We start from the raw sequence: 112,155 nt of genomic DNA on the forward strand, positions 1-112,155 counted from the left end.
TCACTCAACACCTCGACACTCGCGGTCCGGCGTTTTCTGTTCGCGCACGCTGTCGCGGTTCTGTCTCACTCCGTCACCGATTTTAAACCGAGGTCTGTTCAAGGGGTTTGGTGAGAGACGGTTATTTTGTGTAATAATTCTGTGTGTGTTTTGTAGCGTGTTGGAAAGGCCGTCGACAGGAAGGAGCGGTGAGAAGGTAAGTTTACCTGGAACTAAAGCTGATGATGAGAATTACAGACTTTTAAATGACAGCAGATCTTTTACATTCGGTTAATCTGAATTGAAATAAGCGGACGGAAGCGGAGATTTAATTCTGCATTCGATCTTGATGAAGCGCCAATGAATCTATGAAACTGTTAGTAATAAATTATTAGCAAGAAATTATTAGATTATTACACAGACTAGGCATAACATTATGACCACTGACAGGTGAAGTGAATAACACTGATTATCTCTTCATCATGGCACCTGTTAGTGGGGGGGATATATTAGGCAGCGAGTGAACATTTTATCCTCAAAGTTGATGTTAGAAGCAGGAAAAATGGGCGAGCGCGAGGATCTGAGCAAATTTGACGAGGACCGAATCTGGACAACAACGCTTGCAAAAAGAAGACCTGGCCGACGATCAGTGTTCCAGTTCACTGGGATTGAGGTCAGCGCTGTTGAGGTCAGGGCTCACCAAACTCTTTAAACCATGTCGTTATGGAGCATGCTTTGTGCACAGGGGCTCAGCAAAGTTGAAACAGGGATGGGGGCCTTCCACAAACTGTTACCACAAGTTTGAAGTGTATAGTTTGTTCTACAGTATATCATTGATTTGGTATACTCGTTAGCGGTGGGTGTTGCTGAAACACCTGAATCAGTAATTAGGAGGAACAATAATATACATTTGAGCATATAATCATTTTTAGTGCTGAAAGGTTCAACAATTCTTCTTAGAAGTTCTCATTTTCATTTTTATTTAAAAAAAAACAAGGATATATGGACAAGAATAGATATTAAATACAGCTTGTTGAGAGTTTCTAAGGGAAATTGTTTAAACAGCAAAGTGAGAATCAATTCAAACAGCAAAACATGGACAAATGATTCTCTCTATGAGGTTCTTTATCAGCTTTGTGCTTTACGTGCCAGTAGCTACTAATTTTGAAACTCTAGTGCAGACACACGTCTATCAACAAAAGCTTGTAATAAAGTTCAAAGCTCTGAGCTTTTCTTTACCGTAACACAGCTTCACCTGCCACTTTATTAGGAACTGTGTTATTTATGTTCTTAATTCATGATCTGGTCGAGTAACTGCAGCACCAGCGTACGTTATCATACAGATATGGATCAGGAGCTTCAGGTGATGTTTACATCAAACATCAGGGTGAGAGGAAACGTGATCTGATACCAGTGACCGAGTCATGGTCAAGGTCACTCAGAGCAAACGCCTTCACCCGTCTGATTCCTGATGTGTCGTAGGAATAAACTGTTGTGCATGTTTTTATGTTAGCTTTTATATACTGGAACTAAACGCTGGATTAATGAGCACATAGAAATATTACAGAAATAAAGACAGATGTAATGAATAATACAGGTCAGTCTGGTGGCACAAATCTGAGTAGAACTGAATATATCTGGACACTTGAGTTCAACCACAACAGGGCCATGTTTTACTTCCTTTTTATCATGTTTCCTGCATCTTAATAAAATAAGGGTAGTTTTCCTCCTACACAGAGAAGATTTGACAGAAAACAGGGTGTATTACAAAGATATTTTGGGGATGGGGTTTAATGCCCCATCTTAAGTAAAATACAGGTTATCCGAGAGAATATAGTCCTGTAAAAGACGTTGAACTGCTACTGTACGAAACATGCTACATAAATACAGATTATTACTATTATGATCACTCACTCACTTTCTTAACTGCTTGTCCAGTCAGGGTTGTGTGTGTGTGTGTTTGGGGGGGGGGGGGCGGGGGGTTGCTGGAGCCTATCCTGGACGGGGCGCCAGTCCATTGCAGGGGAGACACACATACACACACACACATACACACACACACACACACAATTAATCTGACGGCATGTTTTTGGACTGTGGGAGGAAAACCGGAGCACCCGGAGTAAACCCATGCATACACAGGGAGAACATGCAAACTCCACGCAGAAAGGACCCAGACCGCCCCGTCTGGGAGTCAAACACAGGACATTCTTGCTGTGAGGCGACAGTGCTACCCACCGAGCCACCGTGCCACTCCATTGTTATTATTATTGCTATTATTATTATTGTTGTTGTTGTTGTTGTTGTTTTTACTATTAAATATTATTTAAGTTTTATTAATAATATTATTGTTATTATTATTTTATTTTTTATTAGTATTCATTAGGATAAATTATTGTTATAACTGTTATTATTTATTACAATTATTACTATTATTTTACTACTTTTTCACTGTTATTTGTATTTTTATTTTATTTATATTACATTTTCGTTATGATTATTAATTATTATTACTATAATTTTTTTTTTTTTTATAAACTTGTATTTTTTATTTTATTTATTAGTATTATTATTACATTATTATTATTAATATAGTTATTATTATTATCTCTGTTTATTAATATTTAAAGTTATTTGTAATAATTTTTTATAACAATTCTTATTCTTATTATTTCATTTTAAAATAATGTTTATTATTACTATAAATTATTGTTATAACTATTGTTATAACTACTATTATTATAGTCCAAAGGAGAAAAGGAAATTCACTATACAATATTTATAATTTGCTATAAATGTATGTTCTCAGTACTTTTACCAGCTCAATCCTCGACTAGAACAAGAGCTGCACGTCTTATCTTTCAGACCTTCTGTGCTTCGACTTTTTTCAATCCTTTCCAGTGGGCTCTCTCACTTATTCGCTTTTTCTCTCGCTCACTCTCTCTCTCTCTTGCTTTCTCTTTGTAGTTTTGGTTCTTATCTTTGTTAAACTCTGTCTACAACCCAAGTCTCATTACCCAAGTCCAAGTGCAATGCTCTGATAATGCCAGCCATGGCCTCTCTCTCTCTCTCTCTGTCTCTCACACACACACACACACACACACACACACACACACACACACTCATGAGAAAGGTAACCCAGAAAAGTGGCCCCTCAGTTTTATAGAGCTGTGGGTTGTTGTTTTTTTTTTTTTGGGGGGGGGGGGGGGGGGGGGGGGGGTACAGGGTGTATTTTCTATGCTTTGTGTTCGAGTGTTTGTGTGTTTTGTGTAGGTGATACCACTTGCTGACACAGACTAAAGTCGTTTAACTTGTTGTTACTTTAAACACGATCATCAATCATCTGAGGGTCCTGAACACAAACTGAGCGTACAGAGTGTCTCCCTCGTACACTGTACAACAACAACAGGAAAAATATTCAACCATTGTTTATATCAATATACAGTTCCTTTCTGTTCATATATACACTTCACACTGCATACTAAACACATCACGTCCTGGGATCTTGTCGGTATAAATAAAGACAAAACACTCTGTATTAACAAGCAATCAAAAACATTTCTCTTCTTCTTTAGTAGTAGTTCTACAATTACTGACTGTAGTCCATCTGTTTCTTTGCATGCTTTTTAACCTGCCTTCACCCAATGGTCAGGACCCCCACAGGACCACCACAGAGCAGGTATTATTTAGGTGGTGGATGATTCTCAGCACTGCAGTGACACTGACATGGTGGTGGTATGTTAGTGTGTGTTGTGCTGGTATGAGTGGATCAGACACAGCAGCGCTGCTGGAGCGCCCCGTGGGCAGCGTCCTGTGACCACTGATGAAGGTCTAGAAGATGACCGACACAAACTGGAGCAATAGATGAGCGATCGTCTCTGACTACTCATAATCCAGTCTCTGAGCTATTTCATTACGTTTTTGCCACTCTGATCTGACATCACTCTGTGGGACCCTTTTCATTTTTGGCATGTCAAACATGGACTTGAGAACAAGTTTCACTGTCTTATAGACATGTGACCTGGACATACTGGTACTTTTCACAGTGGACCGTGTCTGACCGCTTCATTCTGATTGGATGTTGTTTGGAAGATTTCCAAATATAGTTTTGTCTGTCAACAGTCTTTCTCAAGTATTTCTCAGTTAATGGACCATGCAGCAGCTATTGCAGTTTCCTGCACCGCACTGACAGTCGTACCTCTTCCCCCTGTGTAAGGTAACCGTTGGGCTCTAAAGCAGAAATACAGAAATGATTTCACAAGTGGTTCTGGAGGTTCAGGTTACTACTCAATATTCAAATACTACAAAATGTCCTTGCAAAACCTGTCAATGTGTTGGAAAATTCTCACAATGGATGCTGCTACAGTGGAAGATCTGGACTGCTGCACTTTTACATCTTTTATCATTAGATAGTAATTTATAACAGTCAGTGATAGTACAGATTCATCATCTTCATCTTACTCCTCCAGTCACTTTTACTTTTCTGCCGTGCAAAACTCTACATTAATATTTAAATTTTTTTAATACAACAATCATTTCAATTAGCTTTCCTGTTGAAGTGGAACATGAAATTCCAAAGGAGGTTTTCAGCTGTGATAATAAAAATAATAATAATAATAATAATAATAATAATAACAACAACAACAACAATTTTAATATTAATAATAAAATATTAATAATAATATAACAATAATAATAATAATAATAATAATAACAATAATAATAACAATAATAATAACAACAATAATAATAATAATAACAAACAACAACAATAATAATAGTAATAATAACAATAATTAAAATAATAAAATAATAATAATAACAACAACAATAATAATAATATAACAATAATAATAATTATAATAATAATAACAATAATAATAATAATAACAAAACAACAACAATAATAATAGTAATAACAATAATTAAAATAATAAAATAATAATAATAATAACAATAACAATAATAATAATAATAATAATAATAATAATAATATTAATAATAATAATAATAATAACAACAATAGTAATAATAATAATAATAATAACATTAATAATAATGGCTTGGTGGGTAGCACTGTCACCTGACAGCAAAAATGTCCTGGGTTTGATTCCCAGGTGGGGTGGTCCCAGTCTTTTCTGTGTGGAGTTTGCATGTTCTCCCTGTGTCTGTGTGGGTTTTCTTGCAGGAGCTCCGGTTTTCTTCCCACAGTCCAACGACGTGCAGTGAGGTTCATTGGAGCTACTACAATTGCCCCAGGTGTGTGTGTGAGTGTGTTGTTGAAGTATATAAAACAGGACAAGATGAACGCATGAACCAGCATGAATTTAAGCATCGTTAAGTAGTATGTAAAAAAACATTTTATACATACATAAAATACATTTAACACTTAAATCTAAATGTACTTATTACATGTGGAAGATGTATGTTGCACATGTGGTAATACTTACTTTAATTTACACTATTTAGAAACACATTCCACACTTAGCAGGTGAACAGGTAACAGGTGAGGAGGACCTACCAAACACTCAGTCTTTACAGGCAAAATGGGTACAGAATTTGTGCCAACCCTCCAAAAAGAATGTTTCTCAACTCAGGATTGTAAAGATCTTTCACCGCCTACTGTACATAATATTGTGAAAAGATTCAGGGAGTCTGGGAAATCCAAGTCCATGTAGGGCAAAGCTGGAAACCTGTGTTGAATGTGGACGACCTTTAGACTGCATTTCTAGAAAAACGTCATGATATTGTGATAAATATGGGCACGTGGGTTTGGGAGTGTTTCAGAAAACTGTTGTCACTCAACACGGTCAACCGCTGCGTTAACAAAAGCGACCTGAAACCTGAAGGAGATAATCGTACGTCAATTCTATGCAGAAAAGCCACCAAGTTGTATTTCATATTTTATATATTTAATACTTCTGTGTGTAGTGTGTTTATGTGCTAAAGGTTGTCGGATTTGAGTGAGGAATGCATGTACAGATTTTAAAAGATGAGAGGATTTGCAGTTTAGTCCACACAGTGTCGCTGGGCTTTGTGTGTAGAGTTTTGCCAGTAAGCTCAGTATTAACAAATGAATGGATTTAATTGTAAAACGCTGTATTAAAAAATCTTAATAATAAAGAGAAATGAACCCTCCTCGCATGTTTCCTCTCATGTGTTCTCTTACTGCTGTGTCTGCGGTGCTAAATCATCAGCATATCTTTCTCACACATTCTCCAACATCTCGTCCTTCCTTCCTTCTCTCTCTCTCTCTCTCTCTCTCTCTCTCTCTCTCTCTCTCTCTCTCTCTCTCTCTCTCTCTCGTACATAATTCTCTCTGAATATGGAACAGAAAACTCGTCTATCCCAGGCTCAACACTGACCGCTCGCTATTGTTAAAGAGGAGCCACAGTGAGGCTCAGTCTAACACCTACACTCCCAACACACTCGCTCACAGCTCAGGTCCTCGTGTGTGTGTGTGTGTGTGTGTGTGTTGTCAGTGGTTAGCGTAAGAGTGCTGGGGTACAGAATGAAAACAACATGCGAGTCACTTCCCTCTACACACACACACATACACACACACACACTTCTGCTTTTTGTTGTATGCATTTGTGTCCTCACACACTGAGTGAAAGTGAGCGTGAAGTCGTTCTAACACTTTCATCTTTTTGCTTACAGTGCAGCAGCCTGCACATACAGCCGAGCCCCGGGTCCGAACTGATCCGGGTCACTTCTGCACACGTCCTGATTTAAAACGTTCATTAGAACTGCGTTTATTTTATTGTGACGTGTATGCTGAATGGAGCTTGAGCAGAAATCACGTCCCGTCTCATCGTGTGTCATCACTAGCAGTGCAGTCCATGCATCCTTTGTTTACTCACAGCACCTCACTCACATTAAACCACACAACAGGAACTTACGGCCTTTATGTGGTTGCCAAGTTGCTACTGTTGGGCCCCTGAGCAAGGCCCTTAACCCTCAATTGCTCAAAATTGTGTTCAGTCATAATTGTAAGTCACTTTGGATAAAAGCGTCTGCTAAATGCTGAAAATGTAAATGAAATGTGATTGTTGTGAACTAAATTAATACTTGTAGTGTTTGTAAAACCATCTACAGTTAAATTTGTGATAATATTACTGTCTAAGCAATTGAGGGTTAAGGGCCTTGCTCAAGGGCCCAACATGGCAGAGGTGTGGCTTGAACCAGTGATTACTAGTCAAGTACCTTAACCACTAGGCTACTAATGCCCTGGAGCTTCAAACAGGGCGGCACGGTGGCTCGGTGGGTAGCACTGTCGCCTCACAGCAAGAAGGTCCTGGGTTTGATTCCCAGTTGGAACGGTCCGGGTTCTTTCTGTGTGGAGTTTGCATGTTCTCCCCGTGTCTGTGTGGGTTTCCTCCAGCAGTACAAAGACGTGCAAGTGAGGTTAATTGAAGATATTAAATTGAACTGATGAATCTTGTGTAAGCAGTAACTACCTGTGCTGTCATGAATGGAATCAAACATGACGTTAAAATCCTAACAAACTAATAAAATATTATAAATATTATAGTGGGTAGCACTGTCATCTCTCTGCAAAGGTCCGGTCCGGGTCCTTTCTGTGTGGGGTTTGCATGTTCTCCCCGTGTCTGTGTGTGTTTCCTCCGCGTGCTCTGGTTTCCTCTCGCACTGTTATGGAAAATAACGTGTTTGTGTCTGTTGATGCATGCTCAGTAATCCAGGTACACAAATCCACAAAGTTGAATCAGTTCATCTGGACACAAGTTTGTTGTAGAGATACGTTTCGTCACTCAATCCGAATGACTTCTTCAGTCAGACTGAAGAAGTCATTCGTATTGAGTGACGAAACGTATCTCTGCAACAAACTTGTGTCCAGATGAACTGATTCAACTTTGTGGAACGTGTTTGTGTCTTCTTTATACTCAAATCATTAGCTTAGAGACAACAATACAATTTGTAAATACATTCTGTATGATTTCTAACAGATCAAATGCAGAAATGACTCCAGTAAAACTGTGTCTGGAGAGCTGAGAATAATGGGCAATGTAAAAAAGTGTTAACATTTAATTTTATTTGATGTTATTATTGTGGTAATTATTTTACAGTTGGCAGAGACGTGGGTCCGAGCGAGCTTTATCTCCAGTTACTGTGTGTGAGGATGTTTGAATGATCCTGACACATCTGTTTGGGTATTTCAGTCCAAAACTCTTACATATAGAAGCTGGTGAGTAAATTTGTGTGTGAGGCAATCAGTTGACATTTCCACACAACAGTGCTCACTGTTTTTGGATGAGCCAGACCCGCTGCGACCCAAACCTGGATGTATTTTATAAGGATTTTGCTCTGTTTACCCAGAAGAAAGGCGGGGGTCAGGTTATTACGGGCGAAAACAGTTAGAGATAACTCTTATCAATCTACAGGTGTTCAGGAATCCCCAGGTCACACCCACCCACACACACACACATTCACTTTCTCAGGAATAATCAGAAATCATTCAGACCATAGAAAAGCTTGATTCTTTTTATATATACACATATACACCGACCATTAAAACCACCTCCTTGTTTCTACACTCATTGTCCATTTTATCAGCTTTTATCTCACCATATAGGAGCACTTTGTAGTTCTACAATTACTGACTGACTTTCACCCTGTTCTTTAATGGTCAGGACCCCCACAGGACCACCACAGAGCAGGTATTATTTAGGTGGTGGATCGTTCTTAGCACTGCAGTGACACTGACATGGTGGTGGAGTGTTAGTGTGTGTTGTGCTGGTATGAGTGGATCAGACACAGCAGCGCTGCTGGAGTTTTTAAACACCTCACTGTCACTGCTGGACTAAGAATAGTCCACCAACCAAATATATTCAGCCAACAGCGCCCCGTGGGCAGCGTCCTGTGACCACTGATGAAGGTCTAGAAGATGACCGACTCAAACAGCAGCAATAGATGAGCGATCGTCTCTGACTACATCTACAAGGTGGAACAACTAGGTAGGAGTGTCTAATAGAGTGGACAGTGAGTGGACACGATATTTAAAAACTCCAGCAGCGCTGGACAACAAAGTGCTTCTATATGGTAAGTGGAGCTGATAACATGGACAGTGAGTGTAGAAACAAGGAGGTGGTTTGTTTTGGTGTTATGGTTGATCAGTATATACACACAATACAGAGATTTATATTGATTCAAAACCTGTAAGCGTGTGAGTGTGTGTCTGTGTGTGTGTATGTTTTGTGGGGGGGCTTTTAGTCAGGGGTTGCTGTCAGCATCATTTAGAGATAATGAAGGACGCTCCAGCAGCAGGTCGCGGGGGTCCCCGGGTGAAGGCCGTGTGCGAGTGTGTGAATGCGGCGGGACCTGAGACGAGCGTGGCGGGAGTGTGTATCTGCTTAAATAATGGCCTCCATTTACTCTATTCATTCTGCTCTATTTCACCAGGTGAATGGAGCCGCGCCGCCGCGGCGAATCACATTCAAACACGCCTACGCGCACTCACAAACAAACACAGCCTCCCCATGTGGGAAGTCAAAGCTTCCCTCTGGCTCGTATTTATTTTGCGAGCAGATTGAGCTCGAGCGCTTCTGCACACCTCTCAGAAATCCACAATAAACAACAATACATCAAACGATTCGGTGTAAAGTCAGATCTTTCAGTGGGGCGCATACGGGCAAGCGATCGGCATTATGGGAATCATAATAGATGGAATAAAGGACTCTGTTATTTTTGAATTCGGAGGGTAAATAATCATTGTGCTGCCCATTGTGTTCAAATCTCAGAGTCGTCTAATACGAATATTGTCATCAATACTCTTGACTGATAAATAACCAATCAAATCAGATTTTGGTGTCTAATGGTACTAAACTTTAATCAGATTTATCTTCAGTTTCAGTAAATTACGTTAACCCAGTACCTCTGGGATCCAGGGTTTGAACCCCAAGCAGCACTATCAACCGTTCAGACATCTACATACAGACGTGACAGGCCGTGTCTGTGTAATGGACTGGCATCCTGCCCTGGGTGTGTTACTGAATTGCACCCAGGGATTCCAGTGCCGGGTGATGGGTGATGACTGCCGGGTGATGGGTGTAGAAGTGAAGGGGATTGGATCTGCTACATCAGCTTCCTCCAGGGATAATAATGGTGATTCCAGTTCTGATGTTCACCTGTTTATGGTGTGTATGGGTGTGTGTGTGTGTGTGTGTGTGTGTGTGTGTCCCAGGTGTTGTTCAGGGTGAAACTAAATACACATTTAAGAGCTACACTCAGTTTTTAATATACTAACTAAATAACTAACTAAATATTCATTTAATTTAATATGTACTACACGTCATTGACCCTTTATTTATTTATCTATATTTTCTTTATTAAATACTATTAATATTTGAAAGGTTTTTATTTTAAATCTTAAATAGTGCAGTGGTCTGTTGCACTAGCCCACCATCACTGAGATCTGGTGTTCTAATCTCAGCTGTGCTATCCGCCGTCTGGCCGTCTACACAGACATGGTCGGCTGTCTGAAATCGCGCCCTGTCCAGGGTGTTCCTGCCTTGCATCCAGTGTTTCCTGGGTCTGATCTTTTCCATTGAATCACTAGATCAAAACCGCTTGTCCAATCAGGGTCGTGGTGCTGGAGCCTATTCCAGCTTTTCAATGGGCACAAGGCACACAGTAACTCTTTGGACAGGGCGCCAGTCCATCGCAGGGCAGACACACACACACACACACACACACACATACACACACCCATTCACCTATAGGGCAATTCAGTGTCTCCAATTAACCTGACTGCATGTTTTTGGACTGTGGAAACCCACACAAACACTTGGAGAACATACAAACTCAACACAGAAAGCACTCGGACCGCTCCGCCTGGGGATCGAACCTTGCTGTGAGGCGACAGTGCTACCCAATGAGCCTAATATTAATACTTTCTAGTATTAATTGGTAATTACGTTGTATGTAAGTCTTATTTTAAAGATTCAACTTTTTACTCACACTGCCATTCTGACCACATGTAATTAAGTTATTTATATTTATGTACAGTTATTCCATTTGTTAAACAATTCATATTGATGAACCATTTATTTATTTAATGACGATTATAACTGACCAGACTATAGCTGGTCAGTTTTCTGTGCTCATATAAATAGGGCAGGTCGTCTGTTACCAAGGTGGATATCAAAACCCAAATAAAATGAAAGGCTTTACCCAGAATAATTTAAATTATAAGCTTAATACTTTATTTCTTTGTGTACATGTTCCACTATGAGATTTATTTTGGATGAGGGTGCGTACAGAGCCTCGTGTACAGAGATCTTATTTATGGATGAGTGTTTACAGGACAGACGAGTTATTCGACGACGATCTAACCCATCACACTTGTCGTCTGTTGATCATCTCTGTGTTGCTTTTGTTTTTGGACACTGACTGTTACTTTTTCGACCTATTTTGGGGTCTGAGCAGGTTGTTTTGCTCATGCATCAATCATTATCAGGCTCTGACACGCGTCCCCATGTATTTTTTTGTTCTTTCATGAACAAACTGTTAAACGAACTCTTAAACGAATGCACATGGAAGCTCATCCTAATCTCTGGCTAATCAGACCTAACACACGACCTGCTCTCCAACTCTCTGTCCAGCTTTCTTCTCCTGTGTACCCCTCTCTCTCTCTCTCTCGTGTTATCTCTGTAATCAGTGTGGGTTTACTGTCAGTATCAGACCACGTCTGGCTCTCTTTACTCGTCCTGTTGCAGAGGTTAAGATGAGGACGTGGATGCCGAACTTTCAACCATACACACAGGATCTGTTACCTCAGTCCCTCTCTCTATAAACAGAGGTGTGAAAAACTTATTGTGTAACTGAAGTAAAAACACAACAGGGTTTTTAAAGCACAACGATGAAGTATCTGAAGCTCGCAGGTTTAAATGGTTGATTTACTAAACATTTATTGAAGGTAATTCCTTGAGATCCGAGAACATAAGGTGGTTTAAAGGAATCAGTTTTGAAAGGTATACAATGACTAGGACTCCACAGAACCACAGTGAGAGACATTATCTTCAAATTGTAGACATTATCAGAAAATTAGAAAAACATCTTAAAAACGACAGACATTCCAAGCCTCAATAAAAGGTCAGTGTTTAGGACTTCATTATAATAAAAAAAGATTCTCATTATAATAATACAAAATTCAATTGTTTTAGACCTCAATTACAGAAAGAAATGAATGACTTTCTCAGAAGAATGTGACCTGTACAAATAAAAACAACGATACATTCAATACAGTTTACCTGAAAGCACCAGGGTTTTATTAACTGAGTAAAAAAGCTATTAGTAGAAACAGATTATATTATTTTATTTCTTCTTTCAAGATACATTTAGTTTATCTAACCTGGTTAACCATATTCTCACCCACCTCTCTGTAACTTGATCTCGCTTACATTATACTGATGTTCCCTAACTAGAAATGCTTGGTTTTTATATAGGAAGCTACAGTATTAGTAGCTGCAGTATTTATAGCCACACAATTAAAGACAGGATTTATAGACCGTATTTTTATCTCGAGTATTCACAGCTACACTATTAATAGACAGTATTTCTTACTACAGTATTTATAGATAACATTTATAGACAGTATTTATAGCCACACTATTTAAAGACAGTATTTATACCTACACTATTAATAGACAGTATTTCTCACTACTGTATTAATAGCTACAATATTTATAGCCCTACTATTCAGTGAAAGTACTTATAGACAGTATTCACAGCTACACTATTAATAGACAATATTTCTCACTACTGTAATTATAAATAACATTTATAGACAGTATTTATAGCTACACTATTTATAGAAAGTATTTATAGCTACACTATTAATAGACAGTATTTTTTACTACAGTATTTATATATAACAATTATAGACAGTATTTATAGACAGTGTTTCTAGCTACAATATTCATAGACAACATTTATAGACAGTATTTATAGCTACAGAAATTATGGCTACACTATTTATAGACAGTATTTGTAGCTACACTGTTTATAGACAGTATTTATAGCTACAGAAATTACACTTACACTATTTATAGACAGTATTTATAGCTACAGTATTTCTTACTATAGTATTTATAGATAACATTTATAGACAGTATTTATAGCTACACTATTAATAGACAGTATTTCTTACTATAGTATTTATAGATAACATTTATAGACAGTATTTATAGCTACAGAAATTATAGCTACACTATTAATAGACAGTATTTATAGACAGTGTTTCTAGCTAGAGTATTTATAGATAACATTTAAAGACAGTATTTATAGCTACAGTATTCATAGCTACACTATTAATAGACAGTATTTATAGATACCATTTATAGACAGTATTTATAGCTACACTGTTTACAGCAAGAGTATTTATAGACAGTATTTGTAGCTACACTGTTTACAGACAGTATTTGTAGCTACAATAATTAGTGACAGTGTTTACAGACATTAACATGCATGTGATTGTGTTTACAGTCGCTCTGGATGAAGCTGGTACGATCAGTACTGATTCTTTCTCTGCTCACACTGAGACTGTGACGTTTTCCACAGCAGGAAAAAGTGGAAAATGTTGCAAACTTGGAAAGCTGCTGTGAAGCGCTGGAGAAGGAAGCAGGACGTAGAATCAGGAAGTTCTAATAAAGGTAGATGAGGAGTAAAAGGAGCCTCGGGATATACACAATAAAGCAAAAGAAAGAAAAGAAAATAACCGTGTTTGGACAGTGATAAGGATCTGCCTTTAAGTCATGAGACTGTTGAGACCCAGGGCTGTTCTGTCTTGGCCCAGATCTCCAACAAAAGTCTCCAAATGTTTTTTTTTCTTTTACCTAAATACCACATCATTACAATAAAAGTACATTTAAATAATTCCACTATGTTTTCATAATAAAACTGTATTATTATTTCATTTAATCAACCGTGTCATTTAATTAAACATTGCCACACTGAGAGCTTCTTTATCCTGTCTTGTCTTGGTCTCAACTTTTAAAAATTATGTTGTTTTATTCTTAGCCATTTAAAGTACTGTGGTACCTTGTAACTCACGCTAAAACTCAAAATCTTTGAAACTCGAGAAATTTGTACCCTTAAACTCAATGTTTCCCTAAAACTCAACATGTTTAGTCTGTATGTATTTATTTAATTTCAAATTAACAATGAACAGCCACTTTGTTCAGCGCTCGGCTGCTGGAGCTGTAAAACGTCATCAAAGTGCGAATATGAGACGAATATGCATTTGTGTGGAATAAGCGTCAGATTCACTCTGAAAGCTCCACATGTACCTGTGTTTATCTGGATTTTCCTCCGTTTCCCTTTTATACTTGTGTTACAGCTCGAGCTTCATTTTTATTTTTATTTCAGTGTTTTTTTAAATATTATATTTGTGTTATTTTCAATGTATAAGTGTCAAAACAACCTTATTATTTTACATTAGACTAAAATATATGCATTTATACAGGACCATGGAACACATTAACAGGTTTCCCAAACATCCTTATAGGAAAAAATACCTTGAAACTCAACGTCACTCCCAGAACCAATTGTTTCAAGGTCCCGCTGTATTTGTCTTGTCTTGGTCTTAACAGTTTAAAGTCTTAGTTTTGTCTCAGTTTTGTCCTGCTCTTCAGTATTAAATGTCTTGCGCTCAACCACAATTATGGTTTTAGACTTCGTCATGAACATCAAAAGCTTCAGTTTTGGTTCATAACATTAAAAGTCCGTTTTGGTCTTGTCTCAACCATGAAAAGCCTGGTCCTAGTTTTACCCTAAAAACTCTTAAATTAAATACCCCCATGGGACGATTACAAAGTACCAGGAGCACATAGTACCAGGAGCACATAGTACCAGGAGCACATAGTACCAGGAGCTCTGCTTTGGAGTTCATCTTTAAAACCGGCTCATTTGATGAGTTAATATTTCAGATGAATTGATGCAAATGAGGAAGCGGTGGCTTCATAGTTGTGATGGACTCAATCAGCCACTTGAGCAAAACTATTTGTCTGACCACGTTTGCCTATGGTTGGGATCTTGAGTAACCTTTAACCTCAGAGTCTCGGCTGTGATGGGAATGTATCCGGCCTCACTTGTTTTGACTGAAAGAGTTTGTTAAACGAGCAAAAGTTTATAGAAGGTGAAGATCTACTTTATAGTCTGCACTCTACATCTTTCATAATGTTGAATTAAATGTATACGAATGTGTACATTTAGTGATATCAGGGTAGTAGTAGCTTAGAGTTGAAGTACTGGGCTTGTAATCAGAAAGTTGCTGATTCAATCCTCATGTTGGGCCCTTAATCAAGGCCCTTATACCTCATTTGCTTTTATATATTATATAAGGTCACAAGTGTAAGCCACGTTAAATAAATAAATAAATAAAAGCATCTGCTAAATGCCATAAATGTAATGTAGAATCATTTAAACTGTGTGTTCGTTTTCCTTTTCACTGCATTTTCTTTAACAGCCTTAACCTGGTCAGGGTTGAGGTGGGTGTGGTTTCACCTGGAAACACCAGAAACACAGGGCATCAATCCATCACAAGGCTTCAGCCACCCCAGACATCACCAATCATATCTGTGTAGACGCCCAAATGGATGATAGTGGTGGGCTAGTGTAATAGACCACTGTCCCATCAGACCTTTTAGCGGTATGTATGGGTCTTTAATTATTGACGCCATAAGGTGCACCTGGTCCTGTCCTGCTCTTTGACATACTTAATAGTTCAGCAGACGTTTCGGATTGAAGTCCTTTGGTTTCCTTTAATCATACTGTAATCTTGTTCAGATGAAAGTTAAATTGTGTTATTCTGGACATTACTCAGGGGTCCAGGTGTTGTGCTTTTTACAACAGGTCATCCATATTTCCTCAATGAATTCATTTAGCCTTTGTGAAGCTGACGATGTCTTAGTGATCGTCCCTGTCGATCCTGCTTCGGTCAGCTTTATCGATCCCTTCTGTTTTCCCATCTTGAATAGTGTCTTAGATCAGAACCCTCTGTGTTTATCGACGTCCGGAGATAAAGAGCAGGATGACGGTGAGTTGTATGTAGGGTAAACACGTGCGCGCCCCAAACAAAAGGCTTCACTCATCATCCTGACACACTGGTCTCTGTCGGGAGTGTTTACCCCACGACCCACCACGACCCTGACCAGGACAATCAATTAATTATGAATTACACTATATGGGCAAAAATATTGGGACACCACTCTTCTAATTTTGGTATTGATGTGTTTCAGCCACAGCAACTGCTAACAGGTGTAATAAATGAGTTACATGAAGGAAATTATATGCCTCCAACTATGCAGCAACAGTTTAGGGAAGGTCCTTCCCTGTTCCAGCATGACTTCAGAAGCTCCAGTCCTGACCTCAGCCCCTCTCAACAGCCCTGAAATTAAGCTGGAGTCAAACAACCTCACAGTCAGGCGTCCAAATGCTTTTGACCATATGGTTTATTTTATATTATAAATATGTTGCACTGCCTTCACGTATAGAAGTGTTTTGGAGGTTATGAAGTGTGTTTTGTGATTCCTCGGTGACTGCTGGGGTGCGTTCACACCCTCACAATGCCGGTGGGATTAAGCTGTGATGCTTGTGCATCACATTTCAAGATCTTACAATAGCAGATGTGTGTCAGCATTTACTGTCATTGTTTTTTTATTGTTTAACAGTCACACCATGCACATTTTCAGCTTCTACACACACACACACACACACACACACACACACACACACAGGCGCTTATCATGGGCACTCAGCAGCAGTGTACCTGCCAGCAGGGTGGGGTGTGGACAGTGGACCTGACCACAGAGGAAATCGGCCTATTGTAATCTTCTCACAGTTCTTGGCTCTGTGTGTGTGTGTGAGGGGGGCGGGGGTATAGGGTGTGTATTTGTGTGCATGTTTGCGAATGTCTTAGTGTGTGTGTGTGTTTGAGAGAAAGGGGGTGGGTTCACGCAGCACAGGGGGAAAAGTGCTGCTTCTGCAACATCCTGCTAATAATTTATTGTGACAGGTCGAATGAACGATGGTCTGTTTTAGAAACACATCGTAAAGTCTTGACTCAACAGCAGCTCGGCCGGGCCCGCGCTTTTCACTGCTTCCTCAAGAGAAGCTCTCCGGATCCGTCTGAAAGAGACGCTTGACAAGATATACAAATAACTGAAGCGTAATTAAATAAGTAAAACACTGACCTGAGCAAATCAGCTTCATTTAACCTGATAATAAAACCTCAATAGTAATAGACATGATGGTTTAAGTTATGGTGATGGCAAGAGTATTTTGGATCAACTTTGTCCCATATAGGTGGCATACCTCACAGGAAGAAGCGTCTGGGTTCGATTCCCTGTCCAAGCAACCAGGGTCCTTTTTGTGTTGAGTTTGCATGTTCTCCCTCTGTCTGGGTGGGTTTCCTCCAGACGATCCAGTTTCATCCCACAGTACAAAAGCATGCAGTCAGAATTATTGGAGCTACTAGAAACTGCCTTAAGTGTGTGTTTGTGTGTGTGTGTGCCCTGTGATGGATGGGCAACCTGTCCGGGGTGTTTGCTGGGTGTTAGTGGTGTTAGTGGAGGCAAGTTGTAAGGTCCAGTGTAAACGACTTCCTCGCGTTCCGTGTTTTCGGGCGGCACTGGACCCAAACCAGAACCAAGCGGCTAATAATAAAAATGATTTAATGACTAAATGTATTATTTATTTATTAGGACGTCCTGTTTTACACACTTTTGGTTACATTCATGACAGGACCGATAGTTACTGCTTATAGAAGATTCATCAGTTCACGTCTTGAATGTCAAACACAGTCATGGACAATTTTGTATCTCCAGTTCACCTCACTTGCAGGTCTTTGTACTGTGGGAGGAAACCGCAGCTCCCGGAGGAAACCCACACAGACACGGGGAGAACATGCAAACCTGGGGATCAAACCGAGGACCTTCTTGCTGTGAGGTGACAGTGCTTCCTACCGAGCCACCATGACTAAATCATCGCAGGATAAATGTAAGTTCATCATAACCGGCAGAGAGAGTTTTGAATATGATGTTGTGTGTAAAGTGTTAGGAAACGTGAGGAGGGTTAGGGTTCCACAGCTGGTGTTTTTCTGAATGAGAACTCGCCCCAGATCACGTGTTCTGATCTAGATTAATCGGTTTTTGGAAAAGATGGGTGGAAAAACGAGGGGGAAAATGAATGATTTTAGCAGGTGTGATGTTAAAGGATGTGTGTGTGAGTGTGTGAGTGCTGATCGGAGAAGATCTGACCGGCTTCAGTGACGTCGTTTACGAGATTGGAAAGTTGTGTAGACCACGTTTCCAACGTCGAGGCTGAGTGTGTGAGTGTTTATATTTGTGAACATATGCGGGTACGAGTGTGTGTGTGTGTGTGTGTGTGTGTGTGTGTGTGTGTTTGCACCTGTGTTTTTGTTATTCGTGTCACTCTGGGTTAGGGCTTCTCACCCCCCTTGTTATCCCTCTTTATTTTCTCTCTGGTTGGTTCTCAGACAGATAGCAGGTGTACGAGGCCTCGCCGAGCCTCTGCTCACATTCTGAGAGTCTGCTCGCGTCTCTTGATCGACAGGCCTTTCCGTTTCGAACCCACAGCGTACAGGTTTTATCTTCTCTCTCACTTTTCCTCTCTTCTTTTTTTCCCCTCACCTAATAAAACAATAGTCAGCTGAGAACAATAAAACGAACGATCTTATTCTTTACCTTCTGTTCACTCTTTATTACACGAACGTAGAAGAAGACGGATCAGGGATTTCTTTCTTACACAGAAGCCTCTGAGCTCACGGCCATGTAAAGCTTGCTTGACTGTGGACAGTGTCCCCCACTCTGCCCCCCAGCTTTTTTTGTCTATTTTATCCCAATTTATTGTAGTGTAGTGGGGGATCCCTGCAGTCAAGGTGGGTATATTGTTGCTCACGCCTCCTCCGACCCACACGCAGCCCTTAGCGGAACCCTTTTTCACCCATGCATTCTGCACAGGCACCTCTCTACCTGCCAATCAGGGTCCTTACACAGCGTTTGCAGACCCCACCCACATAGTCCGGTCATCCCGCCCTAGCAGACACGTGTCTGCTGCAGGCACTGCCAATCATGCCCGCTAGATGGCACCCAGCCGACCGGTGGCAACGCCGAGGAGTTCAGAATCTCGGCGCTGGTGTGCACAGTGGGTAGCGCTGTCACCTCACAGCCAGAAGGGCCTGGGTTTCATTCCCATACTGGGCAGTCAGGGTGTTTTTGTGTGGAGTTTCCACAGACATGCAGTCAGGAACAGTTCAGGTACTATCTTTAGGACAACTTCAGCAAAATTACAAGGACTCAGAATTGATACTGAGTCAAATTAAAGCTGTTCTGGAAGCTTGTAGTAGCTCAACACTCAGCAAACAATTTATGTTGTTTTTTCTTTAACGGATCACTCGTCTTAGTGTGATGGCGGCTCCTAATTCTGCCCTTTTTACTCATTGCACTGGCAGCTGCAATTCTTGATCTTTACAAATAAAAACTACGCAGAGTTGGGATGCAGAGAGTGATGGGTGGTGGATAATGGGTCGTTCTCTGATTCCCAGTATAGCACCTCTGTGTGTGTATACTGTATATATATTTCTGTAGTTGGGGTTTTTTTTTTTTTGAGGGAGGGGGGGGGGGGGGGGTGGCTCTTGGCAGGCAGGTGGCCACACAGGGGGGCGGGGGGGATGTGAGAGCTGAGCAGCTGTAAATTTAGACCCTGGTCTGAGCCAGGCCTCCGTCTCTGAGAGCCACACAGGAAAGGGTTTTTTACTCAGGAGACCAAGCATCAACACACACACACACACACACACACACACACACACACTTTGCAGCTATTCCTGTGGGGGTCCTGACCATTGAAGAACAGAGTAAAAGCAGGTTAAAAAAGCATGCAGAGAAACAGATGGACTACAGTCAGTAATTGTAGAACTACAAAATGCTTCTATATGGTAAGTGGAGCTGATAAAAAGGACAGTGAGTGTAGAAACAAGGAGGTGGTTTTAATGTTATGGCTGATCGGTGTATAATACAGTATATAATACTTATTTTGTCTGGTGTGGGTGTGTCCGTGCCTACATATGAATTTTGACACCATTATGAGGTTCAGCGGTCCATGATGAGATAAAACAGTCCGGTGCTGGAGGGAAAACAGTTAAAGGCATTTGCATGTGTAGAAGCTACGCTGGATTGTGGAGGGTGAGAGAGCTTTTATAGCTTAATATGCAGTGTGTTGTGATGTTCTCCTAATCAAAGTTTAAACACGAATACGGCTTCATCTGTCATCTCTGATCAGTCTATCAGCACTATATATACAGTATGTACTGTGTATATATATTGAAATCATGTTGTGGAGGGCCCCCCACACCATGGGCCCAAGTGCACCTGCCCCCCCTGCCCTCCCGGTAGTTACGCCCCTGCACAGTGTCATTTACAGGAGATGCAATAGAACGTCTACCTACAGTATCTGCATCTACACTTACATACGGACTAGTAATCGAAAGGGCGCTGATTTAAGACCCTCCACTGCCAGGTTGCCACCGTTGGGCCCTTGAGCAAGGTTGTTAACCTTCACTTGCTTAGACAGTATACTGTCACAGTACTGTAAGTCGCTTTGGATAAAAGCATCTGCTAAATGCCGTAAATGTAAACGAGACATAATGAGTGCAGGTGAACTGCAGATTATAATTAAGCACGTGACATCCCATCATGCTTTGTGGTACATAATATAAAAATGATTCAATTTTCTATCAAAATGGCAAGAGAAATAGTAAAAAAGTAGTTTTAAGGACACAAAAGCAACGTTTTTATTTTATGGGAGTGTTTTCTTCCAGGGTGACTCTTCCCCAAGGCATGAGGGCTAACTAAAATACTACATATGTATAGAATAATAGAAACCATGTACTAGGACTTGTGTTGTTTTTGAATCTTTGCCTAAAAATAGTGAGAGCAGTTACATTATTCAGGGGTGGCATGGTCATCTCACAGTGAAAAGGGCTTAGGTTTGATTCCCATGCTGGGCAGCCAGGGTCCTTTTTGTGTGGAGTTTGAATGTCCCAGTTTTCTCACATATGTCCAATTACTGAGACTGTTATTGTTTGTTTTTCTTGTAATTTATCACTCTACTGGACGCATAATGTTTCACTAACATGAGCAAACTTTGAGAGGTGCATATAGTGTATATTAGAGAGGCGTGTCATCCTCAAATATTCAAATATGCTCAAAATGCCTTACACAATGTTTTACACCTTGGTCACATCCACGACAGGAACGGTAGTTACTCATTACACAAGGTTCATCAGGTCACAAGTTTAATATCAAACACAGTCATGGACAATTTAGTGTCTCCAATTCACCTCACTTGCACGTCTTTGGACTGTGGGAGGAAACCGGAGCTCCCGGAGGAAACCCACGCGGACATGGGGGGAACATGCAAACTCCACACAGAAAGGACCCGGACAAGACAAACTTTGAGAGGTGAATATAGTGTATATTAGATATTAGATATATTCAAATATGCTCAAAATGACCCCTAATTATACTGATGTAAAAAGTATCAATAAATATACAAGGGTTCTTCAAAAAGGCCCAACAGCAACCTGGGGCTTAAACCAGTGACCATCTGATTATTTGTCAAGTACTTTAACCGCTAGTTTAAAACATAACGGTAAATAATAATAAATATTTATTTATTTTATTAGGATTTTAACGTCATGTTTTACACTTTGGTTACATTCATGACAGGAACGGTAGTTACTCATTACACAAGATTCATCAGTTTATATCAAACACAGTCCTGGACAATTTAGTGTCTCCAATTCACCTCACTTGCAAGTCTTTGGACTGTGGGAGGAAACCGGAGCTCCTGGAGGAAACCCACGCGGACACGGGGAGAACATGCTCCACACAGAAAGGACCCGGACCGCTCCACCTGGGGATCAAACCCAGGACCTTCTTTTATACTAATGTAAAAAGTATCAATAAATATACAAGGGTTTTTTAAAAAGGGCCCAACAGCAGCAACCTGGGGCTTAAACCAGTGACCATCTGATTATTTGTCAAGTACCTTAAGCGCTAGTTTAAAACATAGGTATTTTATCATGAATAAACCCAACAGAAAGAACAAATACAGAAGACAAAAAGTTCCAAAACACACTTTATTCACATGGTAGTAAAAATCATATCAAAACTGTAGAAAAAGTATAAAAAAGTGTTTGTACTTATAACTAATACAAAACAAGGCAGCGATTTACCAAAAAACGTCACTGCTGAATGTTTCTGATTGGCCACAACAGTCTCGGTATCAAAAGTACATCGCGATATCAAAAACACAAAGCAACTAGTCATAAAAAACAAGAATTACAGTGTTTGCAAAACTGTGAATACCATCGACACGCTAGGTTACAAAACAAACCATGAAACCAGTGTTCTAATGAAATTCCAGTCGGAGAAATGTGTCGGGGTTAAATTTTTTTTGGTCACTCAGGCCTTGATATGAAAACATGCTCGGTAAACTTTAGGTAAACGATCTGAACACCAATACTTTTTATTTTGTTCACTTGAAATTGTAGCTACGTTTAAATCGTGCCTGACATTACAGGCTTTGATTGGTTCACTCTCTTGAAATGGCAACACTACTGAAATGTGGAGCGCCTTCGTAAGGCCACATCATTTATTTAAAACTTGGTCATGTGAGCTATAAGGCACTTGTACTCTGATCTGAGAGAGTCATGCACTTGTGTGCATAGTCTGTGTTCGGATCACGTCCGGGTCGATTTAAGCCCTAGACGTGATTCTGTGTTTGGTTTATTTTTGTAAGGCAGCACTGCTGGGCTACAGGGTGTAAATCGTGATAATGCTTGAACGATACACTCCTCGTGGTGCACGCCCACTCGTGATCGTGCCTCGCCGTATTCGTGATGCTGTCGGGTCTGGCAGTCGCGAAATCTAGTCGTGTCCAATTCCCAGATTGCATTTCGCTTCCTCTCGTCTGATGTTGAGTTGACCTCCACTCTGACCGAGGAGAGCCGTGTCTACCACATGCTTCCCGAGGCGGGTTCATATGGAGATCCGTATCGCGCACGGAGAGTCACGCACTGATCCCCATTATCCCCAGTCTCATTGCGTAGCGCCATCCATCGCGTCAGTTGTGTTAGACAGCAAGAAAAGGAGAACAGCACTTCACAATCGGGTCGTATCCAATTCCCAGACTGCATTTTGCTTCTTCTCTTCTGCTGCAGACTTCCACTCTAACCGAGGAGAGCCGTGACTAACACACGTCCCCTGGGACATGTGTGCAGTACCGAGACGAGGCAGGTTTGTATGGAGATCCGTATCGCGCACAGAGAGTCACGCAGCGATCTCTATTACCCCCCGTCTCATAGTGCAGGCACCATCGATCGGCCAGCAGAGGTCGTAATTGCATCAGTTAGGTCAGATGGCAAGAAAAAAAGAACAGCACTTCACAATCGAATCGTATCCAATTCCCTGATTGCGTGTCGCTTCCTCTCTTCTGTTCCTGACTTCCACTTTGATCAAGGAGAGCCGTGTCTAACACACGCCCCCTCCGACATGTGTGCAGTACCGAGGCAGAGTGGGTTCGTATGGAGATCCATATCGCGAATAGAGAGTCATGCACTGATCTCCGTTATCCCCCGTCTCACAGTGCAGGCACCATCGATCGGTCAGCAGAGGTCGTAACCGCGTCAGTTGTGAGGAAAACCAACACGACGCTTTCGATTTGCCATAACCGAACCCAGGACAGCGAGGCGGAATACAGCGAGGAAACGCTCGAGTGGCCGTGCACCGTTACTGTTAACACGCACTCAGTGATTGATTAGATTAGCAGGAGGCACGAATACTGGGGTCCAACACTGACGAAGGTGCCCGGCATTGTAAATTATTCTTAATACAAAATAATAAATTATTACAAATTGTTATTTATATTAAAATCCATACAATTAGAGCCCTCATAGACAGTTCATTTCCCATCATATAATACAAAATATATAATACAATATTAATATAAAAGATGACAAATTTAAAAAAGTAAAAAAAAAAAACAAACAAGACAAAACGAAACATTTCTTTGGCTGCCTGACATCCGACTGACGACTCGACGCCTCTCCCAAATTACGTACCACGGTGACCCGCCTCCAACCGAGGAGCGGCCATGAAGTGTTTTTGTTTTTCATCTCTTTCCTTTATTGCGGATCGATTGTCTTCTCGCTCCGTCTCCCTTCTCCCGTCCCCCTACATGACCAGCGTGCGCGAGCAAAAGCTGTTGAGGTATTTGTGCGTCGGTTCGGCGGGCACGAGCTGCTCCTCCGTCTTCCCGCAAAGCACCTGCTCCCACGAGTTCACCTGCTGAAAGAGGCGTTAGAGGAAAGAGATAAAGAGATGAGCGGCGTGGTTTTATGATTTTATGGGGTAATAAAAGAGCTGAATTCATACGGTAAAATAAACACCTTTACAGCCCGTCCTAAATACCATCAGAGTAGCTGGATAACAGTGTTTCACTCTAAATACTGAATCACTTCTGTATTTATTCCCCCAATAATGTAACCAAACTGAGATGTAAAACAGGTTCATGGTCCGGTGTCCAAATACTTTTGGAAAACCTCCTTAACATGTGTGGAGAAACCCAGACTCAAAAACAAACTGACATGGTGGTGGTGTGTGTGTGTATGTTGTGCTGGTATGAGTGGATCAGACACAGCAGCGCTACTGGAGTTTTTAAACACCTCACTGTCACTGCTGGACTAAGAATAGTCCACCAACCAAAAATATCCAGCCAACAGCGCACCGTGGGCAGCGTCCTGTGACCACTGATGAAGGTCTAGAAGATGACCGACTCAAACAGCAGCAATAGATGAGCGATCGTCTCTGACTTTACATCTACAAGGTGGACCGACTAGGTAGGAGTGTCTAATAGAGTGGACAGTGAGTGGACACGGTATTTAAAAACTCCAGCAGCGCTGCTGTGTCTGATCCACTCATACCAGCACAACACACACTAACACACCACCATCATGTCAGTGTCACCTCAGTGCTGAGAATCATCCACCACCTAAATAATACCTGCTCTGTGGGGGTCCTGACCATTGAAGAACAGGGTGAAAGCAGGTTAAAAAAGTATGTAGAGAAACAGACGGACTACAGTCAGTAATTGTAGAACTACAAAGTGCTTCTATATGGTAAGTGGAGCTGATAAAATAGACAGTGAGTGTAGAAACAAGGAGGTGGTTTTAATGTTATGGCTGATGGGTGTATAATGTGTTGTGTTGGAGAGTGCACCGCTCCAGGTCGTAGAAATGGTGTAGAAAAGTGATGGAATTTGTTCCTAAAGTTCTTAATAGATAGAGTTTTAAAAGTGCGGAAACTTTTTGAAGAACCCTCGTATCTCTTTTTATGCTAATACGAAGAACGAACGGCTGAGTCAAACATTTTTGCACCTCGTATCTTTTGCTGCTGTTATTAACTGCATGTTTTGTGTCTGTCTGTGTCTAATCAGGTGTTATTTTCCTTTTATATGTGATTTAAATCTTTCTGTCTGTCTCTGATTTACCTGCACGGGGCTCCCCACGGGTCTGCGTGGAATCTGAGGGGCTTTGTGACCGTCCTCGCTCTTCTCCACTCCAGGCAGCATCAGCACTGAGCTTGTCAACAGGTCCTGCACAACACAGAGTCATTCATTTTAATATTAACACGTGTCTGCCTATGAAGCATTTATGGAAGATGAACGAAGGTCTGTGAGGGGTGAACGGTCACTCACGGGCAGGCTGTGTGTGGGTCCGGATGAAGGGAAGAGCTGAGACTGGAGATTCTGACCCTCCCACTGCAGACAGGCTTGTTCAACCTGTAAATACAAAGCAGGTAGTCAGAACGGATCCGAATATTGGTCGTCACATTACAGCGGTTAAGATTCTGGACTAGTAATCAAAAGGCTGCCGGTTCCAGCCCTACTACTGTCAAATTTTAGGCCTTTAGCAAAGCCCTTAACCCTTTATTGTAGGTACAGTCCATGTTCCATAGCCACTCTAAACATGTGACCTTATAAGCGCATCAGCAAGGATGCAAACAAGGCAGATTCCTCACAGACAGTGACCACAGGGACCTGCTGCACCGCTCTTACAGCATTTTAGTTCTATATAAATATAGCACACAGATATACAGTGTATATATATATACTGTATACACACACACACACAGGGAAATTTCTAGTAGCTCCAATTAACCTGACTGCACGTCTTTGGATTGTAGGAGGTAACCGGAGCACCCGGAGGAAACCTATGAGGACACAGGGTGAACATGAACACAGAAAGGACTCTGGGCGCCCGGATGGGGAATCAAACCCAGGCCCTTCGGGTTGTGATGCTACAGCGCTACCCCCTTAAAAACTAGAACACATGAAAAATAATAATTTCAACTGAATCTAAACAGAAGTTAGAATGTTTGTGGTGTTGGAAGCTGCATTAGTATAACATACACTACATGGACAAAAGTATTGGGACACCCATTCTCCTTTATATACCGGAAATATGCTTTGCAGCAAGTTTAGGGAAGGACCATTCCTGTTCCAGGTCTTGTAAAAAGCCTCCTCAAAAGAGGATCACATGGAGGATTTTGAAATGAGACGTCCAACAAGCTCACAATCAGGTGTCCAAATACTTTTGGCCATACAGTGCATATAAAGTTAAATTTTGGGCCAGAAATGAACAAACCTCTTGTTTAATCTTCTTCAGAGGTGGTTCGTCCAGATGTGCCCTCTCAGCGCTCACCTCACACTCCTGGGGTTCCTGTTTAATCCCCCTGGCCACCGTCGCCTCCGCCGTGGGGCTGTGGACCTGCAGCACATCAGACATTCACCGGGTTAAAAAAAAACCAACCCAAACGTAGTCGCAGGACACGATGCGCTGGTGTTTTACAGAACCAAGGCTTACCCTCTTCAGCGGCCCGTACTTGCCGTCCTGGATGCTCAGCGAGGTTTTGAACGGGGTAGGGGTGCGAGGAGAGCACTCCATAATGGAGCGCCGCAGGGTGGGAGTCCTGAACCTGTAACAGAGACAGAAAGTAAACGTTTAGCTGGTGGTGTTTACGTTTAGGAGTCGGACGGGCACTTTCATCCGAAGCTTAATGTTTAGACTCAATTTCCTACCACTAAAGCATAAACTAAACCCAAAACAGCGAGCGTGTTAGAATAAAGGGTTAGAAAATGTGCCCACTTGCGCCCTATCTGCCACGACGTGTTTATCATCTTAGAACATCAGTAAAAAGTTTAATTTAGCATAAACAAACCCAAACAAACAGCAAACACAAGAACAGCTATTAGTTCCTCCACTGAAAGAGCTTTTTCTGTCGCTGCATTAATAATTAAGTTAGATTTGTATATCTTATTTTTGCATTACATTACAGTTTACTCACTCACACACTTTCTTAACCGCTTATCCAATCAGGGTCGTGGGTGAAAACCGGAGCTCCCGGAGGAAACCCACGCAGACACGGGGAGAACATGCAAACTCTGCACAGAAAGGACCCGGACCGCGCCGCCTAGGTATCGAACCCAGGACCTCCTTGCTGTGCGGCGACAGTGCTCCCCAGTTTTTATTTTATTTCCTCGCACTGTTTTCGCATGATGCTTGTGTGTAACACTGTCATTTCCCTTCAGAAATCAATCAATCGATCTATAAATAAATAAGGCATCATTTCATTATAAAATGGACTTACATTTCATTCTCTTTCTGGTGATGAAGTGTAAGGTCCAGCTGCAGGGACTTCTGGGAGCACACCGACGACGGCGACACCGGAAGGCTCTGACCGTCCGACTCGGGGCTCACCGAGGAGTTTAAGAACTACAAGAAACAGTAAGAAAACACGTCAGATACATCAGACACCCGGACTGAAGCTTAAAAAAACGAGAAAACATCAGAACATCCATCTGCGGCTTACAATGATGCGTGCAGGTTATGAAAGGAGATGTGAAAAAGGGTTTTCGAAATTTCCCCACTTTCTTTTTGCAGAATATGAAACAAGACACTTTTTGTAGTGCTCAGTCATGATCGATTTTTGAACTTTATGAAGATACTGAATCCAGGAGGTCGTGCAGTTCCAGTGACCATTCAGAAACACTTCACTACCCGGACTTCTGTTCTGTTCTGCTGTAATTCAACATTCGCTTATTTACTTTCTCAAAGAACTAAACTAAATATTTGGACTCTTTGGTTGATTTTTCTCATTTAATCTTGCACACATACATGTAACGTTCCTCCTCATGAGGTTTGGGGGGTGTTTCCCCCCTCGTCGTACAGTATTTAAATTCACTGTTTGGTAAAGCCGTGCATTTTATTCTGTGCTAAAATGCTCAGATATACAGTATATGTAAGATAGATTTATATACTGCACTCTTACATGACTGCACACTGTAATTCGAAGTGAAAAAATAGGAAATGAAGAATAAAAAATACTAGTCATGGTGACAGAACAAATCCAGAATTAAAACCTGAGTATTTCATGAGCGGCGTTTCCTACAGATCTGAAATAAACCTGGGTGAGGAGCAGGGTGCTGAAGTTCCTCTTCCTGTATGTAGTGCTAGGTGAGGATTTAGGGCTTTATTTTTTACATATAGGTCTATTAATGTGACATTTTTGACCCAACTGTACTTAAACGCTGCTAAATCTAATGGGGGGAAACTTTTATGGGATGTTACACACACTATATGGCCATAAATATTCAGACACCTGACCGTGAACTTGTTGGACGTCCTATTTCAAAATCAAATGCTATTAAGACACAGTGACCTCTGTGTGATCTTTTAGCTATAACAACAGCCACAATTCTGAGAAGGCTTCTCACAAGGATTTGAAGTATGTCTGTGAGAATTTGTGCCCATTTACTCTGAGCATTTGTATGACTGGGCTCTGATGTTCAATTGATTCCAGTTCAATCCAGAGCTGTTCAGTGAAGGAGGTCAGGAGCTGCACAGTAATGCTGGAACAGTATAGGACCTTCCCTAAACTGTTGATGCGAAGTCTGACACATATACATTCCTTTATAGAACTGATTCATTACATTTATTATTACAATTGTTGTTTAAAGATGATTTTACATGCAGTACTAATTCTTATAATACTATTTTCATGTTTTACCACTGCGTCATCCTGGTCAGGGTCACAGTGGGTCTGGGCACAACCTGTTTTAACACACCCCGGACAGAATGCCAATTTGTCAAGGGGCCTCACCGACCACAGGCAATCACGTCTGTATGTAGACTATGTCGATAGCGTCGATGAGGATTCGAACCCTGGATCCAAGCATCACTTGAGGGCCCGGCTAATATGTCCAGGGTGTTTCCTGCCTTTCACACAGTGAATTGCACCCACTGCGACCCTGACCAGGATAAAGCTGTGGTAAAACACACAATGAATGAATGTTTTATTACATTTATTTAAAGTTTTGGGGTTTTATTTTTCAAGTTTTTGGGATTGGTTAAGGCACTGGACTAGCAATCACAAGGTTGCTGGTTCAAGCCCCACCACTGCACTGTTGGACCCTTGAGCAAGGCCCTTAACCCACAATTGCTTACACAATATACTATCACAGTACTGGATAAAAGCGTCTGCTAAATGCCGAGGCTTCCTTACAGAGTCGATGGCGTCGATGAACTCCGGTAAGACCGCCAGGACTCCGCCGCTGCCGTTGGTATTGCTGCCGCCGCCGCTGCCGTTCGGGCTGTTTGCGTGGCCGTGAGCGCTCTCCTCCGGGAGGCAGCCCTGCTCCTGGGGCGGGGCTGGAACCGACACCGCCACGCCCACCGAGGTGTCAGTCAAGGAGCCTCGACCCCATGTGTAGCTGGCCATGGAGATCTGTGAGAGTGCCAGAGAGAGAGAGAAAGGGAACTTGAGTAGGTGAATGAAGTGCATGTGTGTGTGTGTGTGTGTGTGTGTGTGTGTGTGTGTGTTGCACAAGGAGTTAAACAGAGTTTGTGGTGTGATAAGGGAATGTTGCATCACTTATTCAAGCAGTTAGAATGTGAAATAGACCCCCAGATGCTTCCTCCAACCATACACACACACACACACACACACACACACACTCACGGGTAGTGCTTGTTGTCCCTTCAGTTCGTTCTCTGTCGACATCAGGAGCATCTCGATCTCTTTCACTCGCTTCTCTTTCTCTGGGTCCTCTTCATTATAGTGTTTCTGAAACACACACACACACACACGATGAGTCGAGATAGAAACCGTGCGACACTGTTCCCTTCCACTGCACCAACTCATGTATTTCAGCCGCAATTTCTAGCAGCTGTAATAAATCAGTTATATAGACTAAATTACATGCTTTCAAGGCTGCAGGAAGAGTTTAGGGAAGGCCCCCCTGTGCACAAAGCACAGAGCGCTCACATTAGCCTCGCTGAACAGCTCTGGAATGAACCGGAACATCAACTGAGGCTTTACTTGATTGTGTCAGTGTCCAGCCATACAAATGCCGTCATCTTTTGACTGAATGGGCACAAATTCCTACAGGCATACTACAAAATCTTGTGAGAAGCCTCCTCACGAGAGTGGCTGTTGTTATAGCCCATAACATAAAGGTCACTATGTTTTAATAGCACTTGGTTTTGAAGTGGGATGACCAGCAGGCTCACGGTCAGGTGTCCAAATATTTTGGCTGTTGGGTGTATGTTGATGTATGTTGCTTTAATACAACTGGAAACACCGGGCACAATGTGAGCCAATCCATTGTAGGTCAGCACTGCCCAGTGATGGACTGGCGACCTGTCCAGGGTGTTTCCTGGCTTTCAGTCAATGAATCAGACCCACCGTGACCCTCACCAGGGTAAAGCGATGGTAAAACAGATGATAAATGAATAAATGAATGACTACATGACTACACATTCATTTTAAATGAATAAATGAATCAGCTACATGTTTTGGACAGAGGTCATTTGAATGTAAAAGCTCTTGTGACCCTGGCGCTGTGATGGTCAGTACCGTGGTGAAACCAGTTACCTGTATGGCTGCAGTGCCGTGCTGTGGGATGTTGAATATGTTCAGCTGGAGAGCCAGAGGAAACGGAACCTGCGGACGGACAGACGGAGCAGATGGTGAGTTCACAGGTAACCATACTGACCGTACAGTTCAGAGCCGTGTGACCGTGCGCGTGTCTCACCCGCTGCGGGTCAGAAATGTAGTAGGGGTACTGGTTAGTGATGGGGCTGGCCGACATGGGGCTGCTGCTGTTTGGGGGGTGGCTGTAGTTGAGATGGTGGTGCGGTTTGGTGTAGCCGCCGGTTATGGAGGACGAGGCGACTTTAGCCGTGTGCTGCAGGTAGCCCTCCTGCTCCACCTTACGCCGCATGGTGGAGTTCCAGTGGTTCTTGATGGCGTTATCGGTTCTGGGCAGCGGAGAAGGATTGTTAGACACGGTATTAACATCATTAACACAATTGGGATAAGTGTCGGCTTAAATAAAGCGAGCTAATCGTCTAGGGAGATAAATTACAGTTCACATACTATGGTGGCATTATTCATTATTTAATTCATTCAGTGTTTGTTTCACCACCGCTTAATCCTGGTCAGGGTCGTGGTGGGTCTGATTCATTGGGTGAAATCCAAGAGACACCCCGGATGGGTCACCAATCCGTCACAAGGCACGCACACACTTTGTCCGGTCCTCCCTCCCCGGCAGGCACTGCCGATTATACCCGCTAGATGGCGCCCATACGACCGGTGGCAATGCCGAGTTTCGAACCGAGGAGTTCAGAATCTCGGCGCTGGTGTGCTAGCGGAATATCCCGCTGCGCCACCTGGGCGTACGCACACACACTTTTAAAGGTTCTGCTGCATATTTTTGGACTTGTTGAGGAAACCCACACGGACACAGGGAGAACATGCAAACTCCACACAGAAAGGAATCGAACCCACACCCTTCTTGCTGTGAGCTGACGGCGCTATCCACTGCGCTGCTGTGCCTCCCTTTTTATTCATTAATGTTTAAGTAATTTACTGCAAAAGATATGCTTTTAAATCAGGTAAATAATGATTGAAAAACATAATCCTGATTATAAACTAGCAAATAAATGATTGATTATTATAAAAAAAATTAAAGATACGTTTTAATTCTATTTATAGAGATTTTATTTAACTTTACTTTCTAAAAAAAAAGCTACATTAACTGCCCATACAGTAATATCATAATATTTTATAAGTTATAATAAAATCATATGGCGGAGTATCAGATCTATTTGGTTACATTTACATATTTTCCCTCTTGCCAGGAGGCGATTATCTGCAGAGCCATTAAGCTATTATCATGCAGCACAAATGCAAATCATCTTATAAAACTCCTCTGTTTATTTCTAATTAAACATTTTTTCCCATCATCCCTTTGATCTCTCTAACCTGCCGGGCAGCAGTTTGGCGATCTCGGCCCAGCGGTTGCCCAGCTTCTCGTGCGCCTGGTAGATGATCTGATCCTCCTCCTCCGTCCAGGACGTCTTCTTCACCTCGGGGTTCAGGTGATTGTGCCAGCGCTCGCGACACTGCTTCCCGATTCGACCCTTCAAGTGCTTCGCGATGACGGACCAGCGTTTGGGACCGTACTTCTGCACCAGCTCGATCACCTGAGACACAGAGAGAGAGAAAGAAAGGGAAATGAGCCGGGGCATTATGGGAGCACAGGGGAGATAGGAGGTGGGAAAGGACCCAATACAAACACACGTAAAAGGGGAACTTGAGTTGTGCAAGTGTGTTAAGGCTGCACACAGATAGGGCTATTTGACTAAATATCTGTAGTATCCACCTGCCGCTGAGTGCCGGCGGGTCATAAAGATGCTGATACAGAGGGCGACACCTGCTCCACACGGTTAATTATTACATGTGGCGCAAGTTCCACTCTGGAGCTCACTTCCTGCCGCCAACAATTAGTAGATGCTTTTATCAAAGCGACTTACAGTACTGGGACAGTAAACAGTCTGAGCAATTAAGGGTTAAGGGCCTTGCTCGAGGGCCCAACAGCAGCACCCTGGCAGTGGTGGGGCTTGAACCAGATGTTGGTACAATGACTGACTGTATTGGATTATATTACACCAAAATATTCCATTTTTAAAGCATTGTGAGCTTCATGTACAAAAGTATCTGGACACCTGACCATGAGCTTGTTGGACGTCTCGTTTCAAATACAAACTAGCTAGAACAACAGCCACTCCTCAGAGAAGGCTTCTCACGAGACTTAAGAAATATGCCTGTGGGAATTTGTGCCCATTCAGTCTAAAGATGACAGCATTTTTTCGATTGGGCACTGATGTTGGTCGAGAAGGCCTCAAGTGATCAGTGGGGGCTGAGGTCAGGGCTCTGTCCAGGACACTGGAGCTTCTTGTTGCTTTGTGTACAGGGGAAGAGGAAATGGCCATCCCTAAACTGTTGCAGTATAGTTGGAGGCATTTAGTTTGCATAATTGATGTATTACAACTGTTAGCAATTGTTGTGGCTATACCTATAGCTATCTATCTATATATCTCTATCTATATCTATCTGTATATATCAACATCTATATATGTATATCTATATCTGTATATGTCTATATATCTGTATACGTCTATATGTATATATCTATCGGTCTATATATCCATCTGTATATATTTATATCTATATTACCTATATATCTATCTGTCTATATATCTCTATCTATATCTATATATCAATATCTATATATGTATATCTGTATATCTATATCTGTATACAGTATGTGTATATATCTGTATATGTCTATATCTATATATCTATCGGTCTATATATCTATCGGTATATATTTATATCTATATTATCTATATATCTCTATCTATATCTATCTGTATATATCAATATCTATATATGTATATCTGTATATCTACTGTATATCTGTATATGTGTATATATCTGTATATGTCTATATCTATATATCTATCAGTCTATATATCTATCTGTATATATTAATATCTATATTATCTATATATCTATCTGTATATATTAATATCTATATTATCTATCTGTCTATATGTATATATCTATATGTATATATCTATATCTGTATATCTATAAACCTATGTCTGTATATCTATCTGTCTATATCTATAAACCTATATCTGTATATCTATATCTATTCATCTATCTGTCTATATTTCTATATGTCTATATATATTTATAAAACTGTAATATGCTTGTACTGTACTGATTGTGACAGAACTAACGTGATCGGTGTGTTGCCATGTCTGGCACATACCCGCTGGTCCTCCTCTTTGGTCCAGGGTCCCTTAATCAGCTCAGGGTTGAGGACCTTCTGCCAGCGGTGCTGACACTGGACGTCGGTGCGGTTCTGCGACACACACACACAGAGTAACACGTGACTGACTGAATGGTTAACGTCGTGCGTGAGTGAAAGTGTAATCTCGCTCTTTAATCATGCTGGTTCTCTCTCTATACATGACACCATGCTGCTGGTGTGAAGCCTCCACGCCAGTAAACCGCGCTGACTGCGCTGTATTATCTACCAATCAGACGTCCTCCGTAGCCACCGCGTGCTGGCGGTTATGAGGGCGTGAGACGACCGACATGGAGCACGTTCGAAATAAAAAAACAGTAAATAAAACGTGATTCAGGTTTAGTGATGATCACAACGCTGATGTATTTCTAAAACAAAACAGGTTGCCAGGCTGTGCCCACTGAGCATGTACGTGTGTGTGTGTGTGTGCGTGTGTGTGCGTGTGGCAGCAGGTGCACGGTGGATTCTGAAACAAAGCGACCTCTCCACCCTCTTTGGCTCCGGCCCAGACTCTACCAGCCTGAAAGGGATGCCCAAATATGCAAACCGTGCCATGAAGCAGCACATCTGTACTACCTGATCCTCCCAGCTATTCACATGCAAATCCTCATATCTAGTACACCTCACCCAACCTAAACCCCTAAAGTCCCAAAACACACACACACACACACACACACACACACACACACACACTTACTGGCAGGAAGCTGGCAATGACTTTCCAGTCTTCTGAGCCGTGGTGTTCCACCAGTCTTTTCAACTTCTCATCCTGTGTAGACAAACCAAACTGTTAGAGAGGAGCAAAACTAATAAAAATATCACAAAAACACACTTCTCTCAGAATTCTGTATCTTTCCTTTGGATTTTAAGGCTCAGGTAACGTGTGGCTTGCAACTACAGAGTAAAATGACTAAATAAAATCATTATCAAATATAAAAAACATAGTTTAGACCTACGTCCAGCGATTTGTGGGTCATATAATAATATAGGGGTAGAACATGGGGTATAATTTTGGCTTTAATGGTGAACAAGGTGAGCTAGAGCAGCAGATTGCCGTTTCACCCTGCAATTATAGGATCATATTGCAATATAAGATGCTAGCCATTTAACAAAAGAGTCTGCCATGTTTATATTTGTGTGTATCCCTTATATTGACCAGTGCAATTTCACACGTGTCGGTACATACCTCCTCACGTGTCCATCGTGTTTTCCCAAGGTGGCGCTTTCCTGTTTTGGCCAACGGTGCGTCGTAGTCATGATCGTAAATCTCCACGTCATCCTCGTCTTCGTCACTGCTGTAAACACTGCGGGTCATAGCAAGAAGTCTGATTAATATGTCATGTTTTATTAGAATTTGGTAAAACGTGACATGGAATTAAGTACAAGGTTAAAAGGGCACACAATAAAGAAAGAAAAGAACTTCTGACACAGAAAGGGAACGACGATGACATATGCTGGTGAATTAAAAGCACCCCCCCCAGTCATTCTGTCATGAATAATAGAAAAATCGAGCAATAACACAGTCAAAACAAAAGTGAAGTGGCCGAACCAGTACTGCCAGCCGACTCAGAGAAACCTGTTCTGATGTTTTTGGTTTCCACAGATACACTAAGGGCGAACGCCCGAGTCGCCCTGTTTCCCCACGGCGGCGTGTTCGGGCCTGCTCGGCTCCTGTCACCGCCACATGCTCGGCTGGCTCACCTGGCCGGGCGCGGGCCAATCAGAATCGAGCAGGGCATGTGTGGATTCCAGTGCTCACCTGGCCTTTGTGTCCGTGTTGTGTCAGTGTTGTGTTGTGTAAGCAAAGCGCTTATCATCATGCTTAGCGATCACGATTCCTGATAAACCAACGATCGGGTCGATTCCTCCCAGAAAACAAAAGCTTCTTCTAATGTGGCTGATTATTTATATTATTTATATATGTTTCATTTTGAGATCATGACATGAGTGTAGTTTTATTAAAATTAAAAATCTAATCAAGCAGTACCAGCCTGTGTGAATAAATGTGAATATAATGTAATTAAATGTAATTAAACAGAAATGGAAGCCAGGGGTGCAGGGTTGTTTATAAAGCTTGCAGAGAACCAGGATGTTTTGGACGGACGTGCATGCAAAGCACTTCTGAGCATGTAGGAGGTAAAAACAAGCTGAAGTACATATATTAGTAAAGAGGGGGGCAATGTTGCAAACACGATCTCATGATAAGCGACACGGTCGCAGATGATGTGTTAGGATCAATCATTTAGCTAGTTTGACTAGTTTTACCAATGCAGTCATGTTATGATGAACAAAACCACGAGAGGTGAGAAAACACCTCTGATATGCACAAACTGACGTAACAATGATAATACCTGACACCTGATCATTCTAGTACTCAGAAGACACGCACTGTATCAGAACATTATGAACCCCAGGGCTACACAATCATCAGACACCCCCACCCCACCCCACCACAGTCTGTCCCCTTAAATCACCTACACTTTCTTCATGACTGAAATGACGCCACATTTCATTTAGAGAATCAACAAAAGAATCAACAAAAATGGCTCACAGTAAGATAGTGGTCACTCACTTTTCCTTCTTAGTTCCTAATGTGCACTTCAGTGTACAAGAACAACCAGGTTTTCACTCATATTTTACAGCTGGATGGATCCCATTTGTCCATTTTGGACCCTACTGCATTTCTGCCTGGTTCCTCACCATAACACAACACATATAAGAATAAAATTACATATACAATGTGCAACGTTCAAGATATGAGTAATCCATATAAACTTTTTACTCTATATACAGCTGGACTCAAGTTTAGGGGAAATGCAAGTCTATGGGAACCCAGACTGTCACCTCTATGTCTGGATGTTTTGATGCACTTTTAAGAAACATAAAAAGCTCAGTCATGAATAGAAGCTTCTGGAACCTGGATGGCACTGTCGTGAGTCGAGCGAGCTTCACAGTGCAGTGGGATTCCAGGCTGCGGTGACAGAAAGGCTCCCCCGCCTGCACCAAACACTGGCACCTTTCAATTCTTTTGCAGTTTGCTGCTGATCACATGGACATTGAACAAGAAGGCTTCTTTAAATTTAGGATGCATGAAGGTTTTATTTCTGTAAACAGGCTGCACATGGGTCGAGTGCACGCGTGGACGTTGACGGGCACCGGGGCGCTCGCGTGCCACCGCGTTTCTCCGCGCGCGCTCGGTGTGAAACGTCTCGCGCTTACAATAACCTCCGTGCGCCTGAGAATATTTATATATACTATTTATTTAATAATAATAATAATAATATACATTTGATCTGCATGTAAGGCTAAATAGATGCATTAAGCGCTTTAAAGCTTAAAGTTTAATTGTGCTCATTGATCAGTCACGGGGACGATACGATGGATACGATCACCGAATCATGAACATGATGTAAAAAGCTGCAAAGCTTTCAACAGCGCACCAAAATCATGCAAAACCACAAGTACGAACCTAAATCAGCCCAGAAAACCAAAGGCAACAAGCTTTAACTGGATCAGGAGCAAGTTCAGTTCAGGACTAGAAAAGTGTCCCAAACTCTAATGAAATACACGCCTGTATTCTGTGTTCAGCTCTTTATAACCTCAAAACATCTTTTCTTGATGTGTGTCTTGCAACTACAGTGTTAAATGACTTAATAAAATCATTATTACATTTTAAAACTAGAGTTTGGACCTACGTCTGGTCATTTGTGGGTCATAAAATAGTGGGGTACATGGGGTTTGTTTGTTTATTAGGATTTTAACGTCATGTTTTACACTTTTGGTTACATTCATGACAGTTTACACAAGTTTAATATCAAACAGTCTTGGACAATTTAGTGTTCCCAATTCACCTCACTTGCACGTCTTTGGACTGTGGGAGGAAAACCGGAGCACCCGGAGGAAACCCACGCGGACACGGGGAGAACATGCAAACTCCACACAGAAAGGACCCGATATCTGGGATCGAACCCAGGACCTTCTTGCTGTGAGGCGACAGTGCTACCACTTTGCCATAGTATCATGATCACAAGATGCGAACCATTTAACAAAGGAGTCTGCCATGTTTATAATTGTGTGTATTCCTCGTGCAATAAAGTCACAACCTACAAAGACTTGGATTTGATATTTAGAAGCTATTGGGTCACTAACTTTGCTCTGATCGGGATTAGATTCGTTCTGCAATGCAGCGCAATTTGCAAGAAAACGGGTGAAGCATCAGGCTGCGTCCCGAATTAGCACCAAACAACAGTGTCCTTGCTGCACTGGTTTGGGACGCAGCCCTGTCAGAAAGTCCAAAACTTACAGAAAAACGAAGCTGCACTTGTTCGCGACCCACTGTTCCACACAAACTCCCTGTTCGAGTCCGCATGAATCCGTCTTCATGCCCACAAAACTCCTTTATTTAAAGTGTGTTGGGTATTCTGGACCCGCACTCGCGAGCGCGTGAATGAATTAACAGCGCGAGCTCTGTCCGCGAGCGCACATGCCCGGTATAATCCACCTGTTCCCACTCGCGCGCGCGCACGCACGGACGCACGCAGGCGCGTGGAAACGCACAGAAACTGCACGGACTCCCCCCCCCAATAAAACCACAAGACAGCACACCCAGTCTGATAATCTACCTACTGGTAAGAATTCTGGACTGTATTCGAGCATGCACCCGGTCAACAGAAACAGAAGCGCGCGCGCGCAGCTTACCTGTGTCTCGGCCGCCTCGCCATCCCGGTGCTGGGGAGTAAAGAGGAGTTCGGTGCGCGGGGTTCGGTGCGCTGAAGAGCGTGTCAGGTGTGTGTTTGTGCGTGTGTGTGTGCGCGTGTGCGTGCAGGCGTGCTCGCTACAACTCCCGGTCTCAGCTCTGAGAAGGAAGTGCTCTGACATGACATTAAGTTCACTACTGAGGGGAGTGAGTACACTGTAAACACACACACACACACACACACACACACACAAAAGCTCCCTCCCGCTAAATTTGGCGCGTTACACTCGTGCGCATGCGCGGCGGAGAGTCGCGCTGTCACCAGAGCGCCATTTAGTCTCCGGGTCGCGCTAAACTCGATTTGTTGTACTTTTGGTATTGTTTTTGTTTGCGTAAATGTGCAGGATTTTCTAAGAGAACAATGCAGTAGGAGTGTGTGTGTGTGTGTGTGTGTGTGTGTGTGTTGCATTTCAACCCGAGTTAAAGACATCTGGATCAAAATTGTCATAAATAACATATACATTTACATTTTGGGCATTTAGCAGACGCTTTTATCCAAAGCGACTTACAGTTATGACTGAACACATTTTTGAGCAATTGAGGGTTAAGGGCCTTGCTCAGGGGCCCAACAGTGGCAACTTGGTGGTGGTGAGGCTTGAACCAGCAACCTTTTGATTGCTAGTCCAGTACCTTAACCACTGAGCTATCACATATACAGGCGTTAAACATGGTGCAGTTTATTTACACTAATATACATTTATAATGTATATATAAATGGGGGGGGGGGGGGGGTGCTCCATGACCTGCACTCGCCAGGTCGTTATTATTATATTATTACATTATATCACGGCCAGTGATAGCTCAGTGGTTAAGGTATCGGACTAGTAGACAGAAGGTTGCCGGTTCAAGCCCCGCCACCACCAAGTTGCCACTGTTGGGTCCCTGAGCAAGGCCCTTAACCCTCAATTGCTCATTGTGTAAGTCGCTTTGGATAAAAGCGTCTGCTAAATGCTGTAAATATTACAATATTTTCGCTAAATAAAATTAAAATAACTAAAACTGTGCATTAAAAATACCAGAGTCATTCATATATATATAAAGAAATTTGTTGAGGGGGCCCAAAAAATTTTTTTTGCACTGGGGCCCATGAGCTCCTAGTTACGCCACTGCTTATTGCCTTTAATATATTAAAATAATTCTAATATGAATAAAATGTTTAACAAGTTTGTTTATTAGGATTTTAACGTCATGTTTTACACTTTGGTTACATTCATGACAGAAAACCGTAGTTACTCATCACACAAGATTCACCACTTCACAAGTTTATATCAAACACAGTCATGGACAATTTAGTATCTCCAATTCACCTCACTGGTTTGTCTTGGTGCTCCCGGAGGAAGCCCACACGGACGCAGGGAGAACATGCAAACTCCACACAGAAAGGACCTAGACCGCCCCACCTGGTGACAGAACCCAGGACCTTCTTGCTGTGAGGCGACAGTGCTACCCACTTACCCACCGTGCCAACCTAACAATAATTGTTCTCTAATACAGTATATATAGACAAAAGTATTGGGACACCCCTTCTAAGGAAATTATACAGTTTAAGGAAGGCCCTTTCCTGTTCCAGGAAATATCTAAAGGCATAAAGGAATTAATATGAAGAAAAGCTCAGTTTAAAGAATCATAACCGTGACCTCAGCCCGACCGAACATCTATGGAATGAGGCTTTCTTGACCCACAGGGCGGTTGTAGCCCAGTGGTGTGTTTTTTTGTTTGTTTATTAGGATTTTAATTTTTTCATGTTTTACACTTTTGGTTACATTCATGACAGGACAGGTAGTCACTCATCACACAAGGTTCATCGGTTACACCAGGTTACATCAAACACAGTCGTGGACAATTTAGTATCTCCAATTCACCTCGCCTGCATGTCTTTGGACAGTGGGAGGAAACCCACACAGACACGGGGAGAACATACAAACTCCACACAGAAAGGACCCGGACCGCCCCACCTGGTGATCGAACCAAGGGCCTTCTTGCTGTGAGGCAACAGTGCTACCCACTTAGCCACCGTGCCGCCCCCCACAGTCCAAAGACATGCAAGTGCCACCGCGTTTCTCCGTGCCGCCAATGGACTAGTAATCAAAAGGTCACTGATTCAAGCCTCAAGTTGTCACTGTTGGATCCTTGAGCAAGGCTTAACCCAGCCATACAAATGCTCTTTTAACTGAATGGGCACAAATTCCCATACACAGACATACTTCAAAGTGTTGTGAGAAACCTTAAAGATCACACAGGCATCAATCTGTTAAAACACCATTATGTTTTTGAAAGCTCTCGATCAGGTGTCCAAATACTCGACCATCTAGTGTGAATATGAACCGGGGCACTGTCACCTCACAGCAAGAATGTCCTGGGTTCGATTCCCAGGTGGAGCGGTCTGGGTCCATTCTGTGTGGAGTTTGCATGTTCTCCCCATGTCTGAGTGGGTTTCTTCCGGGAGCTTCGGTTTCAAGTGAGGTGAATAGAAGAAACGAAATTGTGCATGACTGTGTTCGATATTAAACTTGTAAACTGGTGAATCTTGTGTAACCAGTAACTACCTGTCCTGTCATGAATGGAACCAAAGTGTAAAACATGACGTTAAAATCATAATAAGTAAATTAATAAAAATGAACTGGAAACCACAGGTGTGTTTATGTAATTTACTTATTGATTTAATAATTATATTATTAATAATTTACGTATTTAAGGATCATATACACGTTTAAATGAAGTTATTTTTTTTATCAGTGTGCCGCCCTTTCACTCTCACTTTCACTTATACAGAATCTGAACGTTCGGCTCCTTTGTTAAGTTTCAGTTTGGCAAACTTATTCTGGGTAATAATTCAAAGGTGTCATGAGACTCCACCTTTCACCTAAAGTGTTTCCTGTAGCCCACGTTCTGTCCTTGAACTGTAGACACATGAACTTTATAGTGATTTTATAAACCTACACTTTCTCACACACACACACACACACAGTTTACCACTTGAAATGTTGAATTCAGAAAAAAGGCATCCCCAACCCCGCCCAAAATATTGTTTGGGGTGGGATGGCAGGTTTCCGGCAGCGATAGGGGAGTCGGTTGTTACAATAACAAATTTGTATGGCAGGGTTATATGACCTTTTATTTTTAAAGATGTTGGTACTGGTTTTACACCATGAGTAGCAACATCATGGGGAACGTAAGGCTCGAATCGCTAGTGGTGACTATACAACAAAGCACTTACGTTATTACATTTTTTGGTGGTCTAAATACCTCCCATTCATTTCAGATTATCATGTGTTGAGTCTCTGTGCCCATACAAATAGGGCTAGTTTAAGTGCTCCAGTTTTATGTGAATGGAACACTAGTCTCTTGCCACAGAAAGGAAAAGAAAATCCAAACTGTCACTTTATGCTGAAAGGAAATCTGTCTGATATCGGAGCATTGGATATGGAACATCGGAGACATTGTTAACAGTCAAGCGAGCTTTATATCACCACAGACTGCTGCACAACAGAGAAGCTCCTGATTGGCTAACATTCACTGATGATTATATTATGATAGAAAAAGCTGGAGCGGAGGATTGTTCCTCACAGGGCAGTAAAACTCGTCTGACTGTACACAGTGTCACCCATGTTCCGGAAGCTTCTAGATTATCTACATTATCTGTCTGTCTGCCTGCCTGCCTGCCTGCCTGCCTGCCTGCCTGCCTGCCTATCTATCTATCTATCTATCTATCTATCTATCTATCTATCTATCTATCTATCTATCTATCTATCTATCTATCTATCTATCTATCTCTCTCTCTCTCTCTCTCTCTCTCTGTCTGTCTGTCTGTCTGTCTGTCTGTCTGTCTGTCTGTCTGTCTATCTATCTATCTATCTATCTATCTATCTATCTATCTATCTATCTATCTATCTATTTATGTATACCTGTCTGTCTGTCTATCTGTCTGTCTGTCTGTCTATCTATCTATCTATCTATCTATCTATCTATCTATCTATCTATCTATCTATCTATCTATCTATGTATACCTGTCTGTCTGTCTATCTGTCGGTCGGTCGGTCGGTCGGTCTGTCTGTCTGTCTGTCTGTCTGTCTGTCTGTCTATCTATCTGTCTGTCTGTCTGTCTGTCTGTCTCTGAACTCTAAAATAATGTAAAAATAGCCAAACTTTTTTCTGGACAAAGACAGTGTGTTAATCCTTCATTACGCTGCTCTCTGTGAAAGTTTTATTGTTTTGTTCCTCTTGGTCAGACGTCCTGATTCACTGTCATGCTCTTGTCACTTAGAATCGTTTCAGCTGGTTTGGTCCATTGTCCCTGAGCCCTGATGCTCATGTGGAGTATGTGGTATTGTTGTGTCCCTGCATTGGGCTGAACGTGTCCATCCATGCATCTCAGAGACGGGCGGGTGGGGGGTTCGGGGACTACGTCATTACTGAACGTGTCAGCCACAAGACGAGGACCTTGTTCCCAAATAAATGTGCCTGATCCTTGGGAGGAACTGGACTAGTGATCAGAAGATTGCTGTTTTAAGCCCCACCATTACCGTCAAGTTGCAGTGTTGGGTCCCTAAGCGAGTGCTCAGTTGCTCTAATTGTTTTCAGTCACAATTGTGGATAAAACTCTCTGATAAATGCTGTAAATGTCATTTAAAGTACTTGCACACTCACCACCATGTACTACATCCTGGACAGAGCATCACTCATTCACCCATTCACCTGCTCACTCGCACTGGGGGCGGCCGGTCCACTTTCTGCATGTTGTCGAGATGTGGGAGGACGTCGGAGAACCCAGAGGAAACCCACATGGAAAGAAGCAGAAGGTGGAAGGGCTGCTTTGAATTGCCACTAGGTGTGAGTGATGGAGTGAATGGGTTTTGGTGTGAGGCACTGTAAAGCACCGCTGCCTGTAAAAGGTTTTGCAAAATCTCCCTGCGTCCATGTGTGTTTCTTTCTAACCCTCAGAAAACGTGTAGAACGGCTGTTCTAGATTGACCCTTGATGTGATTGAATATGTGATTATTGAGTTATATTATATATTATATATATAACTATATCATACAAGTGTGTCTATCTATCTAATTCCTCGGCTGCTCCCATTAGGGGTCGCCGGCGGAAGGAGATCCTCATTATTGATTTGGCACAGTTTTTACGCCGGATGCCCTTCCTGACACAACCCTCCCTATTTATCCGGGCTTGGGACCGGCACTACAATGCACTGGTTTATGCATCCTAGTGGCTCAGTACCTACAGGACAATTCAGTGTCTCCGATTAGCCTGGCTGCATGTTTTTGGACTGTGAGAGAAAACCGGAGCTCCTGGAGGAAACCCACACAGACACAGGGAGAACATGCAAACTCCACACAGAAAGGACCCGGACCGCCCCACCTGGGGATCGAACCCAGGACCTTCTTGCTGTGAGGCGACAGTGCTACTCACTTAGCCACCGTGACCCGCCAATATGACCACAGATCTCAAGAGGGTAAAGAATTCTCCTGCCACTGATGAGCTTCTGAGCAAGGCCCTTAATCCTCAATTGCTCAAATCGTGTTCAGTCTTAATTGTAAGTTGCTTTGGATAAAAGTGTCTGCTAAATGACGTAAATTAAACAGGATTGACTTCCATTGGCAACTGGTGACAGCAGCAGCTGAGCTACCTCACCACTAATGGGCAACTTTTGCTTAATAATTACTTTTAATTTTACTTTTAGTTATGTATACATTCTATATCTTATTTTAGCAGTTAATTCTTAGTGTTTGACTCCCAAGAAGATGATTTTTATTGTCACCACTATCATAATTAATAGCAGATTTTTGTTTAGACCTCCAGCTTCTTCCTTATTCTCTGTTAATTTACTAGAGAAAAGCTCGACAGCATTTCATTATACAGTAGACCAGTGGCGGCTGCTGGTCTTTCAAAGAGGGTAAGCTCATTGTCGGCTTACATCATAAAATTTGTCAATTTATTTACACATAAATTCTGCCCTCTGTTCCTTTTACAAGAAAATGGCCTGAAATGGGTTGCAGCAGTTTGTCTTTCGACTTCACTCGCAAAATCCGCGATGGGACTGAAGCTCCCAGTGATTAAGTGACTAATGAAGTGTATTGCTTTGGCAATACGAATGTCCCTGTTTGTCATGCCAATAAAGCTTCTTTTGAGTTTGAGAAGTGACGGTGTAGCGCTCAAACTAGCTGTCAATCAAAACGGGATTCAGCCTTTTCACTGATCCTCCAATCATCTTGCAGAAGCTCAGCGTCCAGACCCGCCCACAGCTCCATTCACCCCCAGAGACGCTCAGCGTCCGGGGGCGGGACAAAATCGATGCATTTATCCAATGACCGGCGAGTTTCGGAGCATAAAAAAAAAAAACTCAACGCAGTCCCATAGAAGTGAAGAGACGCTCGGCTTCTGGGGGCAAATGCATTGACGCTACGGGAATGTATGAGTTAAGTTAAGAAAATCGAGTCGATTTGTGATAATTAGCTGATTCTGAACAAACTCGTCTTCGAGATGAACGTGTTCTAACGCATTTGTAGTCAATGAAATGTTAACACAACTGTACATATTTGACCATTTAATTTTGGACATTTTAGGGGAAGCTGAGCTTCCCTTGCAGTCTTGCAGTCAGTAGACCCTTGAGTTACGAACGGTTTACCATACGAACATTTCAGGTTACGAACGGTGTTTTTTAACTTAACGTACGAACAAATTTCATATTACGAACCGAAATTCGTGAAACACGTTACGTCACGAAATGTAATGTGTGTTTATGTACAGTACAGTACTACTGTGTATTGTTGTTTATTATTGTTTATTACAGGAATGTCTATTCTATAATTTAAGATTTATAAAATATACTTGTATTTATAACAAAAAAGAGCATTTAAGACATTAGAGAGGTTAGGTAAGGGGGGGGGGTTGGGAGGTCTGGCACGGATTTATTCTATTTACATTATTTCTTATGGGAAAAATAGGTTTAACTAACGAACATTTTGACTTAAGAACAGCCCTTCAGAACCAATTACATTCGTAAGTCAAGGGTCTACTGTACTGAACAACTCTGTTCTAGCATAACGACAATAAAGTTGAATTGAATCATATTGAATTGAACTGTGGTAACAGTATTATGGGGAATTTGTGGATGGTGTACGACTACAGGACGTGAATAAATGCATTTTGTAATGAGATGATATTGATATGGTACATTTTTGTGTGATTTTTGGATTGGCTGCACTCGCAGCGTGAGATCGAGGTTTTCAAAATTACAGTTTCCGCTGTAGTAAAGTCTGTCACTACGTAAGACCTTCATCATTACATATGAGTCACTATCGGTGGCCTCCCGCACGCCCGAGATGCTCACACGCATGTACGGAAGTTCACTTTTGTTTTTTAATTGAAATCTTAGCCCCATCTTTCTCTGTCTGTCTTTCTCTGCCTCTTTCGACCTTTTGTTTATCTCTCTATATACAGATGCATGAATGTAGAAACATAACGAGTGCAGATGCTTCCAGGTGTGCTGTGTAATACAGTTAAGCAAGTAATTATCCTTCATTGTGTGAGAACAAGGCAAAAACAATGTAACTCTGAAAGAGCGCTCTACAGGCACAAGCGTATGGTTTAGTTGATTTGTTTATAAGGATTTTGTGGTCATGCACGAAACTTTCCTTCATTTTCTCTCGATCATTTCTCTCTCGTTTCTCACTCGGCATGTATTTAGGTCAGTTTGAGAATGCATCAGATGTGTGAGGTTCAAGCTGCACTCTTCGAGGTCGTGCACTGCAGGTGTCTGGTTTTGTTCCACGTTAAATTTAGACCTGCACCCCAGTGTCAAATGTCATACAGATGTGAATGACAGCTTTTAGCAAAGATTACAGACTGCTGGAAAAGATCGCTCACACACACACACACACACACACACACACACACACACCCACCCACACACACACACTGATTCATTCTGCTAATGTTGCTTCTCGGTGGGTAGCACTGTCGCCTCACAGCAAGAAGGTCCTGGGTTAGATTTCCAGATGGAGCGGTACGGGTCCCTACTGTGTGAAGTTTGCATGTTCTCCCCATGTAAGTGTGGGTTTCCCAGTACAAAGACATGCAGTCAGGGTTAACTGGAGCTTCTAAAATTGCCCTCCCTGAGTGTGTGTGTGTGTGTGTGTGTGTGTGTGTGTGTGTGAGTGTGTCTGCCCTGCGATGGACTGGCACCCCGTCCAGGGTGTTTCTGTGTGTGTTGCGCCCATTGAAAAGCTCCAAGCATACAGCCATATGCTGTCCATTGTCTGCTGGGGTATAAAGCACACCACCAGTGGACTCTAGAGCAGTGGAGATGACGCTTCACACTGCACCTACCGGAGGTCTAATAAACAAATCTCTGCCTCATAATGCCAGGAAAAAATTACACATTTAAATGTTCTGGACACGACTGTAAGCCTCTCGCTGTTCGACTGAAAGACAGTAAATCCCTGCAGTCGTGTTCCTAATGCTGTTAGTTTTGTAGTGAGGTTTTATTCGAGCACATGTGGATGTGAGGTACAGGAGTACCTGTACTGTATTTACTGACCCTTGATCTCATTTGTAACGTAAAGCCCGGGTTCTCTGTGTCCTCCGTGTCCTGCTGCAGGTGAAGGGTGGGAGAGGAGGATGTTGGGTCGGTGGAGGATGCTGATTGGCTCAGGGGGGATTAAGGTGATTTCCAGACGACCTGCACCAGATGTGAGACAATTAATTTTAGGGAGGTAATAAAACACACAGTGGGAATTTTTTACCACCTGAGTTTTCCTGTCTCAGGAGTGAAGAAACACAGAATTACAGAATTACGACTGGTAATCGAAAGGTTGCTGGTTCAAGCTTCACTAAACCAAGTTGGGCCCTTTAGCGAGGCCCTTAACCCTCAATTCCTTGCATTGTCTTTTGTCACAATTGTAAATGGCTTTGGATAAAAACATCTGCTAAATGCTATGAGTGAGCGAGTGATTAAATGAGTGAATAAGTGAGTGATTAAATGATTGAATGAATGAGTGAGTGCCTGATTAAATGAGTGAATGAATGAGTGATTAAATGAGTGAATGAATGAGTGAATGAATGAGTGAGTGAATAAATTAGTGAGTGAATGAATGACTGATTAAATGAGTGAATGAATGAATGAATGAATGAGTGAATGAGTGAATGAATGAATGAGTGAATGAATGAATGAGTGATTAAATGAGTGAATGAATGAATGAGTGAATGAATGAGTGATTAAATGAATGAGTGATTAAATGAGTGATTAAATGAGTGATTAAATGAGTGATTAAATGAGTGAATGAATGAATGAGTGAATGAATGAGTAATTAAATGAATGAGTGATTAAATGAGTGAGTGAGTGAATGAATGAGTGATTAAATGAGTGAGTGAATGAGTGAGTGAATGATTTAGTGAGTGAATGAATGAGTGATTAAATGAGTGAATGAATGAGTGATTAAATGAGTGAATGAATGAATGAGTGATTAAATGAGTGAATGAATGAATGAGTGAATGAGTGAATGAATGAGTGATTAAATGAATGAATGAGTGAGTGAGTGAGTGAGTGAGTGAATGAATGAATGAGTGAATGAATGAGTGATTAAATGAATGAATGAATGAGTGAGTGAGTGAATGAATGAGTGAGTGAATGAATGAGTGATTAAATGATTGAATGAGTGAGTGAATGAATGAGTGATTAAATGAATGAATTAGTGAGTGAGTGAATGAATGAGTGAGTGAATGAATGACTGAGTAAATGAATGAGTAAATGAGTGATTAAATGAGTGATTAAATGAGTGAATGAATGAATGAGTGAGTGAATGAATGAGTGATTAAATGATTGAATGAGTGAGTGAATGAATGAGTGATTAAATGAATGAATGAGTGAGTGAGTGAATGAATGAGTGAGTGAATGAATGAGTAAATGAGTGAGTAAATGAGTGATTAAATGAGTGAATGAGTGAGTGAGTGAATGAATGAATGAGTGAATGAATGAGTGATTAAATGAATGAATGAATGAGTGAGTGAATGAGTGAGTGAGTGAGTGAGTGAATGAATGAGTGAGTGAATGAATGAGTGATTAAATGATTGAATGAGTGAGTGAATGAGTGATTAAATGAATGAATGAGTGAGTGAGTGAATGAATGAGTGAGTGAATGAATGAATGAGTGAGTGAATGAGTGATTAAATGAATGAATGAGTGAGTGAGTGAATGAATGAGTGATTAAATGAATGAATGAGTGAGTGAATGAGTGAGTGAGTGAGTGAGTGAGTGAGTGAGTGAATGAATGAGTGAGTGAATGAATGAGTGATTAAATGATTGAATGAGTGAGTGAATGAGTGATTAAATGAATGAATGAGTGAGTGAGTGAATGAATGAGTGAGTGAATGAATGAATGAGTGAGTGAATGAGTGATTAAATGAATGAATGAGTGAGTGAGTGAATGAATGAGTGAGTGAATGAATGACTGAGTAAATGAATGAGTAAGTAAATGTTTGAATGAGTGATTAAATGAATGAATGAGTGAGTGAGTGAATGAATGAGTGAGTGAATGAATGAATGAGTGAGTGAATGAGTGATTAAATGAATGAATGAGTGAGTGAGTGAATGAATGAGTGATTAAATGAATGAATGAGTGAGTGAATGAGTGAGTGAGTGAGTGAGTGAGTGAATGAATGAGTGAGTGAATGAATGAGTGATTAAATGATTGAATGAGTGAGTGAATGAGTGATTAAATGAATGAATGAGTGAGTGAGTGAATGAATGAGTGAGTGAATGAATGAATGAGTGAGTGAATGAGTGATTAAATGAATGAATGAGTGAGTGAGTGAATGAATGAGTGAGTGAATGAATGACTGAGTAAATGAATGAGTAAGTAAATGTTTGAATGAGTGATTAAATAAATGAATGAGTGATTAAGTGACACTTTCCCGCATGAAGAGACTTTTGATTTGAAGTGTGCAGAGCCGGTGACGGGAGCAGTGCGCATGCGCGTGTCTGATGCGCAGTAAACATGGCGGCGGTTCTGTGGTGAGGCGCACACGTCAATATTAATTCATGAGCTGGAACTTTTAGCCGAATCATTGATCAGATAGAGAGAAATCAGAACCATGTCCCGCCACAGGAACGTTCGAGGCTATAATTACGATGAAGGTAGATGATGATGAGACTGTTCTGTGTTTTATGTGATTAGTTATTAGTAAATAAATAACAAATAGCTGCCTGAGTTTGGAAGCTAACAGTTAGCTCTGGAGCTAGCAGCTGGTGTGTTTATATATGTGTGTGGAGGCTGGTGGCTGCTTTGTGTAATTCATCCAGTTATTGGTGTAATAAGGCGATTTAAACACGTATTTTTATACATTTTTAGTGTTAAAATCACAGGATAAGTTACAGCCTGACCAGCCAGCATTGTTAACAAACTTAATGTTTACGTTTTATTTACAATCAGAGAAATCACAACACTAACAACAACATAGTACAAACATTCCTTAATATAAACACATATAATGACTTTAAAAGAAGTAAGTGCGATAATACACCTCTTAAAATACACTAATAAAGTTTTATACTGAATAAAAACACACAGTGGATGACAAAAGTCTGAAACCACCAGGTTATTTAGCATTTAATAAGTTTAATCACCAGTTTATTGGAGCTATAAGCTATAGTGCTTTTATTTCTCCTAATTTAACTGCCCCCATAAATGGTCAGTGGGGTTAAGGTCAGGTGGCAGTGGAGAGCAGTCCATGAGCCTGACAGACTCTCCTGAATATACTTCTGGTCTTCATGTGGCTTCAAGAGGTTTGAGATCCAAATAAAACACATTAGTGAAGGTCTTGGCACCTTAGGTAGTTTAAATGTAAGTTGTAATAAACAGAGATTTAAAAAGAGAAATAAATAAAGTATGGACTCTAATGGAGGAAAGTAATGGAGGGTGTGGTAGAGAGGTGAAGAATAGAGCGCAGGCAGGGTGGACTGGGCGGTGTAGACTGGCAGGAGTCATTTGTGATAAAAGCCTTTATGTCAGAATGAAAGAGAAAGTCTAGATTGTACAGCTCGGAGGAAGTGGCAATGACTAAAAGATAACAGAAGGAGGTGGAGGTGGCAGAGATCAAGATCGGTAAGATGCAGGTAGAATATTTTGGAGACAAAGTTAGTGGAGAGGTGAGATTGAGATGGTTTGAGCATGTGCAGAGGAGGGATGAGAGTTATATCAGGAGAAGGGTGCTGAGGATGGTGACCCCAGGCAGGAGGAGGTGCAGGAGGGGGCCAAAGAGGATCTTTATAGGTGCTAAAATAAATTAGATAATTGCTTTTGTTTCTGTCACTCTGATTGATGAGCTTATGGGAAAAACTGTCGTTCACACTCATGTTAACGTCATTTGTTCTGTTTTGCCCACAGATTTTGAGGAAGATGACATTTATGGACAGTCAGTGGACGATGATTATTGCATCTCTCCCGCTACAGGTCGGTGGTGTGATTCAGTACTCAGAAAAATCCCCTCTGACTAGAAGCACACATGCGGCGCTCATTTAAACCCAGACGGTCAAACACACTGATTCACCACTGGGAATTTTTCTGTAACCCAAATCATCCATATAATTTAATTCCACTGTTTAACACTCAGATAGTTCACTGGAACTGTGACCTTTGTTACCGTTCATGTTTTAATCATCATTAGTATTATTTGTGTGATAGATTTATGTACATATTAATAAAATAATAACAGGTAATGCAGAGTTTTAGTAGATTCTCTGTTGAACAGGAGATTACACATGAAATTACACTGAGACACTGGAAAACCATCAGCTGTCCATACATTTAGTGTTTTGACGCCCACAAAACCAGCACGACCCTAATTTGAACGCAATCATGAATTTGCAAATAAAATAATGCATATTGCTCATCATTTGGGAATTTGAGCTACATCAGACTAATAATTTGAGATTTGTAGCTACATCACACTCATATATTGAGATTTGTACCTATATTAGACTCGTAATTTGAGAATTTTAGCTCATAATTAAAGTAATTTGTTCATACTGTAGACGTGTATCTGTATAAAATGACAAATAAAGGTCTCCATCTGCCCTGGATTATTAATATGTTTGCTTGATTGTCAGAACTTCAATTTGTGTCACTTAATGGCTGTATGTGTGTGTAAATATTAAAATCTGACGTGCAAGTCTTTTTTTTTTTGCTCGATTTTACAGCCGCTCAGTTCATTTACTCGCGGCAGGACTCGCGGCAGGCGCGGCAGGTAGAGCCGCTGGAGGAAGAAGAACATGAGGAAGAGGAGGAGATTCCAGCCTCACCCTCCGCCACGCTCGTGCTCGACCCCCTGGAACAAGGTGCAAAAGCCACACTTTGAGCTATGAGTTGCCCACGAGAGGTTTCCAGGGCTGAACTGTGTCCTGTAAGGGACGAGTGTATTTGCAGTGATTTTTATTTAAACACCTGGGGTACGGTGGATCGGTGGGTAGCAGTGTCGCCTCACAGCAAGAAGGTCCTGGGTTTGATTCCCATTAAAGACGGGAACTGATGAATCTTGTGTAACCAGTAATTATCTGTCCTGTCATGAATGTAACCAAAGTAAAAACATGACGTTAAAATCCTAATAAATGATGAATAAATATTTAAACACTTATAGGAAACATTGCAGATGCTCCTGTAGAGATGACGAAAGCAAAATTGCATGTCTGCATGTCACACAAGTAAAGAAACAAATTGCCCCCAGAGACACACACACACACTTTGATTTTTAAAGTTTAAACTTACTTTTCATTGCCCTTAATAAGTTTTAAAGAACTTCTTCTTATGTCCAGGGTATATCTCAAACTTTGTCCTATTGTTTCTGTATTTTTATTAATTATTTTAAATTTTACTGTCCTTTGTCATTCTTTACTGCTACTTTTTATGGTTTTACTGCCTGATTTTTATATTGTACAGCACTTTGGTTGGCTCTTGTAGTCTTTAAATGTGCTTTAAAAATAAAGTTGACTTGACGTACTCAGCCATGATAATAGTCACAGCTGCTGCAAACAAACCTGTCTGCATGTGAAGGCTGCGGATTTAATTGCACTTTGTGTGTGTGTTTGTGTGTTTGTGTGTGTGTGTGTGTGTGTGTGTGTGTGTGTGTGTGTGTGTGTAGGCCGGCTGTACTCTTGTCTGGACCAGATGCGTGCGGTGCTGGGAGACACGGTCCTGGACTCGACCCTGAGCCAGGCTGCTCTGAAGTACGACTGCGATCCTCAGAGAGCTCTCGACTCCATTCTGTCAGCAGAAAGCAGCAGCAGCAACAGCAGAACACAGACGACTGCACCTCCAACCCAGCATCCACCACAGAAAGGTACACCCACACACACACACACACACACACACACACACACTGTTAGTGTTACATTACCTTGGGCCATTCTGAACTCCAGGGGTTTTCCGAATAAGGACACACTTGAGCTTATGAAGTTGTTCTGCCAACGTTTGTGCTTTATTGAGGTCGAAAACGACTATAAAATGCAACTAGTAAGAAATAAAGCCCAACAATTTACTATTATAATGAAATACGATTGTTCAGACACTAGTGAACTGCCTTGCTGCTTACTGCCTACCTGATCAGCTGCCTCAGTAGAGAGGATTCCAATAAGACATCGAACTGATAAGGCAGATTATTTAGACGCTCTACTTGTACTAAGCTAACACGGTTAGCCTCAGGACATTCAAACCGACGGGCTGAGGCGGCACAACCCGCTAGCACACCAGTAACTGCCCCAGACGAGCCCGAATTTACAAATAAGCGACACGTGTATAATTACACCTTTATACAGATTAAACATCAGCGAGAATGTATTTACGTTTGAAAAGAACTCGGTTGGTTGCTCCGCATTTCATTTGTCCGTCATATTTGTCATTTTTTGTGAGAGAAGTCGTGCCGCACTGAATGCTGGGATTGCCTTCAGCGCTGAGGAGGCGTCGGACGCTCCCTCGTCATTCGGTCAGATCATCACTCGGGATTAAGGCGCCTCAGTAGGAGCATTTTAAGGGATCTAGGAATTTAGACACGCCCTCTTCTCGGGAGTGTAGGATGACGCAAATGCGTCTATGTAGAGAGATCATGCCACAAAATAATGCAGATATGTGTTAAATATGGCATTATTTAATAATATGTCACGGCGCGGTGGCTCGGTGGGTCCTGGGTTCGATTCCCAGGTGGGGCGGTTCGGGTCCTTACTATTTAAACATGACGTTAAAATCCTAATAAATAAATAAATATGTACCTGTGTTGATGTTATTTGACAAGTTTTTAAAGTATTGCCTTTCTTCTCTGTTTGATCTTATCCGTCATGTGACCTGTGGTGCCTCACCAATCCTCTTCCTCATCCTCCCCCTCGACTCTCTTTGACCACAATTGGCCCTCGTAAGGTAAGGAGTTTTATCCCACTCCACACGAAACAGCACACACACACACACACACACACCGGCGACGACACTTCCGCTCAGCCTCGGCGATCTTTTAGCCACGTCTGAGCCGAACAAGCTCAACGGCTCCGGTCGGGGTTCCGATTCAGGTCAGGGAGGCTTGATGAAACCTAAAGGGGATGCATTAACAGGACAGAAATCTTTGGCTCAGTTGATGGCTGAGCATGAGTCCAAGCGTTCTGGTATTTACTCCCTTGAAACCAGCCTCGGGTTCGGTTCCCAAGCTCCTTCGCTGTCTAGTTTGGCTTGTAGCGCCTCCTCCAGTCTCCTGTCTTGCTCTTTGAGTAGTCTGACCTTACAGGAGCCCACAGTGGGTCCGTCTCTGCCAGTCGGTAGCCTCAGCGATGCCATGCAAGCTAGTAAACCACTCGAAATGCTGCTGCCTGGCAAGAATGCCAGCCTGTCATTGGCCGAGCTGCTCCACGAGCATCAAAACAGCAGCCCCGGACTGTACGGTTCGATCCCAGGCTTGCAAAACGTCCCCACGATTGAAGCTAACTCTAACAAAAGTAGTACGGCATTACATTCTGATCTCAAACCTCCTGCTTGTGGTACGTCATCATCGGACCTCATTTCTCTAAATTCGTCGTCCTCCTTGAATAAAAACGCAGGACGAGCGGCGCAGCGTGAACCTCCTCAAATCGTATTACAGAGGTCGCCAGATTTTCCTGCGGCCCGTCGGAAACGACAGGGCGATTCGTTCAACCGGGACAGAGTTTTCGCCCGGCCGTCCGTGTTCGCGCTGACGATGTGTACGCGAGCGAGAACCAGACGAACCCAGCGCGTCAGGTCCGGCTATAAAGCTTTCCTGTACAGCAGGCAGGTGGTGCGAGTGAAGGAAACGGTCCAGGGTCCACCGCTGCATCACATCACCCCGTTCTCCTTCGAAACCCCCTCTCCCGATGATATCATCAAAGCCAACCAGAAGAAGGCTTTTACCAGAGATTAAGAGTCTGAGTTTTATTTTACTTTATTTAGCTGAACTAAATCCACTAAACTCGATCAAGCTGCCATACACTGAATGAACGCTGGACTAATCCCTCATGGGAAAAACCTAAATCACTGTACAAATCATTTTTTTTAACCCTATTTACTGGTGTTTTTAAACAGTATTCATGAGTTTTAAGTGTGTTTTGTGTCCTTATTAACAAATTTTGTTATTATTTTTATAGAAGGAATATTTTTGTACCTGATTTTAAATAGCTTTAGGTTTTATATAATAAAAAATCCCTCTTTATTGGGCCTGTCACAATTCTATCGATTTAGCTAGTCGTCGTCATTGATATTTTGCCACTTAAGGTACTTTTCTAACATATGCCAGAGTAACCTGGGTTCCTATGACTTACACCTCGGAATTTTGGCTAAAAGGAGTCTGAGACCACCAGTAAAAATCCAACATCCAAGAATCCAATCCAAATCCAATAAGAACAATGACATTTTCATTAGTTCATTCTCTTAAACCTTTATTTTATTAATGGACAAAAATACAAAGAAATGACGTACCGCTCTGGCGGAGCAGCATGACCGAGGAGGGGCGTTGTCATCACACGTGTCCAGCGGTTGCTTCTTTTTACCTACCAGAGCCACAAAATATAAAATGGCCCAAAATATAAAGACGGTAAAATAAACAGACAGAAACGTAATACCTGTTTTGGCATTAAATGACACATACCGGGCAGCTGTAGCCTAGTGGTTAAGGTTTAAACCCCACCACAGCATAGGTTTTTGCTGTTGGGCCCTTGAGCAAGGCCGATAACCCTCGGTTGCTCAGAAAATATACTGTCACAGTATTGTAAGTTACTTTGGATAAAAGCGTCTGCAAAATGCCGAAAATGTAAATGTACATGTTAAACATAGGGTTAAAACTTAAATGAATAAATAAATAAATCCGACATACAAGCATTTAGGAGCATATTTTTTTTAACACAAATCTAAATTCATCATTTCTAATTAACTTTCCAATTAGTTTTCCTAATTTTTAAAACGCGCTGATACAGGTGCTGGTACAGCCAGTCGTGTGTTGTCAGTTTGTCTTCCGCTGCTGGGGGATCCCTAATTTTTTTGCAGTTGAGGTGGGTATATTGCTGCTCACACCTCTTCCGACCTGCGTGCAGCTCTTAGCTTAACCCTTTTTTACCCATGCACTCTGCACAGATGCCTCTCTATCTGCTAATTAGGGTCCTTACACAGCGTTTGAAGACCCCACCCATCCCTCCTTGCAGGCAATGCCAATTATGCCTGCTAGATGGCGCCCAGCTGACCGGTGGCTATGCCGAGTTCGAACCGAGGAGTTCAGAATGTCGGCGCTGGTGTGCTAGCGGAATATCTGCACCATCTGGGTGTTTTTTTAGTTAAAATAAATACATGTAACACGGTAATATGGTAAATGCGTTATATATATAGGCTAAAGAACATTTTCGTAATGGTGTAACCTCACCGTGGACGGGATTATTGCATTTATTAAATCATCTCTAGTGTCTCAGTTTTAGCTTAAACATCCAATTTTGCAATATTTTGATCATTTCATTTTGTGTACTCTCTAAGCACAGAGAAAAAAACCAAACACTAGGAGAAAGAGAGAAAATTCTCCAGCTGTTTGTGCAGTTTGGTGTCTGAAACATTTCTGGTTTACCACAGAGACAGAAAAAAAACAAAAGAACAGAAGGAGCGCGAGCATTTAGGTGCCAGGATGCCTGCACCTCTCTACAGCTACTTATTGTGTTTTTTTTTAAATATAAATCTTAATTAATCATGTGTAGATGAAGCCGTGTGATTGTATTAAAGACTTTTTAAAGCACTGATGTACAGTCGAGCTCGGGTTCGATTGATGTGGGCGTCGGCCTGAGGTTTGTGTGCCCGGTTCGTGGGATGCTGTGGGGATGGTCTGTGTGAGATGTGTGTGTGTGCGCGGTAGGTGTGTACACTTTGTGTGTTTCTCACCTGTTAGGACCGTGTGCTCGTGCAGGCCCCGCCGAGGTGTAAACACACCCAAAATATACACGTGTGTGTGCTCTGCTTGTCCTGTGGTGTATGACCGACCACACGTGTGGATGTTCTCCTCCCTGCACACACTCGCCGCACAAACACACACTCTCTGCCTGGTCTATTCTTCTCTGATTTCATGTTACTGCTATGCATTAAATCACATTTCTTAATGATATAAGACTGAAAAAACACACACACACACACACACACAAGCTATTTATTATTGACCAGTATGGCTCAGCAGCAGTGACCTATAGATTTCCCCCACGGTCCATTTGCATTTTCAGCGTTTAGCAGACGCTTTTATCCAAAGCGACTTACAGTACCGTGACAGTATACAGTCTTAGCAATTGATGATTAAGGGCCTTGCTCAAGGGCCCAACAGTGACAACCTGGCAGTGGTGGGGTTTGAACCAGTGACCTTAACTGCTAGGCTACAACTGCCCAGCTGGTCCAGACGTGGTCCTGTCTAAAAAAAAAAAAAAACCTGGTGATCTCTCTACATAGACGCATTTACGTCATCCTACACTCCCGAGAAGAGGGCGTGTCTAAATTCTAACCCTTGATTCCTTAAACTGCTCCTACTGAGGCGCCTTAATTCCGAGTGATCATCCGACCGAATGACGAGGGAGCGTCCGACGCCTCCTCAGCTCCGAATGCAATCCCAGCATTCAGTGCGGCACGACTTCTCTCACAAAAAATGACAAATGGTGGACGCATCGATGCGGAGCAACCAACCGAGTTCTTTTCAAACGTAAATACATTCTCGGTGATGTTTAATCTGTATAAAGGTGTAATTATACACGTGTCGCTTATTTGTAAATTCGGGCTCGTCAGGAACAGTTACTGGTGTACTAGCGGGTTGTGCCACTTCAGCCCATTGGTTCGAATGTCCTGAGGCTAACTGTGTTAGCTTTGTATAAGTAGAGCGTCTAAATAATCTGCCTTATGAGTCCGATGTCTTATTAGAATCCTCTCTACTGAGGCAGCTCATCAGGTAGGCAGTGGGCAGAAAGGCAGCTCAAAATTACGAATTAAAATGATAAATTAAAGACACTTTTTCAATTCATTCTGAATGTAGAACTGCTGTTTTAAATCAGCGCTTTAATACATGAACCTCACTTGTACTTTTCTTGCCGCCCCTGTGTGCGTTCGGCTGTACACGAGCATCTCCAGGACGTGTTTTTTTAACCCTTTGCGTGCCGAGGTGAACGTGGGTGAGAACAGGAAGGGCGGCCTTCGAGCTGTGTGATTTTTATAATTCTTTCCCCTCTGTCTCTCACTTTGCAGCTTTTTTTTCTGCTCTTTTTCTCCGTTCTGCTGCTCGACGGTATCGTCGTACCATCTGACCACTTCAGGTTTCTCCTTCATTCATCCTGTATTTTTTTTCTCTCTCTCTCTCTCTCTCTCGCCTACGCAGGAAAAAGTGACTGAGAGACTCGGCAGTCGAGGACCAGCTGTCAGTTTTTTGCACTTTGTGGCTTTTGCTGTAATGCAGACGTGTCGTGCTCTGAATCTGTACAGAGTTCTATAAATTGGTCATAAAGAGACTCAAAAGTGCAGAAGTTACTGACCTGCTATTTCACCCACAGATACACGCCAGGATTTACTTACAATTATTATTAACCTGTTATTTTCTCTCTATATAATTGTAAACAAGCTTTTATCAGTAATGTGACCTCTATATGTGTCTGTACAGATACCCACAGTACACATTTTATACATCTCATTCATTTTCACTGACCGCTGGATTTAGTTAATCAGGCTTCTCAAGTACAGTGAGGGTTTCTCCCTTTTAGAGCGTCCAATCGCCTGATTGCGTCACGTTTCCTCTCCACCAATGCCGATCCCTGCTCTGATTGAGGAGAACGAAGCTAACCCACGCCCCCTCCGACACGTGGGCAGCATGCCGTATGCATCTTATCACCTACACTTCATGAGTGCAGTGCAGATCAGCCCTGTGTACGGAGAGACACACCCTGACGGCACTCTTTTCCTCGTCTCTGTGCAGGCGCCATCAATCAGCCAGCAGAGGTCGTAATTGCATTAGTTATGAGAGAGAGACCCCATCCGGCTTAATATCGCCCATATCTGAACAACAGGCCAATTGTTGTTCATGTGCCGGCAGGCAGAGCCGAGATTCGATACGATGTATTCGAGATCCCAGCTCTGGTTCCAGCGTGTGTTTTTACTGCTGCGCCACCTGAGAAGCACGTTTAGTTCCTTTTAAAACACTATAATCGGCAACTTCAGAATCAGAATTTTGCATTTCTGACCTTATTCATTCATCGGTACATTTGTACGCTGTGCAGTTTGTCCAGTCGCCCCCTACGTTCTGCTAGAAATCTCTTAAATTTCCAGCAAATATTTCTTGAATGTTTTATAAAGTTATGGGAGCAATTCTGTCCATCCTAACTAAAAGTAGTTTACACCTTGGATCTCTACATCTCCTCGTACTTCATTCCTTTTCTTAGCTTTCCGGTTTCCTCGTACTGGGCTGATTAGCATGTCTGGAGGATTCTCTTATCCATACTCAAGCTTATAAATGCCAAACATTTTATAATTGATAAGTGAGACAGTAATCTCTCTACTGGTGCTGACCCCCGAACTGACACACGCCCCCTCCGACACGTGAGCAGTACCCGACTGCATCTTTTTCACCTGCCCGGGGCGAGATATATGATTCATATGCGGATCAGCTTTGTGCACGGAGAGCCACACCCGGATCAGCATCGTCCCTCCCTTGACTCTGTGACGCCCAACCAGCCAGCAGAGGTCGTAATTGCATCAGTTATGAGGTCACTTTCCGGTTACTAGTCCTAAACACTAGAAGACTAGACACTAAACACTGGCTGACGTCTCATGATTGATAAGGGAGACAGAAATGCCAGCCGTTCACCCGCAGGACTGATTAGCCAATAAGCTTTATGCTGTACGATGGCTGATAGCATCTTTGGAGCTTGAAGTTACCACTCATGGTTAATGGGGTGGATTGTCGTATCCTGAACAGACATGGTACGAGGTACGTTTTTCAAATCCCATGGTAGCACTGTCGCCTCACAGCAAGAAGGTCCTGGGTTGGATTCCCAGTTGGAGAGGTCCGGGTCGTTTCTGTGTTGTTTGCATGTTCTCCCTGTGTCTGTGTGGGTTTCCTCACACAGTACAAAGACGTGCAAGTGAGGTGAACTGGAGATACAAAACTGTCCATGACTGTTAAACTTGAAATGATGAATCTACGTGTCCTGTCATAAATGGAACTAAAGTGTGTAAAACATGACGTTAAATCCTGATAAATAAATAAATAAAAATGCCAGTGAGATGCCAGTGAGATGTCGGTGGGTCGGTGTGGTGTGGTGTTGGCGTGGTTAGCCGTGCTGTGGGAACAGGCCTCGCCGAGCTGTGTGAGAGGAGATGTGAATGGTGAACGCTGGGGTTTCCCCGTCACTCTCAATCAACGCTACAGTCACTCATGAAAGTCGAACCGACTCAACCTGTGATGTAAAATGTGAGCTGAATAGCTGATTGTGCTGATTGTTTTTGTTTAAAAAAGGAGAACCATTTTCCATCTTTGACTCTTTGTGCTGATCTGCCTCTGCAAAATGCAACAGCTCCCCCCACTGGAGTGTACACAACACACATCCCTGATGGGTTTAAACTCATAACTTTTGCCATCATTTCATACCTGCAGCCTTTTCACTGGCATTTATTTTCTCTTTCGGTTGTTTTTACTCCTCATGCCATTCTCACGCAGCTTGGGACCGGCACTGAAAGCACACAGACAAGCGCACCTCCCAACGTCTAGGCTGTTTTGTCCACCGACCCCCTCAGACAGCCAATCACGTCCATGCAGACGCTGAGATTCGAACCCTGGATTCCCTGATCTCCTTTTCTTTGACCAAAACACACACGCACGCACGGGTTCAAGTACATGAATACATCCCTACCAGTACAAAACTGACATTAAATATGACTTATTACTGCCAGGTTGCCACTGTTGGACCCTTGAGCAAGACCCTTAACCCTCAATTGCTTAGACTGTATACTGTAACAGTACTGTAAGTCTCTTTGGATGAAAGCGTCTGCTAAATACCGGAAATGTAAACATACTAATACAGTCGAATCCGGTTAATTGGACCACCGGTTAATCGGACCAGCCGCTTATTCGGACCGAATCCTAAAGTACCGAAACAAATCCTATTATGTACGTGTAATGTTATTCGCTTATTTGGACCAAAATTCCGTTTAATCGGACCAAAGAACGTGAGAGCGAATAAGAAAAAGAAGCCACAAGTCGCCACTTAGAGCGGATGCAAAGCGGGTCAGCGAGATATGGGAGGATTCCTGGGCTCCCCGGGAGAATTTATGCTTTTATCAAAGGTCAGGAAATCCGAAAAGTTGTGTTGACAAGAGCAAAACCAGCGGGAGGTGAACACGCCCACCACTTTCTTTCCCACAACGAAGCACCCAGTAGCCAGCAGCGTGGTTATTGGATCCATCTGCATCTCCGCTTTTCGGCGAAATGAAGTCAAGCGTAAACAAGAGTGTCAACACGTGCAAGGAATTCCCTCCCGTCAATCACGATTAAAGTCTACACGAGAAAGCTAGCATTCCACTATCAGTCCTTGTAACATAGGGCATGTTCGTGTAATCGGACCAGCCGGTTATTAGGACCAAAGCGATCGCGTCCCGATGTGGTCCGATTAACCGGATTCGACTGTACACACGTACTCACTTCTTAATGCACATTTAAATAAATAAAGGGCGGTACGGTGGCTAAGTGGGTAGCACTGTCGCCTCGCAGCAAGAAGGTCCTGGGTTCGATCCCCAGGTGGGGCGGTCCGGGTGCTTTCTGTGTGGAGTTTGCAACCGGGTGCTCCGGTTTCCTCTCACAGTCCAAAGACTGTGTTCGATATAACCTTGTGAACTGATTAATCTTGTGTAATGTGTAACTACCGTTCCTGTCATGAAGGGAACACAATCTGGTTGCTGTTGTTTTTTTTATCTCCTACTATCCCTATGTGTTCATTATTTCTTATTTCTTAAAAACCTGTCTTCCTGTCCTGTCTCCCCATCGTGTCATATTGAATGTTCTGGACGGGTTGATGGCTAATTTCGCTGTAATTGTACCTGTTGCAATTTATAGTGACAATAAAGTTCTACTACTACTACTACTACTAACCAAAGAAACATGTAAAACATGACGGTAAAATCCTAATAAACAAACAAACAAACAAACAAATAAATAAAACCAAACCAGTGCAGCTTGATCTTAAATTTTAATCTCTAATATAATATATAGATAAAAATAGTCTTTATTTCTATCTTTTATCTACAATGACTTTATTGTCATCGTAGTTATACAGTGTAACGTTGTTTGGTAGCTCTCAGTGAGACCAGCAGCAATAATAAAATAATAAAATATATAACTAGGTACGACAGATAAAATTATAACAAATATACAGTATTTCCATGGTGATATGAATATATACACTGGGTTTGAATAGTGCAAAACAGAACAGTGTAACTGGTATCACAGTAGGGGGATAATAAAATATATTTATTTTCCCCCGTTGTTAGTGGGTAGCTCTGTCACCTAACAGCAAGAAGGTCCTGGGTTCGATCCCCAGGTGGAGCGTCCCGGGTTCTTTCTGTGTGGCATGTGCATGTTCTCCATGTTCTCCCTCCTTACATTTATCAGAGGTTTTCAGGATTGGGACTGTTTTTCGGTAAGAGAGTGACCCTCCTACTTTAAGGAAGGATTGATTTTTATTTGTGTGTAGCGCTGTTGCCTCACAGCGAGAAGGTTCTGGGTTCGATTCTTTAGTGAAGCGTCCCAGGTCCTTTCTGTGTGGAGTGTGCATGTTCTCCCTGTGTCTGTGTTCGTGTGGGTTTCCTCCGGGAGCTCCGGTTTCCTCCCACAGTACAAAGACGTGAACAGACGAATCTTGTGTGAGCAGTAACTTCCTGTCCTGTCATCAATGTATCCGAAGTGAGTAAAACATGACGTTAAAATCCTGATAAAGGAATAAATATATTGTGCAAATCCAGTATTTTTGCACATCCTGGCTGAATCTGATCACTAATTACACCAGATCACATCATTCAAACTAAAGCAAATATATCTTTTATTGTTTGTTTTGTTTTTAAAGTCTTGCCCTCCTGCCCTCCCCCACCGAGGCTGTAACACGAGCCTCCAGGATCAGGACGGTTCAGCCCTCGGTGCTGTTTGGCCAGACTCAGATCCGTTTTCCTAGGCGGAGCACATTTACATATCCTGGTGGGTGCGAGTGTGGGCGTCCTCCAGAGAGACGAGGGACCATTCTTCTCTTTTGTTATTACTGTCTCTGGGTCTGTGTTCCTATGAAAATGAAGCCTGAAAACTGGCTGTGCTCCACACTAATGCTGAAGGTGTTCAGGTGTTCAGGTGCTGTAATTCACTCTGACGTTTATGACCTGTCGTTTTCACCAGAGCTTTGTGGTAGTGTCGAGACACAGAGCAACAGAGTCGTGCTTTTTTATTGACCGTAGTTCCTGTAGTAAAAGTTATTAAGTTTAAGTGTCGGGTTAGCAGGACTGTTTAATTCTGTCTGTTTACACACGTGGCTGTGTGGCTTAAATCATGTGCATTAAAAAGAAAACACACAAGGAAAAGAATAAGAAGAATGTCTTTATTTATCGTATATTTATTTATTAGGAAACCCACACAGACACGGGAGAACATGCAAACTCCACACAGAAAGGACCTGAACCCAGGACCTTCCTGCTGTGAGGCGACAGTGCTACCCACCAAGCTACCGTGCCGTCACTTATTTATCGTATATACCTATACACGTGTACAGTGGAATGAAATCCTTTTTCCACATATTCCAGCTTGTTTGGAAGCTGGGGTCAGAGTGCGGGGTCAGAGTGCAGGGTCCGCCATCGTACGGCGCCCCTGGAGCAGACTGGATTAAGGGCCTTTCTCAAGGGTCCAGCAGTGTCTGCATGGCAGAGCCTGGATTTAAACTCCCACCTTTCAATTGATGGCCCAAAGCTCTGCTCACTAGGCTTCCAGTGTCCCAAGAAATTACACACCAAAGGATTCCTGTAACGGAAAAGTAGCATTCTGAATTGGACACAATCCCGCTATCTGTGTGTGATCTGATTTGAAAGAAATGTGGCTATAGCCAATTCCCAGTGTAGAATAGGACATATTATTTGTTTGGAACATTTTTTCAATTGAATGCGCTATTTTGGTGACGGTCGCGGTGGGTCGGATTTTCCGGGAACACTGGGTGCGCTGGGACTGGGCACCAATCCGTCGCTGGGTTTCAGACGTTCCACCCAGTTGTACACAGCCTATTGTGCGGATCTCAGCGGTGCTGCTTCACCCAAGCACCTATTAACTGGGCAGCACGGTGGCTCGGTGGGTAGCACTGTCGCCTTACAGCAAGAAGGTCCTGAGTTCGATCCCCAGCTGGGGCGGTCCGGGTCCTTTCTGTGTGGAGTTTGCATGTTCTTCCCGTGTCTGCGTGGGTTTCCTCCGGAGACTCCGGTTTCCTCCCACAGTCCAAAGACGTGCAAGTGAGGTGAACTGGAGACACTAAATTGTCCACGACTGTGTTCGATATGACCTTGTGATGAATCTTGTGTGATGAGTAACTACCGTTCCTGTCATGAATGTAACCAAAAAGTAAAACATGACGTTAAAATCCTAATAAACAAACAAACCTATTAACTATTATTTTAATAGAAGAATAGTATATAATTTAATGTAATACAATCTTAAGAGCTCAAACAATTTTCCAAACACTGTTGTCTTGTACTGTTGATTTTATTTGTAGTATATATATTAAATCACGTGAACACGATCACTCTTACACATGTGATGCACTGATGCTGGTGCAGTAGTGGAAACAAAAGGCAAAACATTGTTTCCCAGTTAACATGTTCTCCCGTGTCTCTGTGGGTTTCTTCTGGGAGCTCCGGTTTCCTCCCACAGTCCAAAGACGTGCAAGTGAGGTGAACTGGAGATACAAAATTGTCCCTGACTGTGTTTGATATTAAACTTGAACTGATGAATCTTGTGTAATGAGTAACTACCGTTCCTGTCATGAATAACCAAAGTGTAAAACATGACGTTAAAATCCTAATAAACAAATAAATAATCCTACAGAGCTTTCGAAGCGGAGTGAATTAGCATCAACACACACACACACTTACACAAGGTGAGGCGTTCTTAAGCAAAACAAACACTCGTGGTACTTTTTTAAGGAAAGAGGATAAACAAGATTAGGTGTAGTTAACAGCTGGGCGTATAGATGAGGGTGAAACGACTTGCTGTCCTCTTTCTCCTCGCCGTGTGTCATGTTCAGTTGTCTGTCTGTCTGTCTCTGTGTGTGTGTGTGTGTGTGTGTGTGTGTGTGTGTGTAGGCTGGATGTTCAGGAGGTGCTTGTGCATGTGTGCAGGTGAAGGATTATCTTTGCACCCCACACCACTTCCTGGCTCTGTGGCCGGGCCTGCACAGTCAGGTGTTTGTGAGTGAGTGTTTGTGAGATAAAGGTTGATTTGCTGTGTGTGTGTGTGGGGTGTGGGTGTATTTGCGTGTGGGTGTGGGCAGACGCCCCTAGCTATTCTTCACTCTTTTGTCCTGCATGTTTTTCTTTACAGTCTGATTAAAGGAGCGGTTCAGCTAAAATCAAATGTACACAAATGACCTCCAGACTCAGACGGGACGATTCTGACCTCACAAATGTTCTCCTCGTTTAATCGGGTTTGGATCCTCAGCGTTTTCCATGAATTGATGCTCACGTCCTGATAGCCTAGCTTTAACCCTTTATTGGTCTGTTTTGAGTCTAAATACTTGGGTACAATTAGCTTTATTTAAATAATCTTGTTTGGGTCATATACACCGATTAGGCATAACATTATGACCACCTTTTTAATATTGTGTTGGTCCCCCTTTTGCACTGTGTATCCTGACACCTTTCTATCAGAACCAGCAATCTGAGCTACAGTAGCTCGTCTGTTCGCTCCCCACGTGCATTAATGAGCCTTGGCCGCCCATGACCCTGTCGCTGGTTTACCACTGTTCTTTCCTTGGTCGCTCGAATCCTCACGCTCGCCCATTTTTCCTGCTTCTAACATCAACTTTGAGGATAAAATTTTCACCTGCTGCCTAATATATATCCCCCCCCCCACTAACAGGTGCCGTGATGAAGAGATAATCAGTGTTATTCACTTCACCTGTCAGTGCTCATAATGTTATGCCTGGTCGGTGTATACTGCTTGGTTGATCTGGATTTTCCTCCCTGTTTCACTTTTAAACTTGTGTTACAGCTCGAGGTTCTGAGAAATCGTAAGAATCAGCTTTTTATAGTGTTTTTATATTATATTTGTGTTATTTTCAGTGCATACGTGTCAAAAACAACTTCATTATTTTACATGAGCCTAAAATATATGCAGCTCCACGAGACCATGGACGCATTAACAGGTTTCCCAAACATCCTTATGAGAAAAAATACCTTGAAACTCGACGCCAGTTCCAGAACCTACTGACCTGACGTCGAGTTTCAAGGTACCGCTGTATTTTCTTGGTGAGAAAAATAAAGGGTTAAATTAGCACATTATTCTATGTAGCTCCAGTTTCTCTGTACACTTCTAGTCCTGCCTTCATACTTTCAGAGACCAGGTGTTAACTTTCACCTCTTTCATTTTAATAAGCAAATAAGAGTTGTTTTTCGGTCTGGTGCCACATGCAGGTAAAGGTGGGTGATGGGTGTTCCAGCTCTACACCGTATAACCCCACAGGATTCCACTTCATGCTCGAGATCACATTTACATTTTTTATTTTGGAATATGGGTGGCACTGCCCACGATCAAGCTAGCTTTATATTGCATTAACAAACAACTCTGACCTGGTAAACTGCCCCTTAAACCCAGGTAAAGTGAACGAGTGCAACAAGCAAGTGTGTGTGTGTGTGTGTGGTTGTGGTGGTGTTAATGGTGAATGGTGTGTGGGGGGTTAACCAGGTAAGTGTCCACATTTGGCCGTCGTTCTCCTAATGAGATTTACATCAAGGGAACGTCGTGCAATCACACACAGCCACGCCAATATCAAAAGGACTCAAACTCAAGTAAACAAACCAAGTCAAGCAATGAGAATCTGTTAGAAATAGACTTATCATTTGACTCGGTTCTCTTGGAGAACTTTTTGATTCACTGTTGTACATCTGTATGTATTTATTTATTCCATTATTCACCTTCGATGCATTCGAGGAGGGCATATTCGCCTGCTCCACACCCCTTCTGACACGTGCGCAGCCCCTCGAGCCCTTCTTTTCCGCTCGTGCTTTGGTGGATTCGCACAACTTCTGCACAGGCATCTCGGTTTTCTAACCAGGGTCCTTGCACAGCGTCTGAAGACCCCATCCACTTAGTCCGGCTTTTTTGAACCCAGCAGACTCGGGCCAATTTGTGTCTGCTGCAGGCACTGCCAATTGTGTCCGCTAGATGGCGCCCAGACGACTGGTAGCGGAATCGCCCGCTGTGCCACCAGGGTGTCCTCTCTCATTTTTTTCTCCCGATTTAGTATAGTGAATTAGTCTTCCGCTGCTGTGGATCCCTGATTGCGTTCGAGGAGGGTATGTTGCTGCTCAAGCCTTCTCTGACCCGTGTGCAGTGCTTCCAGACCCCTTCTTTCTGCCTGTGCTTCTGCACAGGCGCCTCTGTCTGCTAACCAGGGTCGTTGCACAGCGTTTAAAGACCCCACCCATCTAGTCCGGCCTTTGTGGGCCCAGCAGACTCTGTGGCAATTTGTGTCAGCTGCAGGCACTGCCAATTGTGCTGCTAGATGGCGCCCAGCCGACCGGTAGCGAAATATCCCGCTGCACTTTAGCTTAGTCAATTAATCTTCCGCTGCTGTGTACCCCTTCTCTACGCTTGTGTTTCTGCACAGGCTCCTCTGTCTGCTAACCAGGGTCCCACCCACTTAGTCTGGTTATTTCCCCAACCCAGCAGACACGATGACCAATTATTGTCTGCAGCAGTGCCCGCTAGATGGCCAGTAGCAGAGCCGAGAGTCTCAGCACTGATCTCCCACTGCGCCACCTGTTTTGATTTTATTGTACAGCACCATGGACGACACTGGATGTCTTTAAAGGCGCTTTATAAATAAACTTGACCATGTACATTATTATTCAGTACAGTAGCGTGTGATTTGGGACACGGTCGCTCTGCTCTCTTTGGGAAATCCCTAAGATTATCAGCAGCAGCGCAGGTTATTAGTAATGCTGATAAACCTCCAGTCTTAGGAACTTTCCCAGGAATTAACGCTTGTATTGCTGCGCCGCTCGTGACGGGACGTGAAGAATCGTGAAAGCCCGAGTTTAGTCGTCTGCATGCGTTAGGGTAGCCCACTGCAGTCAGCTCTGTATTATGCAGATGAGGTGTTTGTTTATTCGACTGAGTGAAAGCTTGTGGGTACACTATACCATCAGTGCACGCCACCGTGTGTAACCGTCAACCTCGCGGGAACAGTTAACTCTTTCCTGACCAGAGTCGAGGCTGCTCAGAGAGAGATGACTGGCTGTGGCTCTCGGCGCTGACTCGACAGGTACAGAGATGACGGGGCGAGCCGAGAGCCCTCACGAACGAACTCTCTCATGAATAAACGCTGTTTTCTGCTCCTGCTTTCACCTTCGCCTGCGTCACCACGGGTGACTCATGGATTTCAGTAAGTGAGCAGTAAACTCATGATGATTTAAGTGCATCGCTGGTCACATGTATCTGACCCCATGAATCTCACAGATCACCTTTACACCATTACCTGACCTTACTAATGCTCTTTTTTCCCCTCAATGGGCACAAATCCCCACAACCACATTTTACAATCTGTTTGAAAAGCCTTCTAAGGAGGATTAAGGGCTTTTAAGGCTTGTACCTCTACAGACCCAACAGTGAAACTTTTAAAGTTTGCAGACGACACTACGATCATTGGACTAATCCAGGATGGAGATGAGTCTGCATATCGGCAGGAGATCGAGCGGCTGGTGCTCTGGTGCAGTCAGAACAACCTAGAGCTGAACACACTAAAGACTGTAGAGATGACAGTGGATTTTAAAAGGAAACCTTCGACACTGCTCCCCATCACCATATTCAACATCACTGTGTCTACCGTGGAGACCTTCAGGTTCTTGGGAACTACTATTTCCAATGACCTAAAGTGGGAGGCCAACACCAACTCCATCCTCAAAAAGGCCCAGCAAAGGATGTACTTTCTGCGGCAATTGAGGGAACACGGTTTGCCACAGGAGCTGTTGAAACAGTTCTACACCGCAGTCATTGAATTTGTCCTGAGCACATCCATCACAGTGTGGTTCGGTTCAGCCACAAAACAGGACAGATGCAGATTGCAAAGAGTGGAGTGGATAGAGCGGCAAAAATCATCGGTGCTCCTTTGCCCACCCTCCAGGACTTATACAAAACAAGGATCAGAACCCGGGCAGAAAAAATTATCACAGACTCCTCACACCCTGGACACAAACTTTTTACCCTCCTACCCTCTGGCAGGCGCTACAGAGCCCTGCACACAAAATCAAACAGACACTCTAACAGTTTTTTTTCCAAATGCCATCAAACTCATTAATAACTAAAACTGAACTACTGTTTACTGTTGTTGTTTACATGCCACACTGCACTTTATACATGCTGTATAATACTGTAACTGCATCTTACCTTACTTTACTATTTATCTTATGCTATTTTTTATATTTTCTGTACATATGCAAATTCTGCTGAACATGTAAATTTGTACATTGTCTACATATAGTCTTGTCTGTATATTGTATTGTTTGTAAATTGTAGAGAGCTAACAACAGCCGGAAACAAATTCCTTGTGTGTGTAAACATACTTGGTGAATAAAGCTGATTCTGATTCTGATTTATCAACATAGAATGTAGTTTGGGCTCCCCGTGTGTGCATATATATGTAAATGTACACATACATAAACATATACAGTAGATTTATACAAGTGTGTAATAATAGCTATAATATTTATGTACACACCAGAATCTGCATGCCTTCATACAAGTTTCAGTTCATTCAGTCACAGTAAAATAACGCTTGCAGAAATCATCCAACTTCTTTTATAAATGATTGTGATCTTTGACTTCAGCCGTTTGTATTTAGTTTATTATGTTCATGTATTTAATCTTTTAATGACCTGGAGGTGTTTTTCTGTGACTCACAGCTAAAGCCCGCGAGGTTCCCGAGGTGCGTCTGGAGTCTGAGGTGCTTCCCAAAGTGGCTCGGATGACGGTGTCTGGAAAGAAGCAGACCATGGGCTTCGACGTTCCAAGGTAAGAACACTGTCGCCTCACAGGGAGAAGGTCCTGGGTTCGGTTCCCGGGTGGAGCGGTCCAGGGAGTCTGCTCGACATTGAATTTGAGCTGATGAATCATGGGTAACCAGTAACTACCTGTCCTGTCATGAATGGAACCAAAGTGTGTAAAACATCACCTTCAAATCCTAATAAATACATCAATAAATAAATGAATACGTACATAAAAAATCAATAAATACAAATATTAAATAAATACATACATAAATAAATACAAAAATTCAAATATAAAAATAAATACATAAATAAATAAATAAATAAATACATACATACATAAAAATCAATGAATACAAATAAATAAATACATAAATAAATAAAAGGATACAAATAAATAAATAAATAAAAGTAAATAAATAAACATGTACATAAAAATCAATAAACACAAATAATAAATATGTACATAAATAAATAATGTATAAATAAATATATTCATAAATAAATAAATACATAAATAAATACATTACTAAATCAACAAATTCATAAATACATTAATAAATTAATAAATTCTTAAATAAATAAATAAATTCATAAATTCTTAAATAAATAAATGAAATAATACTTTTATAAATAAATAAGTCAATAAATAATTAAATAAATTAATTAATAAACACTTAAATAAATTAATAATAAATTCATAAATCAATACATAAATAAATAAATGAATAAAAAAATGAATCAATACATACGTAAATAAATACATAAATAATTAAGCGCATATACAGTGGGGCCAAAAAGTATTTAGTCAGCCACTGATTGTGCAGGTTCTCCTACTTAGAAAGATGAGAGAGGTCTGTAATTTTCATCATAGCTACACTTCAACTATGAGAGACAAAATGAGAAAAAAAAATCCAGGAAATCACATTGTAGGATTTTTAAAGAATTTATTTGTAAATTATGGTGGAAAATAAGTATTTGGTCAATAACAAAAGTTCAACTCAATACTTTGTAACATAACCTTTGTTGGCAATGACAGAGGTGAAACGTTTCCTGTAAGTCTTCACCAGGTTTGCACACACTGTAGCTGCTATTTTGGCCCATTCCTCCATGCAGATCTCCTCTAGAGCAGTGGTGTTTTGGGGCTGTCGCTGGGCAACACAGACTCCACAAATTTTCTATGGGGTTGAGGTCTGGAGACTCCAGGACCTTGAAATGCTTTTTACGGAGCCACTCCTTCGTTGCCCGAGCGGTGTGTTTGGGATCATTGTCATGCTGGAAGACCCAGCCACGTTCCATCTTCAATGCTCTCACTGATGGAAGGAGGTTTTGGCTTAAAATCTCACGATACATGGCCCCGTTCATTTTTCCCTTAACACGGATCAGTCGTCCTGTCCCCTTTGCAGAAAAACAGCCCCAAAGCATGATGTTTCCACCCCCATGCTTCACAGTAGGTATGGTGTTCTTGGGTTCTTCTTCTTCCTCCAAACACGACGAGTTGAGTTTTTACCAAAAAGTTCCATTTTGGTTTCATCTGACCACATGATATTCTCCCAATCCTCTTCTGGATCATCCATATGCTCTCTGACAAACTTCAGACAGGTCTGGACATGTACTGGCTTAAGCAGGGGGACACGCCTGGCACTGCAGGATTTGAGTCCCTCTCGGCGTAGTGTGTTTACTGATGGTAACCTTTGTTACTTTGGTCCCAGCTCTCTGCAGGTCATTCATCAGGTCCCTCCGTGTAGTTCTGGGATTTTTGCTCACCGTTCTCATGATCATTTTGACCCCACGGGATGAGATCTTGACCCCAATCAATGGTCTTGTATGTCTTCCATTTTCTTACAATTGCTCCCACAGTTGATTTATTCACACCAACCTGCTTGCCTATTGTAGATTCACTCTTCCCAGCCTGGTGCAGGTCTACAATTTTCTTCCTGGTGTCCTTCGACAGCTCTTTGGTCTTGGCCATGGTTGAGTTTGGAGTCTGACTGTTTGAGGCTGTGGACAGGTGTTTTTTATACAGATAACGAGGTCAAACAGGTGCCATTAATACAGGTAACGAGTGGAGGACAGAAGAGCTTCTTAAAGAAGAAGTTACAGGTCTGTGAGAGCCAGAAATCTTGCTTGTTTGTTATTGACCAAATACTTATTTTCCACCATAATTTACGAATAAATTCTTTAAAAATCCTACAATGTGATTTCCTGGATTTTTTTTCTCATTTTGTCTCTCATAGTTGAAGTGTACCTATGATGAAAATTACAGACCTCTCTCATCTTTCTAAGTAGGAGAACTTGCACAATCAGTGGCTGACTAAATACTTTTTGACCCCACTGTATATGTAAATAAATACATATGTAAATAAATTAATAATAAATAAATATTAAATACATAAATAATTTATTATTTGATCTTGAAAGCTGCTTGTTCTTGAACGTTGTAAATTTCCCTGTGTGATAATTGATCTTAATAAATAACTCAAATACATAAAAAAATACATAAAGAAATAGATACATAATTAAATGAATACTTTAATAAATAAATGAGTGAGCTGACTAGTTCTGCTGGTGAGAAAATTCCTCTCTAGCTTGTGAGTTGATTCTTGTTTTTCTTTGGTAACCCCGCGGGGACTTTGTTGTTTGATCAGTAGAATAATCATGACTGTACATGGTTGTGTTGCACTGTAGCCTAATTCTGACTCCGTTAACAGTAACATGATTTGATGTGTAGATGATCTGTAGAGCTGGTCTGTCTCTCGGTAAGTAGGACAGTTTGTTTGTTTGTTTGTGCTGAACATGAACTGAGCTGCAGTAAAACCGCCGCAGTGGCTGCTGCCTATCGACCGTGCAGATGAACATGCAAACACAAAAGCCACAGACTATCACCTCCCCACCTTAAACCACAGACCACACCCATCAGGGGAATATACGGGGGTAGAGAGGACTTTTCATGTCTGCTGATCTTTATTACACAATACAGTTACAACTACATGCCTAATTAAAATAAACAATAGAATAAATGTGATTTTAAACAGACAGAAATAATTTGCACATCTTTATTTGACATACAGTGCATTAAGAAAGTATTCAGACCCTTTGACTTTCTCACTTTGTCTGGTGGATTTCATGCCAATTTAACCCTTCAGTCTATATTTAGTGACTCAGAATGACAGAAGTGACAGAAGTGAAAACAAGTAAATATAGAAATGTACTTTCTTTTTTTTGCTAAAGCACTTTTGGAATCAATTGTAGGAATCAGCATTTGGGCAAGTTATCCCATTCGTCACAGCAGATTCACTCATGATAAATTAAATGAAATCTTTAGGTCTAACATGATTTAATTCTGGTGTTTGGTCAGGCTACTCAATACCAATCAGTGTCTTACCCAGGAGCCACTTAGTGTTGTTTTGGCTGTATGCTTAGGGTCAGTGTCATGTTGAAAGGTGACCTCTTCTACAGTTTTTGGAGGAGGATTTCTTCAAGGATGATTCTGTATTTGGCTGCGTTCATTCGTCCCTCAATTCTTATGAGTTTTAGTGTTTTTTAGGCTGAGAAGAATCCCCTTAACATGATTCCACCACCACGTTTCACAGTCATATTGTATTAACCAGGTGATGTAAAGTTACATTTACATTTTCAGCACTTAGCAGATGCTTTTATCCAAAGCGACTTACAGTACTGTGACAGTATACTATCTAAGCATGGTCAAGGGCCCAACAGTGGCAACCTGGCAGTGGTGGGGCTCGAACCACTGACCTCTCGATTACTAGTCCAATACCTTAACCACTAGGCTACAAATGCCTAGTGTCTGTTTCTTGCTAGACAAAGTGCTTACGGTTTCTTCTTGCCACTCTGCTCTGATTTATGGAGAGCTGCAGGTTCTTCCATCTGCACACTGGACATTTAGAGTTCTTTTATACTGACTCTTGAGGGTCCCATGAAACCAGTATGTCCATAAGTCCATATGAACCCTGTGTCTGTTTATTTATTAAACAACCGAGCTGCTTGATAGCTGTTGAGATGCACATAATCAGATAAATACTTGACTATTTGAGAAGATAAACGCTTGTCTTTATTCCTCTGCACAGCTCGGAGGAGAACTGCGTCGCCCCATGCCTACACGGAGGTCCGGGTCCAGAAGTGACCCCCGTCGCGGCTCCAGAGACTCCGTCTAAACCAGCGTGCGCGGTGGAGGAATCGGCGGTCCCGACCCCGCCGCGTTCTGCAAGCAAAAACAAACATCAGCTCAACATCCGAGCTGAACTTGAGCAGAGGCAGGGGGGTAAACCGCTCCTCAACCTGGTGGTAGTAGGTACGGCTTTCGTTCTGGTTATTCTATAATCTATATGGCCAATACTCATAGAAATACCATAGTAAATACGTTCTAGAATTACAACTGTGAGGCAAAACGATGGAAAGATATAATTAATTTAATTAATCCTTCTACCAGTAGGTATGACTGAACACCTGAACTCAGTAAATTAGAAGAGGGTGTCCATACTCTTTTGGCCATATAGTCATTGATGGTGATTTCCTTATCTGTGCCCGCAGGTCATGTGGATGCCGGTAAGAGCACTCTGATGGGTCATCTGTTGTACTTGCTGGGAAACGTGAACAAACGCACCATGCACAAGTACGAGCAGGAGGCCAAGAAAGCTGGCAAGGCGTCATTCGCCTACGCATGGGTGCTGGACGAGACCGGAGAAGAGAGAGACAGGTGGGTTCAGGTGGGCAGTTGTAGCCTAGGAGTTAAGGTACTGGACTAGTAATCAAAATGTTGCTGGTTCCATCGCCACCACTGCCAGGTTGCAAACTGTTGGGCCCTTGAGCAAGGCCCTTAACCCTCAATTGCTCAGACTGTATACTGTCACAGTACTGTAAGTCGCTTTGGATAAAAGATGATAATATTTACACATTTAATATAGTCCATAAATAATGGCCTGCCATTCAGGATGACCTGGACCCAGGCAGGAACACTGTGCACAGGGCGGCGGTCCATCGCAGGGCTTCGTGTCTGTGTAGATGCCTGGACGGCAGTAAGTTAGTTTAATAGAGCCACTTGAGTGCTGGTGGCTCGGTGGGTAGCACTGTCACCTCACAGCGAGAAGGTCCTGGGTTCGATTCCCAGGTGGAGCGGTCCGTGTCCTTTCTGTGTGGAGTTTGCTTGTTCTCCCCCGTGTCTGCCTGGGTTTCCTCCGGGAACTCCGGTTTCCTCCTACAGTCCAAAGACTTGCAAGTGAGGTGAATTAGAGATACAAAATGAACTGATTCATCTTGTGTAACCAAAGTGTGTAAAACATGACGTTAAATCCTACTTTGTTGTTTTATTTCTCTCTCTCAGAGGAGTGACCATGGACGTCGGCATGACCAAGTTTGAAACCACCTCCAAAGTGGTGACATTAATGGACGCGCCTGGACACAAAGATTTTATTCCCAACATGATCACCGGAGCAGCGCAGGTATAACCAGCGCCCTCCTAAATTCAGTGATATATTTAATGGACCTGGTTTTTCAAAAATCACAGATTTCATGGATTTTTGTAATTAAATTACGCTCATAAATTAAATAATAGAATAAATAGAAGCTACAATAAACAGCACAGCTACTTTAATGGTTGAATGTAAACCTAAGAACGTCCAGCGACGGTCTCAAGTACGTAAATACTCGTCCGTATTTCGACCCCACAGAACTGGTTGGGAGTTTTCCCACACTTAGTTACCCGAGTCGTGTTTGTAGCTTTTGTAACTGTAGTTTGTAACTTCGACATCTTGGATGTTTTGACTAAGCGATTGCTGACTGAATTGCTGTAGGATTGCTAGGATGCCTCATAGTGCAGATTAACCAGTAAACGTGAGACACTTGAACGCTACAGGCCGTGAATTATGCAGGGTTTTGGGTATAATTGTACCCCTCTCTGGTGATGCTGCAGGTTTAATGAACGGATGCGTGGGTTCATGCATGAGAACAGCCCTGTAGTGACTCTGCACATTTTGAGCCTCTATAAGCCTGAATGAAGGTTCTGCTGTGTGGATTTAGCGTGGCACTAACACCAGAACTCTCTAAATGAGTGTGTTCCTTGTTTGGGCTCCTGTTAATGAATGAAATTAGTCACATTCTACTGGCTGGATTTACTCATTTCCTTTTGTGCGAGTGCTGAGTCAGGTGTTTGGTGAAGAGAAAGCGCTTCGGTGTGTGTGTGGGTGTTGAGGTGTGCTCGAAAAGGGGTTTCAAACAGGAGAAAGCTGTGTGTGTGTGTGTATTGGGGGAAGTCTGCCTGCTTTCATTCTTTTGAATCATGAAGTCATGTTTATAAAATATAGTTAGGGTTTTTTTTAAGGTGTCTTCGCCTGAACTAGGGTTTTGTATGATTTTATATTACCGACACAGTGACGAAGCAAGAAGGGCCTGGCTTCAATTCCCTGGCCAGACAGCCAGTGTTCTTTCTGTGTGGGTTTTGCATGTTCTTCTCGTGTATGTGGGTTTCCTCCCTCAAGTCCAAAGACATGCAGTCATGGTAATTGGAGTGTGTGTGTGTATGCATGCGTACCTTGTAATGGACTAGCAACACGTCCAGGGTGTTTCCTGCCTTTTACTAAGTGAATCAGACCCACTGTGACCCTGACCAGGATAAAGCAGTGGTAAAACAGACAATGAAAGTATGAATGAATGATTTTAACATAACATGAAATTGTGTAGTTGTAATGGTGTTTGAGGGCGGTGTGTGTGTAACTGTATTACGTGTGTGTGTTTGTCTGTGTGTGTGTAACTGTATTACGTGTGTGTGTTTGTCTGTGTGTGTGTAACTATTACGTGTGTGTGTTTGTCTGTGTGTGTGTAACTGTATTACGTGTGTGTGTTTGTGTGTGAGACTGTAATGTGTGTGTGTGTAACTAATACATGTGTGAGTAACTGTATTACATGTGTGTGTTTGTGTGTGAGACTGTAATATGTGTGTGTAACTGTAATACATGTGTGAGTAACTGTATTACGTTTGTGTGTGAGACTGTAATATGTGTGTGTGTAACTGTAATACATGTGTGAGTAACTGTATTACGTGTGTGTGTGAGACTCCCATCACCTGTGTGTGTGTGTGTGTGTGTCTGTTTTGATCTAACTAGCTGTAATGGTGTTTAAGGGTTGTGTGTGACTAGTGTGTGTGTGTATCTGTAATACGTGTGTGTTTGTGTGTAACTGTAATATGTGTGTGTGTAACTAATACGTGTGTGTGTGTGTTTTCACTGAACTGTAGTTGTAACGGTTTTTAAGGTGTATGTGTGTAACTGTAATACGTGCTTGTGTGTTTTCATTAAAGTATAAATGTAATGGGGTTTAAGGAGTGTGTGTGTGTGTGTGTGTGTGTGTGTGTGTGTGTGTGTGTGTGTGTGTGTGTGTGTGTGTGTGTGTGTGTGTGTGTGCGTGTGTTAGGCAGACGTAGCCGTGCTGGTCGTGGACGCCAGCCGGGGGGAGTTCGAGGCTGGGTTCGAGGCGGGCGGTCAGACCCGAGAGCACGCCCTCCTCGTTCGATCTCTCGGCGTCACGCAGCTCGCCGTCGCCGTCAACAAGATGGATCAGGTGCGTAACCATAGTGACCACAACATCCCTGTTCACCATGGCAATGCCAATCACTTAACCATGTGCACCTGGGAACTCATGCGCTGCCTGTCTCCCATCACCCGTGTGTGTGTGTGTGTGTGTGTGTGTGTGTGTGTGTGTGTGTGTGTGACTTCAGGTGAACTGGCAGCAGCAGAGGTTCCAAGAAATCACCTCCAAACTTGGCCACTTTCTCAAGCAAGCCGGGTTCAAGGTACGTGTGTGTGTGTGTGTGAGACGTACAGTCGTGCTTCTTTTCTTCATGCTCGTTTCATCTCTGAAAGACGCTTCGATTTTATCTTTTAATCGACTCGTTTATTAAGCTTCTCGTTCAAAGAGGTTTGTTTTAAATGCGTGCAGCTTCACAAGACCCGGAAATCAGCTCTAGAGGTTCAGATTATGATCTTGTCCTATTTATTCTAGAACACGAAAAATACAGAAAGCACTGTGTCTAGAAAATTTGGGACTTAGAAAGTTTCCTACTTAGAAATGTAGAATTCACTGTCGAAATTTACCAGCAATGAACCCACGCGGGCGGAGGAGACATGCTTTCTGAGATGTGCTTGAAGCTACAGACCACTTTATAACGCTGTCCCGTGGCAGATACTTACAGTGGATCATGTGTTCCTGAATTGAAGAGGTGGACTAGTGCATTACACTGTCGTGCCACTTTGCTGCCCTGTTTATGTTAAATTCGAATTCTTTTTACTATTATATTCATGCAGTTTCTTCCCTCCCAGTTTAGCATAGCCACTTAGTGTTCCGCTGCTGGGGACCCTGACCACGTTCGAGGAGGGTAACTTGCCCGACACGCGCTCCCTCTGGAACGTCCGCACGGCCCGTCTACCCCGTTTTATCAACCCGTACTTTGATGGATTAGGTGGCTCGGTGGGTAGCTCTGTCGCCTCACAGCAAGAAGGTCCTGGGTTCGATCCCCAGATGGGGAGGCACGGGTCCTTTCTGTGTGGAGTTTGCATGTTCTCCCCGTGTCTGTGTGGGTTTCCTCTGGGAGCTCCGGTTTCCAAAGCAGACGTGCGGTCAGGTTAATTGGAGACACTGAATTGTCCATGACTGTGTTCGACATAACCTTGACAAACTAACTTTGATGGATTTGTGCGTTAGGCCTGAACGCTGATCTCCACGTTCCTCCACTTCTCTACAAGGAACCTCAGGTTGCTAACCACGGTCCTTACACAGGAGTATTTTTCAGAGGTGAACAGTTTACTGCGCATTCTGAGGCTCATATTAACCCTTGTCGTACATTTATTTACATTAAACATGATTAGATCGGCTCTAGGTGTAGATTAAGTGTAATGTATTAAAAGTCTTGCTGTGATGTCGTTACAGGACTCGGATATTTATTACATCCCCACCAGCGGCCTTTCAGGAGAGAATCTCACCACCAGGAGCAAAGCGGCAGAGCTTATAGCCTGGTATAACGGCCCATGTCTCCTGGAACAGATAGGTGTGTTGATCTGAATGTCCGGCTCGTGTTTGATTTCTGACCGACCTTCTAATAGTCACGTAACGAGCTGAAAGGTAAATGTGGGTGAATGATTTAGGATTTTCCATCAGTTAAACAAGTTGTGAAACCACACAACACTGCAGCATGTGGAGTATAAAAGCACTGACTCACAGAAAAGTCCCTCGGCAGTTCCAGTGCACCTCCAGATCCTGCAGTCCTGCAGATGGGCAGTGCAGTGTTCGTAATGCCCCCTGAAACTTTAAAACGATCGGTCAGCCCAAACCAAGTGCACATCTGCTGGGTTACCTTGTGCTGGTACGAGTGGATCAGACACAGCAGCGCTGCTGGAGTTTTTTAAACACCGTGTCCACTCACTGTCCACTCTGTTAGACACTCCTACCTAGTTGGTCCACCTTGTAGATGTGAAGTCATGTAAAGAGACGATCGCTCATCTATTGCTGCTGTTTGAGTCTGTCATCTTCTAGACCTTCATCGTTGGTCACGGGCCGCTGTTGGCTGGATATTTTTGGTTGGTGGACTATTCTCAGTCCAGCAGTGACAGTGAGGTGTTTAAAAACTCCAGCAGCGCTGCTGTGTCTGATCTACTCATACCAACACAACACACACTAACACACCACCACCATGTCAGTGTCACTGCAGTGCTGAGAATCATCCACCACCTAAATAATACCTGCTCTGTGGTGGTCCTGTGGGGGTCCTGACCATTGAAGAACAGCATAAAAGCAGGTTAAAAAGCATGCAGAGAAACAGATGGACTACAGTCAGTAATTGTAGAACTAGAAAGTGCTTCTATATGGTAAGTGGAGCTGATAAAATGGACAGTGAGTGTAGTAACAAGGAGGTGGTTTTAATGTTATGGCTGATTGGTGTAAGGTATGAAAAACAATCTGTTATCCAGCCATGATTACAGCCATAGCAGCTGACAGTTAAGAATTAATCAGAATTGCTACTGATAGAAATGTGAATCTAGGGAGACTCTCAGTGACTCTTATCAGATTACTGAAGTGAATGTGAACGCCGTGATCCATTCGTCACCGAATCAGATTTCTCTCCCTTATCAGATGTTCGGTGAATTTGCGCTCAGTAAATGGACCGCGTTTCAGTAATCGTGGTTGACGCACAGGAGGGTGTGAGTGCGTTTCTAAGAACGATGTAGAGATTTCTACACACGCAGATGTTTGTCCCACTTCAGCTCACTGAGCGTCCCCTCGTTTTATGATTTAATCAGCGTTATTATGCTTTGTTTACGAGGCATTTATCTCGTTTATTGTAAACAAAGACGTAACGAGGACTTACAGTACGTCTTTGCTGCTTTTTATGTCCTATATTTTTACCGTGACCCAGGCAACACAAACGACGCATCAAAACGAAGCACGAAACGAAATATACTTAATTAATAAAAATAGTGCTAAGCTGGTCCCACTGTGCACGGTGGCTCGGTGGGTAGCACTGTTGCCTCACAGCAAGAAGCTCCTGGGTTCGATCCCCAGACGGGGAGGTCCGGGTCCTTTCTGTGTGGCGTTTGTATCTTCTCCTCCTGTCCGCGTGGGTTTTCTCCGGGAGTTCCGGTTTCCTCCCACATTCCAAAAACATGCAGTCAGGTTAATTGGAGACACTGAATTGCCCTATAGGTGAATGTGTGTGTGTGTGCGCCCCCCCGTCCAGGGTGTTACTGTGTGCCTTGCGCCCATTGAAAAGCTGGGATAGGCTCCCCCCCCCCCCCCCGTGACCCTGATTGGATAAGCAGTTGTGAGAGTGAGTGGTCCCACTGTGTTTTACAAGATGTAACTTAAAGCCTCCACAAGGGGGCGTTCTTGTACAAGTTCATTTTGTGTTCATGCGCTTGTTAAAATGAGTTTATTTAATTATTATTATATTATAAAAGGTTTGATTCTTAACGTTGTCTCGTGTTCTCTGCAGACCGATTCAAAGCTCCTCAGAGGTCTGTGGAGAAACCCTTCAGACTCTGTGTCTCGGACGTCTTTAAAGGTCAGTCCACCTTCATGTTTTAGTTTTTTTTCTATTTTTATCGACTGTTTTATCCTGGTCCGGGTCGTGGTGGGTCCGGGTATACTGGAAACACTGGCTGCCAAGCAGGAGTACCCGGGCTGGGGTGCCAATTCGTTACGGTGCATCGAAAAACCCCTACGAAATTCTTGCTAAAATTGAATCCTGACACAATTTCACTCGTATTTGGACTCACTTTTGACTCGACTTTAAATATTTTTGGTCTTGGAGCAGCTCTAGAACCATGTGACTGAAAGTAGGATCTGAGGGTTTGATCTAAGTCGACTGTTTGGGCTTACGGTGTGAAAGTAAACTGAGTAACAGCTAACGGTGGGTGAATCTGCTTTCAGATCAGGGCTCAGGCTTCTGTGTGACGGGGAAGATCGAGGCTGGATTCATACAGACAGGAGACCGAGTGCTGGCCATGCCTCCTAATGAGACCTGCACTGTGAAAGGTAACACACACACACACACACACACACGTGTTAAACTTCAGTAGTAATTAAACACCACCAGTTTAACCTCTAGACTACTGTGGCTGCTGGGACAGAAGCTCCGCAGCCCTGGTCAGGAATTAAAATGTACATGTAAGGGTGCCCTCTTCTGGTCGTTTTGGTTAACGCACTGTTTTTGTGTGCAGGCATCACTCTTCATGATGAGGCGCTAGACTGGGCAGCTGCTGGTGACCACGTCAGTCTGACCGTCACTGGGATGGACATCATAAAGATTAAGTACGTTAAACAGCTTTGATAAACTGTTAGCTGCTTGGTTATACTGGGATATTCCCAGCAGGTCTTTGTGTGGCTTGTCCCCGCTCAGACCACTGTCTGGGTACGTACCATGGCTGTCTGGGACGTCCCTCACACTCCGCAGACGTCTGGCCTTAACGATCTGGCCCGTAATAAAGTCAGTCGGGTCTTTACGCCTGATCAGATCGACTGGATTCGACTGGACACATCTGGACTAGTAATCGAAAGGTCGCTGATTCAAGCCCCACCACTGCCTGTCACTGTTGGGTCCTTGAGCAAGATGCTTAACCCTGAGCTTAATGCTCAGACTGTATACTGTCACAGTACTGTAAGTTGCTTTGGATGAAAAGTGTCTGCCAAATGCCAAAGATGTAATGTGTATACGCGTTAGCATGAGCATTCCTGACTGGTGGTCCTAATGTTTTGACTCATCAGTGTACAGACACCTGATGTACTGTTTTTTTTTTTTTTTATGTTTTGACCACATTTGCCACTTCATATGTTGTTTTTTATATTATAAATATCAGAATATAGTTTTTTATTTAATCATACATGATTTGTGCATGTGAGAGTCTGAGACACCAACCTGAATGACTTCACATGGTTATAAGAAATCAGTTTTCAGAAATCAGAGATTTTACAGCATATATAAGCAAAGCGACAAAGCACATGCAGTCTCCTACTTGATTTTAATATATATCTACAGTTTTAAATGATATTAATGGAGAAATGTCTTTTTTTTTTACATTACGTTTTAATGTGACATTTTCTTAGCTTATATGACACATATTACGCTATGTTACCACATTCTCTACTGTTTTGTTTATTTGTTTTTCTTTCTTTTCCCAGTGTCGGGTGTGTTTTCTGTGACCCTAAGGAGCCCATTAAGGCTTGTACACGTTTCCGGGCCAGAATCCTGTTGTTTAACATTGAAGTTCCAGTAACACAAGGTTTTCCTGTGAGTTCACCAGTAGTTCATGTGTTTGTAAATATTTTAAGTCTTAAAATGTTGTATTTCCTCAAATTCAGTCAAGTAATGTGATACAGTTTGTACATCAGTAGTAGCTTTTGATAGAAACATCTGTTTAAATGTAACTGTAGTAAAATTAATATAAGGTCGCTCGGGTGGCGCAGAACACCAGTTCCGATCTCAGCCTTGCTATCAGCCGGTCAGGCGCCTACACGCAGACTAATGATTGGCTGTGGGTCTGTAGGGGGGAGGGACAATGGCTCAAATGGGGTTCCTCGTCACTGGTGCAAGTGCAGCCCCTGCGTTCCTTGAACCTGTCGACATCATGTGTTGCCCTGGCCCAAATTTTTTGGAATATGATGCAGGGATTCATATTGATATTGTATTTTAACAAATGAAACTAAGTTGATTAGACAGAACATGAAATATTTGGCGGCACGGTGGCTCGGTGGGTAGCACTGTCGCCTCACAGTAAGGTCCTGGGTTCTTACCGTGTGGAGTTTACATGTTCTCTTCGCGTCTGCGTGGGTTTCCTCCGGGCGCTCCGGTTTCCTCCCACAGTACAGAGACGTGCAAGTGAGGTGAATTAGAGATACAAAATCATCCATGGCTGTGTTCGACATTAAACTTGAACTGATGAATCTTGTGTAATGAGTGACGACCGTTCCTGTCATGAATGTAACCAAAGTGTAAAACATGACGTTAAAATCCTAATAAACAAATAACTTGAAATATTTTGGGTTTATAACATCTGCACTGAAATAAAAGTCAAAGTAGATGTCCAAAACAATTGCATTTTCTATATTTTCAAATTTGTGATCGTAGTTCAAGTTCTATTTGTATAGTCTAGTTCTTCACCTCCAACGCGAGTCTGACTTTTAGAGTGGCTCTAAAGCTCAACAAGCAAGAACGTTTCGTCCGATTTGACCTTGTTTGCAGTGTTAAAACGATTGTGCAAGTGTTTTTCTGTTTAAACTGCAGTTTAATAAAATGCCTGTGTGTGTGATTTCAGGTGCTGTTACACTACCAGACAGTCAGTGAACCTGCCACCATCAGGAAACTGGTCAGTGTTTTACATAAGAGCAGCGGAGAGGTGCTGAAAAAGAAACCAAAGTGAGTGACCATGTGGTAAGATCAGATAGTTTCAAAATCATGCTGTCATGTGACTTTACTTTAGACGTGTGTGTGTGTGTGTGTGTGTGTAGGTGTTTAAGTAAAGGCCAGAACGCTGTGGTGGAGATCCAGACCCAGAGACCCGTGGCTCTAGAACTCTATAAGGACTTTAAAGAGCTCGGACGCTTCATGCTGCGTTATGTCGGCTCCACCATCGCCGCCGGGGTCGTCACAGAGGTAACGCGGACTGTAATAGAATGTGGTTTATGTCTGGTATATGCTAGCAAAGTACAAAAGTATCTGGACATCTGACCATGAGCTTGTCCTATTTTAAAAACCAATGCTTTTAAAACAGAATGACGTCTGTGTGATAGTTTGGCTATAGCAACACAAGACTTTGGAGCACACCTGTAGGAATTTGTGCCCATTCAGTCAAAAGTGCATTTGTATCACTGGACACTGATGTTGGTCAAGAAAGCTTCAGTCGATGTTCCAGTTCATTCCAGAGTTGTTTAGGATGGTGGGGCTGAGGTCAGGGCTCTGTGCAGGACAAGAGTTTCTTTATAGAGCACAGTACCTATTACTGCCATTAAATGACACCAATGTGTTAAACATGGCGTTAAAACTTAAATAAATAAATAAATAAATTATAGAGCACAGTCATGCTGGCACAGGAAAGGACCTTCCTTAAACTGTTGCTGCAACATGTGAAGCATATAATCTCCTTTATATAATTAATCTATTACACCTGTTAGCAATTACTGTGGCTGAAACGCATGAATTCCGTAATTTTAAGGGGTGTCCTAATACTTTTGCCCATGTAGTGTATTGTGTTATGAAATGCTGGGAGTGGTTTGGTTAAAGGCAGCCATTTTTCTGTTTGTCATTTTAGATCAAAGAATAAAGAGCACCAGCATGCCGACCAGACCGGGGAGCCACTAAACAGCAGCGCAGTGCCACCCGAACCTGGACATCAGCCTCCACACACACACACACACACACACACACACACACACTCCCATACACAGGGAACACGTCACACCAAAGACTTCAGTGATCTGGTTCAGTAACACCACATGCAGGCTCACTGTGTTTACATTAACACACGCTCACCTCCATTTATTCGTCCGTCCGTCCATTTATTTATGACGTTATGATGAACGGTCTCTGTTATTATTTTATTAAGCTTAATTTAAATCTTAATCCCACTAGAGATCTCATCTGAGAGAGGAGAAAACTGGCACTTTTATTTCACATTCTGGTGTATTTGATTATATCTGTGATTCAGTAATTAAGGGCTTTGGTATCTACCAATCAGAGACGCCGGATAGTGATCAAATATGCCTCGCTTCAGTCCGCACACCTCTCTCTAGGAACGTCGTACAGCTAATACAAGCTAATACAAGCTAATAGAAATAATGCTCTGCTAGCCAATGACTCACCTGATGTAACACTAACGATCAAATCCGGTGGAGACGCTGATAACGAATAAAGCAGGAGAGAATTCGAGATGAATGGAGCACTTTGGTTGAAGAACATGAAGCACACTTTCTTTCTGAGCTGCCTGGGGTTCAAAATGTAGTTGAACAGCGAATGTCATTATAGTGTCTGATTCTCTGATGTTTCCCCTCCTTTTCTTCCCCAAAGTTTTGCACTGGACTCAGATTTGTTCATGTAAATGAAAGCTAAAGCATCTCTCGAACCGTGTCCAGCATTACAGACCTGCTGATGTGATGTGTGACTGTAATATAGTGAAATGAACTAAACCTAATGAAGCACTAAGCAATATTTATAATCAGAATACTTTATTGATCCCCGAGGGGAAATTTCAATTAATTATAATAATGATAATAATAATAATAAAACACCACCAGAGTTGTTGTTCGTACAGGGTGGGAGCCGGACGGGACCTCATAACTGATGCAATTACGACCTCTGCTGGATGCACAGAGATGAGGGATAATGTGATCAGGGTGTGGCTCTCTGTACACAGAACTGATCCGCATATTAACTCGCCTCATGCAGGTAAAAAACGATGCAGTCGGTACTGAACATGTGTCGGAGGGGGTGTGTGTTAGTCACGGCTCTCCTCAACCAGGGTGGAGGTCAACATCAGTAGAGAGGAAGCGAAATGGGGTTAATAATTACAAATACAGAAGTAAGATTTGAGAGGTTTGAGATTGGTTGCAGGTTTTAAATGAAATGCTCACTTGGAGAGACGCCCACTGTGTTCAGATTGCATCTCTACTCCCGAACCTGTGTAGAATAAGTCAATGCTGCCTGTGCTCCTGACCTTTTTATGTGTTAATTCACCGAGTCGCACTCTTACACACGACCTGAGAAGTTTATCTCAGTTACATTTACATTTACGCTTTATTTAAAGTAACTTGCAGTTAATATTTGCTTAAAAACCCAAGAGTGGTGGCTCACATGGCAGAGTTCAATCCCTTGACTCTCTAATATAGTCCAGTAATTAATGGAGATTGCTGAGTCTTTGTGCACGATACAGATCTCTTTATGAACCCGGATTCATGCACACATGTTGTAGGAGGCGTGTTAGTCACGGCTCTCCTCGGGCCGGCCTGGACTGTGATCAGGTAACTGGATATGACTAAATTCTAGAAGACAAAGTCTCTAGAAGTGATTTCTCATTGGGCGCTCGTGTCTCAATGTATGAGGCACTTTGTTATTTAAATCATTTATCTCTAAACAGTGTAAAACCTCAGGAGCACAGCGGTCAGACACATAAAGACATTTGCTGTTAGTAATAAACTACATGTGAATTTAAACCCTCATGTTTAAGTTGTGTTTGGTCACAGTCTGCACAATGCTGTTAATGTAAATGTAATCCACCTGGAAGCTGCTGCACTAAGAGAATAAAACCCTCGGACTGACTGCACCTTTTTGTTTTTTATAGATTTTATTTTAAATTATAATTATTAAGCTGTGTCTAAACAAATCTTTAATTGTTGGATATTTACTAAAATGGTGCTTTATGGTCCCAGCAAAGACCCATAATAACACCCGTCAGTCCAGAAGTATAATCTAGGCTACACTGTCCACTCCTGTCAGTCCAGATTTTCAATCTGAGGCTACACTGTCCACTTCATCAGTCCTAAACTATAATCTGAGGCTACACTGTCCACTCCTGTCAGTTCAGAACAATAATCTGAGGCTACACTGTCCACTCCATCAGTTCAGAATCATAATCTTAGGTTACGCTGTCCACTACTGTCAGTCCAGAACTATAATCTGAGGCTATACTGACCACTCCATCAGTCCAGAACTATAATTTGAGGCTATACTGACCACTCCATCAGTCCGAACTATAATCTGATGCTACACTGTCCACTCCTGTCAGTCCAGATTTTCAATCTGAGGCTACACTGTCCACTTCATCAGTCCTAAACTATAATCTGAGGCTACACTGTCCACTCCTGTCAGTTCAGAACAATAATCTGAGGCTACACTGTCCACTCCATCAGTCCTGAACAATAATATGAGACTAGACTGTCCACTCCATCAGTTCAGAATCATAATCTTAGGTTACGCTGTCCACTACTGTCAGTCCAGAACTATAATCTGATGATACACTGTCCACTCCATCAGTCCAGAACTGTAATTTGAGGCTATACTGACCACTCCATCAGTCTGAACTATAATCTGATGCTATACTGACCACTCCATCAGTCCAGAACTATATTCTGAGGCTACACTGTTCACTACTGTTAGTCCAGAACTATAATCTGATGCCACACTGTCCACTCGATCAGTCCAGAACTATAATATGAAACTAGACTGACCAATCTATCAGTCCAGAATTATAATCTGAGGCTACCATGTTCACTACTGTCAGTCCAGAACAATAATCTGAGGATACACTGTTCACTCCATCAATCCAGAACTATAATCTGATGCTACACTGTCCACTCGATCAGTCCAGAACTATAATCTGATGCTACACTGTCCACTCAATCAGTCCAGAACTATAATCTGATGCTACACTGTCCACTCGATCAGTCCAGAACTATAATCTGATGCTACACTGGCTACAGGTTCCCTGAAACTCAACAATTAAAGATTGGAAATGAATCTTCAGTGGTTTGATGAATGTTTGGGTTTAATATTCGGTGTAAACAGTGCAGATCCTTGGACCTGATGTGTCTTGTGTAAACAGTTCAGGCTGCTGGAGGCGGTGCAATAATCGAGCTCTAACTGCAGCTTTTGGGTTAATTATGAAACCACTCCAGTGAGTAAAAGTAATCTGGTTGGGAAATCGAACCCTAGGTCTGGGGTTGCCAGGTTGGCGTAATAGTTCCTATTAAACAACTGTCTTGCAAAGATTGTGGTTTAAAAGTTATTTTAAACGTACGACTGTTGTTAAAGGTCCAATTTTGCATCTTAAGGTTCAAGTAATACATTTTTTACACTTAAGGACATTAGTGTGTGTGTGTGTGGGGGGGGGGCTTTGGTGGGTGAGAGGTGGTTCCAATTACTCCCTATGGAATGGAAATGGTCCCAAGTGGCGTCCAGAGGATTTTCCGGTCTGGGGACCCAAAATTAATTCTCGTTTTCGTTCCATCTCGTTCCACCCAAAAATGGCAAGGCTGCACTTTATTACCCCTTTTCTTAAGCATTAAACACAAAGTAAACAGAAACAATCTGGCAACATCTGCAGAGGACCAGAGTGCAGCCTGCTCTATAGATGCACTTTTGCTCTTTTTATTTGCACCCGGAGCTGCAGAGACTTCAAACCTCCAACATGAGCCTGGTTCTGGAGAACTACATCGGTGGGAAGTTCGTGTCCTGCAGCAGGCATGTGGACTCGTACGAGCCGTCCACTGGAGAGCTGTACTGCAAAGTACCGGACAGTGGAGTCCAAGAGGTGAGGAGCATACACTTACTGGAGTTTGTTGGTTTGGGAGGTGGTTAGAGGGATCTGGTCTAGATTGTGCACAAAAATAAACTTAAAGTCAGAGAGCATTTAAAACAGTTTAGGGATCTAATCATGGAGCAGTATTGATATAAATAATAATAGATTTATGTATTTATTAGGATTTTAATGTCTTTCATGGCAGGGCAGGTAGTTACTGGTTACACAACATTCATCAGTTCAAGTTTGATGTCAAACACAGTCATGGAGGAAACCCACACAGACACGGGGAGAACATGCAAACTCCACACAGAAAGGACCTGGACCGCTCCACCTGGGGATCGAACCCAGGACCTTCTTGCTGTGAGGCGACAGTGCTACCCCCACCCCTGGTAGATTTGATCCCCTCAGTGTTCAATTCATGACTACAGCCTTGGATGGATGTATGAATTGATTAATGGATGAATGGATAGGCGGATGTATGGAAGGATGTATGAACAGATGGATGGATGTATGGACGGATGTATGGACAGATGTATGGACGGACGAATGTATGGACAGATGTATGGATGTATGGACGGATGGATGGATGTATGGACGGACGGATGGATGGATGTATGTATGGACAAATGGATGTATGGACAGATGTGTGGATGGATGTATGAATGGATGTATGGACGGACGGATGTATGGATGGACGGATGTATGGACAGGTGGATGAACGGATGGATGGATGGACGGATGGATCAGTAGATGTAGATGACGGACAGATGATTAAATATGTGGAAGTGCAGCATGACCATGGGTGGCTATGCAGATAAACTGTATTTAATCCTGTTCACATGGACTCCACAAGACATCTGATCAAGTCCTATGATATTTGTACCGAGACATCACTAGCTGCGCTGTAATGTGGATCCTACAGTGCCATAAATATTCGTATCGACACACACCCAGCTGTCCTTCTGTTGCTCCAATGTCTGGTTCTGAGACCTGTGTGCCCACTGTAGGTGCTTTCAAAGGTGGACGGAAGTTAGCATGGGCGCCTTTGCTGGCCTGTGACTATGTAACCCCACACACGGATTAAACAGTATTAAAATGTGCAGTTTGAGCCACAGCAGCTCTTCTGTTGGTCCATACCAGACACCATAGTCTTCATGTCCTCTGGTGTCAGTAAGCTGACCAACAAAAACCATCAGCGGTTTGTGGCTTGTCTATCCTCGGACCTCTGAAGGTGGGTTCACGACTGCTTGTGAGCACCTTATGCTGTTTCAGGCTTCACCCAACACGTCTGCTACAAGAAACTACCATCAGCCCAACATTTACCATACTCCTGACCATCACATGCACATTTTACACATTTTGGAGGGTGAAGACAGTTTTTATAGAGTTTTGTTACTGCGTGAGCCGTTCTTGACTCATGATTCAGCATTTCGGAGTGAAGCAGGTGCACTTTGCACTCGTCAGCACCGAGATAATGATTAAAGAGGAACAGGAATCTGGGCTCAGGGTTCAACCCAACAACAAACTCCAAACAACACTGTGATTCACTAAGCTGGTAAAATTATACATTCAAATAAAAATGCATTAATAAAGATATTCCTAAACTCCAGTGGAGTTTCCTGTTTTTGTTAACATCGCCGTGTGTCCATCAGATCTTCAGGTTGTAAAAACTAGAAGGGGTTGCAAACGTTGAACTTGATTGTGATGCATAAACATGTTCTGTACACCTGCGTCTTGGGGTCAGATGTTTAAAATCAGTCTTGGGTGGCACTGTTGCTTCACAGCAAGAAAGTCCTGTTCAATTCCCAGTTTGCATGTTCTCCCTGTGTCTGTGTGGGGAGACGATGAATCTTGTGTAAGCAGTAACTACCTGTCCTGAATGTCCATGAATGTAACCAGTGTGTAAAACATGACATTAAAATCCTAATAAATAAATAAAATCTGTCTGTTATTAATCACACAGCATAATAACGTGTTGCCTTTAGGTGGAGGCAGCAGTGAAGGCAGCTAACGAAGCATTTCCCGGTTGGTCAGCCACGAGTCCGGCGGAGAGAGCTCGAGCTCTGAATAAACTGGCTGATCTGATCGAGGCTCGTCTGGAGGAATTCGCCCAGGCTGAATCTAAAGACCAGGGTAACTCTCTTCACACACTCTAGTCCACATACAGGAGGGTCGGACCAGGATCACGGGGTCCTGACAGACTCCTCAGGACACCCCAGATTGTATGTGCTCGGGTTCTGGGTTTTAAAGACACCTGAGAGGCTTTGATGAAGCAGAATAGTGCAAATCTATGGTGCCACATAGGCCAAGAGATGAGAAACCGGCTACAAACACCACTGGCTGTCATAGCTTGGTATGATACAGGAATAAATACACTAGATGTATTCGGACACCTGACCATGAGCAGTATTATAACAGAGTGAGCTGTATGTGATGTTATTAGCTATAACAACAGCCACTCTTCTGAGAAGGCTTCTCAAAGGACTTAGTATGTCTGTGGGAATTTGTGCCCGTTTGTATAGCTGGGCATTGATGTTCCAGTTCATTCCAGAGCTGTTCAGGTGGAGCTGAGGTCAGAAGTCTGTGCAGGACACCGGAGTGTCTTGAAACCGAGCTTTTCTTCATGTCTTTATAGAGCACAGTCATGCTGGAACCGGAAAGAGCCTTCCCTAAACTGTTGCTGCAAACTTGGAAGCTATAATCTCCTTCATGTAACTGATTTATTACACCTGTTAGCAATTGCTGTGGCTGAAACACATGAATTGAATAATTAGAAGGGGTGTCCCAATACTTTTGCCCGTATAGTGTATAACATCATGAACACTCTCGTTATTTTTCTTCTCCTCCTCAGGAAAGACGATCAGCTTCGCCCGAACCGTGGACATCCCCCGCGCTGCCTACAACTTCCGATTCTTCGCCTCATCGGTCCAGCACCACACCACAGAGTGCAGTGAGATGGACCACATGGGGTGTCTGAACTACACCGTGCGCTGCCCTGTCGGCGTGGGTAAGAGTGTGTGTGTGAGGAAGTGTGTGTGAAGATGGGATGTTTTTTTTAGGTTTACAAATTGATGTTGGTCTTTTATTCCAGCCGGCCTGATCAGTCCGTGGAATCTGCCGCTCTACCTGCTCACCTGGAAGATAGCGCCGGCGGTGGCTACAGGGAACACGGTGGTGGCCAAACCCAGTGAGATGACCTCCGTCACCGCCTGGATGATGTGCAAACTTGTGGAGGAGGCTGGTGAGAAGTGTGTGTGTGTTTCTTGAAGGGGAGAAGTGTGTAACTGCTTGTGGTTGTTACTTATTATACATTTAGTGTCCTGTATATCTGCACTTTAAATTTCTATACGTGCAAACTGTTAATACACATATCAGCGATTTCAGCTGCTTCCGTCAGGGGGCGCCAAAGTCGATCATTTGTCCACATCATTGATTTGGCCCAGTTTTTATACCGGATGCCCTTTCGGACGTAACCCTCCTATTTATCCAGACTCTTTTCATTAAAGGGGCACAAATTCCCACAGACATACTTTAAAGTCTTGTGAGAAGCTGTATAGTGTATATAGTAAACTTGCCTAAAAGGAGGGATGGTGAAAAAGGCAAAAAAATGTTCTCCTCTCCTGTTTCACATCAACAACGAGTGTGTGTTTGTGTAGCGTGGGTTTTTCTGACATGTGTGTGTGTGTGTTGTCATGTGTGTGTATGTTTATGTGTGTGTGTTTTTCTGACTTCTGTGTGTGGTTTTTTTTGACGTGTGTGTGTGTTTTTCTGATGTGTGTGAGTTTTTTGATGTGTGTGTGTGTTTTTCTGACGTGTGTGTGTTTTTATGTGTGTTTGTGTGTGTGAGTTTTCTGACTGGGTTTTTCTGACGTGTGTGTGTGTGTGTGTTTCTGACGTGTGTGTGTTTTTGTGTGTTTGTGTGTGTGTTTTTCTGATGTGTGTTTTTTCGGACGTGTGTGTGTGTGTGTTTCTGACGTGTGTGTGTGTGTGTGTTTCTGACGTGTGTGTGTTTGTGTTTCTGACTTGTGTGTGTGTGTTTCTGACGTGTGTGTTTTTGTGTGTGTGTGTGTTTCTGACGTGTGTGTGTTTGTGTTTCTGACGTGTGTGTGTTTGTGTTTCTGACGTGTGTGTGTTTTTGTGTGTTTGTGTGTGTGAGTTTTTCTGATGTGTGTTTTTTCTGACGTGTGTGTGTTTGTGTTTCTTACGTGTGTGTGTTTGTGTTTCTGACGTGTGTGTGTGTGTGTGTTTCTGACGTGTGTGTGTTTGTGTGTGTGTGTGTTTCTGACGTTTGTGTGTGTGTGTGTTTCTGACGTGTGTGTGTTTGTGTTTCTGACGTGTGTGTTTTTGTGTGTGTGTGTGTTTCTGACGTGTGTGTGTTTGTGTTTCTGACGTGTGTGTGTTTTTGTGTGTTTGTGTGTGTGAGTTTTTCTGATGTGTGTTTTTTCTGACGTGTGTGTGTTTGTGTTTCTTACGTGTGTGTGTTTGTGTTTCTGACGTGTGTGTGTGTGTGTTTCTGACGTGTGTGTGTTTGTGTTTCTGACGTGTGTGTGTGTGTGTTTCTGACGTGTGTGTGTTTGTGTTTCTGACGTGTGTGTGTTTGTGTTTCTGACGTGTGTGTGTTTTTGTGTGTTTGTGTGTGTGAGTTTTTCTGATGTGTGTTTTTTCTGACGTGTGTGTGTTTGTGTTTCTTACGTGTGTGTGTTTGTGTTTCTGACGTGTGTGTGTGTGTGTTTCTGACGTGTGTGTGTTTGTGTTTCTGACGTGTGTGTGTGTGTGTTTCTGACGTGTGTGTGTTTGTGTTTCTGACGTGTGTGTGTTTGTGTTTCTGACGTGTGTGTGTTTTTGTGTGTTTGTGTGTGTGAGTTTTTCTGATGTGTGTTTTTTCTGACGTGTGTGTGTTTGTGTTTCTGACGTGTGTGTGTTTGTGTTTCTGACGTGTGTGTGTGTTTGTGTTTCTGACGTGTGTGTGTGTGTGTTTCTGACGTGTGTGTGTTTGTGTGTGTGTTTTTCTGACGTGTGCGTATGTTTCTGACGCGTATGTTTCTGTGTTTTTTTTGTTTGTGTGTTTTTTGATGTGTGTGTGGGTTTGTCTGACGTGTGTCTGTGTGATTTCCTGACGTGTGTGTGTTTTTTTTTGACGTGTGTGTGTGTGTATGTGTGTTTTTCTGACATGTGTGCGTGTGTTGTTTAATGTGTGTGAGTTTTTCTGCAGTGTGTGTGTGTTTTGATGTGTGTGTGTATTTTTCTGCCATGTGTGTTTTTTTCTGATGTGTGTGTATTTTTTTGTGTGTGTTTTTCTAACTTGTGTGTTTTTATGTGTGTTTGTGTGAGTTTTTCTGATGTGTGTGTGTTTCTGATGTGTGTGTGTGTGTGTTTCTGATGTGTGTGTGTGTGTGTGTTTCTGATGTGTGTTTGTGTGTGTTTCTGATGTGTGTGTGTGTTTCTGATGTGTGTGTGTTTCTGATGTGTGTGTGTTTCTGACTTGTGTGTTTTTTATGTGTGTTTGTCTGTGTTTCTGACATGGTGTGTGTGTGTTCAGGTTTTCCTCCCGGTGTTATAAACGTAGTGTTCGGGACGGGCCCTCGTGCAGGAGACGCCCTGGTCTCTCACCCCGACGTTCCCCTGATTTCGTTCACGGGCAGCACGGCGACGGCGCGGGTGATAACCGAGCGCAGCGCCCCCTACTGTAAGAAACTCTCACTGGAGCTAGGAGGTAAAAACCCGGCCATCGTGTTCGCGGACGCCGATCTGGAGCAGTGCATCAGCACCACAGTGCGCTCCAGCTTCTCCAATCAGGTGAGAGATCACACACACACACACACACACACAATACAACCTGGTCAGGGTCATGGTGGTCCTGACAATTCCTGGAAACGTGGGACTCGAGGCAGGAATACACATGGACATCCTGGACCATACACATGGGCCAATCCACCTTCTGCTTTTAAGGTGCCCTGCCTAATGTAAAGTCAAACAGAAGGTGCTGTCTGCTGCCACATGGTGGCGCTCGTGCTCCATATGACTCGAAACACTCTCTCCTCCGGTAGGGCGAGATCTGTCTCTGTACCAGCAGGATCTTCGTGGAGAGGAGTATCTACCCACAATTCCTAGCAAGGTTTGTGGAGGCAGCTCGCCAGTGGAAGACCGGTGTGCCCTCTGACCCGACCAATCAGAACGGAGCGCTAATCAGCAAGGAGCATTTAGAGAAGGTCAGAAAACGTTAAACACATACGAGCTCTCGACCCTCACAAGTACCTGAAGCTCATATCTGCCAACCTGCCACGCTGTGGCGTCTCTTCCAGGTTCGGGGGTTCGTGGCGCTCGCCAGGGCAGAAGGAGCCCAGGTGCATTGTGGGGAAGGAGTCGAGACCCTCGACCTTCCACTGAAACATGCAGCTGGGTACTTCATGCCTCCGACCGTGATCTCGGGGGTCGGCGACTCCTCGGCCGTGATGCAGGAGGAGATATTCGGCCCCGTCACCTGCGTCACGCCCTTCGATCACGAAGAGGAAGTGATATCACGGGCCAACGGCGTGCGCTACGGCCTGGCCGCCACCGTGTGGTCACGTGACGTGGGTAAGGTCCACCGGGTGGCTCGGAGGCTGCAGGCCGGGTTAGTGTGGACCAACTGTTGGCTCGTCCGGGACTTGAACCTGCCGTTCGGAGGAATGAAGAACTCGGGGATCGGTAGAGAGGGAGGGAAAGATTCCTACCACTTCTTCACCGAGGTTAAAACCATCACCATCAAACACTGAGGAGCCGGACACACGCGGTGGGTTCCAGAAATCTGCTGACCATCACAGTCAAACACTGAGGAGCCGGACACACACGACGGTGTCCAGAAATCTGCCGGAACCACCACAGAGCTCCGGCATGAAACGTTTTGTGCTGATAATAAAGAAATGTTAAGAAATCATCACGTGAACTGTGTTTTATTTAAGCAGCAGCACAGCTAATATTCACTGTGTGGCCAAAAGTATTTGGACACCTGACCATGAGCTTGTTGGACATCCGGTTTCAAAAACAAAATGCCTTTAAAACAGACTGACCTCTGTGTGATTTTTTTTAACTATAACAGCAGCCGCTCTTCTTATGTGGCTTCTCACAAGGCTTTGGAGTATGTCTGTGGGAATTTGTGCACATCCACATCCAACGAGAGTTTGTACAGCTGGAAACTGAACGCTGTTTAGTGAGGCTAAAGTTTGGAGCTTGCTTTGTGCACAGGGACACAGTCATGCTGAAACAGGAAAGGACCTTCCCTAAACCATTGCTGCAAAGTTGGAAGCATATGATTTCCAGTTTATATTTGATTTATTTCATCTGTTAGCAACTGTTGTGGCTGAAACACATGAATTCAAAAGTGATGTCCCAATACTTTTGTCACTTTTTTTGGAGACTTTGGGTTGCTTTATTAAAGATGACATCATGGTCAGGGTCGTGGTGGTTCTGACAGTTCCTGGAAACGTGGGACGCGAGGCAGGGATACACATGGACGTCCTGGACATGGTGTCAGTACGTCACTTACTTATTTACACCTAGGAAGGAACTAAAGATTAGCCAATCCACCTTCTGTCTTTTTAAAATAATTCCAAAAACTGTTGCAGCCAAACATGAAAACAAAACACAAATACGGAGGTTTTGTTCCGGCTGCTCCCGTATTTAGGAGTCGCCACAGCGGATCTGGCCCGTGTACCGGAGTGGGCGCGGTTTTTACGCCGGATGCCTTTCATGACTCAATCCTGCTACTTATCTGGGCTTGGGACCGGCACTTTTAGAGAGTTTAATAAGCAATGCACTGCACACACACACACACACACACACACAGACACCCACACATACACACTCTCACACACACACACACACACACACGACTGAGCATAAACACAGAGAAACCTGCGATACCCTGAATTCTGTGTAAATGTTTTCTTTGATGATTTTGTTTCTGAAATTCCATCTGAAGTCAATAACACGAATAATAATAAACACAGCGGTGAGCAGTGAGCGGTCAGTCGTGTGTGTTACTGGTTTGGTAGGAGGGACTGTACAGGTACTGGTCGCTACCACTGGTGTAGTTTGGAATGTAGTTTGGAATTCCTGGATGATTACTTCAATGTATCAGCTTCCGGAAATTGCCCTGTGTGTGTGTGTGTGTGTGTACATGTGTGTGCATTTGTATACATGTGTTTATGTATGTGTGTGTGTGTGTGTGTTTGCCCTGTCATGGACTGGCGGCCTTTCCAGTGTGTTTCCTTCCTTTTGTCCAGTGAATCAGACCCACCACGACCCTGAATAGGATACAGCGATAGTGAAACAGACACTGAATAAATGAACTAACAATTTCTCCACCAAACTGTTACTCCAGAGTCCAACAGACTGATGCCGTCTTTTAGCATCTCTTCTTTTCCTAGTTCTTGGTCTTTTAGGTCACATGGCTTTTGAAGTTTGGCCTAAATTATTTATATGTACAATATTTAATACTAATACTATATTCTTACCATAATTATCCCGTTTTACATTTAAATTTATCATTTTATGTATTTATTTTATTCTAATTAGGCACTATTTTAATTTCTTTGTGCTACTTCCGGCAAAAAAGTTTCCTTCAGGATGAATAAAGCTCTATCTTCTCTTATTCAGTGGATGCTTTTATCCAAATTGACTTACAGTTATGACTGAATACCGTGCAAGCACCTGAGGGTTACAGCCCTTGCTCAGGGGTCCAGCTGTGGTAACTTGTCAGTGGTGGGGAATGAACCGGCAACCTTCTGATTACTGGTCCAATACCTTAACTGCTCCCAGGATGCATATTACTCACATACCATCATTACAGCAATTTTGGAGGTGTACAGGTGCCACACACACACACACATCTGAGCTGTTGTTTTCTTGAATCATCAGCACAACGTTTCTTACCGGTGACACCGCCGGTCGCAGAAATCATTTAGTAATTTTACACGATGATGTGTGGTGGGTAGAAGCGCCACAGAGATCCTGGTAGATTTTCATTACAGTGATTAATGAGGACTGGCGCAGGAGGGGCGCGCTCATTTTTGGAAATAAGAAAAATAAAGGAAGCGGTTTAATGTGTTCAGTCACGTCCTCGAGCATGAAGCCCTCCACGCCCAGCTCAGTGGGCTTGATTGCACTCAGTGCCCACAGCGCACCGAACCCGAGACGTGAGGGGCTTGTTTCTCTTGGCTGACGTCCTGGCCGTGTTCCTGCGTGCGGAGAGCTTGTGCTGGAGCTCGTTATCAGGCTGATGTTTGTGCTTCTGGTTTGGGTCGACGTGCAAAACCCCACCAGAGTTCTGCTGAATCAGCTCCCAACCTCTGGAACCTCTGGAAACGTCTCAGGTCTGATCTGGGACGTCTGACTCCGGTGGTGCAGCAGATTTCTTGCATGTGCATGACCCAGGAAGTGCATGGCGGAAGATCACGTAGCCTGTGTGACTTCCTGCAGCAGAGGGCAGGGTCGCCTGGCGTCCATCTGTGTGACTCCATGCCAGTGCCACCCTGCCCATCCGCTCAGTGGTCAGAGAAGAAAGTATGGTAGTTTTATTTTACTTCTCAGTGTGTATAAACATTAACTCTTTGTTGTGTGTGTTTGTATGTGTGTGTGTGTGTGTGTGTGTGTTTATTCAGTGACGGCAGAATTGGACAGACTGACCGGTGTAAATGTGGGCAGAGTTATAACTGGGTCACTAGGCTTGTTTAGGATCATGGAACCATGGTAACCTTGACATGGACAGGTAGCTTTTGACCTTGGCATTGTGTGTGTGTGTGTGTGTGTGTGTGTGCGTGTTTGTGTGTGTGTGTGTTTGTGTTTCTGTACAACTTTTACTGGCACCAATAATGACAGGAATCAGTTGTGACCCTCGCACCTTAACAAGATTCACCCCATCACGAATAATAATAATAAATAATAATAGTAACAAAAACGTTAAATAAAAATAATAATAAATAAAAAAAGAAAATGTAACAATGAATTATAATAATAATAATAATAATAATAAATAACAAACATAATAAATAACTAAATACATAAACTACATAACTAAATAATAATAAAATAATAAAAATATATATATATTAAAAAATATTAATAATGATAATAACAATAACAATGAATAATAAAATAATAATATTTAAAAAATAATAATACTAACACTTATACAAATAATAATAATAAATAATAACAAAATATATAACTAACTAACTAAATAAAAAAATAATATAATGATAATAATAATAATAACAATGAATAATAATAATTATTATAATAAATAAGAACAAAATATATAAATAACTAACTAAAAAAATGAATAACAATGATAATAATAATAAAAAAAGAACTAAATATATGACTAACTAAATAAATAAAAATAAACAATAATAATAACAATAAATAATAACAAAATATATAACTAACTAAAAGAAAAAATTAATAATGATAATAATAATAACAATGAATAATAATAATAATAAATAACAAACATAATAATTAACTAAATTAATAAAAAACTAAAACTATTCTAAATAAAAATAATAATACTAAGAATTATACCAATAATAATAATAATAATAAATGAACGTTTTATTATAGTAATATAGATCCCGAGGACCCAGGATTGGTCATTAATGACCCCTGTCACTGTTTGTGAGTGTTTGGTGCGCTTTCTCCCCGTCCACATGGGTTTCCTCTAGGTGCTTTGTTTTACTTCTAGATTCAAACTATATTTGTGGAGGTTGAAGGAGCGAATGTCGATCCATGTGTGACTCTCCGCATGTTTGTGTGTGGATCTGCATATGAACGTGCAGGCAAAAAGGAAAAAAAATATGACAAAAAGACAAAATGGACTGATACTGTGAAACTACTGAATCTGAGGAGACGTGTGATGGTTGAGAAGCTCCTCGGTCAGGAGTGGAAGGTCTGCAGCGGAGCAACTTTCCTCTTTTTGTCTCCCAATTTATTTATAGATAGTTAGATAATTTATTAATCCAGAAGGAAACTAAGAAAGTCAGGTTTAGTCATCACCAATTCCCTATTGAAGTTCTGCTGCATGCATACATGCTGTGCTCTGTATACCTCTCCACAACTCACACTGCCATCTCGACTAGACAGTCGTAGTGACTCCCCGTCCAGCCGTTCTGACCCCAGACGGAGTTAATTGTGTCATTAGAGCGCCTGACCGGGCTGGTGCAGCATATCAGCACATAAAGGACTTTTAAAGACACGTTTAATGACTTTTTACAGGCAGCTCCAGGCTCGATTGAGGGGGTCAGGTTATAGTCTGGTAAAGTCATTGTGTTATAAAGCTACATTTAGCCCTTGACTGCTTTTGCTGACCGGTTTTATGCCTTCGCTGACCGAGGTGGCCTGACATTAACTTTGACAGCACTTTAGCAAAGCTATACTTATATTTCCTCATTTCCGTTGTGCTGAAGAAGCAGGACGTCGGTCTGTTATCTGTGCTTCCAGTACATGACGGCTCTGGTGAACCCTGACAGTCTGCAACAGTCTGCAATTCTGCAACGTTCAGTATTAGGAAAGAGAAGCAATGAAATAATGATGGACCCTGGGACCTTTTCGGCTCTGCTCCGAGACCGGATTATTTTTTACTATTTTTTATTGTAATATAGTCTGCTGTAGGAGCACGAGAATGGACGAGTCTCCTACAGTGCAGGGCACGATGTCACAGTTTAACATGGAAACTTTCGTATACTTTGTATGTACTGATAGAATTACAGAGGAGGACAGTGTGCACATCTGTATATCATGATGACCCGCCTGTCCTCATCACTGTCGACCTTTACAGCCCGTACAGGTGTAGTGGGGACCAATAATTGTGCCAGTACAGTCCAACCAGCTCGAGTTTTACTGCATCATTCACACACAGATGAAAAAGGAACCCAGTGGATTTGAATATTTGAGCCACACTGATTGGCTTATCAAGAAGGTCCTGGGTTTGATTCCCAGCCGAAGCTGTCTGTGACCTTTCTGTGTTGAGTTTGCATGTTCTCCCCGTGACTGTGTGTAGGTTTCCTCCCACAGTACAAAGACGTGCAGTCAGGTTAATTGGAGCTACTAAAAAGTGTGTGTGTGTGTGTGTGTTCTGGGATGGATTGGCGACCTGTCCGAGGTGTTTCCTGCCCCCTGCTCCATAAATCAGACCCACCGCAACAAGATATTCGACTTGGTGAACTAGTACCTAACACAGAGACAATACAAACCAAAACTAGTAATATTAAACAGTTCAAGTAAAATGTTCTGGAGCGATAGTCATTAATAAAGCATTTTCAGTAGTAATAAAATGATATTAGGTTGCTGCAAATATGATGTTAAAGCGACATCACAGAGGATTTTGCAGAACCCTGACCTCACCTGAGGCACCTTATAGCACCAAAGTGGGGGCGAACTTTGAATCAGGCGTGTTAGTCTCAGATTTAATAAATAAATAAATAAATAGACTTAAACACTAAACTCTGCAGTACGTAGGTTTGCAGAACTGTACTTGTCTATAAAGGGTTAAAACAAGATGTAATGTGAGATATGTCCAGTTCCCTTGAGCCATATTAGTTTCAAGGACGTCCAAGTTTGTGAAATGTAAACTGGACGCGGGCCACGCTTCTGTCTGTCTCCTCCCATCGGGGGGTCTGGGCTCTGTCTGCATTGGTGGATGTGGACACATCTCAGAAACACCCCCATAAGTATACACACACACACACACACACACACACACACACACACACACACTCACACACACACTTACATATACAAACAGAGAAAAGATCCAGAGTAATTCCTCTGGCCTTGTCCTACATATCCAGTGTGTTACTGTCGTTGAGTCCTCGCTGGACTGTGCCACACCGCCCCTGGGTTAATCATGTAACGATGAAACAGGTGATTCACATCACAACTATAAACTCAGGATCGTTCATCATATGCAGCACAAAGAAACATATTCAATCATATTTAAACATATTTTTTATGTTTACACAGTCATGGACAATTTTGTATCTCCTATTCACCTCACTTGCACGTCTCTGGACTGTGGGAGGAAACCGGAACTCCCGGAGGAAACCCATGCAGATACGGGGAGAACATGCAAACTCACACAGAAAGGATCTGGACCACTCCATCTGGGAATCGAACCCAGGACCTACTTGCTGTCAGGCGACAGTGCTACCCACCGTGCCGCCCCACCTGTTCAATAAGCATACCAGTAAAGACGTTGCTCTACTTTCTCCACTGCTGTTCAAACAGAACAAACTCCTTTTAAGTTATAAACATGAGGAGCTTTTACTACCAAGGTTCTACCATGCAGCCATTATTTGGCCCTTGAGCAGGGCCCTTAACCCTCTAGCCTCCAGGGGCGCCATAATAGTGGCTGCCCCTGTGCCCCGAACAACATCCAGGAAAATAATGTAATTGTACTGTACCCTCGTGTCTGTATATATGATAAATAAAGATGCCCACTGAGGCAGATGTTAGCTGGCGTGCTAGCGGGTTGTGCCGCCTCAGCCCCTTGGTTCGAATGGCCTGAGGCTAACTGTGTTAGCTTAGTCAATGACGTAATCGCTGTCTAAATAATCTGCCTTATGAGTTTTATGTCTAATTAGAATCCTTCGTACTAATTCATCTGCGCCTGGCATGGCAGGTGGGCATAATACTGTGCTCCGCGCCTCTGTGGGCATGTTACACAGGCTTGCATTGCCTAACCAATCTCAGGTCCTGCTACTAATACTAGTAGAACTGTTCATTCTTTTACTGCTGCTGCTGCTGCTGCTGCTTTAAGAATACATTTCAGTATTATAATGGACAGGACATTGGTTTGGTACACCGCGCGCCACTCCGTCTCTGTGCGTAAATGCATTCAGAAGTAAAATGCGACTGTAAATAATTTCCTTTGTCTCCGTGTGTAATTATATAAAGGGACAGAGGACGATCGGGCATGTCTGCAGGGACGGAGGGTCGAACCCGACGCAGACACCGTGTCTCCTTTAAGCCGGCGTTGCTCTCTTTCCTCAGCATTGTGTACGAGTGTCGCCAGGGCAGATGCTTTGTCTAAAAAACATGGTGTCTGTTATGTTCTCTTTTGTGTAGACGGGCGTCTCGGCCTGCCACTGAGAGACCGAATAAGTGTGGAGGGTGTTTACAGTATTCATGTGTATAACAATGAACAGGCATCAGCTGATTTCCTGATGAGAGCTCAGAGCGCAGGTGGCTTTTCCTCAGATTCTTCACTTACAGCTTCAGTTTCCCTCACACACAGTCCCCGTCTCCGAGTGGAGGGGGGATAAACTATTCAGAAGTTGTGAAGAACTGGGCTGAGGAAGAGCAGGGTGCTGCGTACCAGCCAGGCTCCGCTCAGGAAGAACACAATGTTCCCGGTGCCAGCGTTGGCTGATGAAAGAGAGAGGGTGGTACACGAGAAATAATCAACTTTTTACTCACAAAGATCAAACAAAATGCTCCTTCTGTCACGTTTCTGAGCACACAGCACTGATAGTACACTATATGGCCAAAAGTATTTGGACACCCGACCATGAACTTGAAACAAATGGTATTATTTACATTTTGGCATTTAGCAGACTTACAATTATGACTGGACACGATTTGAGCAATTGAGGGTTAAGGGCCTTGTTCAGGGGCCCAACAGTAGCAACTTGGCAGTGGTAGGGCTTGAACCGGCGACCTTCTGATTACTAGTCTAGTACCTTAACCACTAAGCTACGATTTGAGTGACTTTTGTGTGATTTGTTCAGCTAAAACTCTTTTGAGAAGTATGTCTGTGGGGATTTGTATGACTCAGCAGTTGATGTTCCAGTTCACTCCAGAGCTGTTGAGAAGGGCTGAGGTCAGGACTCTTCAAACCAAACTATATGACAGTCATGCTGGAACAGTAAAGGACCTTCCCTAAACTGTTGCTGCAAAGTTGGAAGTATATAATCTCCTTTATATGACAGACTAGTAGTTGATTTCCAATTACTATGGTTAATTCTTATTATTTACTGGGATTGGCCTTTATTAAACACTACCACAGGGGCACTAAGTGTCACTGCTTTTTAGTCATGCGAATGCCCTGTAATGACCTCTCTCTCATTCCCTCTTGTTTTTCTCCTCAGTGTTTTTTTTAAACACCCCCCGCCATGCAGTCGCCCCCTGTTTTCATTACTTGTGTACCTGTATTGATCATGAGAAAATCATTTACAGCCTTTTACTATCTCTTGATCGCTGATTGGAGATCTGTATCTGTGTGTGTGTGTGTGTGTGTGCATGTTTTGGTTTGGCTGCTGTCATGACCATGTTATGTTTTAAAAATCAATAAAATAATAATATAATGAATGAATAATGTAATCATGCACAGGTAAAACACATAAGGCAAGTGTATAACGGTGTGTAACGTTTCCTCTGGGAGCTCCGGTTTCCTCCTACAGTACAGAGACTGTTAGTGAGGTGAATTGGAGAATCCTAATTGAAGAATCCTATAAATTGTAATAAACAAATAAATGAATGAGTGAATATATAAATAATAAACAAACAAATTAGTGAATAAATAATTATGTAAATAAATAAACAAATAAATTAATTAATTATTGAATAAATACATATATAAATAAATTAGTGAATATATAAATAAATAAATAGATTAGTGAATATATAAATATATAAACAAATAAGTGAATAAATAAATATAAAAATAAATAAACAAACAAATAAATAAATTATTGAATATATAAATAATTAAACAAATAAATAAACAAATTACTGAATATATAAATAAATAAACAAATAAATAAACTAGTAAATAAATAAATATATAAATAATTAAACAAATAAATAAATAAATTAGTAAATAAATAAATATGTGAATGAATAACTAAATAAATAAATTAGTACATAAATAAATATATAAATAACTAAATAAATAAATTTGTACATAAATAAATATGTGAATTAATGAACAAATAAATAAATAAATTTGTGAATAAATAAATATATAAATAACTAATCAAATAAATAAATTACTGAATAAATAAATAAACAAATAAATAAATACATTAGTAAATAAATAAATATATAAACAAACAAATAAATTACTGAATAAATATATAAATAAATAATTTAGTAAACAATATATATATATATATTTATATATATATATATATATATATATATATAAACAAACAATTAAATTAGTGAATACATAAATACATAAATAAATATTTTAGTAAATAAATAAATGTGTGAATAAATTAGTAAATAAATAAAAAACTAACTAAATAATTAAGTCAATAAGTAAGTAAATAAATAAATAAGTGAATAAGTAATAATATGGTTACATTTCCTTTTTCCTGGATAAAATGAGTTGCACCATTCTGATCTATTCTGTGTAAAATGTTGTTTCAGTGAGGAAGGAGAGGAACATTTATCATGTAGGTGAGGACCAGGTCTTAGTCTGAAGAGAGTTTTTTTTTATTTGTTTTTAAAGCTTATTTAGTTCAGGTGACCAATCAGTTAAACTCCATTAACTTAATAACTGCTATAAGATCTATAACAGCAGCAGTTGACACTACTGGAATGTATATAAAAGAATTATAACAGTGGTTTGTTGGAGGCGTGGTGATTCCTGGACATCATTTTGAACGTGTTTGTGTGTTTTGTCCAGCCCCCCGACCACCACCCCCTCAGTTCTTGTTTTTATTCTTTACACAGATACACACACTGATCACGAGCTGATCAATCATAAACGAGAACCGTGAGTGATGTGCGTCATCAGTGAGCAGGACTTTGTTTTTACTCTCACTCATCAACATGATGTTTCTCTTTCATCCACATTCTGCACATACACGTACTGATGATCAGCTAATGATTATCTGTACGCTCGTGATTCATGAGTAACGGGAGTAATGTGTAACTCAGGGCCTCGGTTACAACACGTTTCTTTTTACTGTCTGTAAGAGTTTAGAAGAGTGTAGAAGTCACAGTGCTGTGAAAAAGTCTGAATATTTAACATGATAATGATAGTACACAAACACAACACATTTATTAAATTATTATATTATTTATTTAACAGTGTCTTTATACATATAGTAGTTCGGTTCTCTTGGTTCTGGACCAAACAAAAAATTGATAGATTGTTAGATTTTAGTCCTGGTTTACTCAGCGTTTACATTCACAAATATACTTATATGATGTTTATTTTTATGAAGTATAAGAGCTCCAGCGGTCAATCCAGCGCCCGTATGCACTAAACAACTTTGGGATCAATAGAAATTTTGATTGCAAGCCAACAGCATTACCTGACCTCACAAGTGCTCTCTTTAAATAAATAATAATAATAATAATAATAAATAATAATAATAATATAATAATAATAATAGTAATAACTGTAATAATAATAGTAATACTGTAATAATAGTAATAATAATAATAATAATAATAATAAAATAATAATAATAATAATAGTAATAACTGTAATAATAGTAGTAATAATAATAATAATAGTAATAACTGTAATAATAGTAATACTGTAATAATAGTAATAATAATAATAATAATAATAATAATAAAATAATAATAATAATAGTAATAACTGTAATAATAGTAGTAATAATAATAATAATAATAATAATAATGATCTGCTCGTCTGAGGGAGGGAGGGCTGTAAGGGCTCCTCATCTTTGCTGCAGTTACGACCTCTGCTGGCTGATCGTTGTCGCCTGCACAATGAGACGGGGGATAACAGGGGTCAATGCATGACACAGATCCTTATATAAACCCACCACACACAGGTGAAAAGAAGTGGTCAGTAGTGCACACGTGTTGGGGGGGGGGCAGCTCTCCTGGGTCAGGAGTGGAGGGTCTAATAACAAAGTGTGGTTTTAAGTTTAAGAAACATACCTTTTGTACATTTACCTTATATATTTATCTTATTTAAAGCTTGTAGACGATATTTAAAAGACTTTCTGAGCTCCGGGCACCCCTGGGTTTTGGTTAGAGGAGGATTTTTAGTTGGAGGTCCTGAAAGTTCCCTGAAAGTTCAGAAGCGCCTCTGATTGATGGCCGGCTTGTGCTGAAGTGGCAGTCAGAGCTTTGTATTCTTAGCTCTTCCTCTCAGGATCATTTCATGTTTCATTTTCTGAGCTGATATTCATGTCAGGGACTAATTTTTCCTGAAGACTTCACTTAATCATCCGAAAAAAGAGCCATCGGTCAGCGGCACCTGTCAGCGGCGCCCCGCAGAACAATGACCGAGGCCTAAATATAGAGACGGGACAGAAGAGGATTAAAGGATGAGTGCAGGAAGACTGAGTCAGGAGAAAAAGAGAAAGTGTGTGTGTGTGTGTGTGTGTGTGTGTGTGTCAACGGCTGAGTGACGAATAGATCATTAATACATTCTGAGCGTATTTAATGTTTTCTGTTTTTTGTTTTGCATGTTAAATATCGCATCATTTTTATTACTGTGTGTGTGTGTGTGTGTGTGTGCGTTTCCTGCACACTGGAGCACTGTGTGACCCTCGACCCTAAGCCGAGCCATACAGATTGCTGTCTCCAGCTCATGTCTGCAACTTCCTGTGCACACACACACACCACTTCCTGTGCAAAAACCAGCACGGCTATTTTAGATCACCTCAGGCCTGGAATGTCATAAAAGACACGGGAGAGGAGACACGCTGGCTCCCGCTGCACTGTGTGTGTGTGTGTGTGTGTGTGTGTGTGTGCAGTAGGAAGTCATTAAGGATCCAGCAGCAGTTTGATGGTGCAGATTGAAGGAAGTAAGAGTTCAGATGAGAGGATGACGGGATGAAAAAGGCCGTTCTGAACTCACGCTATTTCCTCTTAATTTGATATTGATATTTGATCATTCAGCTTAAAAGTGTGGACATCTACACACACCGAGCACTTTATTAGGTACACCTATCTGGTACGTACAATCATCAATGACTTTATAAGCTACACCTACAGTTAAGGCCCTACCTAATTCACGGACAGTGAAATAATCCTTTTCCCGTGTAAAATGCAATTTGCTGCGATATTTAAACTGTTAAGGTTTGTGTTTAGCGATTTAACGTTATTTATCCGTGTAGCGTTCAGGTGCCTCTTGTTAACTGGTTCATTTGCACTACAAGGTGTCCTAGAGTTTGCTGAGTTTATAAAGCAAGAAATAAAGTGTACACAGATAAACTATCGGGAGCAGAATACTTATTGGCTTGTTTTTTTGAGGCGCAGCGCAGACTACACAGAGATGATCACATGTGTAGAGAAGCGACACTTTTACATTGATTATGGAACCAATCTCCAAAGGGACAAAATGCACTCAATACGTAAACAATGTTAGCACAGCACACAACACCACAGAAAGGTCTGTTACACTAGCAGTCCTACGGCAATTCAGTTAGCAATCGGTTAGTCAAAATGTCCAAGTTGTCCAGAATCCTTTGCTTCGGCATTTTTTGGTCCATGTAATCTGTAACAAACTGTAGCTGAACTCTACGGCGCTGACACCATCTGTGGCGGCTTTCAGACCGGCGGTGACGTTCTAGCAGCTTGTGAGGAACATCTGACATGAGGGGACAGATGATCACGTGTAGAGAAGCGACACTTTTATATTGATTATGGAACCAATCTTCAATACGTAAACACAGACATCAAACAATGTTAGCGCGCTACACCACAGAAAGGTTAAAGAATGAGCCGCAGAAGCATTTGGGATATCAGCTGAAAGGTGAAGGTTGTAGGTTCAACTCTTGAGCCTTTGAGTAAGACCCTGAACACTGTCAGTTCCATAGGCGCCGTATAGAACCCCTATAGTTTGACCCCAGCTTCCAAACAAGCCTTCATGCTAATATAAAACATACCAGCCGCATCAACAACTGATGGGAACACTGACAGATCCTGACATCACACAAAGCTAGTAGAGGAAAATGTTTATTTATCATTTTTACATCTCCATATCAGGGCATTTTGAGCACATCTAAACCCCCGATATTCATTTTGATTACTTTGATGTGGGATGGATGAAGGGCTCCGTCTCTGTAAGGAAAACCTCCCCAAAATGTCGACCCAAACATGCAGCGCCAATCTCTATCTCATCACAGAACCATCTAGAAAAATCCTAAACTCGGTTCGTCCCGTCAGACCTCTATTTGATGCTGAGACGGGGTTGCTTGGATACAGCGGCCTCTGTGTGTCTCACATCCTTCACCGGTCATCTCCGGGGCTTCTGATTGGTCACGGGAACACCACGACCCATCCAATCAGAGTGCAGGGTGAGCAGACGAGCACTTACACACCTTGAATACAGAGTGGTAGACGCTGGCACACACACACACACACATACACACACAGAAGAAGGTGGAGAACATTCTGGACATGTTTCATTTCAGCCACAGTTAATTAGAGCCACATACACGCCGCTCGGCTTTCTGGGAAAAAATGGGAGCTTACATGAGGACTCATTCTGTATCGATTCTATTTCTAATTTATTTCCCTTTAGCAGTGTCTCAATTTGATATACCTACTTCCCTATGCACTCCTTTGCTGGTCATATGGAAGAACACGCTATACTCTCAATTTTTCTCCACCGCTTGTGCTGATGCCTTGACCAGACAGCAGGAGTCATTTTCATTCAGCATCAAGGATTTGCAATATGTATTAAATTTAAAACACGATACATTTTATTCTGATTTTGCTTTTGTTGCTTTTTCCCCTTTAATATACACATGTGGTCAAAAGTATTTGGACACTCGGCCGTGATCTTGCTGGACATCGCATTTCAAAAACAAATGCTATTAAAATAAAGTGACGTCTGTGTGATCTTATCAGTTATAACGAGAGCCGCTCTTCTGAGGAGGCTTCTCACAAAGTTTTGAAGTATGTCTGTGGGATTTTCTACCCATTTCAAAACCTCAGTTGATGTTCCGGTTCGTCCCAGAGCTGTTGAGTGAGGCTGCGGTCAGGAATCTGTGCAGGACGCTGGAGTTTCTTTAAACTGAGCTTTTCTTAATGTCTTGTTTATAAAGGACCTTCCCTAAACTGTTGCTGTTTAAAAGTTGGAAGCACATCATTACCATAATATAATTGATTTATTACAGATGTTAGTAATCATTGTGGCTGAAACACAGGAATTGCAGTTGTAGCCTAGCGGTTAAGGTAATAGATTAGTAATCATAAGGTTGCTGGTTCAAACCCCACCACTGCCAGGTTGCCACTGTTGGGTCCTTGAGCAAGGTCCTTAACCCTCAATCGCTTGAAAACTGTATATTGTAAGTCGCTTTGGATAAAAGCACACACTAAATGCCGAAGTGATGTTGTGTCCTGATACTTTAATACAACCCCAAATCAGAAAAAGTTGGGACAGTATGGAAAATACAAATAAAATAAAAACACAGTGTCCTTTACATTGACTTTTGTAATGGTTCTGTGGCGTTTGTGGGACTTACCACTCTTCCCTGACGTCACAGGCCTTACAGAGCAGTACAGAGCTAGGCCTTTAATACTAGGCCAGCTCGTTAGGGTGGACGACCTGCAGCTGCGGCTCCCTTATTTAAGGGTACGCCGCCTGGCTGCAGGTGTCGCACCTTTTGTCTTGTTTGTTCCTTTTGTTTTGGGCACTGCGGTGTCCGTGGGGACTGCTGACGGCTCCCCCACGCTTCTTTTGTAGTTTTAGAGGTACCCCCGTTGGCATTAGGTCATCAGGGTGTGTAGACTGCAAGGTTGAGGTAATTAGCTTTTCTTTTACCTTCTTAGAAGTAGCGTGGTGCGATGTCGTGCAGTCCTCGTACTGTTTTTATTTTACCCGTTAGCATTTAGCATTAGCGGGTGAAGCCAGCCCCGTGATACGGCGCTGGTCCTCTCCCCGCTAATGTTTACCTAGCTACTCTAGCTGTGGTATTCGGCAGCCGGTGGGTGGCGTCTCGGTAAGACACTCGGTTGGTTTGCCAGCACCCCCGGTTCGAATCCGCACTAGGAGCTTGGGTAACTGTTTTGTTAACCGGTTTTCTTTACTCAGTTCTCATAACAGGGTGGCTCTAGCTGCGGCTGATGACGGAGCCCTCTATTTCCCCCGAACTTCGCCAGTGGCGATTTCGGGGTTTTCGGTAGCTTAAAAATAATTATTCTGGGATTCAGCAACCGCTGGGTGGCGACACCGCTAAGTGCGCGGCTGTCCTGCCAGCCTCCCCGGTTCGAATCCACTCCCTTTCGTGGGCTTTAACAGATTGGCTCTAGCTGCGGCTGATAACGGAGCCGTCTGTTACCTCGAACTGCGCCTGAGGCGATTTCGAGGCATTGTAGCCAAAAAATTATTGTAGCGCCTTAAGCGCATGAAGACATCTGCTTCCCCCCGCTGCAGCAGCGCGCTGGTTACGCGTCCGGCTCTCACCCGAGCGGCCGGGGTTCGCGCCCAGCGTTTTTTAGTTTTCTTCTTTTCTTTTTGTTGCTGCCTGCATTCCTCAGCTAAAGGCCATCGGGGTTCCTTATGTTTGTTTTTGAGTTCTGTCTTGTGTGTGATGTTCTGTGTTTTTCTGTTAATAAATAAACT

The 112,155-nt window shown here is 42.3% G+C and overlaps 3 protein-coding genes across 4 annotated transcripts; 2 read left to right on the forward strand and 1 right to left on the reverse strand.

Moving 5' to 3' along the window:
* Nucleotides 1–23,875: 23,875 nt before the first annotated feature.
* On the reverse strand, nt 23,876–39,107 carry myb (v-myb avian myeloblastosis viral oncogene homolog). Its single transcript, XM_063015277.1, has 15 exons — nt 38,998–39,107; nt 35,486–35,603; nt 34,997–35,068; nt 34,261–34,353; nt 32,403–32,623; nt 31,171–31,396; nt 31,011–31,079; nt 30,096–30,200; nt 29,640–29,861; nt 27,726–27,850; nt 26,942–27,053; nt 26,723–26,845; nt 25,774–25,857; nt 25,567–25,671; nt 23,876–24,365 (listed from the first exon to the last, which is right to left on the reverse strand). Exons 1-15 carry the CDS (start codon nt 39,018–39,020, stop codon nt 24,252–24,254), a joined length of 1,812 nt encoding a protein of 603 aa, XP_062871347.1. The 5' UTR covers nt 39,021–39,107; the 3' UTR covers nt 23,876–24,251.
* Nucleotides 39,108–50,099: 10,992 nt separating this feature from the next.
* Nucleotides 50,100–87,632, forward strand: hbs1l (HBS1-like translational GTPase). 2 transcript variants are annotated; one of them, XM_063014949.1, is made up of 19 exons: nt 50,100–50,195; nt 51,445–51,510; nt 52,257–52,394; nt 53,195–53,392; nt 54,468–54,608; nt 70,735–70,843; nt 74,907–75,130; nt 75,370–75,535; nt 76,160–76,277; nt 78,244–78,390; nt 78,548–78,622; nt 79,756–79,873; nt 81,815–81,883; nt 82,252–82,356; nt 82,542–82,632; nt 83,500–83,608; nt 84,633–84,733; nt 84,826–84,970; nt 85,626–87,632. In XM_063014949.1, the coding sequence occupies exons 1-19, from the start codon at nt 50,153–50,155 to the stop codon at nt 85,635–85,637; spliced, it is 2,175 nt and encodes a 724-aa protein (XP_062871019.1). In that variant the 5' UTR covers nt 50,100–50,152; the 3' UTR covers nt 85,638–87,632. The 2 variants fall into 2 exon arrangements, with proteins under 2 accessions (XP_062871019.1, XP_062871020.1); XM_063014950.1 differs by lacking the exon at nt 54,468–54,608.
* Nucleotides 87,633–89,466: 1,834 nt separating this feature from the next.
* Nucleotides 89,467–96,525, forward strand: aldh8a1 (aldehyde dehydrogenase 8 family, member A1). Its single transcript, XM_063015839.1, has 7 exons — nt 89,467–89,618; nt 91,595–91,742; nt 92,461–92,616; nt 92,701–92,850; nt 95,149–95,405; nt 95,657–95,818; nt 95,912–96,525. The coding sequence occupies exons 1-7, from the start codon at nt 89,496–89,498 to the stop codon at nt 96,362–96,364; spliced, it is 1,449 nt and encodes a 482-aa protein (XP_062871909.1). The 5' UTR covers nt 89,467–89,495; the 3' UTR covers nt 96,365–96,525.
* The last annotated feature ends 15,630 nt before the right edge of the window (nt 96,526–112,155 follow it).

This window comes from Trichomycterus rosablanca, chromosome 19 (genome assembly GCF_030014385.1).
Source record: "Trichomycterus rosablanca isolate fTriRos1 chromosome 19, fTriRos1.hap1, whole genome shotgun sequence".
Lineage (NCBI taxonomy): Eukaryota > Metazoa > Chordata > Actinopteri > Siluriformes > Trichomycteridae > Trichomycterus > Trichomycterus rosablanca.

What these genes read in the sequence shown, in the direction of transcription:
- aldh8a1 (XM_063015839.1), top strand. Translation starts at nt 89,496, where the DNA reads ATGAGCCTGGTTCTGGAGAACTACATCGGTGGGAAGTTCGTGTCCTGC. An exon ending in GGCTGAATCTAAAGACCAGG is followed by an intron (nt 91,743 to 92,460) that starts GTAACTCTCTTC and finishes TCTCCTCCTCAG; the next exon opens with GAAAGACGATCAGCTTCGCC. An exon ending in GCAAGGAGCATTTAGAGAAG is followed by an intron (nt 95,819 to 95,911) that starts GTCAGAAAACGT and finishes CGTCTCTTCCAG; the next exon opens with GTTCGGGGGTTCGTGGCGCT.
- myb (XM_063015277.1), bottom strand. Translation starts at nt 39,020, where the DNA reads ATGGCGAGGCGGCCGAGACACAG. An exon ending in GCCAAACTGCTGCCCGGCAG is followed by an intron (nt 31,397 to 32,402) that starts GTTAGAGAGATC and finishes TCCGCTGCCCAG; the next exon opens with AACCGATAACGCCATCAAGA. An exon ending in CCGTGGGGAGCCCCGTGCAG is followed by an intron (nt 24,366 to 25,566) that starts GTAAATCAGAGA and finishes CGCCTCTTTCAG; the next exon opens with CAGGTGAACTCGTGGGAGCA.
- hbs1l (XM_063014949.1), top strand. Translation starts at nt 50,153, where the DNA reads ATGTCCCGCCACAGGAACGTTCGAGGCTATAATTACGATGAAG. An exon ending in TTGCATCTCTCCCGCTACAG is followed by an intron (nt 51,511 to 52,256) that starts GTCGGTGGTGTG and finishes TCGATTTTACAG; the next exon opens with CCGCTCAGTTCATTTACTCG. An exon ending in CGGTCGGGGTTCCGATTCAG is followed by an intron (nt 54,609 to 70,734) that starts GTCAGGGAGGCT and finishes TGTGACTCACAG; the next exon opens with CTAAAGCCCGCGAGGTTCCC.